The sequence below is a fragment of the Nyctereutes procyonoides genome, unplaced genomic scaffold, assembly GCF_905146905.1.
Source record: "Nyctereutes procyonoides isolate TBG_1078 unplaced genomic scaffold, NYPRO_anot_genome, whole genome shotgun sequence".
NCBI classification, from domain to species: domain Eukaryota; kingdom Metazoa; phylum Chordata; class Mammalia; order Carnivora; family Canidae; genus Nyctereutes; species Nyctereutes procyonoides.
This window is the reverse complement of record NW_026575051.1, coordinates 5,969,887-6,110,878: the sequence shown is the minus strand read 5'-3', so window position 1 is coordinate 6,110,878 and position 140,992 is coordinate 5,969,887. Positions and strand designations below refer to the sequence as shown.

Genomic DNA, 140,992 nt, shown 5'->3' with positions numbered 1-140,992 from the left:
GTTCCCTTGCTTTTAATTTACTTTTATAAACATTACTTATTTTTAAAGATTTATTTATTTATTTGAGGGAGAGAGAGTGTGTTCAGGGTGGGGGGAAGGGCAGAGGGAGGGGGAGAGAGAGAGAGAGAGAGAGAGAGAGAGAGAGAGAGAGAGAAAGAGAGAAAAGCTCAAGCAGACTCCCTGCTGAGTGCAGAGCCCAACCCAGGGCTCAGTCTCACGACCCTGAGACCACAACCTGAGTGGAAGCCAAGAGTCGGGTGCTCAACAGACTGAGCCACCCAGGCAACCCTAACTTATTTTTATTTAGGGTAAAAATAAATATGTATTTAGCATCTTCACAATTTTTAAGTATCCAGTTCAGGAGTGTTAAGTATATTCACATTATTGTGCAATAAATCTCTAGAACTTTTTTATTTTGCAAAACTGAAACTCTATGTCCATTAAACAACGATTCCCCATTTCCCCTCCTCCCCCCAGCCCCTGCTAACCACCATTCTACTTTCTGTTTCTCTGAACATGACCACTTTAGATCCCTTCTGTAAGCAGAATCATGTAATATTTGTCTCTTCGTGTCTGGCTTATTTCACTTAGCATAATGTCCTCAAGGTTGTAGCAGGTGACAGGATTTCCTTCTTTTGGAGGGCTAGGTAATATTCCATTGTATGGATGGACCACCTTTGGTTTATCCATTCATCCTTGATGGACGTTTGGGTTACCTCAACCTCTTGGTGGAACTGTGGATAACACTGCAATGAACATGGGTATGCAAATATCTCTTTGAGACCCTGCTTTCAATTCCTTTAAATAGGTATCTAGAAGTAGGATTGCTGGATCAAATGGTACTTCCGTCTTTTTATTGTCTGAGGACCCTCCAGACTGTTGTCCCTAGTGGTTGTACCATTTCACAATCCCACCAACGGTGCACGCTGGTTCCAGTCTCTCCACATCCTTGCCAATGCTTGTTACTTTCTCTTTTCTTTTTTTTAAGAGTGGCCATCCTAATGGGTGAGAGTAAACAGGTTCTTTTTTTGTAAAACTATTATAATTTCTTCTCACTGCTCCAGCAGTGAGATTATTGAGTCTGGTTACATGACTGACCTAGTATTTGGCCAAGGGAGTGTGCTTTCTTTGCAATCGGAGTACCAAGCAAAGTTAGTTAGGTGCTTTTGACCTGCTGAGAATTGTCAGCTGTGGCCTGTGGCTGGAGAAATGCGCACATGAGCTGTTAAGGCAGGCCAAGTCTGCCACTATCTTTGCTTTGATTCAAAAGATGCCCCAGAGGAAACAAGGTCCTCTCAATGGGGCCAGATCCCCTCATGCAGCCCCTGTCACCCTTTTCAGTGGCCTGTCGTTGATGTTATCTTACTCCTGACATCTGTCCCAAGGTTACCTTTGGTGAAGAAATTGTTGTTGACAAATTCAAAGCCAGGACAGTTTGGCCCTGTTGAAGGAGCTTTGTAGAGCCTCGAAGCATGACTGAGGGCCAAACAAAGAGGCGGCCTGTATTGGGGTGCTGCACAGCTCGAGGAGGACTCCATGCTTGGGAAGCTGGATGGAAAGCTCAGGTGCTGCCCAGAAGAGACAAGAGAAAATTCCAGATTGGGGGGCGAGGCCTGCAAAAAGAGAACATAAGCTGGCTGTGCAATTGAGTGGAGCCAGTGGTATCTCCTAAAAAGTGATGGTGTGCGCAGTGGTCAATGCATGGCTTGTAAAGTGAGTTAAGATTTGGGTTCAAACGCGACCAGCTCCACCAGTTACTCAATGTGCGGTCCCAGGCAAATTATAGAACTTCTTTGAGTCTGTTTCCTTATCTTCAAAATGGGATTATTTTTTTAAAAAAGCGGTGGGGGCATGTAGGGGTTGGGGTGTGCCTGGCCGGCTCAGTAGGTAGAGCGTGTGACTCTTGAACTCGGGGTTGGGTGCAAGGGATTACTTTTTTAAAAAAGGGAAACAAAAGTGCAACCTCAATGAGATGTGAAATCAGTATTGTTTATCAAAAGGCTACTATTTATCAAGCACCCTTTGGGTTCTAGTGGCTTTGTCAAGTACCTTCTAAACACACAGTATGAGACAATGGTCAAGAGTGTAGGTTCTGGGGTTTGACAGGTTTTGGCCAAAAGCCCAGATCTGCTATTAACTGTGGGACCAGAGATGAGACTGTTTACTTCTCTGGGCCTCAGTCTACTCATCTTTAAAACGGGGATGATAAGTGGCAATGATAATGCCTGTCTCTCCAGGTTAACATAGGCATCGGGGAGGCATCACCCAGTGCTGGGTACCCAGTACATGTTCATGACATGCCTACTGTGTGCTGGCGCTGTGCTGGGGACAGGTGATCAAGGACGGATTAGACACAACTCTGCCTTCAGGAAGTTATACTTCAATGGACAAGACAGACAAGAAAACAGCTCATTTCAACACTGATCTGGAGTGGGCAGGATCGGACGAGTGCTCTCCACTAAGGCAGAGTCTTGAAGCGGCCTTTGCAAGGAGCTTTTACATACAGTAAAGACGTTTTTGATCAAAGCTTGGCAGAGCTGATGGAGAGGGGACATTGCTTCCAGCACCCTCTTGATGCCTCCTGTTTTTCCAGACTCCTGTTGGAGTTTTGGGCGTGGGAGGAGCCCTTCATTCTTTTTTGTCAGTTGTATCTTTCCAGTATAAATGGGAGGAGTGTGATGGAGCATCCCGAGGCTTTTTTGAAAATCATCCTGGTGTCTATTCCAAGCTGGAGAAGAGGTTCACTAGAACTTGCTGGAGAGTTAGCATTCTGGAATGAAGATGCCATCAGAGTGAGAGCAGCAGGAGTGGGCTGTAGTGCTGGAAAACCGTTGGCCCGGTGTCTGGGGGTCAGGAGAGAGGGCAGTCGTCTTGCCCAAAGGGCCTCCCAAGAGACCCACCACTGATTGCTTGGTACCCTTGTTTTCCCTGGAAGAGTATCCTGCCTCCCGACTGGCTGAGAGCTGGCTCATCAGCTCGTGGCTACAGAGCACCTTTCACCCGCCTCCTGGCTTCCAGCACATGCACCCTGCCTGTGGGGCACCAGGTTCATGTGTTTTCAAGTTGACAGCCTCCTGACCCCAGATGCAAACCAGAGGATTTGGACACATGAGCCTGACACGGTGTCGGTGGCGAGACAGTCTCTTGTCAACCTAGACAGAGGAAGAGAGAATAGGAGCTGGGATGCCCCCCACCCCGCCCCACCAGGCCCAGCTGAGCCCAAATGGGCCGGAGACTGGCCTGGGAGTGTCACTAACCCCAGCAGCCAGGCCAACCCTTCTCCCCCTCGTTGAGAGGGAGGCTCCAGGAATCAGCCAGCCTGGTTTCTCCTCCTCCACCAGGCCTGTCACCGTTTCCACACACAGCAGTGTCTGTGGGGGTGGAGGCTTTTTCCAGACATGTATTTAAGTGAGGAGAGAAAACAAGGCGAGTCACCCAGGATTTGCCAAGTCAGTAGGCAGGAACGCAACCCGAGAAGCCAAAAATAAGACACCGGTGAGGGTCACCCTGCTGTCCCGAGCTGCAGACGGTTCACGGCCCGTGCGGAACAGTCTATAATCACACTTTTGTTTGAGGCCCCTGATCCCAAGGTATCGGTCTCCTGGTTGGAAGGTAGTAGAGCCCTGATTGTGGGCAGTGAGTAACGGTGACTCAGGAAAATTCACAAGGACACAGGGAACATCCCTGAAGTCATCTGGGGACATGCCCTGGTTCCCCCTGCCGGTCAGGGAGCCAGGAGTACTGGTCCCCATTGTAAACGAGGAATTTCTAAAGTTTTCTCTGGAACTTTGGCAGAATTCTATGGGATCTTTCAGAGGAAGTATCAGACTTTGGGTGTTTTTCTGGGGGAAATTACTAAAAAATTTTCATCTTTACATCTATTTGTGAATTCTCTTTACTCTGATGGAGCATTTGTTACTGCTACAAACGGTACTCCACAAAGCAAATTATGGCAGTAATAATAATAGCTAACATTTATTTAGCTCTTATGACATGCCAGGCCCTGGTCTCTCCATGTTTTTTTGCATTCTATCATACCTAAGGCTTCATCAGTCTTCAGATAAACCCTTATGGATGTACTACTAAATAATGCTGCCAATTAGGGGCAGCTGGCTGGCTCGGTTGGTGGAGCGTGTAACTCTTGGTCTCTGGGTTGTGAGTTTGGGCATCACACTGGATGTAGAGATTACTTTAAAATAAAGTATTTTTTTAAAGGTTTTTTTTTTTTTTTTTAATTTAATCGAGAGAGAGAGAGAGAGAGAGAGACAGAGACAGAGACAGAGATAGAGGCACACAGGCAGAGGGAGAAGCAGGCTCCATGCAGGGAGCCTGACATGGGACTCGATCCCAGGCCACCAGGATCAGGCCCTGGGCTGTAGGCGGCGCTAAACCGCTGAGCCACCTGGGCTGCCCTAAAATAAAGTCTTAAAAAAAAAAAAAAAATAATAATGCTGGCAATTAATCCATGGCATGTCATTGATTTTAAAATTCACCCTGATTCCAGAAATGTTATAATAGGAATCTTAGGATCAATGAAATCCAATAACTAATTCTCAGTTGCCATCCTTGCTTTACAGATAGGTTAACTGAGGAACAGAGAGGTTGAGTCAACTTGCTCCAATGTCACATAACAAGTATATGGTGGAAATGAGATTTGAACCCAGAGTCAGGTTCATAACCCCTGTGATATATTGCATCTGAGGAAGTAATATCTGTCCATGGGCCGATAGAGGGAAGGACACAAAAAAAGAGGGGAAAAAGAGGACCCTGTCCTCTACTCCTTCCTCATCACTGCCCAGGTCAGTGCTGATGTCTCCTTTAAAAACTTCTCCTAGATCTTGCTCCTCCTCTCATTCTCCACAGCTAGCATCCTGGCTTTGTCCTTCCTCACCTCTTTCTTGCTCCTGCTTGGACTATTGCAGTAGCCTGTAAGCTTCCATCCTCCTCCAACTCCTCCCACCCCCAACACAAACTGAGTCAGTGTCATCTTCCAAAAATGTGAATCTGTTCTTGTCACTCTATTCCAAAACGTCTAAGGGATCCAGATCCTGGTTTGCATTTGTTCATTCACTCTTCTGTTTCATCACCTACTCTGTTGGGCTCAGAGGATATAAAGGTGAGCAAACCCCAGTATGGTCCACGGCCTTGGAGAAGCAGGATCTCTCAGTGGTCAGATATGACCCAGTGTGAAAATGTGCTGGGCCCATGGGAGGCACATCTACTCTGGGTCTCATGGACCAGTTGGTGGAGGATGAGTGGGAGTTCACCAGGCAAAGGATGGCAAGGATTCCCAGGGAGAGAGAATAGCATGTGCAAAGGCCCAGAGGTGAGAGAGAGGTTGTAGCAGAGTGTCAGATGGGCTATGTTCCAGATTAATCTAGAAAGACAGGTTTTTGAGGTGGACAGCTGGGCAAGGCTGGCCTCCCCTTTCTTTTTTGGCCTCTACTCCCTTTTCTTCCTTTCCCCACAATATCCTTCTGCAGGGATAAATGCCTATTTATTTCCCAAACAGACATCTCCCTCTTCACACATCCTCCACAGGCAGCAACCCTCAGCTCAGCAAACTCATCCTTCCAGACCTTTCCCAGTGAAAATACTTCTGACCTTTCACTTAGCTCTCTGAGCTCAGAGTTCTGAGCCAGGCAGGAGAAGCCTGGGGAGTTGGTCTTGGGTTCGACTGCAGGGGGGTGAGGGTGGGGGGTTGGAGCATTTTTACAGCATTCAGTTGAGTAAAAGCTGAAGTTCTTATAAAGGCCTACAAAACCCTGCACAGTCTAAACTAGCGCCTTCCTGTGACCGCATCTTCCACTGCTCTCCCCTTGGCCAACTGCTTCAGCTACACTGGTCTCTCTGCTGTTCTTTCAGTAGGCCCCCCCACCCCCACATTCCTACCACAGGTCCTTTGCACTTGCTGTTCTGGTATACCTTTCTTATCTTCACCTTCATCTGATTTTGCTAGAATATCATCACCTTCTCAGGACCCCTTATGTAAAACTGCAACCTCTATTTCACACTCTTCCCTGCTTCTTCTCCCTAGCACTCACCATCTTCAAGTGTGAAGATGTGTGATTCACTTATTTATTTGTTTACTGTCTGTCTTTCCCCACAAGACTGTGGATTCCAGGAGGGCAAGGATTTGGGTCTGTCTGGTTCACTCCATATCCCCAGCACCCAGCACCCTGTCTGGCATACAGTAGGTGCTCAATTAATGTCTGTCGGTTGAATGAGTAAATTCTGAGCTCTGTGTGACAGGCAGGCTCTGCCTCAGGTGCCATGGAGGACAGCGGCCGGAAGGAACAAGGTCTCTGCCCTTGCGAGGGCGCTGGCCGAGCTGGTTCTGGCGGGCAGTGGGACAGGTCCCTGACAGCCAGGTGAGTCCTAGGTGAATCACCGCTAATGAGATGGTGAGGGCCACGCCAAGCTGCTTCCCACACGGGCGGCCGACAGGTCACTGCCTGTCCCCAGGAAACTCCTCAGTAAGGATTGAACAGGACCCTGGGCTGGGGCTGGAGGAAGTGCCCGCCTCCCCTTGAGACCCCACCCATTCCTGAGGACTGAGTCGGCTCACCTGGGCTCCCCCACCCCTAGGCCTTGGCCAGACGCTAGTTTGTTAAACTCGGCTCCAAGATTTCCTTCCTAAAAGGAGTTTCGGTCCTTGCGTCCCACACTCCTCCTGGGCAGGGCCTGTTTGTGGGCTAGCCCTGTCTGGGTCACTGCGCCTGCCAAGGAAGGCAGCTGGGCCTGGCTGGATCCCCCTGGGCAGCCAGGAAGAGTCAACCGACCAACTGCCCAGAATTTATCATGGGTGTAGATGGGATCCATGGGGCTTGACTGGAGTGTGTGAAGTGAAGTGGTCTTCATGGCCACATCCCACCTGCCCCACAGCAGGGCATCGGTTTCCATGAGCCTCCATCTCCTCATCTGTAAAGTGGGGCAAAGCCTCCTGCCCCGTGGGCAGCTGCAGGGCCAGGATGAGATCATGGGTAGACAGAGCGAGGAATGCAGGTGTGTAGCCAGGCCTCCGCCCCGCAGCCCAGAAGATGTGGCTGGTGTGGCAGATGTCTGTGGCCAGAGCTGGCCAGGCCGCGTCGCAGAATGAAAGCGGCCAGTCCATGAGTCCCTCCCTCCCTTCCTCTCAGGTCAGGGTCCCCCCGCAGGCCCTCCTGCCCCAGAACCCAAGAGCCTCACCCCAGCCTTCTGTCCAGGTCTGAAATCCCCACCCTTGTTCATTCACTTCACAGTAACGCATCCAGAGATTTCAACCAAAGCACTTGTCGCTCAGTTATCAGATGTCCAGGGGGCACGGCTCAGCTGCTAGGCACGGTGCCTGGTGGGTGGGTGCAAAGAAGGGGGCACACAGTGAGGGGTCGGTCTGGTCCATACACCGTGCGTGCAAACGCCAGCAGGGCTCTCATACACGGACATCTCCACGGAGGGGTCTGCGGGTGCTCAGAGAAGGGAGGGTGCTGAGGGTGGGTGTTGGCAGCCCCTCGGAGGAGGGGCAGGGCCGCCTTATGCTTTGCTGACTGCATTTGTCATTTATCCTCACCACAGCCCTGTGATGCTGGCAGCACGGGCACCATCCTGCCCATTTCACGGATGACAAAACCCAGGTCCAAAGAGGGGAAGTGACTTGCCCAAGGCCTCAGTGATGGTGAGTGGCAAGGGCTCATCTGGAATTCCAGTCTCCCAAGTCATGTACAGAGGTCTCTCACGCCCCGTCTTCAATTTCTTCCTCTTCTCACGTATTCGTTTGTGCCATACATACTACACAGGTACTTACCATGTGCTGGGCACTGTCCACTGTTCACTGAGTCCTCCATTCAGCTTGTTTACTGAGTACCCGTGATGCACGCCTGCAGTACTCCAGGAGCTGGGGATGTAGAGTGAACAAAACAGGCAAGGAATACTGCCCTTGTGGAAGTTTCCTTCCCATAGGAAAGCAGATAATAATCAAGCAAGTGAGAGGATACTCCTGAAGGAATATGACGCAGGGTCAGGGGACAAAGGGTGGCCAGAGCACTATTTGAGACTGCGTGGTCAGGAAGGCCTTTTGAGAATAGGTCAGATTTGCTTGTGGTTGTTTTTTGAGATGACATTTGAGCAGAGGAACCCTGAGGTTATCTGAGAAAATACTCTAGGCAGAGAGAACAGCAAGTGCAAAGGTCCTGAGGCAGGAGTGTGCATGGGGGTGTTCTGAGAAGCATCAGGAAGCCAAGTAGGTAAGGGAGAGAGTGATAGGAAGTAAGGTCAGGGAGGTCGTGGGAGTGAGGGAGGCATAGATCTTTAAAAGGCCTTTATAGGTCATAGTGAAGTCTTTCCTTTTATGCCCAGTGAGACAGGAGCCACTGGGGGTTTTGAGCTGAGGATTGACCTGGTCTGGGCTAGGTTTTATTTTGTTATTTTGTTATTTTTTAAAGATTTTACTTATTTACTCATGAGAGACACACAGAGAGAGGCAGAGACTCAGGCAGAGGGAAAAGCAGGCTCCCCAAGGGGAGCCTGATGCGGGACTCCATCCCAGGATCCCAGGATCACGACCTGAGCCAAAGGCAGTCACTCAACCACTGAGCCACCCAGATGTCCCTTGGGCTGGGTTTTAAAAAGATCTCTTTGGCTGCTGTGGAAAAGAGACTCTAATGAGGCAAGAGGTAGGGGTGGGCAGGGAGACTGTGACGGGCTACTGAGATCATCCAGGCAGAGATGGACCAGGTTGGTAGCAGTGGAGCGAGGAGAAACAGTCACATTCAGAATGTTCTAAAAGTAGTTCTAACAGGGATGCCTCGGTGGCTCAGTTGGTTAATCCTCCAACTCTTGATTTCAACTCAGGTCATGATCTCAGGATCCTGAGATGGGCCATTGGGCTCTGCACTCAGCTGGGAGTAGGCCTGACATTCTCTCTTCCTCTCCCTCTGCCCCTCCTCCTCCCCCGTTCCTGCACCTGTCCTCGCTCTATAACAAATAAATCTTTAAAAGTGGTCCCAACAGCCCCTGCAGGCAGACTGGACGTGAGGTGCGAAAGCGAGGACTCAGCAGCAACCTTGGCTCTAAGAGCAGGAGGGTGGCTCTGCCCAGGCTCTGCTTCCCTGCTCGGTCGTTTGAAATGTCGTAAGTCGAAGCTGCCATCATCTTCCCGTCTAATGTGGGACTGTCAACCTGCACAAGAGGCCTTTTTTGTTTGTTTGTTTGTTTTTCAAGATTTTATTGATTTATTTGACAGAGAGAGAGAGAGAGAGAGCACAAGCAGGGCGGGAGTGGGGGTGGTACAGGAGGGGGAGAAGCAGATCCCAGGACCCGGGATCATGACCTGAGCCCAAGGCCGACCCTTAACCCACTGAGCCACCCAGGCGCCCCTGCACAATCATTTAGGAAGCACTTTATCCATATGTGTCAAGAGCCTTAAAACTTTTCATGCTCAAAATAAATAAATGGAGTTCTAAAAATGAAACTTTTCACGCTCTTTGACCCCAGCGAGTCCCTTTCTAAGAAATGCCCCCTGGCGAAGTTGACCTGAAACACAGGCAGCATTTGATGCCTCAAGACCTCTACTTAGACTGTTGCACTGTCCTTAAATTCATGTTTCCTGAGCGTTTCAATGGCAAAGGACAAGATGTCAAGTGGATGCCGTATTGCACATGAGACTCGAGGAAGCGGAGAAGAAATCAGAAATCGGTTGACAGTGATTATCTCGGAGTTGAGTGGATCTTGGATTGCTATTTACATTTCTTCTTTACACTTTTCTGCATTGTGTTGATGCTCTAAGATGGACGTGCGTCACCTTTGTGATAATTTGATTTAAAAAGCAGTATTAAAAAAAGAGCAAGGAGATGTGGATTCTCAGAAACTGAGGAAGCACAGCAGCGGCCAAGCCAGGAACAGAGAACCAACCGACTGACCCATCCCTTCCAGGGAGAAGAGACAGCAGCCACGTGGAGCTGGCCGACCTGGTGTCCGGCAGCCTTCCCCCCTTCCCCCCTCACCTCCTCCAGGGCGGTTGTTCAGACCTGGAGGAAGGAACAGAGCCAGGTCCAGAGGCCCCCCCCCCATTGTCAGTGTTACCTGCCCCCCTACCTCCTCCCTGAGGCCCCTGCAGCCCTCAGATTTTGCGGCTCCTCCTCTGCTTCCATTACATCTCACCAGAGGCCTGATGCTTCCATCCTTGGTGTGTCTCCCCTGACTGCCTCTGAGCATCCTGTATCCAGCAGTTCTCAGAGTGTGGTCCCCAGATGGCAGCAGCCCATTAGCCATTGAAATCCACGGGACCCACCCTAGACCCACTGAATCTGAGCCTCTGGAAGAAGCACCCAAGCAATCTGTGTTTTGACAAGCTTTCCAGGGTTAGTTTGAGAACTGTGTGGCCTAATGGTACAATCTCGCCGTGGCCCATGTTTGACACTGATTATGTCACTTTACAAATTGGCATGATTCCCACTTAACAAAGAAATGAATTAGGAGAGGGTCGGGGACATGCTCAAGGTCACACAGCCAGCCAGAGGCTGAGCAGGAACTTTGAGCCCGTGCTTTTGTTTTAACCTTTTCGCTTTGCCATTGGCTGGGACTTCAGGCTCTCCTGTGAGGTCCAGCTTGGCACTGGGTGGACAGAGTGCCAGGGACCTGGGTTGAACTGGAGTTTGGGCACTATGGTGTCAGGGCCCTGGCTGCTCAGCCGGAAGACCAGACTGGCTCCCCACGCGACCCAGGCCGCCCTGGGCCCCTAAGGGAGGCTGCTGGGCTTGCCTGCTGAGGCCCCTGGGCCGCGACAGCCAGAGCCAGTCAGGGGTGGACCGACGCCGCAGAGGAAGGACGCAGCGCCACCTGCTGGCCCGGGGCACGTCATCGGTGACGCTGGCATATAAACACGGGGACCCACAGACACATCTCAGGGACACCATGACGGATGTGCACGTGCCTCCTCCCACTGCACGTGGGCATCCACATCCACACGTGGATGTCTGGGCCTGTGGGCACGTGGGTCTCTCAGCCACCCGCCTAGCAGATAGCCCTAAATCCACTCATTTATTCATTTATTCCCTCACGAAATGTTCGCTGAGACACGCCAAGCCCACAGTCGCTGTCGCTCAGGATCCCACAGCCTGGGTGATGGTTAAGAGACCAGAAATCATGAGGTGATGTGGATGAGGGTCCTGAGAGTGGTGCGCCCAGTGAGGTCATGAGGGCAGCCTCCAGCCCACCTGAGCTGGAACTGGGGGCAGAGAAGACTTCCCTAGGAAATCCCTGCCCTGCTAGGTCTCGTGTGAATGGGAGATGGCTGGGTGAAGGAGGCAGAGGCTCATCAGATCAACGCTCAGAGGAGAAGCTGCAGAGGAGAGCTGGGCCCCTTGGCAAAGGGTCTGATGCACGGGCCACGGAGCCTGGACTCTGTCCTCCAAACAATGGGAAGCCACGCAAGGATTTCAGCACGGGTACTAGGCCACATTCTGGGGCCATATCATTCTGACACATTCCTACGAAAGCCTGGGACCTGGAGGTGTCTCGGCTTCTTCTGGGGCAGGGCCCAGGATGTGATCGATGCCTGTGTACTGTTTCTTGCTGCTACAGCAGCTGCCCTTGGTAGGTCAGAGAGGGGGAGAGGCACCCCAGTCCCCAGAGAGAAGCCCGTGTCCCATCTAGAAATGAATGAAGCAAACAGAAGCCACTGTTAACTCAATGTCGGGTAGATGCCCTTTCTTCACTCACTAGGCCATCGGAGGTAGCACAATGGGTGTGGCCTATTCCAGAATGTGGCTCCCTGTGCCCACTGGGTACCCCCAGTGTCCTTCCTGGAGAGTCAGTCTGAGGAGTGGGGACTAGATGGACGAGTTTTGACAGGTGGTGAATGTAGTGGGGGATCTAGAGCACAGACCCAAGGGTTATTCGGTTAAAAGACTGGGGAAGGGGCAGGCAGGGGGAAGGGAACCTGGCAGCTGAGAGGGAGGGGAGCAAGAAGACCCCTAGGAGGAGGTGGCAGGTGGTGCTGGGGAGCAAATGCTGGCAGCTCCTCAGCTCTGCTCAAGAGCCCAGCTAAAGGGCACGACTTTGTCAATGGCCAGTTCTTCACCAGCCTGGCCCCCGGCCTGGCCTCTGGCCTGTGGTTTTCCTCAGTAGAGAAACAGTGGCAGCTTCCGAGAAACCCCACCAAGACTTTCCTGTCAGGGCAACTCCAAGTTCCTCTTACTGAGGAAGGGGAAGTGGTGGAGTTTCTCCTCAGGCCTTTCAGTTTCTTTCTAAGAAGCCGGAGTGTCCCAACCCTAAGGCCCTTGGCAGAGCCACATGTTAAAGGGGGAGACCTTTTGACTTCAGGGGCTTTCCCACCTCAGTTCCAACCAAAGCGTGTTTTGTTGGGGCCCGGTGTCAGAAGTTCCAGAAGAGGAAAGCGAGGACGTGTGTTTTGCGAGCCCTTTCTCATGGCCCCTCCTTTCTTCCTCTCCAGGGACACAACCCCAAGCCCAACTCCCCACTCCCCACTGTCAGGCACAAAAATGTGACCTGCCTTCCCTCAGCAACACCAGGCTAGGAAACTTATTTCTTCAAGCCTCAAAGCCAGCCTCTTCTGAGTCTTGCTTCCTCAGGGCTCTGCTGGGCAACTGAAAACGTCACCTGAAAGAAGAACCGAGGGGATCCCTGGGTGGCGCAGCGGTTTGGCGCCTGCCTTTGGCCCAGGGCGCGATCCTGGAGACCCGGGATCGAGTCCCACGTCGGGCTCCCGGTGCATGGAGCCTGCTTCTCCCTCTGCCTGTGTCTCTGCCTCTCTCTCTCTCTCTCTCTCTCTGTGACTATCATAAAAAAAAAAAAAAAAAAAAAAGAACCGACAGGTGTCTTCAGCTCAATGCCCATTCTGGTCCAAGGGGGACGTGCCCATTTAGTAGGCCCAAAGCTTCCTGAGGACAAAGTGTGGGAGCCCAGAGAACTGAGGAGCAGCCTTCTGAGGAAGACCCACTGGCTTGGGGGTAAAGTAAAAAGCCCTGACATTACTCAGACAATAGCCACCATTGATGGTGAGCGCTCACTGTGTGCCAAGCATTTTGCATTAATTTCCTCCTGTATAACTCACAGTGACCTCCCCGTGAAGATACAATCGTGATCCCTGAAGTCAAGCCACCCGCCCAGCTCACAGCCCACAAGCCCATCTTCCCAGAAGACCTGTTCTCAGAAGGGTGGGAAGGAAGACCATCAGACCCTCAGAGGAGCTGGCTGGGAACGTCTGACTGCGGCTATCCCGAAGATTCTCACAGCAACGTGTGCCTCTCTGAGAGGCGAAGAGCAAGCAATGAGGTTGACGCTGCCTTCCCAGAGCCGGCAGGGCCGGGGCTGTCCCCACGGTGGTAGGAACTCCTGTGGCCCTCTCATTTTCCTCTCATGGGCATCGTTCTTTGCCAGCACATATGTTATGGGGACAGTGGGGGGACTCCCCCAAACTGTGATGCTGTTCGTTCCAAAACATTTGCCTGGAGGCCTGCTGCTGCATGACTCACAGGCTATTGAGGTGGCAAGAAAATCCACAGCTGCTAGTCAGAAGGGCCTGACCCAAATGAAAACGGAGGCTCAGAGGGTGCCCAGGTGTAGTAAATAAAAACACAGGCTGCCCAGTTAAATTTGATTCTCAGATAAACAACAATGTTTGGGATATCCTTATACTAAAAAAAATTGTTGTTGTTGTTTATTTAGCTAGGCATCCTGTTTTGTATCTGGCAGTCCTAGATACTCAGCACCTGGGGCACCCCAACCCCCATCTTCCCCAAGGTTCCAGTGGGGCTCTGCCGAGAGAGAGAGAGAGAGAGAGAGAGAGAGAGAGAGAGAGAAACAGACAGCTGGGAGAAAACCACTGGCGTGGGATGAAAGCAAACCAGGGATTTGTAAAGGTTACAGAAGGCTAGACACACTCAGCTTCTAGGGTTCCTCCTGAGTAATCTTCAAGATCTCAATCTCAACCTAGGGCAGAGCTCTGTGTTCAAATTCCACAAAAATGCAAGGGTGGTCCTGAAGAAGTCTCTCCTTTCTCTGGGCACCAGTTTTCCCATCTCTAATAGGGGGAGATTTGAGTCTATGGTGGCTGAGGACTTCCTAGCCCTTGGCTTTTCCAGCCGGGGGAAATCTTCTGGAAGCAAGGGAAGGTGCAAGCTCACCAAGAAACAAGTTTTAGGAGGAGGAAGAGGCCAGCTCTGTTCAGAAAAAGGTGCAGCCCTCTAACTCTACAGCTTCAAAAGGGGATCAAGGCATTGCAACCGAACATTGGGTGCTCAGGGGGCTCCTCTTGAATCAGGCACACCCAATGCATGCTGGACCTTCTTGGAAAGGGCCCTAGGACACACCACAGCTGTGTCCATTGCTGTGGCTCCCCAGGACCAGCCAACTTTCCAAGCATCCATGGAAATACTTGAGCCACAGTGGGGATTGCTACTAGCTCCAAAATTAGGAAAGCATATTATAAAGATGAAATGATTAAATGCCTACAAAATGTTAACTAGACAATTGCAACTTGGCTTCTATAGTTTATGCAAATTATTGGTGATGTGGCACGTGGGTGTATTTGAATACATTTGAGGGACGTGGCCTTTGAAAGTAAGAATGCCCAGGACCTTCACTATTTTTTTTTTAAGATTTATTTATCTATTTTAGAGAGGGAGAGAGAGCAAGTGAGCAGCAGAAGGATCAGAGAGAGAGGGAGAGAAGCAGACAGGAGTCTTGAGTGCAGAGCTCTATCTCATGGGGCTCTATCTCATGACCCTGAGATCATGAGCTGAGCTGAAATCAAGAGTCAGATGCTTAGCCCCACTGAGCCACCCAGGAGGCCTAAGAACACCCAGGGCTTTAAGGCCCCACAGAGGGCAGTCCCTGGAATGTGGTGACAGCAAGTTCCCTCCAGACCAGCAACAGTATTCCAGGATCTGACGGTGATGTGGGGTGAACGTTAGCAGCCAGCCTCTCTGGGGTTAGGGAGGTGGGCAGGTCCAGGAAGGCTCCCTCTGGGAGGACGGTCAGGGTCCCAAAATGGTCCCTGGAGGGGGGACTGGCAAGATTGTGCAGGGGCCTCAGGGCTGCAGCCTTGGCAGGCAACTGGAGGCCATATCCCGAGCTCTCAGGCTGGATGGATGCCAGGATTACTTCTCAGCCTCCACCTGCTGGAAAGGCCAGCGATGCTAACGCACAGCCCGCAGTGGTGGCACCTAAGTGGTTAGGAGTGCCCCAATAACCACCACCGGCTCCATTCCTCAGAGCTACTAGCAGATGATCATAGCCTTCACGATGGACAATGGGCATTTTCTCAATCTTACGTAAAAGTGTGTATCTAGGATACTTGGTGTATTAGCTTGCTAGAGCCGCCATAACAAAGTACTGCCGCCAGGATGGTTTAAACAACAGAAATTAATTTTCTTACTGTCCTGGAGGCTAGAAGTCATGGATCAAGGTGTTAGCAGAGCTGGTTTCTTCTGAGGCCTCTCTTCTCTTCCTGGATCTTCATACAGTCCTCCCTGTGTGTCCGTCTATGTCATCTCCTTTTCTTCTAAGGATACCAGTCATATTGGATTGGGGCCCACCCATATGGCCTCATTTTACCTTAATTACCTCCTTATTTATTTATTTATTTTAAAAATATTTTATTTATTTTAATTTTTGTAGATTTTTTGTTTATTTATTTAGAGCGTGCAAGCAGATGAGAGGCAGAGGGAGACACAGAGAGAGAATCTCTAGCAGACTCCTCGTTGAGTGCAGAGCCTGACTCCAAGCTGGACCTCATGACACTGAGATCAGGACCTGAGCCAAAATCAGACATTTAACCGATAGAGCCACCCAAGAACCTTTAAGATTTTATTTTATTTAAAATATTTTATTTATTTATTCATGAGAGACACACAGAGAAGGGCAGAGACACAGGCAGAGGGAGAAGCAGGCTCCCTGCAGGGAACCCGTTGTGGGACTCGATCCAGGGACCTTGGGATCATGACCTGAGCTGAAGGAAGACTTTCAACCACTGACCACCCAGGTGCCCCTAAGATTTTAAGTAATCTCTCTACCTAACTTGGGGCTCAAACTCACAACCCCAAGATCAAGAGTCACACGCTCCACTGACTGAGCCAGCCAGGAACCCCCTTAATTCCCTCTTTAGAGATCTATTTTCAAATATAGTCATATTTTGAGGCACTGAGGGGCTAGAACTTCAAATATTTCGAATAATTCAAATATTTGGTGGGGGGGACACACAATTCAGTCCATAACACTCGATTTTTAACCTACAAATGGAAGTTAAAACAGTATGTTGACTTTGGAAATGGAAGTTGGAGACTCATCCCAAGATCCCTCCTCAATGATGACCACCACCATTCTCTAGGAATTCTTTTTTTTTTTTTTCTCTAGAAATTCTTGAGGCTCCCCTGCCTACCAGTGTTGATCAGGGGTATTCTGGGGACATAGCTCCCACCGGCCAGTGGGCTAGGAGGACGTCAATGTTGTGACCAAAATGCTAGGACTTCTTAGCAGAGTGGGCTTCTCTCTCTACTCAGTGATGGTCTAGTGATCTTTGCTCTTTAAGAACTGTCCTTAAAAAAAAAAAAAAAAAAAAAGAACTGTCCTTGTTAGGGGCACCTAGGGGCACCTAGGGTGGTTCAGTCAGTTAAGCATCTGCCTTTGGCTCAGGTCATAATCCCAGGGTCCTAGGATGGAGCCCTACATTGGGCTCACTGCTGAGCAGGGAGTCTGCTTCTCCCTCTCCCTGTGCTTTTTCCCTGTCTTGCTCTTTCTCAAATAAATAAAAAAGTCTTAAAAAAAAAAAAAAGAATAGTCTTCTTTAAAAACAAAGTTTCTAATTCTCTACCCAGAGCTGCTATTTATAGAATCATCCATGAATCTTAAAAAAAAAGAAAAGAAAAAGAGACACATATAAACTTTTAGCCTTTGTGTTTTTACAAATGTGGCACATGTTTATTGTTGAAAACACAGATGAAACATGAGAAAACAAAATTAACAAGATTCAGACCTCCTAGAGATAATCATTGTTAACATTTTGGTTTATCTCTCTGCACTTATTCATGTGTCTTGATCTCATCTCCATCTACCTTCATATAGTTAAATTTACTTTAAAGATAAGATTAAAAAAAAAGATGAAGCCATACTATTTCATAACTCCTTGACAATTAGTATATCATGATCCCTTCATTGGGCACTGAGTTGTACTCTCTGGCACCGTTTTTTGTTTTTTTGTTTTTGTTTTTTTTTTGTTGTTGTTGTTGCTTGTTTTTTTAAGATTTTATTTATTTATTCATGAGAAACACACACAGAGAGAGAGAGAGAGAGAGAGAGAGAGAGAGAGAGAGAGAGAGAGGCAGAAGCACAGGCAGAGGGAGAAGCAGGCCCCATGCAGGGAGCCCGATGTGGGACTCAATTCGGGGGTTCCAGGACCACGCCCTGGGCGGAAGGCAGGCGCTAAACCACTGAGCCCCCCAGGGATCCCCATCTGGCACCGTTTTCGATGGTGGCAGATTATGAGAGTGGCATAAGCTCTTCAGCAAACTTCCTATTGCTGAATACTTGGGAGGTTTACCATTAAAGTTTATTTATTTATTCAAGCAACCTCAACACCCAACATGGAGCTCGAACTCATGACCTCAAGATCAAGAGCCACATGCTCCTCTGGTTGAGCCAGCCAGGTGACCCACCATTTTCACAATATTAAATGAAGTGGTGAGAACATCATTGTAGCTACATCTTTGCCATAATTTAAATTCCTAGAAGTGAAATTTCTGAGTCGAGACAGCCCAGGCGGCTCGCTGGTTTAGCGCCGCCTTCAGCCCAGGGTGTGAACCTCGAGTCTCAGGATCGAATCCCACCCACGTCAGGCTCCCTGCATGGAGCCTGCTTCTCCCTCTGCCTGTGTCTCTGCCTCTCTCTCTGCGTGTCTCTCATGAATAAATAAATAAAATCTTAAAAAAAAAAGAAATTTCTGAGTCAAAGAGAAAGGATGATTTAAAATTTTTAAACTTTATTTTTGAATATATTCACAAGGTTCAAAATTTCAAAGGTATCTCCCTGCCTCTGTTCTCAAGTCACCCAGCTCCTCTCCAACCCAAGGCAATCACTATTACCAAGGTCTTATGTTCTCCCCAGAGATATTTTGCATGTATATACATTTTACATACACACACACACACATATATAATATGTATATGTATATATACACACACAAGTGTAAAATACAGGTGTATTTTTGGGGCACTTAGGTGGCTCAGGTGGCTAAGCATCTGCCTTTGGCTTAGGTCATAATCCCACAGTCCTGGAATCCAGTCCTGTGTGGGGCTCCCTGCTCAGTGGGGAGCCTGCTTCTCCCTTTCCCTCTGCCTCTCACCACCCCCACTTGTGCCTCTCTTGCTCACTCTCAAATAAATAAATAAAATCTTTTAAAAAACACAGGTGTATTTTCTATAAATATGCTACATACATATCTATACATATATCTAGATACATAATTTTTTTCACAAATGGTAACATTTTCTATATATTATATTGCACTTTGCATTTTTCACCTAATGAATCATCTTGGAGAACTTTCCATGTCAGTACATACAGAGCTTCCTCATTTTTTCAGCAGCATTTCATTATAGGCATGTACTATACTATATTTAAATAGTCCCTTATTGATGGACGTGTAGGATGTGTATTAATTATATATGGCTCTATGCCAAATTACTCCAAAACACAGTGACAAAAAAAAAAAACAATAAAAATTTATTTTTTTTTTTAGGCTTTCTGTTGATCAGGAATTTGAGAAGGAATGAGCTGGATGATTCTCACACGGGGTCTCTCATGAGGCCGCAGTCAGATGCTGGGGCTGCTGTCATCTGAAGACTCAACTGGGATGGGAGGATCTACTGCTAAGGTTACTCACTCAGGTAACTGGCAAGGTGGTGCTGGATGAAGGCTGGCAGCCTCGGTTCCTCTCTGCATGGACCTTTGTAAGGAGCTGCATGTGTGTCCTCCTGACAAGGAGGCTGACTTTTCAATGTGAGTTTATCTAAGAAGCCTAGATGGAAGCTACAATGCCTTTTATAACCTAGCCTTGGAAGTCACACACCTTCATTTCCACTAGATTCTACTGGTCATAGCAACTATGTAGATTTGTCAGGCTCAGGGGGAGGGAGTAGACCCTGCCCTTCAGTGGAGGAGTGCTAACATCACATTGTAAAAAGAGCATGAGAGATGGGATATATCAGTGCTCCATCTTTATTTATTTTTAAAAGATTTTATTTATTCATTTATTTGAGAGAGAGCAGGGAGGAGGAGCAGAGGGACAGGGAGAGCATCTCCAGCAGACTTTACACTGAGCTGGAGCCTGATGCAGGGCCTGATCCCACAACCCTGAGATCATGACCTGAGCCAAAACCAAGAGTCCGATGCTTAACTGACTGAGCCACCCAGGCACTGCTAAAGATTTTATTTATTCATTAGAGAAAGAGAGAGAGAGAGAGAGAGCAAGAGCACGAGCCAGGGGAGGAGAGGAGAGGCAGAGGGAGGGAGAGGGAGAAGCAGGCTCCCCACTGAGCAGGGAGCCCAACATGGGGCTTGATTCCAGAACCCCAATATCATGACCTGAGCCAAAGGCAGATGCTTAACCACCTGAGCCACCCAGGCACTCCTGTGCTTCCATCTTTAGAAAATCTAAGCTACCACATACCATTTCCAATATTTAGCTATTATGTAAAAATGATGGTAACTACATTTTAAAGACCTTTGATATGTATTAAAGACTTCCTTGTAGAAAGGTGTGCCAATTTAGACTCCTGCCAGCCAGTGGTGTTTGAGAAAGTCCATTTCTCTACATCCTTACTACAACTAAATTTATCTTTTAAAAAGCTTTGCTGGGCAGCCCAGGTGGCTCAGAGATTTAGTGCCACCTTTGGCCCAGGGCGTGGTCCAGGAGACCCGGGATCGAGTCCCGCATTGGGCTCCCTGTGTGGAGCCTGCTTCTCTCTCTGCCTGTGTCTCTGTGTGTGTGTCTCTCTCTCCTTGTGTGTCTCTCATGAATAAATAAATTAAATCTTAAAAAAAATAAAAAATAAAAAAATAAAAAGCTTTGCCAACCTGATACACAAGAAATGGTATCCCATTGTTATAAAAAAATTCCTACCAAGAAAGTGGAAGATCTAAATTTGAGTTTCACTGTTTGTTGGGGCTGCCAGAACAAAATACCACAAACTGGGTTGCTTAAACAACATAAACTTATTTTCTCCTATTTCTGGAGCATGGGATTCCATGATCAAAGTGTCAGCAGGGCTGGATTTCTCTTGAGGCCTCCCTCCTTGACTTGCAGACAGTCACCTTCTCCCTATGTCCTCCACGGCCTATTGTGTGCGTGTGTGTATCCCTGGTGTCTCTTCCTCTTTTTATAAGTTCTATCAGATTGTGGCTCACTCTTATGACCTCATTTAACTTTAATTACCTCTTTTAGAGGCCCTGTCTCCAATTATAGTTACATGCGGGGGGTGGCTAGGATTTCAACCTATGAATTTGGGTCCATAATAATATCTCTACTGACTTGCTGAATAATCCTGGGACAGTCATATAATCTGCCTGTGCCTCAGTTTCCTCATGTGTTTAATGAAGATATGCCACGTCCCCTGTCTCTCTTCTTCACTGGATTGTCATGACATTGAATTACATGTGAAAGCGTTCGGAGAATATAATTATTAACACATAGGATATTTGTAATTCTAGGTCTCACCATTCTGAGTTTGTCTAACATGAGAGATCCCTGGTAGACTTACGTAGTGAACGTATGGGGTAAATGGATGTGTAAGTTATCTGTTGCTGTGTAACAAACCATCCCCAAACATAATGACTTAAAACAATGATCTATTATTTCTTGCAGGTCTGTGAGTTGGCTCGGTGGTTCCTCTGCTGGTCTTATTCACATAGCTTCAGTCTGCTGACTGCTCAGCTCACGTGGGTGGTTAGAATAGCTGGGATGCCTAGCCTTTCTCTCCATGGGGTTGTCTATTATTATTATTATTATTTAGATTTTATTTATTTATTCATGAGATAAACACACAGAGAGAAAGAGGTAGAGACACAGGCAGAAGGAGAAGCAGGCTCCCTGCAGGGAGCCTGATGTGGGACTCGATCCCAGGATCCCAGGATCCTGCCCTGAGCCAAAGGCAGACACTCAACCATTGAGCCACCCAGGTGTCTCCTAGGGTCTTTTATGCTGGGCTTCTTCACATGGTGATAGAAACATTTGGCAAGAGAGAAAGCAAGACGCTTGCCTCAGAGGCTGTACAATGTCACTCCTGCCACATCCTATTGGTCAAAGCAAAGTCGCAAGGCCAACCAACCCTGATTCAAGGGTAGGTGAAGTGGATTCCACTGGTGGAAGCAGAAGCAGTAAAGTCACGTGGCAAAGGGGCATGGGCACGGGGTGGGGCTAATTCTGTTGGGGGCTGCTATTGTAACAATGCTCTACAAAGCCCATGTGCTGGGTGGGCACACTCCACACATGCACTTAGAGACCGACAAACTTTGTCCTCACTCTTGGCAACAAGCTGGTGCCTGCCAGCTTGTTCCTAACTCAGCCATGCCAGCTCTGAAGCTCTGCCTGTTGGCTGAGTCTTTGGCTTGGGGCCCTATTTACGCTCTTTGGCCTCACTGATGCATCTGAAGACTTTGATTTGGATTATCTTCTAGACTTCCCGCTCCTGACTGCGCCCTACTCTGCTTCCTGGAACTCACAGCCCAGCCCAGTCCCTCAGCTGCCCTCTGGCAGGGCTGACCTGCCCTCCCCTCTAGGGAGGTTTGCACACCACCAGTGGATCCTCTTGACCAATTTCCCAGGAAAACTGTTTAATGCATCTAAAAGCACAAAATATTTCTTTTCCCTTTAATTCAACCCAACCTTATAAGCTCCAGTAATTCAGACCTTTGAGAAAGTCCACAGTTTACACTCCAAACTTTAGTCACTTTTTTGGGGGGCGGGAGAGGGTCTCTCACAACGTGTCCTTTAGAACTCATAAGTTATTGAGAATCTAAACTCATGATATTGTTATTGAAAAGGGCTACGAAAGGAAAAGCTGATACCAATAAGATAGAACCTCCCAGGATGGTTTATAGGGTGGGCTATGAAAAGTGACATGAATCACATTTCCCTAATTGAATCGTATTTTTTGATGTAGTGGCAGGACTTGCTGCCTAAGGACCCTCAGAGGGTTGTAAGACAGAGCAAAGAAATATTTGGTAATAAAAATTTGGATTTTTATATAAACCCAATTTTTGTAAGGGGCAGTCTTTTTTAAAGATATTAATTTGCTAATTATTAAAATGATTCTAATGTTTTAAGATATTAAGGAAACACAACGTGCACAACAATTGTATAGTCAAGTACTTTTTGTATAAAAAGGAGAGAATATATATACGATATAACACAGTATAACATAACTTATGTATTTTTGTGTGGGTGCACCTGTCTCTTTTCTTTGGAAGTATCCTTAAGAAACCAGCTATATTGACTCTCTGGAGAAAAAAAAAGGATGTCTGACAACAGGATGGGAGGGAGATTTTTCATCTTATCCTTTGTCTCTTTTGAATTTTGTGCCAAAAATAAGTCAATACTGTGGGAGCAGGTATTGCCTGGGGTGGGGTGGGGCATGAGGGAGCCCTCCAGGGTGCTGGAAGTGTTCTGGCTCTTGGTCTGAGTGGTATTGATGTAGGTGAACACATGTAGAAACTCATCAATCTGTACACTTAAGATTGGTGCACTTTGTTGTAAGTTATATTTCCAAGAAAGTGATGTCTTTTCACAAAAAAATATTAAATATATTAAAAAAAAATTTTAAAGACAAATACAATCAGACCAGGATTTATTGCCTTGTTCCATAAAAGTAGATGTATTTCTGGAAAGCTTCCATACACCAATTTCTAGAAAATGAAACATCATTTCCATTTGGTTCCTCCTATGATGTCTAAGATGTGTTTGTGGACTTAATTCCAGTGCTGGTCTTGCTCTGAGCATTAGAAGCCTGTTAGGGTGGGGTGCCTGGGTGGCTCAGTCAATTGAGCATCTGCCTTGGGCTCACGTCACGATCTCGGGGTCCTGGGATCGAGCCCCACATTGGGCTCCCTGCTCAGCAGGGAGTCTGCTTCTCCCTCTTCCTCCATCCCTTCCCCGGCTCGTGCTCTTTATCTTTCTCTCAAATAAATAAATAACATATATTTTTTTAAAAAGCCCATTAGCATGAACCCTCCACCTGCTGAGTCTGTGTTCGATGGCAGTGGGAGAAAGGGACATGTGGTTAGTCTCCCTGAAAAGCTTGGGAAATGAGAACCCAATAGAGAACAGAGGAAGAGAAGTCATGCTTCCCAAGGCCTCCATGTCCTGGAAGGAGCCTCTTGGGCACCACACAGCTGAGGCAGGGGACCCTCCTGAAAGGCCAGAGAAAATGAAAATTGGGAAACAGAACTATATGCTAATCATCCACTCATGTACTCAGCACTTTTTTCTTTTGAAGCCCTTTAACTCCCACTATATCCTTTGACCCCAAAATAAGCCTATGATGGATGGGGCACGTGCTGGTCATCCTGCTTGATGAATGAGGAAGGAAGCTGGGGCCTCTAGACTGAAGTCACAAGGGGGTAACAGAACCCAGACTCCACACCATGGTTTTTTTTTTTTTTTTTTTTTTAAGATTTTATTGGTTTATTTGAAGGAGAAAGAGAGATAGTGTGCACTGTGGGGAGGGTGCAGAGGCAGAGGGCGAATCAGACTCCCCACTAAGCAGAGGAGCCTACGTGGGGCTCCATCCCAGGACCCCAGGGTCATGATCTGAGCCACCCAGGTGCCCCTCAACACCATGTTTTAAAATTCTCAGTCTGATGTGCTTACTTCTGCTTCCCAGTGAGGTCACAGAGCGTGGACGGGCAGCTCTGATTCTCAACTGTGCGACATGGGGCAAGTTGCTGAATCTCTCTGTGCCTCCTTCTTCTCATCTTTTTTTTTTTTTTTAATTTTTTTATTTATTTATGATAGGCACACAGTGAGAGAGAGAGAGAGAGAGAGAGGCAGAGACACAGGCAGAGGGAGAAGCAGGCTCCATGCACCGGGAGCCCGACATGGGATTCGATTCCGGGTCTCCAGGATCGCGCCCTGGGCCAAAGGCAGGCGCCAAACCGCTGCGCCACCCAGGGATCCCTTTCTTCTCATCTTTATGATGGAGCTGGTGTGAGGATTACATGAGTTGATACGTGGAAAGCACATAGTAAGTGCTCTTTACAAGGTAGTTCTCTTTTTTTTTATTTTTTAATAAATTAATTTTTATTGGTGTTCAATTTACCAACATATAGAATAACACCCAGTGCTCATCCCGTCAAGTGTCCCCCTCAGTGCCCGTCACCCATTCACCCCCACCCCCCTCACCCATTCACCCCCACCCCCCCTACAAGGTAGTTCTCTTGGGGCGCCTGGGTGGCTCAGCCAGTTAAGTGTCTGACTTTAGCTCAGGTCCTGATCTCAGGGTCCTGGGTTCGAGCCCTGGTGTGGGGCTCCCAGCTCAGTGGGGAGCCTGCTTCTCCCTCTGCTTCTGCCCCTCCCCCTGTTGCGTGCGTTCTCTCTCTTAAATAAATAAAATCTTAAAAAAAAAATTAGCTCTCTTGGGCTCCTGGGTGGCTCAGTCAATTGAGCTTCTGGTTTTTGGTTTCAGGTCAGGTCATGATCTCAGGGTCGTGGGATCGAGCCCCATGTGGGGCTCCTCACTCAATAAGAAGTCTACCCGGCCCATTCCGCTCTGTCTCTCCCCCACTGCTTGTGCTCTTTATCATAAACAAACAAACGAACAAATAAAATCTTCCCAAAAAAGTTAGCTTTTTTTTTTTTTAGCTCTTATTTTTATTCTCAAAGAGGGGCATGAGGAGAATGGCAAAGGTGAGAAAGAAGAGAATCATGGAAGGAAGAGAGTGAGGGAAAAAACTCAGAGGTAGAATGGCACCAGCACGCCAGTACACAGTTCACATAGTGAGAGCGGGAAAGAGGGTGGCCAGGAAGAGGCCAGGGTCAGGCCAGGAGCGCCATTACGAAAGTGCCTTCACCCCCACCTTGGCCTTCAACCTGCAGAAGCTCACAGTTTGCATAGGCCCAAGGCCAGCTGGCAGTTGGCCCAGGACAGAGTGTGAGGCCAGGCAGGGGAGAAAACAGGGATTGGACATCTGGGCCACCCTTGAGGGTTGTGAGCTCAAGACATGGAAACGTGGGCTGGGGGTGGCTTCAGTAAATCTTCTCTGGATGCCGGACAGGGTGTCCAATGGTAAAAAGGAACCACCAGCTCTTTGTTGGGGGCTGAGGGGGAAGAGGGGCTGATCTGCCAATTTCCATGGTGCCAATACGCCCACTGTGACCAGTTTCAAAAACAACCAGGGTCCTGAGGTCCAGCCATGGGAGAGGGAGGCAGCAGTAAGAAGAGCCCACAATCAGAGTTAGGGGCCCCTCGTCCTGGTCCCTGAGAGAGTCCACAGAAGTGCGACATGACCTGGCACATGCCATTTCACCTCTTTGACCTCCAGTCACCCCAATGGAAGAAAAATAGCACCCGCATGTTGGTGGCCTGACAGTGCTAGTGTGAATCCAGGCCAGAGGCTATTTTTTGAGCACTTGGTATGTGCCAAGTTCTGGGTGAATAAAAGAAGGTCAGCACTGGGGAAGGGCAGGCCTGAAGGTTCTAGGACCGAAGCAGTGTGGCCACAGCCAGGATAAGTAAGGACAGTGACAGCCTTGCCGTATCTGAGCCACACAGTTCATTCCAATAGTCCCTAGAACTTTACCAAGGATGGACTATGTGTGGGCCAGAGGCTGGGAAACATGCATGATGAACAGGAGGCCAAGTCCCTGCCCTCCAGAAACTTATATTTTTAGCCGTGGAGATAGATACTAGTCTCACTGCAAACTAGATAAAGCAGTAGAGTGGTGGTATGATGGTGAGAGTGAAGCAGTGTCAAGGGACAAAGTGGCAAGGGGCTCTGGGCACAGCAGGTGGACAGGGAGCTGTCTTTAGGGCAGGCATCTGAGTGAAGTAGGGAGCTGTGCCAGGCAGATATCTGGGGGAAGGGCATCCAGGACAGGAGATTTCTCCTGGTAGACTGTGGGAGGGAGGCATCAGATGGACTTCAAATCCTGATGCCACTGGAGGCTTGGGACCAGGACCCTGGAGCCTCGGGGGTGGGGGATGGGAATGTTGGGGGAGAGGGGTGGGTTCAAATTGCAAAGAACTTCTTTGATGGCTGTTTTGAGTAGGACCACGGCGGGGGGGGGGGGGGGGGTGCGGGGGGGGGGCGACGACACGTGTGGGAGGAGGGAGCTCAGGTTTTGTAATCCCCCCAGAGAGGTGGTGGCTTGGACCAGAGTGGTGGTGTGTGACAGGTATGACATGTGAGGAGGGGCTCCATTGAGAGTAGGAAGGTAGAAGCAACCAGACTTGCTGCTGGAACAGAACTTTCCAGGTATTTAGCTACATAAAGAACAAAGCTTGTAACAACTCCCAGCTGTTGAGCTTTTCCTGTGAGCCAGGAGTTTCCTTGCTCTATCTCCTTCGGTTTTCACACCAAATCTCCAAGAGGGCATTACTCAATTTAATTGCCATAAATAAAGGGAAGCTAATTTATTTAGAGAGTTGAGTGATGTGTCTTAAATTCCACAGCAAGCCCACAGCAGAGCTGGAATATGAGCCTTTCAGGCCCTCATGCATACCCTTCCCATCATATCAGCTGCTCCTGGGACTTAGGAAGAATTAGGTACTTCCTAGCAAGTAGTAGGTGCTCAAATGATTATGAGTTTGCAAAATATTTACTATTAATGGCTCTTATTTTTTTACATTCATAAATTCACCCCCAGATTTATTGAGGTATAGTTGACAAATAAAAATTATATAGATTAAAGGTGTACAACATGGGGCACCTGGCTGGCTCAGTCAGTGGAGCATGAGACTCTTGATCATGGGGTCGTGAGTTCAAGCCCCACATTGAAGAAGAGCTTACTTAAAAAAATATAAATGTGTAAAACATATTTTTGATACTTTCATTAACTTTAAAAAGATTATAAGCACTACACACCCCCCAGAATGGCTGAAATTAAAAACAAAACAACCCCCCGAGGGTGCCAAATGCTAGGAAGAATGCGAGCAAGGGGAGCCCTCATCATTGGTGATGGGAATGAGAAATGGTCCAGCCACCCTGGAAGACAGGTTGGCAGTTTCTGAGAAAGTTAATCATATGCTTACCATGTGGCCCAGTGATCCAGTTATAGATATTTACCCTAGAGAAATGAAAATATATGCTCACACAAACACCTGAGCACGAATGTATATAGCTTCTAGCAGCGTTATTCCTAATTGCTGGAAAACTGGAAATAACCCAAATGTCCTGCAGCTGGTAAACAGATAAAGTGTAAGGTGAGTACGAGTCAGCAATGAAAAGGAATGAACTGCTGATCCATGCTGCAACAGGAATGGGTCTCAAATATATAGTTCTGAAAAGAAGCCAGACTCAAAAGGTTGCATTCCACTTGGTGTGGTCTATGTGTCCTCCTGAAAAAGACAAAACTATAGGTCAGTGGTTGCCAGGGACTGGGGGCAGGCAGAGGGGTGACTCCAAAGGACAACTTGGGGGTTGGAGCTGTTCTATGTGGTCATTGTGGTGGTGGTTACGTGACGGTACTTTTGTTAAAACTCTTAAAACTGTACGATGAAGGGCAGCCCCGGTGGCGCGGTGGTTTAGCGCCGCCTGCAGCCCAGGGCGTGATCCTGGGGACCCCGGATCGAGTCCCATGTCAGGCTCTCTGTGTGGTGCCTGCTTCTCCCTCTGCCTGTGTCTCTGCCTCTCTCTCTCTGTCTCTATGAATAAATAAAATAAAATCTTAAAAAAAAAAACTGTACGATGAAGGGTGGATTTTACTGTATGTAAATTATACCTCAATAAACTTAACTCATTCAGCGCCCACAGTAAGGCCACTTCCCACACCTTCACTCAGCCTAACCGGCACCCCCCACCAGCCTGACCTTCCTCCCCCACCATCCCTTAGGGATCAGAGTCAGAGCTCACAGGCTCAAGAGCTGGTCCTGCCTTTTCTGAGTGGGCTGTCCATCAGAATCACCAGCAAGCATTAAAATTCTGATGCTCAGCCCTAGCCAAACTCAGAGGTTCTTATTTGGGCTTGGGGTGCAGCCTGGGCATTGGGGGTGTTTTGAAAGCTTCCCAAGTGATTTTAATTACCTAGACACTGAGCTCTCTTAGAGCAGGGACTATGATTTTTTTCACCTTTATATCCCTGGATCCTCCATAAATGCATACATTGTAGTGCAAGGAGGCAGACAGCGCAGTGACAAAGAGCTGATGGCTGTGAATGTCTCTAATAATCACATGTGACCGCCACCGGGCTGAGTGCGGGACATGTATTCATTCAGTTGACACCCCAGTCCCTAGAGAGGTAAAACCACGTTTACCCTCCTTTGACAGGTGAGGAAACCTCTTTCCAGAGTAGTGAAGTCTTGCCCAGGACCCCGTAGCCTGTAAGTGGAGTCGACCGGGACCTACTAACCTTTGGGAGATACTGCCCCCTAGTGCCAGCTGGGGCCAGACTTTGGAATCAGATGGGCCTGGGTTTGAATGTGATTTTATTCGTGGTTTACAGGCCCAGGTGTGTGTGTGGGGGGGGTTGGGGGGGCACGACGACATGGATAAGTTTTTTAGTCTTGCTCGGTTTCACCTTCCTCCTCTGCAAAACGTGGTCACTTGAAATGATGTCAAAAGGCTGTTGTGGAATGAAATGAGATGATGGGCGCCAAGTGCTCACAGCATAATACAATAATAACACTAGCGCTGATGAATACAGCAAGAAATGAATGAATGAGGGGCACCTGGGTGGCTCAGTCAGTTAAGCATCTGGCTTCAGCTCTGGTCACGATCTCAGGGTCCTGGGATCGAGCCCTGTGTTGGGATTCCCGATCAGTGAGGAGTCTGCTTCTCCCTCTTCCTCTGCCCCTCCACCCCCTGCTCATGCCCTCCCCCCACTGCCCAGCTTGTGCTTTCTCTCCCACTCGTGCCCTCTCTCTCTGTCAAATAAATAAACAAAATCTTAAAAGAGATGACTGAAGGTATGTGTGCATGCCTGCACGCCACTGTCAGAGCCCTGGGGTGCTGGCAGCAGGGCCAGCTCCCTGTGTCTGTGGAGGGGAGAGCGAGGCGAGGCCATCCAGCTGACTCAAGGTCCACTCGGCCATCCAGGGATGCCTCCACCCTGGCATCTGCCCGCCTCCCCTCCTCCCTCTGAGCTCCTCCTCCAGGGTGGGGTGCATGAGCACCAAGCCACCAGACTACTAGGGGAGCCTCCAGCCTTTAACAGGTAGGGACCTTTAAGAGAAGTTCAAAGCCCTTAGAGTCTTTACTGCTGATGGCCAGAGCCCAGGATGCACAGTGTCAGTGAGCAAGTGAGTCTGGGTTGAGGAACTGCCAGCAGAGGTCAGGGGCTCCCCTAGGTCACGCTGGGCCATGTGAGCTACCAGGAGAAGGTCCTGGAGGATGGAACCCTCTCAGTGTCTGTGGCTTTCCGGTGGGACCCCGAGTTCTGGTAAATGCAGGCCCTCCCCTTCCCTCTGGTCACTACACGTTTCTGTGTCTCCACACCCATCCATGGAATAACAAGTGACCCCAGTCCCACTGGGTGCTTCCAGGGAGTGTGTCCCCACAGCCACTGGGGCTCACAGCCTCTGGGCTCTAGCACTGACGTCTTAGCAACCCTGCTCCATAGAGAAGGGGGATAGAACAGGTGAGTCTTCCTTTGTTCCTTCCTTTACTTTTCCCCTTAACATGGGAAAGTGCTTTTGTTCTTGGGGTTGTAGAAGTAATATAGGATAATGAGAAAAAAAGTCAAATACCACAGAAGCATCTAAAGAAGAAAGCAAACCAATTGCTCCTAAAGTATGTTGGGTAGCCCCTGAGATGGTGCAGATATAACATATCTTCATCCAGGCAGGACTCGAACATTCCACCGCACAGTGGTTTGAAATCCTGCCCCTTCCACCCTGTGTTGTGTGACCACAAACAAGTTACTCAACCAACGATGCCTCGGTTTCCTCATCTGCAGAATGAGAATCCAAATACAGTATCTACTTCTAATATTTTTAAGAATCAAATGATAGCGTGCCTGGGTGGCTCAATCGGCTAAGTGTCTGCATTTGGTTCAGGTCATGATCTCAGGATCCTGGGATCGAGTCCTGCATCGGGCTCCCTGCTCAGCGGGGAGCCTGCTTCTCCCTCTGCCTCTGCCTCTGCTCCCTGCTTGTGCTCTCTCCCTCTCAAATCAATCAATCAATCAATCAAATCTTAAAAAAGAAAAAAAAGAATCCATTGAAATACTCTCCTCCGAGGCCTTTTACAGTGCTTAACACACAGTGAGTACTTAGAAGTGTTAGCTCCTGGGGCACCTGGGCGGCTCAGTCAGTTAAATGTCTGACTTGGCTCAGGTCAGGATCTCAGGGTCCCGGGATCAAGTCCTGCATCAGGCTCCCTGCTCAGCGGGGAGTCTGCTTTTCCCTGTCCCCCAGCTCATGCTCTCACCCTCAATCCCTCTAAAATAAATAATATCTTTTTAAAAAAATGAAGTGTTAGCTCCTTCTGCAGTTATTCTTCTTTTAAAACCTTACGGCCGTCTTCCCAAGGCAGCACGTTAAGATTTAAGCCTTCTTGTCCAACAGCCGCACGGTTCCCCCGGCGAAGACGCTGCAGTTTGTCTGTGAGTCCCTCTGGGTGGGTATAAGTTTATAGGTCTAGGTCTCCTCATTTGGATGGATATTTATGTAGTTCTCAACTTGGGGGAACTATTGTAAATGATGTCCAGGAGTCTTGTCACACTGGCTTGTCTGTCTCCTTGGGAGAAATTCTCAGAATGGAAACCGTAGTTCAAAAGGTTAGCATGCTGGGTGGGCAAATTCAGAATTCCGGGGTGTGCACAGTAAAAAATGTTAGGAGGTGCAGGACTTGGTACTTGGGCCTCTTCCTTCCATTTCCCGCACACTTTGAACTCCATCTCCGGGATGCCAGCTCCACACTTACATCACCAGCCCAGGTCTGGTGCCTGGGCTCAGATGCCCAACTGAGCATGGATGTGGCCATGAGTGGGCGCCTCAGCTGTCACTTGTCCACGTCAGAGATCTGATGTGTCGCAGCTCACCGACCTGCCCCTTCCAGAGCTTTCCCATCTCGATCAGCCGCAGCTTCATCCTCCACACTTTCGGGTCAGTGGCCTTGCTCAGTGTCACCTTTGGCCCCTTCTTCCCCTCTCACCACATTCACTCTGTAAGGGAATCTCTGCTCTACCTTCAGAATAAATCCAGAATCCAGTCCCTTCTCATCGTCTCTCTCACCTGGGTTGCCTCCAACAGCCTCAAAACTGCTTTCACCCTCAGCCCATCCATCTAACACAACAAGCAGCAGAGAGTCTGTCAAAACAAATCAGATGCCCCCGCATCATGCCCTGCCAGCAGCTCTCCATCTCACTTGGCTCTTGCCAGGCCCTTGCATCTGCCTCCTCTGACCCCACCCTTAGTTTAGTGATTATCTGATGTCTTCTCCTCTTATCTCCTTCCTGCCCACTGTGTTCCAGCCACACTGATCTCCTCACAGTTCTTTGCATGTGCCAGGTAGGTTCCTACCTCTGGACCTTTGCACTTGCTGTTTCCTCTGCCCAGAGTGCTCTTTCCTCCCATATCTGTGTGGCTCCCTTCCTTACTTCTTTCCTTAAGGTTGTTTTTCAAACATCAACCTCTCAGTGAGGATTTCCTTAATTTTCCTTTAAAAATAGACACACACACACACACCATTCTTCTGTTTCCTTTCTTGTTCTTTCCTTCCTCTAGGGTGACCAACTATACAACTATTCCGGTTTTCTTGGAACTGAGGGGTTTCCTGGTATCTGAGAACTTTCAGTGGGTTTTTTAAAGTTTTATTTATTTAAGTGATCTTTACACCCAACATGGGGCTTGAACTCATGACCCTGAGATTAAGAGTTGGATGCTCCACCGACTGAGCCAGCCAAGCACCCCTGAGAACTTTCAGTTTTAAAACTAGGAAAGTAAAAATAATAATAATAAATAAATAAATAAATAAATAAATAAATAAATAAATAAACAAAACTAGGAAAGTCTGGGATGATTTGTCACCTGACTTAAGCATTTATCACATCTGATAGGCTCTACATTTTATGTATTTATGTATTTATTTATTTTTTAATTTAAAGATTTATTTATTTATTCATTCAGAGAGAGCGAAGAGAGAGGCAGAGACACAGGCAGAGGGAGAAGCAGGCTCCATGCAGGAAGCCCAACATGGGACTCGATCCCGGGTCTCCAGGATCACACCCTGGGCTGCAGGCGACGCTAAACCGCTGCGCCAAACTGCTGCACCACCAGGGCTGCCCCATTTTATGTATTTATTTTGCTGTGTAAGAATATAAACTCCATGAAGGCAGACATTTTTATTTGTCTCATTCACTGCTGTGCATCACCAGTACAGGAACTGCATTTGGCTTCTAGAAGATGCTCAACAAATATTTGTTGAAAGTAGGAACGAAGTCCTGGCCAGCCTGGTTCCAGAGAGATGGTGCCATTGAGGTTGGTTTTCTTGGGCTTTTTAAAATACCCTAGAGCAGGGAGGTAGTCTCAGGTTGGGAGCCCGCAAATCACTGGGCCTGGAATGGAGCAAAGATCTATGACTTGTCCAGTTTGTCTTCTTCTTTTTTTTAAGATTGATTTATTTATTAGAGAGAGAGAGAGTGCACGGGGAGGCGCAGAAGGAGAGAGAAATGTTGGCAGACTCCTTGCTGAGCTCAGAGCCCAACTGGGGCCAATCCCACGGCCCTGAGATCAGGACCTGAGCCAACACCCAACCGCCCAACCGATGGCACCACCCAGAGCACTCCCTCTCCTACCCTCGTTTTGCCTTCTTTAAGGGCAGAGCCTGGCTGTGGCTGGCTGGCCTGATGGAAAGCCATCCCCCAGTGGGCCCTTAGGGAAAAGCAGCCTCACCCAGGAGCTTAGGGCCAGACCGCCTGTTCCTGCCCTTCCTTCCTCTTCCGACCCCTCCATACTCCTTTTTAAATTCACAAGAGACACAGGGAGGCAGAGAGGCAGAGGGGCAGAGGGAGAAGCAGGTTCCCCGCAAGGCGCCCGATGTGGGACTTGATCCCAGGACCCCAGGATCATGACCTGAGCCAAAGGCAGATGCTCAACCACTGACCCACCCAGGTGCCCCATACTCCTTTTCCCTCTTTTCCACTCTCCTCCCCTCTTTGCCTGCCCTATTGCACTGCTGCCTGATGAAAACAGCTTTGACGTAGCTCAGCACCCACCAGCCGTAGGACCTTGAGCCAATGACTAAACCCTCTTTAGGATTCAATGTCCTCATCTAGAAAATGGGGATTGTAACTCCTGAGGGTGAAATGAGATACTCCATATGACACACCCAGCACAGTACCTGGTTCAGTAGATGTTTGTTATTTATTATTGTGATTACTATCATGCCTGGCACTTGACAGGTACTCAACCATTGCTGGTTTGCTTGCTCTCTTTTTCATCTGGGTAGCCCAAGCTGAACATGAGACTCAGGATGGTACTCCTAAAACATTCCTGTGCTTCCCTCATCCCAGACTAATGAAATCAGACATCTTTGTAATGTATATGGACATTGGTACTTTAAATTTTTTTAATTTTTTTTTAAATTTTATTTTCTAATTTATTCATGAGAGACATACACACAGAGAGAGAGAGAGAGAGAGGGAGGGAGAGACAGAAACAGACACAGGCAGAGGGAGAAGCAGGCTCCCCACAGGAAGCCTGATGTGGGACTCGATCCCAGGACCCCAGGATCACACCCTGAGCCAAAGGCAGATGCTCAACCACTGAGCCACCCAGGTGCTCCTTATTTTTAATTTTTGAAGATTTATTTATTTGGTGCGAGAGAGAGAGACAGAGTATGCATGCACAAGGAGGGGGAGAAGCAGAGAGAGAGGGAGAAGCAGGTGCCCCACTGAGCAGGGATCCAGACACAGGGCTCGATCCCAGGATCCCAGGATCATGACCCGAGCTGAAGGCAGAGGCTTAACCGAGCCACCCAGGCACCCTTTAGTTTATTTTTATATTTATTTATTTTTCTAGAGCTCCTCAGGTGATGCTAACGTACAGCCCAGGCAGAGAACCATACTGGTGACCAACAGTCCTGGGTTATCTGGGACATTCCAGATGTTAGTACTATAAGTCCTAAGTCCCAGGAACCCCCTCAGCCCTGGGCAAACAGAGATGCTTGGTCACCCCTTCCCAAAGGAACAAACACGCACTTTCTGAATCCTAGATCAAGGCACACAGTCTGGGTGCCAATGACTAGAAATTGGTTGTTTGTTTTAGTTTATTTTTTTAAGTAATCTCTACACCCAACATGGGGCTCAAACTTATGACTCTGCGATCAAAAGTCGCATGCTCTACAGACTGAGTCATCCAGGTGCCCCTGGAAATTGGTTATCTGAGAGCTCAGGCTGGCGTGGTGGATCACAGAGGCTGCAGGTCAGCCCGTGCCAGGAGCCTGGCTCTTAAGGGGAGAGTGGCCAGCTGTGGGTCAGTCAGACAGGTCTCCATCCTTGGGCCCCCTGGGGCTCCAGCCACTGGCCGCCCGCTCCATGGCCTTCACCCAGCGGTCCCTCAGCTCCTCAGTTTCAGCCTTGAAGGTGTAAAGCTGGCCTGACTGTTGCAGCTGGAAGACCCGGGGATCTGCCTGGGTCCCAGCAGTCACCTGGTAGCCCAGCAGGGGGATGGAGGTGTGAGCTCGCATGTCCTGGGGGGGGGGGGAGGAAAAGGAAAAGGATAAAAGGAAAGCCATGAGCCACTGTCTTTCTGTTCAGTGCCACCACCTCAGACAGCCAGTTTGAAGTAAAAGCCATATACCCACTTCTCACTCCCCCAAACACCCACGAAGCAGGGTGGACTGGTAAGAGGGCACCAAGGAAGGGGAGGACTGGTTGCCTGCTGGGCACAGCTGTTGTGACCTGGAGTCTGGGCCCAGCTCTGCAAGCCACTAACCCTCTGCCTTGGAGGGAACCAGGGACTCCCTGGGTCTCAGTTTCCTTCTCTGGCATTTGGAGCCAATACTATTCACCCCCATACACACACATATTGCGAGAGGGCCAGGGTCTGGGAGGCAGGTGGTGGCATTACCTGAGGGGCAGCGTAGACATAGAGGACCAGGGGGTCGTCCCGGGGGATCACACACCAGCCCCGGGGGCTGCTCTTGCCCCATTTGTCCCCAACCAGCTGAAGGAAGCTGCACATCAGGCTCTGCTCAGACCCTGTCGTGGACCCTTTCTAAAAACCAGAGAGAGAGAGAGAGAGAGAGAGAGAGAGAGACTGTCGGGTAACAGAGCACCCAGTGTGCATCAGACACTACTGGACTGGGGGCTTGACAATCACTATTTCTAATCCTTGTGGCAACCCTACAAGGAGGAGCTAATTGTCCCTGAGTCTCGGAGGGGTCCCATCGGGGACCTGGGGTCACGCAGCTGACCGGTGGCAGAGCCATGGTCAAGCCCCAGCCAGCCTGAGCTTGGGGCAGGTGCTGGGAGGGCCCCAGGAACAGAACGGGGGCCTGAGAAGGGAGCGAGCTGTGTGGCCTCTGGGCAGGGCAGGCAGAGAATGGGGGAGATGGGAACGTGGTCAGAGGTCCATGAAGGGAACCACCTTGCGACGTGGGAGCCACGTTCGGCTGGGATGCGTGGGGGGGGGTCTTCTCCCCTCCCGGGGAGGTGCGCAGAGAGAAGGATGGGAAGTGTGACCCCCGCGGGCCTGTTCTTGAGCACCCAGGACAGGGCCAGCTCGCGGAGGGCGCCGCACGCATTTGCTGAGTGGTGGCCCCTGGCCCTCACCTCCAGAATGCCCCGCCTCCTGTCCTCCCTGTCCTCCGGGAGCACGTTTCCGGTGAGGAACGTGTAGCAGTGGAAGCAGACCCGGTTGGGCCGGTTGTCATCGTATTTGAGCTCAGCCCGGTAGTCGGAGCACTTGGCACACACCACCTGGGGGAGGATGGGCAGGAGGTGGGGCGTGAAAGCACCCAGGGACAGGAAGAAGACAGAGCAAGCTTCGGCAGAGGAATGGAGGCAGAGGCAGGTGGTCCCCTGTGCTGGCAGAGGCACAGCGGGAGAGCCCAGGCTCTGAGCTGCGCCAGGAGGAGGCTCAAGAGCTGGCCCCCCCTGCAGGTGCCTCTTGATCCCCTTTTGCAAGGACGGCTGTTAATTCCAGGGGCTTCCCTGCACACAGCCCTGCATCTAATCCACTTCTCCAAGCTCTCTCTCCCCTCTGCCATCTCATCTGATTGTCCCAGCCACCCCGCCGGGGCTTTCATCCTCACCCAACAGCAGGCGGGCAGTGACCTGCCCAGGGCCACTTGGCTCACCAGCAGCAGCTGTCCCTCCACAAACAGGACAGGTATTTAAAGTCCCAGGTTTTGCTTTAAGAGTCAGGCAAATCTTGCAATCTGCGCAATCCTAGAGTCAAGCGTGTTCTAATAAAAAGTGTTGGGCTGGTCGTTTTTGCCGGGAAGACCTGTCATGTGTACTCGGCGGAATGGGGCCCATCCCCAGCCCAGCATGGAGAAAGCCCTGAGGCAGGCTGACATGGATCATGCTGGGGAGTCCAGGAGACTCTGACAAGACTCAGAGACAAGCATGGGTGCTGCAGGATGTCACTTCCCGGGAGAACGGGGTGTCACAGTGAGCCCCGGATGTGGAACTGGAAATGGAGAGCACGACGCAGAGATCAGGGGCTCATCTGGGTGCCCAGCACAGCACGGTGGCCTGGCAGGGACCCACAGGGGAAGGGTTGGCCTCCTCACCCTCACCAGGATTCCCGTCTGGCAGGTGGGGAGACAGAAACTGGGCATCCAAACCACTGAAAGGATGACTCACAGAATACAAAGGTACGCACAGGCATGAGAAATCCTGAAATTGGGCTCAGAGTATCTCATAGAGCCCCAAAAGAGGGCTTCAATTACCTTAGGAACATTTTACTTTATTGAGATTTAGACTTTTTGTATTGTTGGTGTGTACTTATTTTCTCCTCTACCAGTTGTTGTTGTTTTTTTTAATATTTGGTTTGTTTATTCATGAGAGATACACAGGGAGAGGCAGAGACATAGGCAGAGGAAAAAGCAGACTCCCTGCAGAAACCCCGATGTGGGACTCGATCTCAGGACCCCGGGATCATGCCCTGAGCCAAAGGCAGATGCTCAGCCACTGAGCCACCCAGGTGCCCCGCCAGTTTTTTATTTTGAAAATTTTCAAACCCATGGACAAGTTGTAAGAGTAAGGCAATGATACTGCCCCCACCAAACTCACTGATTGTTAACATTTTTGCCACATTTGCTTCATCTCTCTCTATATATATATGTGTGTATTTTTTTCTGAATCATTTGAGTATAAATGACAGTCATCATGACCACACCCTCAGATAAATAGCCTGTGTCTCCAGAACAGGGGCATTTTCCTGCCTATTCATTATGTCATGATCATATTTGGGAAATTTAACATTGATACAAGATTACTGTCTATAGGTGGCTCATGATCAGATTATCCCCAGTAACCTCTGCAGCTGGTTTTGTTTTTTCCCCATCCACAATCCCATCAAGGATCGTACATTTCATTTAGTTGTCAGAATATTATATTTCTTCCCTGTACCTTGAAGGCAAGTCCATGGGAGTTGTTATTCTGGGTGCGTCTTCATATTTTTAAACTCTTTTAAACAAGTTCTTTAGGAACCACTTACCCAGTTGGCAAACGTTAGTCGACTCAACCCTTATTTACAGACGTGAATCACCAAGAATAGTAGCGAATCCCCAGATCCTTTCTCTTTGGCTCTGATAGAACTTGTCGCTCACATCGGAACACAGGTGTGTCCCCAGTCCTTGAAATTTACTCTGTGTCCCAACTGCCATGTGATACATTTTGGGGACACATCCCTGACTGGCCCCAACCTGCCCAGCTGGTTGTCTCCAGCCCCATGGAGCTCATTAAAGACTGAGATCAGAAAGAGCTTCTCTGTTTGCAGAGTAAACGGAAGGGGGTTGTCATGTCAACAGAGAACAGCTCAAGTGCAGCAGGTGCTTCAGAAGCAAAGCAAGATTTGCCCCTGATAACCAGGCCTGAGCTGATAAGAGGAGTGGACAGGTTCCTCAATCAGTTAGTGGGTGCTCCTCTGAGTGAACCACGCCTAAACTGCTGAGGAAGGAAAGGAGGAGCTCACTACCACCCTGGAGGTACGTATTATAATCCCCATTGCACAGGCAAGGAAACTGAGGCACAGCTAGCCACAGAACTGAGCAGGTGCTGGAGGCCCGAGGACTTCCTTGGAGAGGAGTGGCCTCTCAAGTTCGCTCAGGAAGACAGGACGATGGGCGTAGGGCTGGTAGGGTGGTGGATGCAAGGTCTGAGGGGGGCTGGGGGGTTTGCAGGCCCCACCTGGAATGGGAGACCATCTCCTGGTGCAGGGTCTGGGGCTCTCAGGAAATGGTGGTAAGAACAGATGAAGGGGGGCATCTGGGTGGCTTAGTGGTTTAGTGTCTGCCTTTGGCTCAGATCTTGATCCCAGGGTCATGGGATCGAGTCCCACATTGGGTTCCCCCCAGGGAGCCTGCTTCTCCCTCTGCCTATGTCTCTGCCTCTCTCTCTGTGTCTCTCGTGAATAAAGTTTTTAAATCTTAAAAAAAAAAGAAAGAAAGAAAGAAAAAGAAAAAGGAGATGAAGGAGTAGGGCCAGCTTTGGGGAGCACCTTGAACACATGGTCTAACCCCTGGCAAGCCTCATTTCCCCAGGTGCAGAACAGGGGTCACAAAAGCCCCTGCATCCCAGGTGGGTACCGTCAGGTCCGAACAAGGCCACTCAGTACCTGGCACAGAGTTAGTGCCCAGCGCCTCTGGGTTGCACGGGTTGAAGCCGGCAGAGTTGGCTGGGAGGCCGGAGGGCGGGAAGGTGGGGGCAGAGGAGGGAACACGTGGAGTCAGGGGTGCCGGTGGGACTACTCACGAAACCACAGGCTCGGCAGTGGTGGCGGCGACGCCGCAGGGCGTTGAAGGGCTCCCGGCAGCGCATGCACATGGTCACCATCTTGTCCCGGACCCACTGCGGCGCCCGGAGGCCCAGCTCCTCGGACTGCAGCTGTTGGGCAGTAGGTGGGCACCTCATGACCTCATGACCTCCTTCCACACAGGCCCGAGCCCTGGGCCTCTGTCCATCCACCTGCTCGTGGCAGGGGTTGTGTCCCACGCTTCCCAGGGGCATCCACATGGAGCCAACTGGACTGACAAAGACTATGTGGTGAGTCAGGTACTATTACTCTCCTTTTCGGGTGAGGAAACTGAGCCCAGAGAGGTCAAGGGACTCAGCAGAGATACCCAGCAAGCCAGAGTTGGAGCTCAGAGTGGACATCAAGTCCCAGATACTCTCCCTCTCCGCCATACCCACCTTCCACCTCAGTCTTGCTTTCAACCTGAACCTGCCCCGCCCCACAGCCCGAGCCACATGGATGTGAAACCTTCCTAGGGAGGGTTGCATACAGAGGCTCCCAAAGGAAATTTTTGCTAATGGGAGAACCTTTGGCCCTGAGTTTCTGAGGTTGGGGTGGATGGGCTTTCCCTGGTCTCCTTGAAATCACTCCTGGTGGGTGACACTCCCCTGCCCTCCAGGCTGGGCTGGGCAGAGCAAAGAGAGGGAATAAGCATGTGTGGCTGGTGGCTCCAGTGAAGGATGCAAAGGTTTCATTTACCTCCTGCTCCTGGGCGTCTCCCTCTGAGCCCTGGACCGCAGCCTTGAAGGTTTCATTCCGCTTCTCGATTTGGTCAATGGCTGCTTGGCAGGCCTAAGGGGGCATGGGAAGTGGTTAGGGGGTGACAGGGAGGGCTCATCTGCCCATCCATCCACACTGTGTCAACAGACATTGCTGAAAGCCTACTGGTTGCCCATCCCAGCTGACTAAAGGAAGGAGAGACTGTTAGCCCTACACTACAGAGATGAAGACCGACTCTCAGGGACATTAAGTGACTTGCCCAAGGCCACCCAGCTAGACAGTGAAAGGCAGCAAGATTTGAATGCAGGTCTGATTCCAAACTACCACAGAGCGATTCCAGAGGAAGCAGAGGGAGCATCGGGGCACACACTTTCTCTCTCTCTCTTTCACACACACACACACGCATGCATGCATGCATGAACATGCACATGCACCCCTCCCTCCCCCTCAGCCTGGGTGGGTAGGCTGGGTTCAGAATCCCAGGGGCCTGAATGTTCTGATACCTGCATCCAGGAAATCATTTCTTCCTGGGACCTGCTCGGAAAGTGAACACAGGTTGAGGAGAGCAGCCCCTCCCAGGTTTTCCCCACCCAGCTGGGCAGCTCCATGCCTACCGGGCTTGCAGCTCCAGGGTGCGCTGCTTCCCAGACACCAGGAAGGAGTGGGGGAACTCTGCATCCGTCAGCTCCCGTACCTGGTTGGGGATGAGAGGGAGGCGACTGGTTCAGTCACATCCTGACCCCAGGCACTGTCGGATGGATGGAGATGGCTCATGCTCAAGGAACAATTCAGGGATCAGGACTTTCTCCATGGCCTCCCTAAACCTGTGGAGCGGAGCAAATGCACCTGCAACCAGGCTGCACTCTAAGCAAACAGGACATGGAAGCTCCTGGAATTTCAGCAGCAGCAAAGTTGGGTTAGTGTGAGGTAGGAGTGACAGTTCTGACAAAAGAGTCACCAAAAAATGGAAATTGGGTCATAAATTGGGTTTGGGGCACACAGCTATTTCAGGAGCAGACCTAAGGCCTAGAATAAGACCCTCTATCCCATACAGTGAATGAAGAAATTGGTTGCCCAATTCAGAGAGTCAACAGACAATGCCATTTCCTGTCTCTCTCTCTGTCCTCTTGTCCCAGAGCCCCACGGCCACTGAGAAGGCTGCCAGCCAGAGAGCGCTTACTACGCGCTGGCCACTGAGCTCATGAGCTCTCCATACTGTTCTCATTTATTTATTTACTTTTTAAAGATTTTAGTTATTTGACAGAGAGAGCGCGCACAAGCAGGGGGAGCAGCAGGTAAGGAGAGAGGGAGAAGCAGGCTCCCCACTGAGCAGGGAGCTCTTATGGGACTCAATCCCAGGACCCTGAGATCGTGACCTGAGTCGAAGGCGATGCTTAACCGACAGAGGTACCCAGGTGCCCCAATATATGTTCCTATTTAACTGATACAATTGTTGAACCCACCAATCAATCCTAATGTTTAGCCATGACACGCCACCTGAGGGCAGCGACAGCCAGCGTCTTGCATAGCTGAATCTGGTCAGGCCTCTAGGCTAACTATCAGTTGATGAGAAATATGGGGGACCATGGGACATGTTGAATGACACCACAGGGGTGCAAGCAGCAAAATCCAGACTGTGAGAAACGCTACTGGAGAATGAGATGATTTCTTTAATTAATAAATGAAAAAAAGGAGGAGGGGATGTGTAACAGATGAGAAGGGATGTAAGAAACACATCACAAATGATTCAAACACATCAGCTGTGAGAAGACATTTACAAGTCAAAGAAAACCAAAGGATCCTAATATTATTAAATAATTAGTATTAATTTGCTAGATGTGATAATGGTACTGTTGTCACCTTTTATGGCAAAAAAAAAAAAGAGTTCCTATCTCTTTTAGACACATACTGAAGTATTTATAGGTGAAATGATTATGGGTCTTGAGATTTGCTCTTAAATAATCCAGTGGAAAGAGGATTAGGAGGGGGAATGCTGGGGGAAAGACTGGCTTTGAGATTGTTGAAGCCAGGTGATGAGTGTACAGGGGTTCATTGTACTACTTTCTTGGCTTTAAATTGTCCCTAATAGAAAGATAAAGAAAATCTTCAGAGTAATCTTGGGAGAGAGCTGTTACTACCCTCATTTAGGAGATGCGGAGATGGAGGCTCAGAGAGGGCAAGAGACCTGCCTGAGCTCACACAGTATCTAAAGGGAGATCGAGGATTCGAATCAGGTTTTTGGCGCTCCAAGGGGAAGGGCGAGGAATATCTATTTCCACCCCGCCCCCAGAGTCCCGTAAGCACAAACCTCTCTCCCAGGCAGTATGTGGAGTTGCAAAGGGAAACTAAGGCATAGACAAGAGCCTGAGTGTGATGGAACTTTGTTGTTCCACCTGACGCTTGAGCCACTCCGTTGCTCCCTGCCATGTGGTGACCAAGCATTTGCCCACTTTCAGGGCAGCCTGCCGTGTCCCCGAGAACACTGACTCTGGGTACATCCTTCTTCACGTTAGGCCTGCTCTGCCCGTCAGGCCTTTGAAATCAGTCTGTTCCCTCTGGAAGGGGCCTGATGTGATTTGGACTGGAATCTGAGGCTCTAGAAGGTTTACGAGTGGAGAGAAGCTCATGTGGAAAGAGGTGTTTGGGAAAGCCATCCCAGTGGCTGCGTGCAAGGGGTGAAGAAGGGCTGGATCCAGGGGAAATGAGCCTGCCTGCACTTGGGAAGAGAGAAGCTTTCTCCCTGGGGGTCGATATCAGGGAATCTGGCAAGACTCCACGACTAACTGGTGAGGGAGAGGGAAAGAGAGGAGAAATCTAAGGTTTGGGATCCAGAGGTAAAAAGAAATATGATGCAGGACGCCTGGGTGGCTCAGTCGATTAAGAATCTGCCTTCGGCTCAGGTCATGATCCTGGGTGTCCTGGGATCGAGCTCTGCATCGGGCTCCCTGCTCAGCAGGAACCCTGCTTCTCTCCCTCTCCCTCTGCCATTCCCCCGCTGGTGCTCTCTGGCTCTATCTCTCTGTCGAGTAAATAAATAAAATCTTAAACAAACAAACAAACAAAAAAGAAATATGATGCTTTTAGTAGAGAAAGGGCAGCTTCTGACCAGAGCAGCAGGGACCACCTCTGCAGAGGGGGAGGATGAAAGCTTCTCAAGGACATTTCCAGGATCTGCTGCACCCAGTCTCTACCACTCCCTAGGTCTGGGCTGGTTCAGGTGCCTTTGTGCTAATTAGAAAAAGACACCCTTTCTTCAAAACACTTTACTGACATCTGTTGGCAAACAGGCATAATGTTCAGATTTTGTTGGAACAAGACACTTGACTGCCATCTGCCGGACAATGAGAATTGCAAATAAACAATCCATGATATCTGCTGTGGATGAGGTGTGCTCATCCTGTGGAGTGCCCAACCTACACAGTTGTACATGGAAGCTCTGGGTATCCCTTCCTTCTTCCTCGGCTGGCCTTATGCAGGATGGCACAGTGTTAGGATCAACACAGACCTTGGGGGAGAGTCAGCTGCTGAGAACTAGGCCTCCCTGCTGTCCAGAAAGGAAGAAGCCAGGGGATCATAGGCCATTGGGAACCATCATGGTGGTCAAAGGCCAGACCTGCCTTCAGACTGCAGACTCAGAAAATGGTTCCTGTGCAGATGGCGGGCAGGTGGATAGCTCTGCACCTGCCCGGTCTGTGCCATTTGGGAGAAGGTGCTGTGCAGTCTCCGGAGCATCAGGTACAGTGTGCAGGAGATGCACTCACTGGGATTGGCGGGTGCCAGGAACCCAGCACGTATTGACGCTCTTGGTCCTGTCTCTATGTATTTTCTCTTTATGACTCTGTCTTGGCCTGTTTCTTTGCTTTTCTATCTGTCAATCTCTGCCTCTTTTTCTATGTCTGGGTCTCTGCCAGTCCTAAAACAGGGCTACTTGTCTCCACTTTTTTCTGTTACTCTCCATAAACCTGCCTTTCTCAATCTCTCTCACCAAGACTCCCAGAGATACAAGTCTGCACACACCCTGGCCTCTGGGACATTCCAACTACTCAGGAAGGGAAGCTGCTTGCCCCAGGTTGAGGGGCTGCATTCATAAAAGACCTCAGTCAGCTCAGGCATGGGGAGTGGGATGGAATCCCCACAGGAACCCAGGTCCCCTCATTGGCCTTCATCACTCTCAGGCTGTACCCCATTTCTAGGTCCTTGATTGGGCCCAAATGTCAGTCAGGAGCAAGCCTAAAGCCCTCCTGCTGAGGGCTCTCAGAGGCCCAGAGATTCTCCAGTGGATGGGGGGGTCCTGGCTCAACTCCCACCTGCCCCTCCTTCCTGCGGCAGATCCTGGGAGAGGGCTGGAAGGGGGTGATAGGGATACAGGATGGGGGAAATGGAAGGGTACCAAGATAATCTAGACTTGACCTCTGCTTCTCCCAGCCCCAGGTGTCAGGACATACTGGGGCTCAGTGACCAGAGAGGAATTGTCAAGAAAGCTCCTGGCCCCCTGACTTATTCCACTAAGCCTGCAATTCTGCATAAGCTTTGCTCCTCTGCGTTGAAGCCTTAATAGGACACAGTCCAGTATGGTGATTAGGTATAGAGACTCTGGACTCTGCTATACCTGGTTTGATTGCTGAAACCAGGATTTGCTGTGCACCGCCAAGCAAATTATAACCTTTCTGGGCCTTGGTTTCCTTTTAAAAGACTTTTAGGGGGACCCCCTTACTCTGTTGGTGGAGATGCAAATATAGCCACTCTGGAAAACACCATGAAGGTTCCTCACAAAGTTAGAAATAGAGCTCCCCTATGATCCAGCAATTACACTACTAGGTATTTATCCGAAGGATACAAATGTAGTGATCCAAAGGGGCATCTGTACCCCAATGTTTATAGCAGCAATGTCCACAATAGCCAAATTATGGCAAGAGCCCAGACGTCCATCGGCAGATGAATGGATAAAGAAGATATGATATATGTATACATATATACTTGCCGTGGTTTTTTTTTTTTTTAGATTTTATTTATTTATTCATGAGAGACACACACAGAGAGAGAGGCAGAGACACAGGCAGAGGGAGAAGCAGGCTCCACGCAGGGAGCTCAACATGGGACTCGATCCCGGGTCTTCAGGATCAGGCCCTGGGCTGAAGGCGGCACTAAACCACTGAGCCACCCGGGCTGCCCTTTGCCGTGGGTTTGAACAAATGAGTAATGACATGTATCACTATAGTACCACATGAAATAGTTTTACTGCTCTTAAAATCCTCTAGGCTTTGCCTATCCATCCCTCCCTCCCTGCTAACCCCTGGAAACCATTGATCTTTTTTACTCCCTCCATAGATTTGCCTTTTCCAGAATGTCAGATAGCGGGAATCATACTGTGTGCAGCCTTTTCAAACTGGCTCCTTTCACTTAGCAAAATGCATTGGAGTTTCCTGCATGCCTTGCCATGGTTTGATAGCTCATTTCTTTTTATCACCAAATAATAATATCCCATTGTCTAGATGTGCCACAGTTTATTTCTTTATTTTTTAAAATAGGATTAACTACAGATACACTTACACACAGGCATGTACATAGTTATTCATTTGTAGTTATTCACTGAGGACGATCTAAATGTCCCTCAGGAGTGGGTTGGCTAAATGACTTATGGTATCTTCTGCACATGGAGATGCTCAGTAGCTATGCAGAAGGGTGAGGGAGCTCCTAATGTACTGATGTGCACCAATCACCAGAGTTAGTGCTTAGTCGAAAAAGCAAAGTGCGGAACGGTGTCTATGGAAAACTGTTTCACCCTTTATGTGAAACATAAGTAACGAAGCAGTAACAAATAGGGGTACCTGGGTGGCTCAGTTGGTTAAGCGTCTGCCTTTGGCTTGGGTCATGATCCCAGGGTCCTGGGATCGAGCCCCAAGTCGGGCTCCTTGCTCAGTGGAGAGTCTGCTTCTCCCTCTACCCTTCTTCCCTGCTTGTGTTCTCTATCTCTCTCTGTCTCAAATAAATCATCTTTTTTTAAGGAAGCAATAATAAATATATTATTAGCTTGTGTCTGTAAAAACTACCTCTGGAAGCCTTCATAAGAAGCAAAGCCTGTCTCCAGGAAGGGAACTAGGGGAGAGAGTAGCGAGGAGACTTCTCATATATATTTTTACATTTGATTTTAGGACATGTATTATCTATATTTTTAAATAATAAAAGTTTTATTTTAAAAAAGAAAAAACCCAAAAAATGAAAAGGAAAATAATAGCCCCTCCATTATAGGGGTACCGTGAGAATCTGATGGGATGGTGCAGGGCCCAACCCATGGACACCAGGCAGTCGGTGGGCACTATTATGGGCTGCTGTTCCTGCTCATTTGTGGTCATCTCTGGCTGGGAACACACACGATCCAGCAGCTAAGCTGACAGTGTAGACCCTTACAACTTAAAGTGTGGCCTGTGGACATACAACAGTAGCATCCTCCCCGCCCCTGCCTGAGCTGGTGAGGAATGCAGAGTCTCAGGCCCCACCCCAGACCTACTGAAACAGGACCTGCATTTTAACAAGACTCCCGGGGGTTTTATGTATATATTAAAGTTGTCAAAGCACTGTGTAGTTAATAGGGAAAGCAGAGAGAGGCCGAGCCGGGGTGGGCATTGCCCCAAAGAGTGGGCCAGGCCTATGGGGGCCCATATGGGAGAACTCCAACCCCAAACTTTTCCACCTCTCCTGGACTGAGAACCCAGCATGAACCTTCCTGCTATTCCTCATCCTCAATTCCACCCTTGGGATGAAGCCTGACCATGTGTGGGCAGTCTCTCACCTTCATTCCGGCCACGTCGATGCGGGTCCTCACCTGGAATTGGGCGCCCACCTGGATGACCTTGGGTATACAGTAGAGCAGCATATTGTTGAACTGTAGGAGACATGAAATGGTGAGTGGGTGTGGTGAGTGGTTGTGGAACAGCAGGGCAAGAAGGATGGGGAGCAGGGCTTCCGTGGGAGTGGGTGGAGCACCACTGCATCTCCCTCTCTTGCCACGCTCCGGGACAGCTCACAGGAGTCACAGGTATGATGAGGAAGAGGTTGTCTAGCCTCCAAACCAATGACGATGGTCACTGAAGGGTTGCCATAGTCTGTGGGCATCAAACTTACAAGGCCTTTCTCATGGGGGCTCAGGGCTGCAGGGGCCTATGGGATGTTGCAGTTCCCTGCCCCCGACCTCCAGGCAGGACCAGGTGACTCCCTCCCTAACCCCCACCCCCTACCCCGGCCTTTTTAGTGCAAATCTAACTGTTGCTTCCTAGGGCCTATCTGAGACACCCCTCAGTTGGAAATCCCTGAGGCCCACAGGCAGCATGTGACTTGTCTAGTCACCCCAGCACCAAAGCAGAGAAGGACAGAGAAGCAGGCTCTTCCCTGTTTCTCGTTGCAGGTAGACACCAGGCAGGCAGGACCTGGGCCAGAGTGGTCCATGAACTTCCCTCAGGGCGGGCTGCTTAGCATCCCTGTACCAGGAAAAGGTAGCGTTCCATGGGGTCGCTGCGGCGGAAGGAGATCTTGAGGACAGGGCCTTCCCGGAGCAGGGTGTTGGAGGGGTCCACTATGTCGCCCTCGAGGCCCAGGCGCTGGTACACCTCCCACAGGTCCTGCAGCCGCTCCTGGGACAGGGAGGGAGCCTCAGCCAAGGCCACGCAGGGCCCACCTGCTTCTGGAAGGTTTGCCTTGTGTGGACGAGGATGGGATGTGAAGGGAGAGGGCAGCAGGGGGCCAGGTAGCATGGGGAGAGATCAGGGGATGAATGGATAGAGACCTGGCTGGGCTGGGGGAGGCTGAGAGCTGCGGGGAGGGGGTACAGGACCCCTGGGGACGCCTGCGGCTCCGCCCTGAGGGCCGGCTACTCACCATCTCACTGATGGCCGCGTTGGAGTGCTGAGCGGCTGAGAAGATCATGTTGAGCGCTTCTGAAGGGAGGCGCAGAGCCAGAATTAACTCCTGAAAATTGAGGGCTGGGGGCTGAGGCAGGAAGTCCTTGAGGCTTAACAAAGTGGCCTTAGGGCTTGCTATGAGTGATGGTGTAAGTAGCCCGGCCCAGCACATGAGATGACCGGATGATGGGGGCCATTTCCCACCCAGAGTGGAGAGACTGGAAGCCACTGAAAGACAGGACTTAGGCTTTGGGCTTCTGTGACTCCCCCATCCAAGCCAGACCCAGGGGTGCTGGGGAAAGAGCATGGACTTTGGCATAATAGAGGCATAGCTTCAAATCCCAGCTCTGCCCCTTTCTGGTCGTGTGACATTGGCCAAATCACTTGATCTCTTTGGGTCTGAGTGTCTGTAAAAAATGGCCAGTGGCATAGATAATGTCTGTGAAGTGCCAACAATCACTGCGGATAGCTGATAGTTATTCCAACCATTTTAGCAGATGTTCAGTAAGTAAACGGGAGTGGCTCAGGCCTCCCTAGCCCCGTGGGTTCCTTGGGGGTATCCTCACTCTGAGCATCGGCCTGGTCTGGGGCCTGGGCTGGCAGCTTCTGAACATACTCCTTGAGCAGCAGCTCGTAGCGTGGGATTCTCTGCACGGGTTCCAGCATGTGGTGTTGCAGAGTCAGGCTGCCGGAGGCCTCGCTGCTCTTGGGGAGGGATGGAAGGAGGAAGAGTGTGGGGTAAGGGTGGGGAAGGGCGGATCAGGCTGCCAAGAGGGTCAGGGGAGGGGGCAGGGGAGTGTGGCGCTGGAGCCTGTGCAAGCAGCTGAGCCGGAGGTACCCCAAATCCCTCAGGGAAACCAAGCCAGTACGCACCGGGGGTGGCAGTGGAGACTCAGCCCCACCCCCCACCCAACCTCACCTGAATGCGGGTGATCACCTCCTGGAAGGGCGCAGACTTGTCAGTCCAGGTGGCCAGCAGCTCAGCAGCTCGTTCAAAGTTCTTGACATACTCACTGTACATCTTCAGGAATGGGGCCAGTTTCTGGATCACATCGCCGATGCGGGGGGTTGCTGTCCTGCAAGAGGGCCACCCTACTGCCTTCAGCCTGAGGACCTCCTCTCTTGACTTCAGGCAGGGTCAAGTTAGGCCAGAGCCTCTGAACCACCCCCCAAACTGTCTTTCTGCTGCACTTCTGGGTGCAGGTATGGGGGCATGTCACCCCCACGCACATGTATAGACCATAGGGTCCAGCCTCCTTAGACTGTGAACCCTGACAGCAGATGCTATTCTCTTTCACCAGAAGACCCAATGCAGTGTCGGGCCCAAAACACATATCCCATAACCACTTGAAGCTTCTGCCGTAGTGGTAGCGAGGACCACAAGCCAAGCCCTGCCCAAGACATGCTGCATGTCTTATCCCATTTAATTCTCACAACTCTGCAGGGGGTGATCATCGGTCCATCTTAGAAATGAAGAAACAGCCTCGGAGGGGTAAGAACATATCCAGGGTCATGCTGTGCGCTGTTTACAGCAGAGTGATGGGGGGCCCTACAGTCACTGAAGCTGGCCTGCCTGAGTTTGATTCCCAACTGTTCCACTTACTCTAGCTGTGTGTTCTTGGACAAGTCACCTAACTTCTCTGTACCTCTATTTTCCCATTGGGAAAAAATAGGAATGATGGTAGGCATAGGATCATCTTTCAAAAAAATAAAAAACAGGGATGTCTGGGTGGTGCAGTTGGTTAAGCGTCTGACTCTTGGTTTCGGCCCAGGGCTGTGGGATCGAGCCCTGTACCCAGCTCTCAGCTGAGCATGGAGTCTGCTTCAGATTCTCTCTTCCTCTCCTCCTGCTCACATACTCTCTTTCTCAAATAAATAAATAAAATCTAAAAAAAAAATATCTTGAGGACGCCTGAGTGGTTCAGTGGTTGAGCATCTGCCTTTGACTCAGGTCATGACCCCGAGGGTCCTGGGATTGAGTCCTGCAATGGGCTCCCCAAAGGGAGCCTGCTTCTCCCTCTGCCTGTATCTCTGCCTCTTTCTGTGTCTCTCATGAATAAATAAATAAAATATTATTTTAAAAATCTTTAAAAAATAATAACAAAAACAAACCAACATTTTATTGTGAAGAACTGTAAGCAATCATGATGGGAAAAGAATAAAATAATGAACCCTATCTATCCATCACCAGATTTAACAATTACCGACATTCCTTTTTGCTGAAGAATTTTAAAGACATCCCAGACATCATGGCATTTCTTTGGCAAAATATATAAAGCAAGTAAGTCCATCACCACGTGCTTCAGTGGTCATCTCTGAAAACGAAGACTGTTTCTTGCATCACTGTGATGGCATCATCACAAAGGCCTTTGAAGATTAAGTGCGTTAATAGGTCTAAAGCCCAAGGCTGGGCATGTAGGAAGCCCTCAGTTAGCACCAGCTGGTTCCACTGGCTCCTAAGTTTCCCAGTCTAGTGGGGGCCTGACCCATCCCTTTCCGAGGACACACACATGCTCATTGTCTAAGTCCCTTGCTGTGAGGACAGACGGACACCAGAGGAAGAGACAGTCATGGCCAATGGCAAGGGCAGGAACCTAACAGACCAAACCCAGTGCCCTGGGGGTGTCACACCCTGACCTGACCCGGGCTGCAATCAGGGGACCCCAGGGGCTTGGGGTGTGCCCTCACCAGTCATCCAGTCGCCGCTGCAGCTCTGGGAGGAAGAACTGAGCGTGGAACTGGTAGATGGAGGAGATGTTGGAGAAGATGAGCCTGACCACATCCTCAGGGAAGGCCTTGCTGCTGCGGGCTTCCCTCAGTAGCTCCTGAAAGAACACCTGCAACCGCCACTGCCGGTCACTAGGCCTGTGGCAGAGTAGGGCCCCCCAGCCACATAGCAGCCTAGAGGGACAGGAGCACAGCCTGGGGTCTTAGGGGCCCCTCCCCAGTTTACTGAATGCTTTCACCTCTTCAGTCTCCCATCATACTTGAAACAAGCTCAGGAAGAGAGAGAGCTGTGTTCTGGCCACTTTACAGATGGGCAAATGAAGCCCTAGAGACTCAGGGACTTGGCCAGGGGCTCACAGCTGGTGAGTGTCAGAAATGGGCCCATCTAGGGTCACTCAAGGTCTTGGACTTCACCAAGCTAAAGATCATGCTCCAGATTTACAAATATTTAATATTCCTGCTTGGGGCTTATTAGGAGAGTGTGAAAGGAGGTGGCGCTTGAATGGCCCAGTTGGTTAAACATCTGCCTTGGGTTCAAGTCATAATCCCGGTGTCCTGAGATTGAGCCCTGCATTAGGCTCCCTGCTCAACGAGGAGTCTGCTTCTCCCTTTGCTGCCCACTCTGCTCATGCCCTCAATCTCTCTCTCTCTTGCTCACTCTCTAGTCTCTCTCTCAAATAAATAAAGAAAATATTTTTTTAAAAAAAGTGTGAAGGGGTAATAACAGTGAGAATGTCGGGTGGTAGGGTGACAGATGAGGATTCTGTGTGGGGCTGGGAAGGACATGTGCACTCTGCTACATGTGAGGCCAGCCCAAGCACTGGGGATGGAATGGCCAAGTGGCATAAATGCACTAAATCCTGATTTTTGCCCCAACTCCAGCCAATGGAGATAAAGGACTGAATTCCTAGAATCATACCCGAGGTCCTAACTCTCAGTGCTGGTGAGGTGTACAGAGGGAGAGCAGAGGTGGGGTGAGGAGACCTGGGTGCTGGGGCTCGGGGCAGCATGGGGCAGTATTCTGGCCACTGACCTGGTCTAGCAGATGAAGGCGTGCCACATAGGCCTTCTCTGTCTCCAGTAGCTCCTGGACGATCCTCTTTTCCTCTGGCTCCTGCAGGTGGGTGGAGGGGGAGAAGGAGAAGGAGAGAGACAGCTTTGGTGTCCTCTGATGGGGACCCCCAGTGCAGTCTCCAAAGATGTCCCAGTGAATGCCCACCAACCTGCACTCATGCCCTCGCACTATGTATCTGGGTTAGTGGTGGGATCACTTGAACAAAGAATGGGGCAGGAGTAAGGCTATGCCAGTTCTGGGCCTAGGAAGCTTCTTGGAAGCTTATGCTCTCGTGGGAGCCACGAACCACCACATCTGGAGGTCTGGCTTTTCTGATGGAGAGGACACATTGAGAGGAGAGGTCCAAAGACATCATAGAGAGAGAGCCGAGGGTCCAGCCATGCCAGCATCCAAGCAGGACCCAGCTTGTACTGTCCCTGCCCAGGCACCAGGCTTGAGAATTGATCTACCTTGGGCATTCCAGCCTCAGCCACCCTCTGGAGAGACCCTAGTATGGACTGAATTGTGCCCCTTCCTCCCCAAATCCATACATTGAAGCCCTCAACCCCCAATATGACTGTATTTGGAGATAAGACCTTTGAGGAGATAATTATGGGTAAATTAAGCCATAAGGGTGAGCTCCTAACCCAATAGAACTGATGTCCTTATAAGATGAGGGACAGAAACCAGGAGAGTATGTGCATGGGGACACAGAGGGAAGATAGCCATCTATAAGCCAGGATGAGAGGCTTCACCAGAAAACAACCTTGCCGGTACCTTGATCTAAGACTTCCAGAATTGTAAGGAAACATATTTTTGTTAAGTCACACGGTCTATGGTCTTTTATTATGGCAGCCCTAAGCTGATTAAGACAAGCCCCAAGTGACACCAATAGAAAAACACCCCAGTAGCATTCCAGTCAACCCACAGAACTGTGAGAAATAATAAAATGCATTCAGCCACTACATGTTGGAGTGATTTGTTATATGGCAACTGGTAACCAGAACCTACTACTATGATTGCCATCCCTATTTTATAAATGAAGAAACAGGCACAAAGATGTTAAAGTGCTTTCCCCAAGGTCACACAGTTAGGAAGCAGAAGAGCTGGGGCATGATCCCTGGCAGTCTGGCTCCGGGGTACATGGTATCACACAGCCTAGCCCTTGAACTCCGCAGACAAGCCAATTGACACCCAGACCAGGGAGGTGACCTGTCCAAGGATCAGTCTAAGGGCAGGATTAGCCCTAACCTATATTTCTAGTTGGGATTGTTGCCTCCTTCAGTGAGTAAACTGAGGCCACACCTGGGAAGGGCACCAGGTTCACAAAATGGAGACTATTACAAGTGGTGTGACCTTGGACAAGTTCTTTAAGCTGTCTGAGTTTTCATGTCCTTGTCTGAAAGAATCCTACAGTGGGGGGGGATGTGAAATCATGCCAGCAGTGGGGTACATTGTAGGCATTTAATCAAAGCCCATCAAGAAAGGAGAATCTACTTTCAATGGATCTCTGGTGACATAAGACCCTCGCTTAGGGAAGTGCTGGCTTTGGCTGGGAGAGAATTTGCTGAGAGGAGGTTAGTGAAGTGGTCCCCCCAGCTCCCCACTTCTACTCTAGCCCTCAGGCACCTGTGTCCCTGGCCCAGGGTCGGTCCCAGGCTGGCAAGATTTTCTCCAGGCCCCACTGGACAGCTTGTTCTTCAGGGAGCTCAGGTACCTCCTGCTGACCATCCTGGGCTCGGACCCCCTCAGGGTCTCCCCAAGGTTAGGCTCCTTCAATGGCTCTGCGGGTGGGGGAGACCTGCATCCAGGGTGGTGATGTTCAATCTCCAGCTTGCTGACTCTGGATGCTGCTCCTGGAATCCTGGGGTAAACAAAACAGACCTGAGAGTTTCCTGGCTGTAAAATAGAAAGAAGACTAGCACTTTCCTGGTGGAGATTTAGAGGTGATTAATGCAAATCACAGTTGTGATGGAGTGGTTCCCGAGTGCCTGACACTCCGGAGAAATTTGCTAAGTAAAACATCCACTTCCTTCCCCAACATCTTCTTGGAGGGAACTCTAGTCTTCAAGATGAGTCAGTGTAGACTTGTTTTGTTTCCTGGGGGAACTACATACTTCCTTCTTTAAAATGCAATGAGGAACCCCTCCTCTGCATACAGTGCTTTCTAAGTGGTAGCAGATCACCCTCATCTGTCTACCTCACCTCTGTTTTTAGTCTCTGCAGCAGGAAAGGCCCTAAAATCTTAGTAACTTACATATGGAGAGAAGTTGGGAGCCATGGAACACTCTAAAGGGAGAGCAGAGCTGCTAAACCTGGGGCTTATCAATAGGAGCTGTGCCCTCCACACCTCTAGTAGAGGGGAAAGCCAGTCTGGAAGCAGTTTTGCTGTTCCTCCAGGAACGGATCTTTGAAAGGGAGCTTTGTGTGTGTTTATCTTACCTACAGAGTCTACAGGCCAGCTAAATTCTTTAGATAAAAGAGAACACCCTCACTGAGTATATCCCATGATTGAGGCTGCGCCCATTCCCTTTGGTATGGAAAGGCTCACAATGAGAAGACAGGCTGGTTGATGGAGGACCAGAGAGGTACAAAATCTCCAAAATTCTGAGAAAGGTTTTCATTACTCTGGTTTTGTAGCTAAGGAAACTGAGGTACAGTGAGCGTAAGTAACCTGCAGCTATGGGTGGCAAAGGTGGGATTCATCAGGCATGCTGGCTCTCGAGCCTTCGCCCTACACTGCCCCTTCCCATTTGAATCAAGGAGAAACATGTCCGCCCCAAGTCACACCAATGGTTGGTGGTAGAGAGAGGATTGGAAGCCAGTCCTCAGTGGCTCCTCATGGGCTCCTCCATCTCTCTGGCACCCCAGGGCCTGGTTCCTCAGCTTGCAGAAATAGCTGGGCCTCGAGCTTTCTGTTCTACATTTGGTTTCAGCTTCTGCATTTCCCTCCAAGTGCCCCAAGCCAGCTTCTGTTTCCTTTTCACCCCTCAGTTTCAGATCAGCTAAGGTGCTAGAAGACCGCACAAGAAAGCCAAAGCCAAGGCCACTGGCCCAGGGCCTCTCACCTGATAAGGGGAGACTCTGACCCTGCGGGCAAGGTCTCCTCTGACCCCATTCTGGTCTGAGGGCTGCCTCCCCCTGCCCGCTGTTGCCTGGGCACAGCACACAGGTTGAGGGTCTCCACTGGGCATGCCTGGCATGTTGAGTTGGGTGGTACTCTCTCCCCACACCCCAGGGGTGGGTGGTGGCCCGGGGAGGTGGTGCCGAGAGCTGTCCTCGGTGCTGAACTAGAACGGGCTTGGCAAAGAACCCTGGGAGAGGTGGGGTAACGTCACCGGCGCAACAAGCTGCACAGCCCTTCTAGGTCCACATCTATGCCATGTCTACCTTGAAGTCTTTGTCTGCTCTGAGTGACCTCAGCACCGCATCCAGGCCCCTCTCAGGAAATCTACTGCCTATGACTGGATCACAGTAATTCCATGAACTTAGTGCCCAAAACAAATCCTCCCGGCAGGGATCATTCTTTCACCTCCTGTGTCCACTATGGTCCTGTATGATGCTATGCTGTGCCACCCACACCCCCTTCAGGACTGCGGCTCTCTTCCCCCAGCTGCTGGCAGTATGGTGGCTGACAGCTACTGACAAGGTCTCTCTCTGGGAGTTGCCCTGGTTGAAAGACAGATGCCTCATCCCAGGTCAAGCCCATATCCAATGACTAGTCCATGTGGGGGTACAAAGACCCCTTGCTTTGCTTCTATTGAAACAATCTGAGGGGCAGCTCAGCTCCAGAGCTCCTTGGGACAGTTTGAGGCCTCTGTTGCAAGCTCACACAGTTCAACTTCTCCCAGTACTTCTAGCCTCACCCTGACAGCTGTCGTTCCCAAAACTATCCCCAGTAAACCTACTGAAACAGATTTCTACCTTACAGTCTATTTCCAGACAATGCCACCGACAACAGTCCCTAACACAGTCCCAGGTTTAAGAAATGTCTGCAGAGTAAATTAACGTTACACACAGGCACGCTCACGCACTTGCGTGCATACACACACACACCCCACCCCTGCCAGGGCCACCAATGACCTCCACACATCTCGCCCAGTTTTTTTCCCTTCAGATGGAAGCCTCTACCCATGAATTTAAAGCATTTTGAGCCCCCCTGCCTCTCTCTCTCTTTTTAAAGATTTATTTATTCAGGAGAGACACAGAGAGAGGTAGAGACATAGGCAGAGGGTGAAGCAGGCTCCCTGCAGGGAGCCCGGTGTGAGACTTGATCCCAGGACCTTGAGATCACACCCTCAGCCAAAGGCACATGCTCAACCGCTGAGCCACCCAGGTGCTCCCCTGACCCCCTGCCTCTCTGTACATCCATTGTCTCATCAAAAGATGGGAATAGGGATCCCTGGGTGGCGCAGCGGTTTGGCGCCTGCCTTTGGCCCAGGGCGCGATCCTGGAGACCTGGGATCAAATCCCATGTCGGGCTCCCGGTGCATGGAGCCTGCTTCTCCCTCTGCCTGTGTCTCTGCCTCTCTCTCTCTCTCTGTGTGACTATCATAAATAAATAAAAATTAAAAAAAAAAAGATGGGAATAGAAATAGACCTGCCCTCAGGAGGCTGTTAGATAATTACATGAAATAAGTCAGACAAGTCACTTAGAATACTGCCCCAAAGGTAGGCTGATGATACATCCAGATTTGCCCAATACAATCTCAGCTTTTTCTACTGTCCCCTCCCCTCTGCCAAAAATATTTAACGGCGTCCACTTCTAGTCTTAATTGTGCACAGACTTGAATGACAAACTATATGGCTGTCCTACTTACAATGAGTAAGTGTTTAATAAGTATTAGCTATTGTTTCTGCTGGAGAGGCAATGGGTGGAGCCCCGAAACCCAAACACTATGTTTGGTCCACCCATACTCACTCAGAACTACATACGTCTGGACTCTCCGCAACATATCGGTGCACATGCGCTCACCATTGCCCAGCTCCGGGGACCTGACCGCACTCCTCTATGCTGGGAGGAACCACCTAGGAGGTGTTCAGGATGGGCCCAGAGAGGGAACTGCTCACTGTGAGGGCCCAAGGTGGCCCCAGCCCTGATCCTCAGCCTGGAGACTGGGAGGGCCTGGAGGTGGGCAGATGGGGGCCCGGGCCAGGCAGAGGAGCTAGAGGGAGGTTACCAGTTGGCCCTGGTGACCCTTCCCACCCCCACCACGCCATACCTGCTGTTCTCAAACACAGTCACCAGATTGGACACAGATGCCAGCTTCTCCTTACTCTCTCCCTCCATTCTGCAGGTCTCTGGGGTGGTCCTCAGCTACCCCTGAAACAGGGAGGGAGGCCTCTAATTGGCACCCTCGGGCACTCCCACCTGGGGTCACAGACAGGCTAAGGCATCCTGGAAGGTGCTCTGGTCTTTCCAAGGAGCTCAGCAGGCCTGCTCCTTCCTTCAGAGTGAGGAAGGAGGAAGTGGTCCTGGAGCCACAGCCCTGAAGGGGAAAGGCCTGTGCTTCCTTGCAGGGGGGAGGAGCCATTGAGGCCCCACTCCTCCCTCACAGGGCCTGACCTTTCACTCCTGTACACCTCATTCCAGAGGCAGCCCCCAAGGGGTAAGGGGGCCCAGACAAATTTTCTGGAGCCAGCCTGTGGCTGATCTTGGCCAGTCACACTTTCTCTTAAGGCCCAGTGGATTTTACTTGAGGCTTTCTCAGCAACTTATTTTCTGCATCTGACCTGCTCACTGCTGTGAGGAAACCACTTTTTTTTTTTTTTAAACTAAAAATAGATCCCAAACCTGTTATGGGGTTAGCAGCCAGGAGTGCAAGGCTGTTCTCATCTTCCCACTGGGGCTCTCATTTTAATGGCTGCTGTCTCCACCTCCTTGCCCAAGGGGAGGACATCTTCCTCCCTGAAACTCTGATAATAACAGCTAACGCATACTCTTTTTAGTGCTTTACAAGCATTTTCTCATTTAATCCTACAATAGTCTTATGAGGCGGATCCTTTTCCTACCCCCATTTTACAAAAGAGAAAACTGAGGATCAGAGAGATTAAGTAACCTGACCAAAGTCACCCATTAAGAACACAAAAGAAGTCAGATTTCCAAACCGAACATAAGTAATGTATAATTTCAGCAAAGATTTGGTTGAGAACCTGGATGACCACGTTCTTGCTGTGTCATCCTCAGACTTCCCTGCTCTTAGCATGCTGGGTTGTCTCTGCAGGAAGCTTCCTTTACCACCTGATTTCCCAACACTTCCACAACAAATGCCAATTACCTGTATTCCCCTTATTCCAGCCTTACTAGCCCTTCAGGGCTCTCCCACTGGGTTCTGGTCTCACTGGTCCGGAACCAGGGCCCTCCATTGAGACTCATCTTTGTCCTGAACTGAGCCTTAGTCATCTTGTTACCCTAAGTGCCTGGCACAGCTTCACACTCCAGCGCCTTTAACCCCCTGGGACCTTACACACCCACCTGCCTCACTAGCTCAGAGCTTTGCCTGAGCAGTTTCTTCTAACAGATGCCTGGCTCCTACCCCCAACCCTAAACTTCACTAATCCTCTTCACTTTTCTAAAAAAAGATTTTATTTATTTAATTTTTAAAGATTTATTTATTTAGGCGGTGGGAGGCAGGGGGAGACAGAACAGTGGGAGGAGGGGTGGAGGGAGAGGGAGAGAGAATCCTAGGCAGAGTCCATACCCAGCACTGAGCCTGATTTGGGGCTTGATCCCACCACCCTGACCTGATGATCAGACCCAGTCTGATGCTCAACTGACTGAGCCACTCAGATGTCCCAATCCTCTTTACTTTTTGTTTTTCCCTTTTATTATGGAGAATTTAGAACACATGCAAAAACAGATTGAATAATATAATATGCTCCCATGAACCCATAGCCCAGACCCAACAACCATCAATTCATGGCCAGTCTTGTCTCCTCTGCAGCTACATTCACTCTCCTTTACCATTTTGAAGCAAATCCTGGATGTCCAACAATTGCACCCATAAATACTTTGGTGTGTATCTAAAAGATAAGGAGATATATATATACTCTCACACAGTATCATTCTACATATGCATACATACATATATATGTTATATACATGTGTATGTATAAAAAACAATATTACCATTATCATACCCCAAGAGATATTTACCAATAATTCCTTAATATAATCAAATACCAAGTCAGCGTTCAAAGTGCCAATTTTCTCATAAACATCTGCAGGGCAGCCCGGGTGGCTCAGAGGTTTAACGCCCCTCCAGCGCAGGCTATGGATCCTAGAGACCCGGGATAGAGTCCCGGGCTCCCTGCATGGAGACTGGTTCTCCCTCCTCCTGTGTCTCTGCCTCTCTCTCTCTCTGTCTCTCATGAATAAATAAATAAAATTTTAAAAAATCATCTGCTATAAACTGAGTTGCCTCTCTAAAATGTATCTATTGAGCCCTAGCCCTCAGCGTGTCTATATTGGGAAATAGGGCTCTTAGGAAGTAATTAAGCTTAAATGAGTTCATAAGAATAAGGTTCTTCTAAAGATTGGTGGCCTTATTAGAGGAAGAGCAATCTTTTCACACCCACCTCTCCTCCAACCGTGCACACCCTCTGAGGGGAGGCCATGTGAGGCTAAGTGACCAGCTGCAAGCCAGGAAGAGAGATCTCACCGGAAACAGAACCCCGCCAGTGCTTTGATCTGGAACTTCAAGCCTCCAGATTGTGCAAAACAAATTTATGTTCTCTTAAACCTCTCAGGTTGTGGTATTTTGTTATGGCAGGCTTAGCAGACTAATCCATCATTTTAAAAAATATTTTATTTACTTATTCGAGAGAGAGAGAGAGAGAGAGAGAGAGAGAGAGAGAGACAGGCAGAGAGAGAAGCAGGCTCCTCACCAGGAGCCTGATGTGAACTCGATCCCAGGACCCGGGATCATGGCCTGAGCCAAAGGCAGATGCTCAACCACTGAGCCACTCAGGCGTCCCTTTTTTTTTTTCTTTTTAATTAGGAGCCAGGGCACCTGGCTGACTCAGTTGGTAGAGTGTGTGATTCTTGATCTCAGGGGTCGTGAGTTTTCGAGACCCATGTTGGGGGTAGAGATTACTTAAAAAAATAAAAATCAGGATTCAAATAAGGTCCACATGCTACGATGTCCCATCTATTAACCAACCCTCTTTCCATTCATTGGTTTACTTCATTCTTTTTGTTTTCCCACACAATACAGCTAAGAGGATACTGGGTTGCTGGCCCTACAGGTCCTACAGTCAGGACTTTGCCAGTTGCAAGGCTGACCTCTGGATTTCCTGTCCCTGGTGCTTAGATCTAGGGGCTTGCTCAAATTCAACTTTATTTTATTTTATTTTTTTAAGTTTTTTTTTAATTTTTAAAAATTTATTTATTTATGATAGTCACAGAGAGAGAGAGAGAGAGAGAGAGAGAGAGAGAGAGACAGAGACACAGGCAGAGGGAGAAGCAGGCTCCATGCACCGGGAGCCCGATGTGGGATTCGATCCCGGGTCTCCAGGATCATGCCCTGGGCCAAAGGCAGGTGCCAAACTGCTGCGCCACCCAGGGATCCCTCAAATTCAACTTTAAATGCCACTTTTCCTGGACCATCCTTCCAGGTCTAGGGAGGCCTCTCTCTTTGGTACTCTTCTTCCCTCAACTGCCATGCCCAGTTTCTTCCTCTGCCTCCCACTAGACTGTACACTGGCTCCCTGTGGGCAGGGCATGTCCCCAGGCCCTGATCCCCAGCCCAGCCCAGTGTCCAGAATATAATAGGGCCTCCGAAGGCATGTGGAATGGACAAATGTTACATCCTGAGCCCAGAGGCTTATCTCAGCCCTCAGCTCCCAGTATCGTGGGCTTCTAGAGCAGAGTCTAGGCCCCAACAGCATCATCAGCCCCTCATATGGGGCCAGGAGAGTGTACAGGGGCACCTGCAGGAGACCACCTAGGAGCCCAACTCTGAATGTGGCACAGCCGCCATCAGAGCTGCATTGGCCCAGGAAGGAGAACGTGATGCCCACACCCAGAACAATCTTCCAGAGCTCTGCCTCCCTGGTCTCCCCCTTCCCTGATCTCAGCTTCTCACTGTACTCCCAGCCTTCCTCCCTGACTTCTCATGTGCAGGCACCCCTGAGGCTCTGTCCAGACCTTGGGGCCTCATTTACACATAGCCTCCACAGCCAATTCAGAATCTACCCCAGGGTTCCATAGGCACCCCTTCCTGCCCTCCGACCTCAGCCTCAGTATGCCTATCACTTTCAGGATATCACCAGGGACACATCCACCTTTGCTTCCAGCTCAACACACAGTCTCTAAAACTGGAAGAAATCCCAAATCCCTTGGTATTGCTGTGCAGACCCTCCTGGTCTGGCTCTGGTTAACCTTCCCAGCCAATTTCTACCAGGGTGAGATTGTGACTTTGAGGGGTGGCTCTGGGCTGCGTCAACTGCACTAAAGTGGAACCACAATTCCAGAATGCTATCCCCCACAAGCTGACCATGGATAGAAGGGGGGGCCATAGCAGCCATGCGTGGGCCTGATGCCAGTAGCTCACTCACACTTGTTGAAGTGGGTCTGTGGGTTCTCCACCCACCTCCATCAGCTTGTCCAACTCCTGGGACAGCTGGGTGGTTAGCTCCGGTATAAATGGTGCCGGCCACTTCTGCAAGTCACCTGTGTCATCGAGGTTGGTGGCTTGGAGATGGTGACCCATTTGTTCTGCAGAGCCCCAGTTCTTCCTCACTGGTTCAGTTCATTCTTGCTCCCTCCATTTCACATCCATCTTCCCTTCCCCGCTGCCTGCCATAATGAGCTTACGTACTCAGAGGCACAGATTCTTTAAGTAACTTCCCTGGCAGCGCCTGGGTGGCTCAATTGGTTGAGTGTCCCATTCTTGATTTTGGCTCAGGTCATGATCTCAGGGTCATGGGATCAAGTCCCACATCAGGCTCCCGCTCGGTGTGGAGCCTGCCTAGGATTCTCTCTCTCTCTTCCTCCCTCTACCCCTCCCCCACCCCACTCATGTGCACTCTCTCTCTAAAAAAAATAAATAAAAATAAAAGACTCTCCTGAAGTAGCTTTCCTGTTGTACAAGGTCGAATCCCATACTCTCGATCAGTTCTGGTTTCTCTGCTTCTTTCATCAAATCTGACCTATTTGCTTTGGGCCAGTAACTGAGCTTCACTTTTCCTCATGTGTGAAATCACTTTTCCTCATGTGGGGATCATTATAGCACCAACCTCCTGCAGTGGTTGTGCAGATTAAAATGGGATAGTAAAAAATAAATAAATAAATAAATAAATAAATAAATAAATAAATAAATAAATAAAATAAAATAAAATGGGATAGTAACCTGTGTAAGGGCCCAGTGTGAGGCCTGGTACAGAGTAGATAGACACTCAGGGAGTGCTGGCTGCAACCATTCCTGCTCCTGACCGAAGACCTTTGCTATGGTTATCCCCTGCCTTGACCAATCAGTTCCTTTTGCCTGGAATGTCTCCACTCTGTCTACAGCGTGCTCACTTCCTCCAAAGAGCCCTCCTTGCTACCTACCACAGGAATTCCTTTCCCTCCTGAGAGAGCTGGTGTTCCTCTCTGGTTTGTGTGTGTGTGTGTGTGTGTGTGTGTGTATTCCTCTCTGTTTGCTCTGATCTCTCCTGCCCCATTATTAAGTCATGCACACAGTTAACAAGTATTTCTTGAGCACCTACTATGTGTCGACCTTGGGATAGAAGTTATAGATGAAAGATGGTCCCTTGCCCCTTAGCTCATAGTTTAATGAGGAAGATGGGCCCCTGGTAACCAGTAAAATATGATGTGGAGATGCTTTGAACAAGGGATCCAGAGAAGGGGCACCAAAGTCTGCAGAGAATGGTGGATGCTAGCAGAGTGAAGGATGAGTTAACTCTTCGGGTGGACAAGATAGGAAAAGGCATTCAAAACAGAAGGAACAGCATGTGCAAAGGGGTGTGGGCCTGAGAGACCAAGGCTAGACAGAGGAGAAGAACAGTCCAGCACATCTGGGTGTCCAGGGGCTGCAGAATGGTGGGACATGGGCTGAGGGGAGGCCGGGGGTCTTGTAGGCTCCCCTGGCAGGCTCTGTCTGTTGAGCTGAGCTACTTGTGAGCTAAGGAGAGTGGGTGCAGTTTTAAGCAGAGGAGCCCCTGATCTGATGGGCATGAACACGTCTCCTCTGAGTGGAGGCAACATCAGGTGTCTTGGGGTCCTTGGCATGGGTAAGTCTTATGCTTTCTCTCCTCTGCTTTCAAGCCCTAAGGAGGCTGGAAGAGCTCAGTCCCCTGCAGCCCAGACAGGGGGAAAGAGGGAGGGACAGCGGCAGGGAGGGATGCCCAAGCAGGAACTGCAGGACTGGGCAGTCACGTGGCTGACCCATAAGAAAGCTCTGCCCTGGGATGCAAAGAGGGCTTTGTGTGCAGACTAGGGACACCCAAAGGGCCTTTCCTTGGCAGCCCTGGAGCAGCAGGGGGCATTTGGGTGCTGCCAGGAAAAGAAGTGTCAAAGTTTAGGACCTGGGTGCTGTGTGTGTGTGTGTGTGTGTGTGTGTGATATGTGTATGTGGTATGTGTGTACGTATGTGTGTGCACACACAGGAAATTTCCAGGGCTTCATGAGGGCATAGCTTCTTCAAGGGGGAATGAAGCCTCCCAATGGGAACATTTATCTCTAGCAAGCCAAGGCCCAGGAGAGGATAGACTGGTGTGTTCCCAAGGTCCCCCCTTGCCCCCAGTCCCGCCCTCAGCCTCAGTCAAGCACAGCACCTGCTGAGAGCTTAATGGCCTGTGACGGACAGGCTGGCGAGTGCCTGGGATGATGTGGCTCCAGGGAAGATGCAAGCAGCCAGCTGAAACAGGTTCCTCTGGCTGGTACAGCCTTGCCACCCCACCCCGTGCCTGCATCTCCCAGCCCCTCTCCCCTCCCCCACTACTGGTCTTTGGGAGGCCCTGTGGGGGGATTGTTGGGGGGGGGCGGGGGGGCGCTCATCATACGGGGGCAGAGGCCACACCACCAGTGCCACTGGGAAAGCTGGGCCTGCGTTGCCTGACCTGACTCAGGGGGAGTACGCTGAAAGAGCTAGGGTCCCTTGTAGACTCAGCTTGCCTGCCCTCCCCCAAACAGCCAGAATTTTTTTGCCACTTGTCCCTCTGCTGGAAATTCCACCAAAGCTTTCTCCTAGGAGGACTGGGTGCTGCCGTGTGCCCCTTTCATGGGCGTGGGTGCCAGGCCTCAGGCAGTCGTCCCTTCCTTCCCTTCACCCTTCTCATAAAGCCTCCCCTATTTGGCTACTGTAGACCTCTGCCCCTCTGTGGTCTGGGTGGTCCTACATCTTTTCATCCTGAGTCAGTTAGCTCCGTGAGGGACACAGGGAGACCAAAGCAAATTCCCAGTGTGTGCTAGCCGAGGGCTGGCTGCCCAGGTGGAGGGTCTGCTCTCAGGTTGTGAAGGTGGCTGAAGGACAAGACAGCAGATATATGTCAGCCCTGACGTGGGTGGCCAGGAGGACGTCAGCGAAGAGCATAAACAGCTCTTTCTTCTTCAGCGTGTGAACGATCAAGTTTCAAAGTTGGCATTCTCAGGGATTGGGCAAGGTTTGTGCCAGGCCCTGGCACCCACCCCACTATTCAGGAAAGACTCAAGGTCACCAGAGGCAGGCATCAGTTGGGGCCGAGGGAGGTGTCCTGGGAACCCAGGAATGAAGAGGGAGGGCCAAGTGTGTGAAATCGCAGGGGGCTGGGCTAGCAGTGATTGTGCAGGAGGCAGGAGATATGCCCCTGGGAAGCTGAGACAGGGCAGAGGGAGGGATTGTGTTTCTGAGGGAGGAGAGGCCTCCCCCCCTTCCCCCGCCCCCTGCTCCCCCTGCAGAGCCAGGGCCCAGGTCCCGGCAAAGAGGCGCCAGAAGGGAGCCAGCCAGGCAAGGCCAGAGCCCAGGAACCGTGCCAGGCCTCGCCTGAGAAGACGCCCAGCATGTGAGCACACGGTCAGCGCGTGGGGCCTCACCCCCAGGTCACCCCTTTTATCTCCAAACAGCTGTGGGCCTTTCTTGAGATCCACCGGGTCCTCCGCAGCAGTGACACATGGAGAAACACAGCAGTTTGGAGAGAATAAAAACAGAACATGTTGCTCCTTCACAGCCAGCTGCCCTGCCCACGGTGACCTTTCTTCCACAACCCACTTCCCAACCTGGGCTACCTCTCCCCATCTTCCCACACAACAGCGGGACTCACGCTCTGCCTGTGAGCCCCCAACTAAATGCACCTGCTCTGTTACTAAGGTCCCCCCTTACACGTTTCCAGGAGCGCTGTTCTATCACCAACCACTTGTGAACCCACTCAAATCCATTTCTCCCAAAACAAGCTGCAAGATTCCCTCCTTCCTTCCCACCTGGCTTCTCCCTTCCTCCTTTCAACAGATAGCCCCTGTCCTAGGAATAAGGGCCAAGCCTGAATACTTGGCCGAGGCCTTAGTCCTTACAGAACCCTGAGCAAGCAGGACCACTGTGTCCCGGGAAGTAAGCACAGCACCTGCCATGTGGTGGCCCTCCCCAAATCTCTCCTGAGTTGGCAACAGGATGTTCTGAGCATGGAGGAAGGGATCTTGGAAGAGTGCAGAGTTCTCTTTCCTCAATCTTCTGCCTTCTCTGAGCTTGGCTTTTGGTGTCCCCCCAGCACTCCAATGTGGTGAGCCCCCCACCCTCCCCCTCAGTTCCCCACAAGGCAAATCTGAAGGAAAGCTGGATGAATGTCCACTACTCTAACCTCATTTCCCCACTATTTTCCAAGTCTACATGAGGGATAGATCCAGCTTACATCTCACCGGGAGCCATAACCAAGTCCACAGCCAATGGCCTACAAGGCCCAATTGCCCGATCTCATTTCCAACACTTCCCTTTCTTGCTCTGCTTGAGCACTCGGCCTCCTCTCTGCCTTCCAACCTGTCAAACACCCACCTCCGGGCCTTTACACTTGCCATCCCTCCTTCCTAGAACTCTCCTCTGCCAGATAGATGTCTGCATGGCTAACCTTCTCACCTCCTTCAAATCTTTGCTTTATGTCACCTTCTCACCAAGGCCTTTCCTCTTTCCCATACACTCCCCAAATTGCAACACCTCCACACATTCCCAGGCCTCCCTCCCTGCTTTATTTTCCTCACTTCTCACTTTCTCATATACTGACTTTTTGCTTATGTTTAGTGTCCATCTCCCTCACTAGAATATCAGTGCAGGGGACACGTGGGTGGTTCAGCAGTTGAGCTTCTACCTTCAGCTCAGGGCGTGATCCCGGGGTTCTGGGATCAAGTCCCGCATCGGGCTCCCTGCATGGAGCCTGCTTCTCCCTCTGCCTGTGTCTCGGCCCCTCTCTCTCTCTCTGTGTCTCTCATGAATAAATAAACACAATCCTAAAAATAAAAAAAAAATGTCATTGCAGGAAAGCAGGCTTTTTTTTTGTCTCTTTTGCTTACTGCTATATCCCCAGCATCTACAACAGTGCCTGGCACGCAGTAGGTGCTCAATAAATGTTGGTTGAAAGCTTTAAGGGGGGATTTATTTTCACAGGGCAGAAGTTCCTGGGCACCGCAGCTGCACTCACTGTGAGCCCAAGCTCATTCTGCCTCTGGTCCCTGCTGGGACCAGTGGTAGTTTCCACTCCATTCCCAGGAGCAGGGGTGGGGTTGGGGGTAAGCCACACCTCCTTGACTGCCCCGCCCCTTTATACTGGAAAGGATGGGAGTTACACCCTGAGGATGCAACACTGGCCATTGCACATGACTTTTCCCTTGGTTCAAGGAAACTGAATAGTTCCTAAACAATGCTTCCTGAAAAAAAAGAAAAGAAAAGAAAAAGAAAAAGAATAGGTGCACACTGGAATCATCAGTACGGGTTTTTGTAAAACATTTATTATTTGTTTTAATTTGATTTTGAGAGAGAGAGAGAGTGCACGCACGTGCTTGCATGAGCAGGGGGAGGGGCAGAGGGAAAGGAGAGAATCTTAAGCAGGCTGTGCACCTAGTGCCCAGAGTCTGAGGCAGGGCTCAATTTCAGGACCCTGAGATCATGATCTGAGCCAAAATCAAGAACCAGACACTTGGAAAGGAGAGAAAATGAGTGGGAAATATCAGTGAGGGAAACAGAACATGAGACACCTAACTCTGGGAAACGAACAAGGGGTAGTGGAAAGGGAGGTGGGTGGGGGATGGGGTGACTGGGTGATGGGCACTGAGGGGGCACTTGACAGGATGAGCACTGGGTGTTATGCTATATGTTGGCAAATTGAACACCAATTAAAAAAATATATATATATATAAATAAACAGGAAAAAAAAAAAAAAGAACCAGACGCTTAACCAACTGAGCCACCCAGGCGCCCCAGAACATTTTAATTTCCAGACTCCATCCCCAGAGATTCTTAGTCAATTGTCTGGAATGAGGACTGGGTCCTTTCTTTTCTTTCTTTCTTTCTTTCTTTCTTTCTTTCTTTCTTTCTTTCTTTCTTTCTTTCTTCTCTTTCTTTCTTTCTTTCTTTCTTTCTTTCTTTCTCTTTCTTTCTTTCTTTTTTTATTCCTTTAGTGATTCTCATGTTCAACCAGGGTAGGCAATCAGGGGTCCAGATAATGCCCTGGCTGGGTTTTGGTATCCCTGATATCCCAAGGCTTGCTAAGCACCCAGAGTGAGCACAGGTACCCCAAGATGCCAAATGGCATTAGGTTCCTCCAACTGGGCAAGTTGCGGGCATACATGGATATTCCTCAGCTAACCTCACAGGTAACTGTTCATGTGGGTGCATGCACACATGAGCACACGTGCGTGTACACACACACACACACACACACACACACACACACACAAGACCAAACTAATTCTCAAAGGAGGCACAATCTCAACTAGGATTCACAAACTCAAATGCCAACTAGAATCACGTTGCAGCAGGTGTGTTGCTGACATGGGGAGAGCTGTTGACTTCTGAGGGCAGCTCTCCCTACGCAATGACCTGTTGTCAAGACAGAATGCAGGTCTCCTGGTGCCAGATTTTGTTTTTCGTTTTCCCCCAAAGAATTTAAATTTGGGAATTTTAAGTGCAACAATCCATATTGTCACTTAAAAATCCCGATGCTGCCAAAGTGTTACCAACCCCAGTTATAAAGTTGCTGACCTGGGATCCCTGGGTGGCGCAGCAGTTTAGCGCCTGCCTTTGGCCCAGGGCGCGATCCTGGAGACCCGGGATCGAATCCCACGTCGGGCTCCCGGTGCATGGAGCCTGCTTCTCCCTCTGCCTATGTCTCTGCCTCTCTCTCTCTGAGTGACTATCATAAATAAATAAAAAATTAAAAAAAAATAAAGTTGCTAACCTGTCTTATTTTGCAAGGCTGACCCCTGTCACAACGTGGTCAGGATTTCACACAATCACTCTGGGGCAGTGTCCACCATCCTTCACATTCAGGATAGTAGGGAATTGCTGCCTCCTGAACCACACAATGCTTAACAGCTGCTTGCTCAGCTCTGTCAGGATTTCCCTGAAGTTTTATAAGAAAGGCTTGTCGCCGCTGTATGCTGGAGTCTGTTCCTACTAGCTTGCACAAGTCACTTGGGCCCATCACTTCCCAACTCCATGCCCAGTGACATGTCACATTAGCAGCCGGAAAGCAGTCCCAGTGAGAGTATTCCCACCTTGTGAATTGGCAAGTGCTACAAATTGGGATTTTTTTTCTTACTAGAGAACCATTTCTCGAACTTACCAGCACATGGCTGCAAACAAGGGCTTGGTAGGGGAGCAGTGGAGAAGGGAGTCGCTTTGTTTTTCTGGTTACATAAGAATTCACATGAATGTGTGCAGTTGACATTTTGACAGCACCTTCCCCCGGATACCCGCTAAGAGGAAACAAAAATCGTAGTCCTGAAATAGGTTTTCCTCAATTAAGGAATCATGGTCATACAATAAAATGCCCAGGTTTCATAAGAGTACAGCTTGGTGAGATTTTCCTAGTGCATCCAGGTGTGTAATCACTACCCCAACCAAGATGAATGTGTTCCTCCCACCCCCCAGAAAGTTCCTCATGCCTCTTTCCAGTCATTCTTCCCCCAGGTAACCACTGTTCTGATTTTTATCTCCACAGGTTAATTTTGCCTGTTTAAGAACTTTGTATAAATGGAACCATACAGCAGATGCTCTTTAATGTCTGGATTATTTCACTCAGAATTATGTTTTTGGGACTCATCTGCCTCTGCCTTTGCCTGTATCAATAGCTCTTTCCTCTGCAGGGCTGAATAGTCTCCCATTGAATGATACCATATATATATTTTTTAAGATTTTATTTATTTATTTGAGAGAGAGAGAGAACACGGAGCTGGGGGAGGTGTAGAGGGAGAAGCAGACTCCCCACTGAGCAGGGAGCCAGATGCCAAGGCTCCACCCAGAACCCCAAGATCATGACCTGAGCCAAAGACAAATGCTTAAGACTGAGCCACCCAGACATTCTTATATTTGATATTTATGGATTGCAGCAGGAGAAGAAACTTCCTCTCACATTTTAGGACAAACAGGCCATGAGAGATTCAGATAGACATATCTTTCCCTCCGGAGAGGAGAATGGTGGGGCGGAGCACAAAGCAAACAGGCATTTGATCCTTTCTGACACGAGGGTGAGTGCCGTGCACAGTGAGATGCCACATCTCCTCACAGCGCAGAAGCCCTAATTCCCCTCTCCACTCTTACATGCTTCATCCCAAGGCCTTGGAATCTGTTAGTCCCAAAGCTGTCTCCCATGTTTCTCCCAGAAGGCCTAGGGATGCCTCATGCCAATACATTCCTGGTGACCTGCACAATTCCTGAGATGATCAGTTATAATGTACCTTCTTTTGGCATAGTTAGAACAAGAGGTGTTTCCTAAATGGGTGGCTCTATCTTTTTTTTTTAATTTTTTATTTATTTATGATAGTCACACACACACAGAGAGAGAGAGAGAGAGAGAGAGAGAGAGAGGCAGAGACACAGGCAGAGGGAGAAGCAGGCTCCATGCACCGGGAGCCCGACGTGGGATTCGATCCCGGGTCTCCAGGATCGCGCCCTGGGCCAAAGGCAGGCGCCAAACTGCTGCGCCACCCAGGGATCCCATGGGTGGCTCTATCTTAGCACAGTTCTCTGCTGCCTTTCAGAGTCCCCTTGGACAGCAACTGCTTGGCTGTTACCAGCTAGTGAGAAGCCTCTTCCTCCTTGGGTGGAAGCAGTCCTACACCAGCAAGGTAACCAACCTGCTTTGCACAGAAATGGGTTGGATTGTACAAATGAAGGCCTACTCACAAAGAAGGGAAGGGTGGGAAGCTGGGAAAATATTCAAAGTAATCCATGGAGGAGATTTTCTTTTTTTTTTTAATTTTTATTTATTTTATGATAGTCACACAGAGAGAGAGAGAGAGAGAGAGAGAGAGGCAGAGACATAGGCAGAAGGAGAAGCAGGCTCCATGCACCGGGAGCCCGACGTGGGATTCGATCCCAGGTCTCCAGGATCGTGCCCTGGGCCAAAGGCAGGCGCTAAACTGCTGCGCCACCCAGGGATCCCTGGAGGAGATTTTCAAATCCAGAAATGAGATATCTCTCCCCACCCTGGGTGTTGTTTTTCATTTTTTTTGTTTTTTAAGATTTAATTTATTTATTGGACAGAGAGAGAGAGAGAGAGAATAAGGAGGCACAGCAGAGGAGAGGGAGAAGCAGGCTTCCTGCTGAGCAGGGAGTTCTATGGGCAACTTGATCCCAGGACCTCAGGATCATGACCTGAGCTGAAGGCAGAGGCTCAACTGAGCCACCCAGGTGTCCCCCCACCCCTGGGAATTTTGACACTAATAACAGCCAGGATTTATTGAGTGGTGACCCTGCCACTTTGTCATATTTCTTATTCCCAGTTCTTTTTTTTTTTTTTTTTAAGAATTTATTTGTTGGGATGCCTGGGTGGCTTAGTGGTTAAGCGTCTGCCTTCCAGCTCAGGGTGTGATGCTGGAGTCCTGGGGATCGAGTCCCACATCGGGCTCCCTGCGTGGAGCCTGTTTCTCCCTCTGCCTATGCCTCTGTTTCTCTCTCGCTCTGGATGTTTCTCATGAATAAATAAAAATATTTATTACAAAAAGAACTTACTTGTTTATTCATGAGAGACCAAAAGAGAGAGAGAGAGAGAAAGAGAGAGAGGCAGAGACACAGGCAGAGGGAGAAGCAGGCTCCATGCAGGGAGCCCAATGCAGGACTCGATCCCAGGACTCCAGGATCAGGCCCTGAGCCAAAGGCAGACGCTCAACCGCTGAGCCACCCAGGGGTCCCTTATTTCCAGTTCTTATTGCAGACCTTGGGAGTCAAAATTCAGAGAGGCTCTTGGGGCCACACAGCTGTGAGCAACAATGACAGAATTCAGAGCCAGACATGTTTGACTCCAGACTCATGTTTCCTTCGCCAGGGGGGCTCTTTCTAGAGAAGTCAACAACTGTAGAGCTCCAAGGCTGGAGGTGGCCTGCAGAGACTGTAATCTCAGGGAGAGAGGGATGGCCCTTTAAGGAGGGGCCGTCTCCACACCAGCTATGGAAAAATGAAGGAAGAGTACCAGAGTGAGGCTGGCATCAGTCTGCCTCTCTGGCTTACATGTGATGGTGGCTACCTGAGGTATTGTTAGGAGATGTAAACTGCTGGGGGATGTGTGGTGGTGCTGAAAACTTGCTCTGTTATCAGAACTTGAGTCCAGAAGGCCTTTGTGCCAGCGACATCCTCCAAGTGACTGGCCTGCCCGGCAGTAGCCCCTGAAAGCCCAGGGTCATCACTCTGGACACCTGCCCATTGCCGTCTTCTTCTTCTTCTTTCTTCTTCTTTCTTCTTTCTTCTTTCTTCTTTCTTCTTCTTCTTCTTCTTCTTCTTCTTCTTCTTCTTCTTCTTCTTCTTCAGATTGTATTTATTTATTGATGAGAGGCACAGAGGGAGAGGCAGAGACACAGGCAGAGGGAGAAGCAGGCTTCCTGGGGGGAGCCCAATGCGGGACTCAATCCCACGGGATCACGATCTGAACCGAAGGCAGAAGAAGCTCAACCACTGAGCCACCCAAGTGCCCTCACCTGCCCATTTGCTGCTTTTGACCTCTGTTCAAGAACATGGGGTATCAGACTTAGGCAGATCCGGATCTGAATCCTGGCTCTGCCTCTTATTAGCTGTGCAGCCTGGGCAAGTTAACCTCTGTGGGTCTCCGTTTCATCACCTGTGGAAAGAATCCCCTGAGGGTAATCATCATAGCCTTGGCCTCATGTTGTAATAATAAATGGAGTTAATACTTGTAAAGCCAGTAACAAGTGTCTGGCAGGACCTGGTAACCTGTGAAGGCATGCCTCACTTCCCTTAGCAGAGGAATCCCTGAATACAGGACAGCTGGTTGAATCTAGCTCTTGAAACTGCTCAATAGAATCCTACATGTTTTGGGGGAGGGTGGGAAGAGGTGGGGTGCCAGGACTTAAAGTTGGCTCCTTTTGTAGCTTGGCCTCTGGGTGGGGTTGATGTCTTGGTATGGAACCCCAGGGCTTAGTGGCAGAAGGAAGGCCCATGCTCCCTACCTCCCACCCAGAGCGAACAGAGACAGTAGTCAGAATGTTCTCACCCAGAACTAGTAATCAGGGAGCCTACATCCAGAACAAGCCCATCTTCTTTACAGCAGGGTAAATTCTCCAATACCCGGTGTGGCTTGCCCCTCCTCGTGTGAGGTCTGAACCCTCATGCTGACCTTACCATCACTTCTAGTCCACTCCTAACCTGGTTAGTGTGATGTCAAACTAGTTGCAACAATGACTACTTACTATTTTGTATTATTCTCTTTTCATTATAATATTCAAGGCTCCAGGGATTGGTGGTTTATATGCTTGGCAACTCTCAAGGTCTACAACAGTCTTATTTCTTGTGAATTTTCTGCTGTGTGATCCTACTTTGGGGCATACAGGTCTTCCTAAAGTCTTCATTCGATAAGTGTTGCTACCATAATAACTTTGTACAGTTTTTAAAAGTATTTTTGCTTATTCATTCGTTTTCTAGAAAATATGTAGTGGGTTTCTACCATGTGCCAGGCACTGTGCCAGCATGAATAGGACGGTCCTGCTTTCAAGGAATTTACAATCTAACAAGAGAGACAGATAGCAGGCAGCCACAGAACTGTATGGAAAGAGATTGCAGGTGGTAATGACACCACATGGGGCCACTAACCCAGCCCAGAGCTAACTGCTTTATAGCTCTAAGTACTATTAAGTATAAGTACATAAGTATATCCCTAAGTACTATTGCTAGGTTGCGCAGTGGAGGAAATCCTGAGCAAGATTTTGGTTGATTCAATCATTCCAATAAGTATACTTCTCATTTCTAAACGATCTGTTTGGTTTCTTTTCAAATATTCCTGTTCTTTTTTCACACTGTCCTTTTTTCTAGTACTTTCGATTCTTTATTTCTAGTCGCTTGAAAATACATTTCCCCCGTAAAGTTTCTTCCAGATTGCCTTACTACGTCAAGTTCCCAGGAGTATTAATCTTCCTGTTTTGCCCATTCACTTTCATGATGGAATGCGTTTCTGAGTGGTCTGTAATTTTTTTTACTGTGAGGACTTTTTTCTTCCTCTGGGTGTCCCTACAAGCCCCAGGTTGTGGAAATATAGCTACGGTGCAGTTTGCATTTGCTTCTGCTCAGTTTCCTAGGGATAGCATTGCTTTTAGCGATCTATTTTTACTTGAATTTCTTTCCTTAGGGAAATTGTTCCGTCACTTAAAACCAATTTACTGAACATTTGTTATATGTTTATTTCCATATTTGGTGCTGTGGAGGATACAAAATAACATAAGGCAGCTACAGACTCAAAGGACCAAATATCCCCAAAAAGTTAGGTGACCACGTAAAGAAGAGTAAAAGGCCCAGTGGTGAGCACAGTCGAGTTCAGAAGGAAAAGCAGGTAGAGGGCAGCCTGGGTGGCTCAGCGGTTTAGCGCCGCCTTCGGCCCATCGCGTGACCCTGGGGGTCCCAGGATCAAGTCCCGCATCGGGCTCCCTGCATGGAGCCTGCCTGCTTCTCCCTCTGTCTCTCTCTGTGTGTGTCTCTCATGAATAAATAAATAAAAACTTGAAAGAAAGAAAGAAAGAAAGAAAGAAAGAAAGAAAGAAAGAAAGAAAGAAAGAAAGAGAGAAAGAAAGAAGACAAAGATGGTGGGGAAAAGCCCAGGAAAGGTGGTTTGCGTGAAGTTTCACAAGTAAGGGAAAGTAAACTACCCCCCTACACACCCTGACTTCTAGGTGGAGAGTTTATGTGCTTCTCCAACTTTACATGAGGCGGTGAATGAACTTTCTTTTTTTTTTTTTTAAGATTTTATTTATTTATTCATGAGAGACACAGAAAGAAGCAGAGACACAGGCAGAGGGAGAAGCAGGCTCCCGGTGGGGAGCCCAGTGAGGGACTCCATCCCAGGACCTGGGGATCATGACCTGAGCCAAGGGCAGATACTCAACCACTGAGCCACCTTGGTGCCTCTGAACTCGATTTTAAGGTTTCTGTTGAGAAAGCTAAATCAGAATCCAGGCAAAAAGAAGTCATTTATTTTTTATTTTTTTTTTAAAGGAAGTCATTTAAAGTGCTCCTGGGAGCTGGAGGTAGTTTTGATGAAGGTTGTATTTGAAGGGGAAAATGTGTAACTTGAAAGGGCTAGAAAGCTCTGTAGTGATTGAGACCAGAAGAAGCCTGGGTTACCGAACCCAACAAGGAGAGGACAGAGGAAGGGAGGGAGGTTGATGGGCAGGACTTGGATGTGGGCAGAGTGTATGGAGTATTCATTGTCAGGAGTGACAACGGGGGAGGTGGCTCCTTAGAGGGCAAGGCAGGAAGGGAGTCAGAGAAGACTCCAGGAAACCTGGACTAAGTAGTCAAAAGACATACATCTATTGTGGAGAACTTTTTCACAACGAATACAGGATAAGTACAGGCCAAGAGACTAGGTGCTCCACTGCTGTGTCCTTGCGGACTCTGGGATACTCCATTCTTTTCCGCATAAACACTTAATCGAGCACCTTCTCTACCTGCACGGCACTGTTCCAGGTGTCTTGGGGGTGGTCTTGGGGGTGAGGGTGGGCACGGTTACAAACAGGGACAGGGTACTCGCTGTAATTAATACCTTCCTTGCAGGGTTGTCACCCTGAGAGATCTCTCTCTCTCTCTTTTTTTTTAAGTAGGCTCCACACCATGGAGCATGGAGCCCGGCATGGAGCCCGGCGGGGCTGCAGATGTAGAGCGGGGCGGAGGCCGGGAACCCCCGCCAGCCCGCAGCAGCCCGCAGCCCGCAGCCCGCAGCCCGCAGCCCGCAGCCCGCAGCCGCCCAGGCGCCGCTCCGGGCCCTTCTGCAGCCAGCGCGCTGCACAGCAGCTCACCGCGCCCGGCGCCCGGCGCGTAGGGAGGCGCGCAGGGAGCGAGAGTAAGGGCCGGGCCGGCTCTCCGTACTCATTTAAATTCGAGGCTTCCGAAGCCTGGCACAGCGCCCGCACATCCTCCCTCTTAAAGACGCTAAAACCCTTGGCATCGCCCGCGGGAGGTAAGCAAGTACTTTAGGGCAAAACACCTTTCTACCCGTGGGCCCTAAGGATCGTCCGCGAAGGCTCAACTCCAAGGCTGAGGGGCGCCTGGGCTCGGCCCAGTGGGGACGGCAAGGCGGGAAGGAGAGCCCGGAGGCCGCGGAGCCGCTCGGGCCCCGCGGGGAGGCCTCGCAGGCCGCAGGGCCTGGCGCGGGGCCGCGAAGGGGCGGGCCCGCAGCTGCCGAGGAAACGCCAAGCCGGGGAGGCGGCTTGCAGGCGCGGGCCTCGGACCCTAGGGGGCGTCGGGCCGGCGGGGCCGCCTTCCGAGGGCGGGCGCGGGTTGCCGGGGGAGCGCCCGCGCCGGCCGCAGCCTCCGCACCCCGGGAAGCCGCGGCCCGCGCCGCCTGCGCCCACCGGCCCCCGGCCCGCCGCCCACGGTTGGGCCAGGCCCCCAGCCCGCCCGAGGGCCACGTCCGGCGCGTTCCCCCCGCCGCGCCGCACGCCCCGGCCCCCCCGCGGCCGCCAGTGGTGCGGCCCGGCCCCGCCCCCCGACGCCTGCTGGGGGCGGGGCGCCCTGCCGTCACGTGACGGGGAGTGACCTCGCCGCCCGGCGCCATGGGGGCCTCGGACCCGGAAGTGGCGCCCTGGGCTCGCGGCGGCGCCGCGGGGATGGCGGGAGCCGGAGCAGGAGCGGGAGCTCGCGGCGGAGCGGCGGCCGGGGTCGAGGCTCGGGCTCGCGATCCGCCGCCCGCGCACCGTGCGCACCCGCGCCACCCTCGGCCTGCGGCGCAGCCCTCGGCCCGCAGGATGGACGGCGCGTCCGGGGGCCTGGGCTCCGGGGACAACGCCCCGACCACCGAGGCCCTGTTCGTGGCGCTGGGCGCGGGCGTTACGGCGCTCAGCCACCCGCTGCTCTACGTGAAGCTGCTTATCCAGGTGGGGGGCCGGGGGGCGCTGCGGGCAGGCGGGGGCTGCTGTGCAGGTGGCAGGCCGGGACCTGGGGGAGGATGGGGGCAGGGAGGCCGTGGCGACGGAGTTGGGGAGAGGGGCGGGGGGCGAGGGCGGCAGGTCTGGGGGCTGGAGGAGTGGGAGACGAAGGGAGCGTTGAGGGGCTTGGGGGTGACGGCGGCCAGGGGGTCGAAGCGACAGGTTTGGGAGAGGGTGGAAGGAAGAAGGGGTGGGGTGGGTGCAGGGGAGGGGCCGAGGGCACGGGGGGCTTGGAGGATGAAGGAAGGGCGGCGACGAGCTTGGAGTCGGAGGGAAGGGGCAGCCTTTGGCGGCGAGTCGGGACGCCGCGGAATGGGGGAGGGGCGGGGAGGAGGGTTGGGGGCCGAGGCGGAGTATTTCGGTGAAGAGCGCGTCATTAGGGGAGAGGGGAGCGAGAGGTCTGGGTTTGTCAGAGATGGGGACAAAGGACTGGAGGCCGGGGCCCAAAATTTAGGAGGGAGGAAAGGGCATCAAACCCGGGCGGGGGCGGTGGATGTATTGGTGAGGGAATTTGGTGGGAGAGGGCGGAGGCGGGGGTTTAGCGGGGGAGAGCTACGGGCTCGCAGGAGATGGGGGCTCTGGATTTGATGGCGACGACAGGTTTGGTGGGAGGAGGGAACGGGGTGACGCGTTTTGAGGGAGGGGAACAGATAGGGCGACGCAGTGGGGGAGGGGTGTGGTGGAGATTTGCCTGGAGAGGGGACCGAGGAGGAGGAGGAGGCTTTTAGGGGGAAAGGGATGACGCATCTGGAAGAGAAAATGAAAGTCGCAGTTGGAGGGTCGGGAGATGGCACTCGCAGTCCTTGTTTGCGGGGGGACGGGTTATGGAGTGTTGGAATTGGGCAGAAGGGGCGGTTGGGACACACGGTGGCAGGATCGGTCGAGTCTGGCAGAAACTGAGGCCAAGGTCGGGATGACTCTGGAGTGGAGCCAGTAGGGGCCCTTGGCCCGTGGTTGTGGCCAGCAAGGCCTTGCAGATGAAGTGGGCTGCTTGAAAAAGAGCGAGATTGAGCTGGAGGGAGGCCAAGTGGAAGGAATGCATTTGGAATTAGGTGGACAAGACTGAGACCGCTCGGTTTAGATGGGGGTGGCCCAGGCCTGCACTGATAACTGAGGAGTTCGCCTAGAATCTTCCAGTTAGGAGGGTAATCTAAGGGGTGAACACTGACATGGAGACCAACCAGAATTTGAGATTTGAGTGGAGGCAAGTGGGTGCCAGGTTTGCCGTCTTTGCAACTGGACCGAGAGTGTGATATACAGTTGGAATGGGAGCTGTTGAAATCTGGGGTCTGAGGAATGGGGCGGGTGTGACTGAATAGGACAAGGAATGAGGAGATCCTGTCCGGGACATCAGGTGCCTGACTAGCATCTGATGGGGACTGATATTTGAAAATGGCTGGTGGGGGAAGACTGAGACTGGCATTTGAGCGAGGGCTGTTTTACGGAGGGAATTAGGATTGGAGTTTCGGCAGTAGAGATTTTTTTTTTTTAATTTTTATTTATTTATTATAGTCAGAGAGAGAGAGAGAGGCAGAGACACAGGCAGAAGGAGAAGCAGGCTCCATGCACCGGGAGCCCGACGTGGGATTCGATCCCGGGTCTCCAGGATCGCGCCCTGGGCCAAAGGCAGGCACCAAACCGCTGCGCCACCCAGGGATCCCTCGGCAGTAGAGATTATAGGTTTGGGAGAGAAAGTGGGGGGCTTTGGAACTGATGTTACCTGAGAAGTAAGGGTACCGGGAGCTAAGTTTTTCGTCTGAGGGAGTGAGATTGAGTGAGGGCTGGGTTTTTAGAGTGGCAGGTAGGGAAGGTCTGTGGGGTAGAGGATGCTGGAGTACACAAGGAATTGGCAGGGAAGGGAGTGCTCGTTCACATGAACGAAATGGCTTCACAGTGGATTTGGCATACGGGTTCGGGTTCGAGAAGAGAGTTGAAAAACGTGTGGCTTGAAGAGGGGACTGGGAACGAGGGAGGCCGAAGGGTAAAAAGAACTGGGTGAGGTAGTTGGTCTGGTCTGAACCTAGCTGGTGCTCAGGGTAACTTGTTTTAGGGCAAAATCCTAATACAGTTTAGGAATCAGCAACAGTTTGCAAAAAGGCAGCTCCCAGTGTGTGCGGGCAGGTGGCAGGATTGGCAGGGCAGATTTGGGGGTTGGCTAGCTCACGTGGGACCTCAGATCAGGGTTCATCCAAGTCAGGTTGCAGGAGTTGGAATTTTGAGGGTGATAAACTGGCCCTGCCAGTGCCTGATGCAGAGCCATAGCTCTGGCTGTGGTCAGGACTAGGTTAACACATTTGGGGGGGAAATAGGGTACATGTGACTTGGGCATAAGTCATGGAAATTTGAGGAGGAGGGGAATGGGGCTGAGATGTGTGCCTTTGATAAACCCAGGTGGAAGTTAAGAAAAAATAGACTTGGGGTGCCTGAGTGGCTCAGTGGTTGAGCATCTGTCTTCGGCTCAGGTGGTGATCCCGGGGTCCTGGGATGGAATCCCGCGTCCGGCTCCCTGCATGGAGCCTGCTTCTCCCTCTGCCTGTGTCTCTGCCTCTTTCTCTCTGTGTCTCTCATGAATAAATAAATAAAATCTTAAAAAAAAGAAAGACTCAACAGATTGGGGGGGGGGGCCTGGGAGGAAGGGACATAGCAGATTTAAAGGTGCAGATGGAACCATTAGGACTCTCAAATTAACTAGACTGAGTGGGACAGCAACAGAACAGCAGCTCAGACTCAAGAGTTGAAGGTCTATAAAGGGGAATACCACCTATAGAAGGGGACAAGATCAAAACTTAAGTCAGAACTTTGGAGCATTTATCTGAGAAGGGGAAAGGTCGAGAAGGGGAGGGCTGATTGCTAGGGTCAGCTGGCTCATCCCTTTCCTTCAACTCCTCTGGGCTAGGATTTTTTTTTTTTTTTTTTTTTTTTTTTTAAGAAAGTGGCCATCATGGAGGGGATTTCTTAATTTATAGTCTGTGATCTGTCATGTAGCTCAGAACCACATCCACAATGCACAACCTTCAGAACTTTCAAAAACACTTGACTCAGGCAAAGAAGAGAGGGAATTGGACCAGGAAAACACCAGAAGCATACATAGTCCAGTTTTTAAGGCAGAGCTTCCCAACCCTACCATTTCTGCTCCCTCCTGCATCCAAAGGGAGCTGCTCTGGTCTGGGGGCTTGGTTGGCCTCCTGTGAGAGAGAGGGCTTGTGTCCTGGCCCTCTGCCTGGGAAGGGGACTTCTCGCACCCCACTTAAGTGCTGATCTCCTAGATACCTTGCTTCCTGCCTGGCGGCAGAGAGTCTCTCTCATCAGCTGGCAGCATAATAAATGGCCTCACCCCTCAGGAGAGACACCCCCCTCCTCCTAGGGGTGTGGGTGGCTGTGTCCTCCCTCCTCTATAGATTTAAGGGGTACCATAATTATAACCATTCTACAGCAAGAATTATGATAGCCCTATGGAAATGAGGGGGTGATTCTGTCTCAGGGATATGAAGTGATCAAGATTAGAACACAGAGGAGGAATTGTTTGAGGAGCAGCCAGGATTGGAGGTAACAGTTTGCTCTGTCTGGGAGCGAAAGGGACAGGTTTGTTGGCATCTGCCGTGGGTGCAGTAAGGAACTTGAGTGTCAGGTGCATCTGGGGTGGGTCACTTGGAGCTGTGCTCTCTGAAGTTCTGGCCTGAGATGTGGGGGTGGTGTGTTTTGGTGTTGGCACATTGGGGATTGAGATCAGACTGAAGTTTTAGCCCAGAGGTGGGAATTAACTAAGATTTATTCCGCGGTGAGTGCAGGGTTCGAAGTACGTAACAGTGGGGATCTCTACACTGGAAATGTCTGGAACTTGAAAGTGCGAATGTTGGGGGACAGGGTGGGATCTGGGGCTAGACATTTCCTTTTGTCAGGAGCTCTTACACATTGCTGATGGTTCTGGACGCCGATGATGTTTCTGGTGTGTTTTGCTGAGGACACCACCAAGAACGGCATTGGATTTGTGGGAGAAGAGGCAGGACCTGGGGGCATGAGCGGCAGGGGACTGGATCCGCAGTAACATCTGACCTTCCTTTTGTGTTTGTTGATTCTGAAGGTGGGTCATGAGCCGATGCCCCCCACCATTGGGACCAATGTGCTGGGGAGGAAGGTCCTCTATCTGCCGAGCTTCTTCACCTATGGTGAGTCTGCTTCCCAGGCAGGAGAGCCCACACGGACAAAAACAGGGAGCAGGCCCAGCTGGCCCCAGGGGGAACAGGCTGGGCAGTGTGGCCCCCAGAGTCGGAACTGGCAGGGCGGAGGGTGTGGAAGCAGCCAGGGCGGGAGCAGGTGAACAATACAGCTATGGTCCAGCTCCACTGCCCGCAGCTGCCAGCTGCTAGCCCAGGCAGCCCCAGGGGCCAGCCCGGGACACTGGGCCCTGTTTTCCCTGCTGCCCCAAGTCGTGCCTGGAAGTGGGGATCCAGGGAGGTTTCCTTTTGCTTTCTGAGCAGCCTGGTCCCGTTACCAGTTTTTCTGCTTCCCTGTTCTCCAGCAGGAGGCCTTTTTCGGGGACTTCCTGGGTTCTTGTCCTTCCGGCTCCTTCCCCTGCATTCCCCAGGTGATGGGCCCCGCTTGGGCATCTCCTTGCACGGGGTGCAGAGCACACCGTGCGGTGCATGGCGCTTCACCTCTGGCATGCCCTGGCCAGCTGAAGAGCTCGGGCAGGCCGCTTCCCTCCTCTGGCCCGCGCTCCTCGTCTGCACGGTTGTGCAGCTTCTGCGTGCAGGTCCTTCTCGCAGGTATCCCCAGCTCCTCCTGCAGCTCTGCTGGTAGTGGGGAGGGTGGTCTTTCCCCAGAAGCCCGCCACAGGCACAGCGCCCGATGCCACCTTGCCCACCTGGCTGCCCCTCACTGCTCGTCCCCGGGCCCCCCCGGGTGCCAGCTGGCTAAGGCTTCTCTAGCCCACTATCAGGATCTCCTTCCCAGGGCACCCTCACTGAACTTCTTAACATGTGCCCTACCTCTCCACATTCACCGCCGGGATGATTGCCTCAGGCTTCCTCCCCTTGTGCTCTTCATACCTATTTGGTCAGTCTAGAATGTTCTCTGAAAATCTTTCTGCTGAATAACCGGGGGCTTTGCCTCCTATCACTTTTTTTTTTTTTTTATTCCGCACGCTCTTGGCAGAATCTGATATCCTGAGTTTCTTTTCCATTTTTGCCGCCGTGATGTTGAGTCGTCTGAGGCCAGGCAAAACATGTCATTTTGTGGGGAAACGTGTTCATACTTGGTTTTATTTAGAAACTGTCAGTGAAGGGAAGGGGGAAGTCATAGTCGTAGGCAGGCGCCCTGACCATTCCACAGTGAAGCCGGTACATAAAGCTAATGCTTGGGTCATGGGAAGCTGGGGTGGCGGGCTGCCAGCACCCCGCTGTGGCTTCTCTGCGTGCTCTAGCCTCATGAGGGACCCCAGGTGAGAACCCAGACTGCCTCTACTCACATCACGCAGTCATTCCCAAAAGGACTCAAGGTGGAGGGTCTTAAGCCGCATCTTGCCTCTTGCAAAGATGATGAACGGAGTTCTGAGGTGCTTCTGCTCACCCCGCGTATATAATATTTAGTCCAGATGCTGTAAACAGATGGCCATTGGGCGGTTTTGGATAACCCTGCCTGCTCTCACGTGAGCGGAGGGCTCAGCTCTCTGTCTACTGTCTGGATGATGTCTACTTCTCTCCAGACCATGATCAAAAATGCCACAGCCGTCACGGCATTGTTGGACGCAACAGAATGAACTTCCTGGAGAATTTTCCAGGGACTGCAGAGAAACCATGGAATGACAGGCCCTGGCTGACCATGGGACTCTTTGGGCCCACTTACGCCCCTGTAGACATTTTTAAGTTAATTTCTCTGTTCTCACTTATTCATAAATCGTCTCTGAGTTGAGAAGAAATAGGGGTCTTTACTCCTTTTTTACTGGTGGGCAAATTGGATAGAAAGAGGCTAAGTGACTCACTCCATCACACTGAGGCTTTATCCTGCCTGCCTCTCGTTGCTGGCTAGAGCTCCCCTCCCCCAAAATAAACCTTCCTCCTGCCTGTTCACTCTGTGAAGCCTGGCACCCAGCCACGTCACCCAGTGTCCTGTCCCCTCCTCTCTCTCTCTTTCCAGCCCCACCCCCATCTCAGAAAGCCAAATAGGTGGAGAACATGTGCTCCCCGGCCCCAGTCAAGCCTCTTCTAACAGTAACATTGAATTTGCTGGGTTGGCAGACATGTTGCAGTGGAGAGAAAGACATTTTTGCTGGTTCCTGCCACTGCGTGGTGCTAAGGAGCTGAAATCGGGTCAGGAAGGGGAGTCCAGTGTCGGAGAGAAAGTTCTGCTAGCTTCTAGGTATAGAGAAATATATAAAGTGTTTATAAAAATATATCACCTTTTGAGCTTAGTTTGAAAGTTTATATTAAAAAAGGGGATCCCTGGGTGGCTCAGCAGTTTGGCCCCTACCTTCAGCCCAGGGTATGATCCTGGAGTCCCAGGATCGAGTCCCAAATCAGGGTCCCTGCATGGAGCCTGCTTCTCCCTCTGCCTGTGTCTCTGCCCCCCCGCCCTGTCTTCCATGAATAAATAAATAAAATTTTTTAAATAAATAAATAAAATAAAATAATGGAACATTGGAGCACCTGGCTGTCTCAGTCAGTAGAGCATGTGACTCTTGATCTTGAGCCCCATCTTGGGTGTAGAGGTTACTTAAAAATCTTTAGAGGCACCTGGGTGGCTTAGTCCGCTAAGTGTCCGACTCTTGGCTTTGGCTTGGGTCATGATCTCAGGGTCCTGGGATCAGCCCCATGTTGGGCTTTGCACTGTGCTGGGGAAGTCTGCTTGTCCCCCTCCCTCTGTTCACCACCCCCAACAGACATGCTCTCTCTCTCTCAAAAAAACAAAAATTTTTAAGAAAAGAAATGAAACATTAAGTATCCTTTTAAAGACCCTAATGAAAAAGTACCGACTATCAGGGTACCTGGGTGACTCAGTTGGTTGAGCTTCCAACTCTTGATTTTGGCTCAAGTCATAATCTCAGTGTCCTGAGATCAAGCTCTGCAGCAGGCTCTGTGCTCATCGAGGAGTCTGCTTGAGATTCTTTCCTTCTGCCCTCCCCCTGCTCACACACATGCTCGCTCTCTCTTGCTCTTTCAAATAAATAAATCTTTTTTTTTTAAATTTTTTTTTAAAATTTATTTATGATAGTCACAGAGAGAGAGAGAGAGAGAGGCAGAGACACAGGCAGAGGGAGAAGCAGGCTCCATGCACCGGGAGCCCGACGTGGGATTCGATCCCGGGTCTCCAGGATCGCGCCCTGGGCCAAAGGCAGGCGCCAAACCGCTGCGCCACCCAGGGATCCCTCAAATAAATAAATCTTTAAAAAAGGGGTTGGGGGCAACTGTGGGTGGCTCAGTCAGTTAAGTGTCTGCCTTCAACTCAGATCCTGAGTCCTGGGATCAATCCCCGCATTGGGGAGCTGCTTCTCCCTCTCCCTGTCTGCTTGTGCTCTTTTTCACTCCCACTCCATGTCAAATAGATAAATATTAAAAAATAAAATTAATACAAAACAAAAGAAAATGGAAAAAACACTGACTTACACAGGTAGGGTCTAGCTTCCCTGACTGCTTAAGTTTTTTCTGTAGAATAGTTCCTTGGGGCCAATTCTGGTTACTTCTCCACTAGTTATGTCGACTGCCTCGCCTATCCCCCCACCTCGTGTCTGATTCATAAATGCTAGTGGATACCAGGTGGGGGCCCTGGTGCAGCACAGGGACAGGATGAGGACAGTGCTCTCCATGGTGTGCTCAAGAGGACACTCCTGAGCCTTTCTTCCTTTCCCTTTTTTCCTCCCTTAGGTTGCATACTTCATCATTGCTTGTAGGCACTCTCTGCCTTTTTCTTTTTCTTCCTACTCCAATAAAACTTTTTTAAAAGTAATCTGTACACCCAACATGGGGCTTGAACACACAACCCCGAGATCAAGCGCTGAATGCTTCTTTGACCAAGCTGGCCAGGCGCCACAAGGAAAAACATTTCTTGGGCAGCCCCAGTGACTTAGCGGTTTAGAGCCACCTTTAGCCCAGGGCATGATCCTGGAGACCCCGGATGGAGTCCCACATCAGGCTCCCTGTGTGGAGCCTGCTTCTCCCTCTGCCTGTGTCTCTGCCTCTTTCTTTATCTCTCTGATAAATAAATAAATAATCTTTAAAAAAAAAAACATTTCTTTTTTTTTTTTTTTAACATTTCTTATAAACAACAGAATTGGTTTTTGGGTTGTAGCACTGAAGTTGCTGAGTTGAAAGACTAGCTGAGCTTGCCAGATACTTTTTCCAAAGCTAAAATGTGTGAATTTGTTGGTCAAAAATACATTTTGAAGGCTTTATAAAAAGAAATGGGTTAGAGAAGATTTTGGGGCTGGAGCCTGATTACGTCTGGAGTTTTGAATAGATAGCTGTCCCCTTCTGTGACTGAAGTCTGCCTGCACTGAGGGACAGGCTGCAGCTGGCCTGGGTGTGAATGTGCCCAGGGTGGGTGTGTCTGGGCTGGGCATGACATGGCCACCTCTGCTTTGTTACAGCCAAGTACATAGTGCAGGTGGATGGGAAGATAGGGCTGTTCCGAGGCCTGAGCCCCCGACTGATGTCCAACGCCCTCTCCACTGTGACCCGGGGCAGTATGAAGAAGGTGAGCCTGGGATCAAGCCAGGAGCAGCTGCCTGAGGTTTCCCCAAGCTCCCTGCTAGCCCCAGGGGCAGCCATGTACACTGGTCCATCTCTCCTTTCCCGGTCTACACCCCAACACTGTAGCCAGGCTCTGAGCCCTGGGAGTCTGACACTACATCTCCTTGATTGGGAAGGGCCCTGCCCCGTAGGCCTGCTGCTGCTTGCCCACAGTGTGACACCAGGTGTCGGGTGTGACACCAAGCAGGGGCTCCCCCTGCCGCACCGAGCTCCAGCCCTGGGGCTATCCGGAGTGGACCCGGCTACAGGGAAAACAGGAGCTGGTTTCAGCTGTCCCGGCCCCTTAAGAGTTACATTTAAGAGGCATAGCTGTACTTTGGTTTTGGCCCTCCTTTGTTTTGTTTGTTTTTAATTAAGCTTTACCCCAATGTGGGGCTTGAACTCTCCACCCTGAGAAGAATCGCATGCTGTACCGACAGAGCCAGCCAGGCACCCCACTCCTTTGTTTTTTTGTATCTCAGGTTTTCCCTCCGGATGAGATCGAGCAGGTGTCCAACAAGGATGACATGAAGACTTCTCTGAAGAAAGTAGTGAAGGAGGTGGGTATCTGGAGTCGGGAGAGGCCCTAAGAGAGGAGCTGATTATTTTTTACCACTGAGTCAGGCAGGTCACTGAAGAGACACAGACTTGGCTCCTCGTGTGTGCATGGGCAGGGTGGGATGTGGAAGGAGCCCTGGCACCGGCACTGCAAGGAATAGCAGAAAGCCTCTCAGCCGTCACAGGGCTTAGTCCAAGACTCAGCAGCACTCCTGGATGATAGGAATGGAGGATGGGTAACGAGGGGTGATCCAAAGTAGGCCGAGTCCACTGGAGGGTGCAGGATCCCAGTATTCCCCCATCAGAGCTTGTGGTTCCCCTTGCGTGCCAGTTCCAGAGAGAGGCCAGGCCGAGCCCTACCCTCTGCTCTCTTCCAGACCTCTTACGAGATGATGATGCAGTGTGTGTCCCGCATGCTGGCCCACCCCCTGCATGGTGAGCCACCTCATTGAAGACCTCAGATGTGGGATAACCCCTTGTGAATGGTAGCTGGGTGGTGGTGGATCACTGGGAAGTGGAGTGTTCCACTGAAACCACATTGAGGACAGATTGGTGAGGAGTCCTGTCCAGAGGGAGCTGGGGCCCTTCCCAGGCAGAAGGACTGGGCCTCTGTGGTCACGGGGTGCAGTGGGGACTCCCCGAGGCCCTTCTCCCCTCCTGCGCTCTGACACAGGCCATGTGCAGTGGCCACTGCCCTGGGCACCCCACAGCTGGGGGTCATGGGCTTTGGCCACCATGTTACCCTTGTGTGTTTCTTTTTCCTCAGTCATCTCAATGCGCTGCATGGTCCAATTTGTGGGACGGGAGGCCAAATACAGGTGGGTAATTCTTCTAGGACTGGCAGGAGTGGCCCTGTCACCAGTCAGAGTCTGCCAGGACAGGCCGTGCTGGGGTCAGTTGCTGTCCCTTGTCCCTAATGTGCTAACTTCAGAGGAATTTGGTAATGGCTGCCATAGTCCTGTCCATTTCGTCTCCAGGGCTGTCCTGGATAATGCTGGCAGCCCTGCAGAGGGGGCGCGTGGGAGTGGAGTTGGCTCGGATTGTGCCATTTGGGACTGAGCTAGGTTCCATCCTGAGCCCCCTAGTCAGGCCCTAACCATTTCTCCAGCTGTCATAGAAGTGGCTGGTAGCTCCTTTCATTTTTTGCTAAGAGGTTGTCCACCCTGTGGGTGTGAGCCTGTCCCTTCGGTTGTTTACCAAATACCCAGCATCTGCTGTTCCCAGCACTGAGCTATGGGGACACAACCCTTCCCTGTGGCACCTATGCCCTCCCTATCCCAGCAAAGCTCAATACAGGACAGGAGGCAGATCCTAGAAGCACGTGGCAGGAGGACAGTCTCTGTGACCTTTCCTTGGGCTCTAACCTCCTGGCTTCTATCGTTTTCTGCAGCTGTCCTGTGGGACCACTGCTCCAGGCATCTCTGCTGCCACAGCCTCATTTTGGGTTCACTCATGGAAAATTGACCCATTCTCCCAAACTGAAACGTGAAGTTGATAGGACCAGGAGACTTGGCCCCAGTGGGCCAAGCCACTGTTCCAGAAAGGGCTGTGGGGCCTGGCAGGGCTGGGTGCCTTGAGAGGAACGCTAGCCAGGGCTTTTCCCTCCATCTCCATATTTCTTCTAGGCTTCCTCTGCCACCTAGGCTTTGAAGGGCTTCCATGTAGGACAGGCCACTCGGCATCACTAGCCACAAGTCCCAGACATTGCTCTTGAGCCTCCTTTGCATTTCATACCTAAGACCCCAGCCTGTCCTTTGATCTCTGAGCTTCTCCTGGGGAGGGCCAGGTGCTTTTCCCAGGCTGTATCCGTGGGGTCTGGTTCCAGGGCCTCCTGCTGCAGGATCCTGTGTTCCTTCTCTGCCCTCTGGGCAGGAGGTTCCCCTCTTGGCGGCACCCCCCACGCTGTCAGGAATGCAGGCTTCTCTGTTGGAAGGCTGCTTCAGAGATAAGCCTTCGGGCCAGGTAGGAGAAAGACCCATTGCCTTTGCAGTAGCCCGGACTGGCAGGCTAATTCCCAAATTCCAGATCCCCAGAAAGCAGCAGTGGGGAACCGCTGGGCTTCTGTCTTGGGATGAGTGGGTTTTCTGTCTCCATGAACTGTGTAAACACTCCTTACCCCCAGACAGGTGCCCTCTAACCTTCTGCACTTGGCTTCTGCCTGGTAACAGAGAATCTCCCCTCCCCGTCCCAGCCAGGACTGTCCCAGCCAGGACTAGCCGCGAGCAGGGACGGTGGGCTCTCCTCCACACCAGGGGGCGGACTTCTCCAGGGTGACCGGGTCACCTCATAGCCCTGTCTTCCCTTCTTCACAGTGGCGTGCTGAGCTCCATTGGGAAGATTTTCAAAGAGGAGGGGCTGCTGGGATTCTTTGTGTACGTGAGTTTACATACCCCCTCGCTGGCCACTTGGCATGGCTCTACTAACATACACATTCTCAACTTCTCAGGCCGTAGCCGCCAGGCTCAAACTAATCACGGGGCTCTGTCCCTCCTGCGAGCTGCATTCCGGCTCTGTAGAGCTCCATGGCATGTGTGAGCCACGGATCATGGGGACCAAAGCTGCTCAGCCCTTTGCAGATCACAGCTCATGCAGAAATGGTACTGTTTGTCCAGCACACAGGGAACTGGAACTGGCTCCTCCTATTGGCCCTGGGAGTGGGAGTGGGCCTGGGCTCAGGGCACTCTGTGTAACATTTCGGGTATTTCACATAGCAGTCCACATCTCTGGCTTCTCCTAAAAGATTTGACTCTGTTGGGCCCCCACGGCCTCCCGAGAACCACAAACCCCTGCCACCCTTGGCGTCTTACACCCGCATTACATTTACCTATAAAACAGAAAGTTTATACCAAAAAACTGCGTCTAGTCAGAACAAACCACAAGCAGACCCCAAAGCCAAGCCCAACAGTTGTCTTTTGTTTTGCCTTAAGGTCTTGGCAGTAACAGACATGCTGTTATGTATGGAACATACTAGATAATGTGGTTCTCTGTTAATTCACTGTGGTTTTACAGTTGGTCAGGAGTTTTTATTTAGGATCTCCTGCAACCGAGAAATGGCCGTGCAGGTGGATGTGTGTGTGTGCATATGTAATACATGGTTCTCACCAGGATGTGAATTTTGCCCCCAAGGGACACTCGAAATGTCTGGAGACATCTTTTGCTTGTCACAATTGGCATCTAGAGGGTAGAGGCCAGGGGTGCTGCTAGGCATCCTGCAATGCAGAGGTCAGCCCCCCACAAGGAGGAATTATCCAGCCCTACGTGACAGTAGTGCCAAGATTGACAAACCTTGATTAATATAGACACACACACACAGACATATACTCTCACACTCATATATTCACATATGCATGTATGTATATGTGTAAATATATGTGAATAAATATTTGTTCACATGACTAGTACATCAGACATAAACCTACATGTCACCACGGCTGACAGTTTCCATGCTCATTTTACAGAGTCCTCTTCCAGCATATGAAGAGATTCTGACACAGAACACGCTTACCTGTCAGGTTCTGTTGTTCTTCGCGTATTTGCAGACTGGGTGATACTAGTACGTGTTCCAACACAGAGAAAGCACCAAAGCATGTGGAATGGTTAGTCTGAGCACAGGTGGAGGAGTCAAGATTGGAGATTGCATTCACAAAACTTCAGTTTCTTCATATCCCTTATCACGTACATGTGTTGCATATATTCTTTTGACCTCCTCAAATATTTTGAAAATAAGATTTTTAAATATTCTAAACTCTCTGCCACCCTTCCCAAGAGGTAGGCATCCTTCTGGAGAGTTTTCCAAGTTGCTCTGTATCTAAACAAGCACATAAACACATTAAAAAACAAAAACAAAAATAATAGCACATGGGTCCTATTGATCTCAGCCTGGCTTTTTGCCCTTAGTGTATTTTAGGGATCTTCCATAGCGGTTTGTAGGGCTGTTTCTTTGGAAGGCCATCCCTTTAACAGCCCTCCTTGCAAAAGCTTGTATGGAATGTCTTCAATGGAACATTCTAGGGGTAAAGACAACAGATCAAGTGTCTTGTGAGAGTTGATTAGGTAAAGAGACCAGGAGAAAACTATAAATGTGTAGGCCCTGTTTCATAATCTACATTTGAAAGATCCCAGATTGAGCAACATTCACATCTTGAGGCGTGGCCTCTGTAGTTTGAAACCACTTGTGAGACCGTAAACCAATTGTGGCCTCGTGGGGTGTGACAACCATGGAGAAAAGAACGCCGTCTTCCTGGTGTGGTTAGCTGTGGGCCCATGCGGGCCCCTGTAGGCTTTCTTCCTGAGACTGTACTTAGGATATGCTGAAGTTTTGAGCTTGGAACATCCCTGCCTCCTTCCTGGGCATGGAGCCTCCAAGAAATGGTCCCCTCCCTCCCCTGCTCATCTTTGCTCACCTTGTTTTTTAGCGGCTTAATCCCTCATCTCCTGGGCGATGTGGTTTTCTTGTGGGGCTGTAACCTGCTGGCCCACTTCATCAATGCCTACCTGGTGGATGACAGCGTGAGTGACACCCCAGGGGGGCTGGGAAACGACCAGAATCCAGGTTCCCAGGTTGGTTGGAATAAGGACTTGTCAATCTTTCCATGTACTGTTGATACCCAGGATCTGGGGCAGACTCAGGACCCTGGGATCCTTAGCACAAGGCCCTGAGGGCTAGAGAGGGTCTCTGGGGAGTAGTCTAGGAGGACCTTTTTTATTCCCCCCAAAATTTATTAATTTATTTTAGAGGGAGAGAGAGCAAGCACAGCAGGGAGGAGGGGGCAGAGGGAGAATGAGTCCTAAACAGACTCCTTGCTGAGCATGAAGCCCAATAGGGCTTGATTCCCAGGACCCCCAGATCATGATCTGAAGCTGAAATCAAGAGTCAGACGCTTAACTGACTGAGCCACCCAGGCACCCCCTATGAGGACCTCTTGTCCTGGGGTCAGCTTTGCCTCTGGGGAGATTGGGCTTGGGAGAGAGGAAAGATTCAAGATCCGTAACCAGACCTGGAGGAGCTCGTGGAAAGCCCGTCCTTGGGCATACTAGAAATAAAACAGATCCCAGCTTATCCAAGGCAGTAGCCCAACTATGAATCAGGAAATCAGGGCACAGAGTAGCTAATAACCCTTTAACTTTTGCTTAACGTTTTATGCTTTTCAGAACCCTTTTGTGAACACTATGACACTTGATCCCAATAGCACCCCAGTTGTGAAGGGAACAGTACAGGTGTAATGTCCCATTTTACCGGTAAAGAAGTTGAAACCCTGAGATAGAAAGGCTCTCCAGAGGCACTTGGCTAGGAATCAACAGGGTTGGGACTAGGTCTTTCCCTGTGCCAGGCCAAGGGTGTTTTGCCCGCCTTGAGGCTTTTTAGGTCACCTAGGAAGTATACGATGCAGGCGCACCTGGCTGTTTTGTTAGCAGTGGTCTGCACAGCCTGGTCTGTACAGACCTCAGCAGGCTGAGTCAGGTGTGAGGAGGCATTAGTCCTTCTGAAAGGATAGGTGGGCTGAGGGCCTGTCTGTCAGAGTCCCCTCATGGGGTGTTCGGGTGTTCTGGGGGTTCATAGGTCTGTGTCTGAGCCCCAGAATGGCAGCTCCGGGAGAGTATATGTCTGGGCATTGTCTGTGGTGAAGAATGTCTTACCCCAGCTGAGAATCTCTCAGGGGAAATTGGGTCTGGCCGTTTGATTTGGGTAGGTGAGTCCTATTGGTCTTTCAACATAAGCAAATTCAAGTAGTTCCTTGGAGACCAGCTCGCACTCAAACATACAGGAGCTCAAATCCATGGCCCTGCCGTGGGTTTCTCGGGGCCTGTTAGACAGGGGAGCTGCTAATGTCATGTACAGAACAAGGCTGGAGTACTGGGGGTAGTTTAGTGGGGGTGGGGTGTCCCACAGCAGATTGGCTTTCTCCAGCTTTATGGAAAGGGGTTTCGAGTACTCTTCTGCGTGTGGCTTAAAGGCTAAGACGAGGCTACCCGTGACAGAACAAGCCTCCATCCAAGGTTATAGGGCCTCCAGCTGGTAATATGGCCATGCCACGGGTAGTCCCCCCCACCCCTTCCTAGTTGGGGACTGTTTTCTGGGCAAAGTAGAGTTCAAATGTTGGGGGTCCAAAGGGAGTGAAAGCTTGGTAAGGTAGGGAGTGGCAGGAAATTTCGAGTTTCCCCTTGCCCTTTGCTGCAGGACCAGGATTCCGTGTCTGGGGTGTTTGGGCGGGCGGGCGTCTGTCTTTTCATTCAGTGAGCACTTAGCCTTGACTGTGTCCCAAGTCTTGGATACTGATCAAGGCAGACACGGGCCAGACCCTGGGAACTCACAGCTTGGTGGGGTCCACAGTGGGCGGCCAGTGGTCCCACTTAGGCTGTCTGTACCTCTGCTCCTCACCATCCTGGCTGGGTCTTGGAAGTCTTCTCAGTCTGCTTACCTCACTTCCGCCTCCCGGGGCTTCTCTTGGCTCTGACTCCAGGGCCACAGAAGCCACCGGCAGGCCCTAAAAGGGAACACAGTATATACAGCAATGTGCAAGGAGCCAAGTCAAGAGGGTGTATGAGACCAGGGTGCAGGGTGGGGCTTGGGGGCCACAGGCCAGGCAGCATGGGGCAAGGGCACTTTTCTGAAGGGCAGCCCGAGGTACCTGTAGCAAACTGGTCTTCCTTTCTGTCTCCAGTTCAGCCAGGCCCTGGCCATCCGGAGCTATACCAAATTTGTAATGGGGGTAAGTCAAGCCAGCAGCTCCACCAGCTGCCCTTTTTACTGCCCTGTGGGCCTGGGTGGGACTTAGGCCAGCTCTAGTGGTGGCTGGAGGCAGGCCTGGGTGTAGGGTATGGGCACAGGATACCCTCGCTCCTTGAGCTGGAGTCGGGACTGGTGGTGGCAGTGGGGTCACTGCCACTCAGGTCTCTCCCTGGGTTTCAGATTGCAGTGAGCATGCTGACCTACCCCTTCCTGCTGGTTGGTGACCTCATGGCTGTGAACAACTGTGGGTAAGTGTGCACCCCTCCCTCAGGCACCCTGCCAGGGCTGTGGGAGGGCGGGGGTCCAGCTCAACCTGTCCAGTGCTCTGCTTTCTCCTCCCTGGGCTGTGTGTAGGCTTGCCACCCCCCACTGCCCACCAGGTAGCTTAACATCCTCTTTCACCCCTCCACTCTGGGCTGAACCTGTGATTCAGGATGTGGGTGGTGGCAGCTCCACACCATTCCTTGAGATCTCCTTTTTCTTGGCTAGTCCATCTCCCGTCATTCAGTGGGTCTAATGTGTTGTCCTCCCTGGGCAGGCTGCAGGCTGGGCTCCCTCCATACTCCCCAGTGTTCAAGTCTTGGATCCATTGCTGGAAATACCTGAGCGTGCAGGTAAGCAAGCTCCCAACAGAGGAGGTTCCCCCCTCCCGTTCTTCCCCCAGACCAATCAGGTGAAATGGTGTCGGCTTTACGTTGCATGGAAGAATGAGGGATTGTCATGGGAACCAATGTTGTTGGTAGAGAGGATAAAGAATATAGACTCTTGGTATAAGGCATTTTCATTAAATTTTCACTTTTCCTTTTGAAAGGATGTGAGGTTACTAGATCTGAATGTACTTACAGATTTTACCATAGACACAGTCTACTTTTCTCCTTCAACTCTTAAAGATTCTTAGAAGGGCGGTAAGGGAGCCCATGGAGTGGGTGGTAAAGCTCAAGATCTTAGCCCTTGAGTAATGTGGCTGAAAACATAGGTGCCGAGAGCACTTCTAGGGAGCAGCCACTGGGTCCGAGGCTAACACCTCCCTTCTTCAAGACATCCCTGGTGCCTAGGAGAACCTGAGGCTTGAGTGGGGCCACATGACGAGGGTACCAGTCTTTCTTGGGATTTCATGTTCTCTGCCCAAGCACCTTCCTGTTTGGCTGGAGCTCTTAGGTGCAGAGGTCAGGGATCCAGGTGTCTGGCCCAGGGCAGATCCTTGCTTCACCTAGCCTTGGTTTGCCTTGAAGTAAAATGGGGCGGTGATCTGGGAAGGAACCGGCACAGCGACAGGCCTCAGGGTTGAGAAGAAGACGGATGGCAGGGAAGCAAGGGGTAAGAGTCAGACTCAGTTCTTCCCAGTGTTTCCAGACAGGTCTACGTGCATCACATCCCACGGGCATTAAGGAGTCAAAGGAATCTCTGAAGCCAGAAGGGCAATGAATCTCCTCTTTGGGGATTTCCTACCGAGTACCCCCAGCGACACCGGACACCCTGTGACATAAGGCCACCCACTCTTGTGCTTCAGTACAGAGCACATTCTGATCTTGCCCTCTAGGATTGCAAGCCTACGGCCTCCCCTACACACCCCGCCTGTGGGATCTCTGAGCTGCTGGACCTTCCTTTGTCTCATGCTGGCCTTGCTCTGGAGCAGGATGAAAGCACGGCCTCCCCTTTCACTGATCTGATTGTTCCTTCCAATCCAGGGCCAGCTTTTCCGAGGCTCCAGCTTGCTTTTCCGCCGGGTGTCATCAGGATCATGCTTTGCCTTGGAGTAACCTGAATCACCTGAAAAAACGTAGTGTCTCAGCCTGGCCACCGTGGGTGGAGCCCAGTCATCTCGGGCACCTGTCAGATGAGTCCAACCCAGCAACACCTAGATGTGCTCCAGCCAGCTGGGTTTCGGTTTCCATATTTGCCGTGTGTCTGTCGAGAAGTGGGGGTTGGGTGGGGGTGAGGCTGCACCCCATGGGTTGGTTGCCTGGTAGGCCTGGGGAAGGTGGGGGTAGAGCTAGGGAATTGGGATAGAATCCCCTTGCTTCACAGATTTGCCCAGTCTGTCTTGTGCAAGGGGCCGGAGAATGGTGAATGGAGGCCCGCTTAGAATGGGAAGAGGCTCGTGGGGTCAGGTCCCACCCCCTGCTCATCTCCCCCGTCAACCCCAGCCCTCCCCCTGCAGCTGGGCTGGGAGTATTGCTCTCCTGCTTTGTAAATAGGGCACAATCCCCTTTCACAAGGCCGCCATCGCATCCAGGCCTGTGCTAGGAAGCTCCTGCTGGGTTATGCCTTCGTGTTTCTCCACACTACTTTGCTGATACAAAGGCAGCATCTTCTGAGTGAGAAATCACGTGACTGCTCAGAATGTGTCTCCCTCAGCAAATGCTCGTCCGTTTAATGGTGATGCCTTACGTGCAGGATCTGGTTACTGTGCAGTGGTCAACACCCAGAAATTAGGCAGGCCAGTGTCTCGTATCATGCCGTTTAAAAGTTCCTGATCAAATTTGACCTTTCCCCCCTCAAATAAATGTATTGGTGGTGATTTGGAGTTTTGTGGGGAGTCTGTTATTTTTATGAACTTAGTGGCTCTCCGCAGAGTCCTCCTCAGCCCTCTGTGTTGGTGTGAGAAGGAGCTAGGAGCAGCTTAGCCTGAGGATGAGAAGTGCTGGGTCTTGGTGTGGATCAGCACTGGGGGGAGGCCGTTGGATGATTTCCTGAACTAGATGAAGTCAAGATGCCAGTTCACAATGCAGCAGCTTGTGCGGAGGCCTATGACTGGGAAGGCAGTGCCTGTAAAGTCCCTCCTGGCTTCAGAAAGTGTTCCACCCACACCCCGGTCAACGCAGCACCGTTTGCCAACGACCTCCTCCAGTTTTGCCAAGAGTCATCCCGTATAATGGTTGCTTGGTTACAGCATCAGGGGTAGACGTGGGCCCAGCTCAAGTATAGAGATCTCCCTTAATTAGCTCCTGCTGGTTTGTAAACCAGCAGAACTTACAGATAGGGACCACAGGTTTCTGTCTGGTGGGGTTTGAGTACCAGTTGGGACCCATACGAGTTCCTCAAGTGTTCTAGGGGCCGTGTGTCTGTCCTTGTTCTAGGGGAGTGGTTTTGGAGAGGTGGACTCTGGCGACTTTGGTCCTACTTCTCACAGATGTGAGCTGGATCACCCTGAGGGAAGGCCTGGTGCTTTGGCAGAACTGGCTTTCCCCGGTGGCCTCATACAATTGACTTGAGGGCTGTTTACTTTATATATCCTTGGCCCCCAGAATGCAGGAGCGTGCCTGTGCGGGCGTCCTCTAAGTGTCCATTGGTTGAGGCAGGCTTCGGGGGTGCCATCCTCACTTCAGACTACTGACGTGGCAGGGAAGGGAAGGCACATGGCAAGGCGAGCAGGCCAGGCCTGGCTGGCACCATTCCTTAAGGGAGGCCCTTCAGAGGCATTCCTGCTTCATGGCATGTGACCTTTCTCCAGCCCAGTGTGGCTTCCCCCCATAGCACTGACCACTGTAGTGGGGCGACCTTTCTTCCTATCACTCCACTCTCAAATTGTATTTTTTTCACTAATTCCTTCCTCTGGTGCTCCAGATTGAGGGCACTCTGGAACCCGAGCTGGCTCTGAAGAGCCGTCCCTCTGACAGCCTTCCTCTCAGACATTTGGAGCGGCCGCCTCTGGTAAAGAATGGGCTGAGGCTGGGTGTGGCAGTCACCCTGAGGAGAGCCAGTGCTGCCCCCAAGTAGGGCCTGGGGACTTGACCTTGGTCTAGACTCGCTTCCCAAGCTGTCTTCCACACCCAGAAAGGCAAGAAAGTCCCTTTGGTGTTCTGTTTTTAGTTGAGCAAAGTACAGGTTTTACCACTACTGTTTTTCAGTTCAGTGTTCAGGTGTGGGTCTTGTGCATGTTAAATACTAATACTCCCTTTGTTTGCTGGACCCTTCTGTGTTTGAGGGCTGAGGTCTCACCTACCTGTTGGAGCTCCTGGTATTCCCATCAGTCCCGGAAACTAGAGTGACAGGGTCTTTCACTGAGAAAGGAGGTGGGGTTAGATTGGAGAGGGGAGCTGAGCTGTCAGCAAAAAGAGGGCTGACAGGAGTGGGAATGTCCTTGTGGGGATTAGTGTCCATCCATTCCTCCTGGAAAACTCAGTTCTGATGGGACAAAGCTGTGAAGTCCTCTGATCTGCCTTTTGGGGTCCTCTGGTGCAGCCTGAGTTGGCAGTAGTGGCCTATGCTGGGTCCTACTGTAGCCCTTTTGCTTTGCTAGTCCCCAGATGCCTGGGAGCCACGTGGCATAGTGCTGGAGTAGAGTGCTTCCCACTCTGGTCCTTGAAGCTCCTGAGTGCCAGCCACCCTTCCCCGAATGTGCCGTCCTATCTTCAGGGGCTGTGCTGACACATCCCCTCCCTGCCCATTTGTCACAGCCTTGCCTGACTACTGTGAGACACCATGTCTTGTCTTCTGTTATTTCCCCAGCAATGAACTTCCAAAGAAGTCCCTGCTTCTGGTCTTGGATGTGTTCTCTCAAGTGACAGGTTTCCTGAGGGCTGGCCACAGATACTTTTGCTTTTGTAGGAGGCAGGTAGAGCCTATCCCCAAACAAGGAAACTTGGGTTTGGCCTTACATAGGCCTGCTCTGCTCAGAGGCTACCTCCCTTGACTACCTCATAGTACCTGGGGCTAGTTTGAGAAAACAAGCCCAAGAAGGGAAGGACCCCTGCGCTCAGGAATACAAGCTAGGTCATCTGAAAAATAATGTAACACCCTCTCTACATAGAGTATGAAAGAAAAGCATATGATCATCTCAATAGACACAAAAAGTATTTGACAAAATTCAACACCCCTTATGACAAAAACCTAAGAATATAACTTGCCCACCCTGATAAATGGCATCTATGAAAACCCTAACATTAAGTAATTAATGTTAGACTGACTGATAAAAAACCTGATGTTTTCCCCCTAAGATCAGGAGCAAGACAAGTGTGTCTCCTCTTGCCATGACTCAGCATTGTACTAGAGGGTCCTTCCAGGGCAATCAGGCAAGAAAATAAAAGTTATCTGGGTTAGAAAGGAAGAAGTAAAACTATCTCTGCAGATGACAGGATCTTGGATTTAGAAAATCCTGGGGCACCTGTGTAGCTCAGTTGGTTAAGTGTCTGCCTTCAGTTCGGGTCATGATTCTAGAGTCCTGGGATCAGAGCCCTGTGTCACGCTCTGCACTCAGCATGGTGTCTGCTTCTCCCTCTCCCTCTGTCCCTCCCTGCTGCCTGTGTGCTCCCTGGCTCGCTCTCTCAAAAAAAATCTTTTTAAAAAATCCTAAAGGGCAATCCGGGTGGCTCAGTGGTTTAGCCCCACCTTCAGCCCTGGGCGTGATCCTGGAGACCCAGGATCGAGTCCCACATCAGGCTCCCTGCATGGAGCCTGCTTCTCCCTCTGCCTGTGTCTCTGCCTCTCTCTCTCTCTCTCTCTCTCTCTCTCTCTCTCTCTCTCTGTCTCTAATGAATAAATAAAATCTTTAGGAAAAAAAATCCTAAAGAATCCACTAAAAATACTTTTATAACTAGTAAGTGAATTCTGCAAGGGTACAAGATATAAAATTGATACATAATCATATTTCTTTACACTCACAATTGCACAAAGTGAGAATGAAATTAATAAAGCAATTTCACATAACAGCATCAAAAAGAATAAAATATGGGCAAATTTTTTAAAAATCATAGTTTACACTTTGAAAACTACAAACATTGCTAAACAAAAGTAAATGAATAAATGGAAAGACAAGCCATGTTCATGGATTGGAAGATTTATATGGAAGATTACACAATCCCTATCAAAATCTCAGCCAGCTTTGCAGAAATTTGACAAGCTGACACTAAAATCCAAATGGGAATTCAGGGGATCCAAAATAGCCTAAACAATCTTGAAAAAAGAAGAACCAGGACACCTGGGTGGCACCATCAGATAAGCATCTGCCTTCAGCTCAGGTTGAGATCTCAGGGTCCTGGGATGGAGCTCCCCCAACCCCCCAGTTAGGCTGTCTGCTCAGCAGGGTGTCAGCTTCTCCCTCTCTCTCAAATAAATAAAATCTTAATTAAAAAAAAAAGGAACAAAATTGGAGGACTCACACTTCACAATTTCAAAACTTAACTACATAGCTATGGTAATCAAGATGGTACGTGTGGCACTAAGGGCACCTGGGTGGCTTGTTTGGTTAAGCTTGTGCCTTCAGCTCAGATCATGACCTTGGGGTCCTGGGATCAAGCCCTGCATCAGGCTCTCTGCTCAGCACGGAGTCTGCTTCTCCCTCTGCCCCTCACCCCACTTGTGCGCTCTCTCGTTCATACTGTCTCTCAATATTTGGGGAAAAAAAAAAGATGGTGTGGTACTGGCATAAGGTAGACATACAGATCAGCGGGACAGGATTGAAAATCCAGAAATAAACATTCACATTTAAAGTCCATTGATTTTGGATAAAGGCAACGAAAAAACTGAATGGAGGAAGAATCACCTTCAACGAAAAGCGCTTGGACAACTGTATATTCACATGTGTAAGAATGATGTTGGACCCACCTCACACCACATAACAAATATCAACTAAAGATGGATCAAAGGCTTAAATAGAACTGAAACTATATAACTCTTAGAAAAAAAAACCACATAGGGCAGCCGGGGTGGCTCAGTGGTTTAGCGCCGCCTTCAGCTCAGGGCCTGATCCTGGGGACCTGGGATCGAGTCTCATGTCGGGCTCCCTGCATGGAGCCTGCTTCTCCCTCTGCCTGTGTCTCTGCCTCTCTCTCTTTCTCTCTCTCTCTCTCTCTCTCTCTCTCGCGCGCGCGCGCGCGCGCACGTGTGCGTGCGCACGCTCCTGAATAAATAATCTTTAAAAAACCCCACATAAATCTTTGTGACTTTGGATTAGGCAGTGGTTTCTTAGAACACCAAAAAGCACAGCAACAAAAGAAATTGAATATCATCAAAATTAAAGACTTGTGTTCAGAAGACATCCTAAAGAAAAATTGAAAAAATTCACAGAATGAGAGAAAATATTTTAAAATTATATATCTGATAAGGGAAGGGACTTGCATATAAACTATATAAAGAATTCCTACAACTCAATAATAAGACGAATATCCCAGGTAAAAAATGGGCAGAAAACTCAGAGACCTCTCTATAGACCGAAGGCCAATAAGCACATGGAAAGATGTGCTTGGCATCATTAGCCATCAAGGAAATAAAAATCAAAAGCACAATGAGATGATACTATACACTCACTAGAATGGCTATATTTTATTTTATTTTTTTAAATTTTTTAAAAAATTTTTATTTATTTATGATAGTCACAGAGAAAGAGAGAGAGGCAGAGACAGGCAGAGGGAGAAGCAGGCTCCATGCACCGGGAGCCCGATGTGGGATTCGATCCCGGGTCTCCAGGATCGCGCCCTGGGCCAAAGGCAGGCGCCAAACCACTGCGCCACCCAGGGATCCCAGAATGGCTATATTTTAAAAAGACATAATGAGTGTTGGTGAAAATGTGGAGAGACAAAAACCTTTGTACATTGCTGGTGTGAATGTACAATGGTGCGGCCACTTTGGAAAGCATGTTGGCAGTTCCTAAAAAATGTTAAGCATAGAGTGACCGAATGATCCGCAGTTACTATATGATCCTGCCCCTAGGTATATACCCAAGAGAAATGAAAACATGCCTGCACAGAAACTTTTAACATGAATGTTTATAGCAGCATCATTCATAATGGCCAACAAGTGCAAACAACCCAAATGTCCACCAGTTGACAAATGGATAAATAAAATGTATTCTATACAAGGGGATATTGGTAATAAAAAGGAATGAGGTGGGGATCCCTGGGTGGCGCAGTGGTTTGGCGCCTGCCTTTGGCCCAGGGCGCGATCCTGGAGACCCGCGATCGAATCCCACATCGGGCTCCCGGTGCATGGAGCCTGCTTCTCCCTCTGCCTGTGTCTCTGCCTCTCTCTCTCTCTCTCTGTCTGTGTGACTATCATAAGTAAATAAAAATTAAAAATAAAATAAAATTGTGCTGATGGTTGCACCACCCTGTGAATATACTAAAAACCATTGGGTGGTACACTTTAACTGGGTGAATTTTATATGAGTTACATCTGAATTTATATTATGTCTTAATACATTGTATCACACACATACACACACACACACATTAGCACACAGTCTGACTTGCATGCTTCCTGTTTAACTGCTTCCATTCCAGCTTTGGCCTGTAGACAGTCGCTCTGACCCTCCCCACCAGCCCCATCTGGGTCCTCTGTTACTTGCTGCTGCTAGCCACACACACACACACTTTCCTCCCCTGCAGCACTCTGCACAATCCAGTTGTGCTCCCCTGGGGGAGTGTGCCTGGGACTCCAGAAGCCCTTTTCAGCATTCCTCAAAGCACCCAGGGCTGGCAAAGCCTTTTGACCTTGTGTACCAGATGGGCCCGAGCAGCAGCACCCCGTAAAGAGGCTGTATGCCACTCCCTGACTTGGTCTAAAACCCAACTAGCCTTGGCCAGTGACTCCTGGAACTGGCTGAGTCAGCCCTGGGCCCTTCCTCCTTCCTGCTGGCCACCTGAAAGTTTGAGTTGGGGGGCGGGGGGATCCCTGGGTGGCTCGGCGATTTAGGTCTGCCTTCAGCCCAGGGCGTGATCCTAGGGTCCTGGAATTGGGTCCTGCATCGGGCTCCCTGCAAGGATCCTGCTTCTCCCTCTGCCTGTGTCTCTGCCTCTTTCTGTCTCTCATGAATAAATAAATAAAATCTTAAAAAAAAAAAAAAAGAGTTGGGGAGGGGGCCAGGTTATAGAAAGGAAAAGAAAGGTGCCCCCAAAGACTAGATGGTGTGGGGCGGGGAGGGGACAGGTGCTGGGGACTGGGAGGGGAGCCTCTTCACCCTCTGCCCCGCATAAGCACAGACACTCGGGTACTCTTACACAGGCTTTTATTCAGGAGTCCGGGGGTGTGGGTGGGGCTTCCCTTCCCTGGTCCCTGCCTATGGACTCATGGAACCCCATTCAGATGAGCTTGTCCTTCATCTGCCCTTCACAACTCCACCTCCCCAGCTACATCTGCAAGTAGGGGGAGGGGGCACTCAGGGAGAGCCCCCTACCTGCAGTGGCAGTCCATCCAGGTAGGCAGGGATCTCCCCTGAATCTCCACCTACCCCCTAAGATTAAGACAGGAGGGGCAGGAGGCGTGCAGGGTGGCACCCTGAGCTATAGCCAGCCAGGCCTCATGCCCCCAAGGTGTTTGAGGATGAGGCAGGTGCCCTGCAGCCTTTCCCTTTCAGAGCACCTTCAGCCAAGAAGCATCTTGTTTGTGGGGTGAGGGGCAGTGTGGGGGAGATGGCAGGAGGACTGCTGACCTCTTCAGCCTGGGAAGGCAGGAGGTATTCCTGGGAATAGCCCCAGACTCAGATGGCTAAAGGAAGAAGCCAGGGCCTAGGAGGCGTCAAGGGGTTTCTGGGAAGCGCTGAGATCTGTTCCTGGAAGAGCAGAACCATGGCCACCAGGACACTGGAGGATGAGCACAAGCAGCCACAGGATCACTGCTCAGAACAATCTGCAGCTAGCTGAGGGGTGGACCTCCATAGGGACAGAGGCACTCCTGAGCCAGTGCCAGGAGTCGGGCTTATAGAGGCCTCCTGGGGCACAGGTCACTGGCCTGGAGTCCGGCCAGAAGCTGAGGTCAAGGGGGGCTACTGGGCCACAGAGCAGGACCTGCCCAGGAAACTGTGGCCTCTTACTTGGAGAAAGACAATGCAGCGTGGGCATAAGGCCAGGGTCTCCCCACAGGCCTTGCCTTTGAGTGGTGACCCCTTCAGAAGATTCCAGCCAGCACGAGGGGAAGCAGTAGCAGCAGTCCCAGAAGGGGGCCCCAGATATGACCAGGGCCCGGGTTCAGCCCTGACTTGACGCTAGGTTTTTCAGGGCCCTCTGCACCTGTGGGGAGGGAGAGGCTTTGTCTCAGCCTGGACAAGGCTATGCCTGACCTCCCACCCTCCCTGCCAGGGGTGCAAGTGGGGTTCAGCAGCCGGGGAGGAAGCTCTTACTCAGAGGGTTCATGCCCCGCTGTGCGCATAACCTATGCTGGGGGCTGGGTGCTGACATTCTGGAGACAAGGAGGGAAGGTGGGACCAACACTACAGGCCTTACCTGGCAGCGATGACTGCAGGGCCAGGGTACGTGTGGCTTTAGCGCTGGCAGAGGTATTGGGGGAGTTGGACAGGGACTTGGAGGAGGTGTGCCCCATGTGGTCCCATGTGGCCAGCAGCTCACCTGTCTTGTCCTGGCCTGGAAAAACTGAAGCCAAGACCTCACTGGAAGGAGATAACTTTGCCTCAGCCTTGCCCACCTTCTGGGACTGGGGTAGTGGCTCCCGTGTCCCTGTCAAGAACATCTTGGGGTGTGGAGAACTCTCTGGGCTCTTGGAAGGCATTCTTGTCCTGCTGGCCTCTTTGTCTGCCAATTTGGAGATGGGCTCATGGGTTGATTTGGGGGAGGTAGCTGGCCCCTCATCCAAGGAGAACAGGCTGTGAGACACCAACAAGGAAGGGGTCTCAGTTGTTAAGGAAGGTGGAGCCTCCCTTGCGGTGGAGGGGGGCTCCTCCGTTGCTACGGAAGATGGGGCCTTGGTTTCTACAGCAGGTAGAGCCTTGGTTTCCAGGGAGCCGGAGGCCTCTGTTACCAAGGAGGCTGGAGTTTCTGTTGCCAGGGAAGAAGGGATACCCCTTTTGCCAGAGCCTGAAGCTTCAGTTGCCAGGGAGGATGGGGCCTCGGTTACCAGGCCAGGCAAATCCTGAGCCTCTTCCCCGCCCGCGATGGGTTCTGACAAGAAACAAGGCCCCGTGTTAGTGGTGCGGCGGGACCCCACATCCCTGCCCCACCACAGTCACAGTGAGGCGACCAAATGTCCTGTGACCTCTCTCACACAGACATGCTCTCCAGCGAATCTGTCCTTCATTGATAATAAGTTTTATTTTATTTTAGCTTTATAACAGTGTCTCCTCCATCCACCTCCGTGTCCAAATCTGCCTCTCTCCGCACTCACACAACCACTTGTCCAGGGGACTCTCCAGCTAGCTGTGTGTCCCTAATGCGTCGCCCTGGCCATGCCCACCATAGGCACCGCCACCCCGGGGACCCTTTCCTTGAGCTCGAGCTCAGGAGCCCACCCCCCTCCTGTCCTCCACCCTCCCCTGTGAGGGCTGAAATCCAGTCACTTTGAATGACAGGGTGCCGAAGTGACTGCTCAAGGCAGGCAAAGTGGGCTCGGGAAGCCGGATAGGGCGGGCCCACCACGGTCCCCAGGTCCCCGGAGGTGGTGTCCTGCCCAGGCACCGCTGGGGACTCCACGGAGGCTCTAGGACCACCCAGCCCGCATCCCTGGCCGCCCCTTCCTACTTCCCCCCACCCCAGCCCAACTCACCGCAGAGGGAGCTCTCGCAGCGGTAGCCAGATGGACAGAGGGAACACGAAGTGCCTTCCTCGTAGGGTTTCTTTCCCTTCACGTTCCCCCTGTGGGAGGCGAGGATGATGCTGGGGGCCAGGGCGGTCCCTGCAAACCTGAGTCCCTATCCCTCATACAGATACCTAGGCCTGAAGTACCCCGGGTCTTACTTGCTCCCACTAGCTTGCTGGGTTCCCACCAGTGCCCTCGCAGCTCCCCCAAGGGTATGAGGTATAGGCCCAGATTGGCCCCCTCCCACATTCTTAGGCTGCCCAACTCAACCGTCCCCTTGGCTCTGCCCATCCTCTATTCCCGGGGCTCCCTGGGCACTCACGGGGGCTCATAGTTGCAAACCAGCAAATGGATGTTGGTCTCCTCGACACCCTGGAGCTTCTCACAGAAATGGGAGCCACAGCCAATCCTCTCTGTCTTGGCCCAGACCACCTGGAGAAGGGCAAACCCAACAATTTAGCCTGGGTGGGATGCCAGTAGCTAGTGTCTGTCTACACCAGTCTTCTATGGATGAGAAGAAGATCTCTACAACCTGTCAGATCCAAGTCTCTAAGGACCCACAGCTTCAGGATAAAACTCTAAACAGGGAGTTTTGTAGGAATTTGTCCTGAACCACACACACTGTTTCACCAGACCTTTCTCTGAAAAAACTTCATTTTGTATATACCCTCATGAACTCCTCCTGTGCGTTTTCTTTGCAACTTCCTGTGCACTTTAAACAAGGAGTATATCCCAAAGGAATGAATCTCAAATGGGAGAATCTTAGATATCAGCAACAAACAAAATCCGAGAAAGAGAACAGAAGGAGCCATCTTGGATGTAGAAATTCCTCCCCAAAGCACAAGTGAGTGCTTGTGGGGATCTGTCCTGCTCTTTCTAAGTCTGGGTCTCCTAGCTGCTAGAAGGAATTCTGTCTTAAGTGTAAAATTTTAGAAGTCCAAACAATCTTTGTGCACCACCATGGGCTGAGATCAGCAGCCTCCCCTTGCTATTTGCAGGCCCTGGTCTGCTCAGGAGACACTCAAACGGAGGCTAAGTTTTGTTGTGAGATCCGACTCTGGCTATTAATTCTGCACATAGCCTCCAGGACTGGTGGTTTTTCTGTTTAAGTTAGCTGAGGATAGCAGTGGTGAGCATCTCATAGGCAGAAATGCCCCCAGAGTACATGTGCACTCAGCCCTGGAGAACACTGGGGTGGGAGTGGGCCAGACCCACTCCTGCTGGGCACTTACAGCAATCGTAGCAGGAGGAAATGTGTGTGTGCATGTGTGTGTGTGTGTGTGTGTGTTGGGGGTAGGGGGTAAAGTGAGATGTGGCAGGGTACAGAGGGAAGAGGACAGGGAGGGCTGCTGGGCCCTCACAACTTCTTCATCTGGGTGGGTGATGTTGGGATTTTATTCTCGAAAGATTAGCACTAAAAATACCACTCAAAAAAAGCACTGGAAAGTGGAACTGGTGAATATGAGGGGGAAGAAGGTTGAGCTTCCTTTTCTTTTTGTAAGAGAATTGTCATGCTACTGTTCGAACAATAAGCATTGGGTGGAGAAGAACACGAATTCAATAACACTAATGTTAATTCCCCTACACACCCATACACACTTGCACCCAACATCTCTTATCTGGAAATGCAAACGTTCAAAATGCAGTGAGAACACAGACATAAGCAAAAAGTGGCTGGGAAGGGCAGGAAATGCTCTCAAGGTCTCCCTGAAACCTTTATACAGTGACCATTTGTTCTTATTTTACACATGGTTTTGTTGCTTTTTTTTTAAAGATTTTTATTTATTTGAGAGAGAGAGAGAGCATGCGCAGGAGGGAGGGGTAGAGGGACAGGGACAAGCAGACTCCCCACTGAGCAGAGAGCTTTGATGCCAGGACTGGATCCCAGGGCCCTGGCACCATGACCTGAGCAGATGCAGACCCTTAAGCCACTCAGCCACCCAGGTGCCCTCACACACAGTTTGTAAAAGAGGAAGAACGTTAAACACACGCAGTGGTGTTTGCTTCTCGGTCCCCGGCTGATTAGAAGCAGCACCCCAGACGCCATGAGAGATGGCAAAAGAGGGACAGTGAAAAAAAAAAAAAAAAAAAGAGGGACAGTGAGAGAAGCCAGAAGCCCTGCCGGACCTGGGCCAGAGGACGGGACCCCTTAGAGGTCGGTCAGGATTGCCCAGGACAATAATTACGGCCCCCGAAACTGGCTCTGCGACACCTCACTTAGGTCCCCTCTGTACGAGGAGGCCCAGAAGGCCACCTAGGTTTTCAAACGATTGTGGTTCTTCAAGAGTTAACTGGAGATGGTTTGGGCTGAGTCTGAGAAGCAGACTTCCTCAGAGGCCTGCGCCACACATGCGCACCGTGGAAGACTTCTACAAGGGTCTTGCGGGCTTAGAGTCCTGGGGAGGGAGAGGAGGCCCCCCTCGGCCCTCCGCCCTCCGCCCCGCCCCGCCCCTCCGCCCTCCGCCCCGCCCCCTGCGCACGCGGCCCCGCCCCCTCGCCATGTAGCCCCGCCCAGTGCTCTGGGGCCTCGCACCTGCGTGTAGTGGCCGCACATCTGGCCCTGGTCGCAGGTGGCGGCGCTGAGGTTGTAGTGCTCGCGCTCGTGGTGCCACTCCTCCATGGCCAGCGGCACGTCCAAGCCGTGGCCCGTGATGGCGAACAGGTTTTCGCCGCGCCTCCCGCGCTCCTTGTTGTGGCCCCACACGCACTGCTTCGCGTAGGCCTTGGCGAAGGCGGCCAGCTCCTCGTTCCACCTCTGCGGGGCAGGTCGAGGAGGAAGGTGAGGAACGCCTTGGGCTCCGTGGAGGCGGGGGGGGGGGGGACGTGGGGATGCCCACAACTCTGGGGTCAGAGAAGAAGGTTGGAGGTGTCCTGGGGGCCTCTGCAGGCGGAGCCCTCCCCTCCCTCGGGGTGACCCTGGCCGTGATCAGGAACAGGTCTGTGCTCCTGGTGGGCTTCTGTGGGGAGGTGGGAGGCTGCCTCGCCGGGCCATGGAGTCAGCCAAACTTGGGACCATTTACCAGCTATGTGGTTTCAGACAGATTGCCTCATCTTCCTAAACTTGCATGGGCTTTGGGAAGAATACATGAGTTGATGTTTGTAATGGTGTTATTATTAATTAATATCCTTCTATGAACGGAGGACGGCTGCGCCCTGCATACCTCCCACAGCTGCCCGACTGCTCTGAAGACCACAGGATGTCCAGTAAGGTGTTCAAGGGCTGCATTGTTTATTCCACCACCCTCCACCCTCTTACCCACGCATCATAAGTAAGAGGGGGTCAGCACTCCCCTCTCAGGTCCCACTCTCCCCTTGGGGTTGCCCAGCCTCCATGGCTTTACCACCTCCGGACTTCCCTCCCAAGTGCTCTCAACCCTTGTCAACCTATTAAGTGTCTCCATGTGACCCTCACTGAGAGGCCTATTTTCAGAACTTTGGTGTCTCCAGGAGCTATCAGATCCCAAAAGCACCGTTCTCCTGGGGGGGACCTCAGGTGAGGCAGCCGGAGGGGGCATTTTAGGTTAAGGGACCCCTGAGGTTCTCTGTGTCCCTGGCTGGGAGGACAGGCCCAGTGTGGGTGGGAAGAGGGATTAACAAAGGATTGAGGAGAAAGGTCTGGATCCCATTAAACTTTGTCCTTGGCCTCTCCTAGAAATGGATGCCTGGCGGCAACTCTTGCTCCACCCTCTGGGGGCCCAGCCAGCTGTGGGAGCCAGACAGCCTATAAAGTGCCAAGAGCTTGGGTGACCCTGAGAGGAGGGGATTGTGTGGCTCCTCACCCACACAAGGCTCTCAGGAGCAGCTGCCTGGGGTGGGGATGAGAACACAGGGCTGGGACAGCCCCATTTTGTGACTATGGGTGAATCCCTTTCCTTCCCTGGGTGTTTTTGTCCCAAATCACTGGTCCCTGAGGTTGTCTCAGACTCTGGCGGTAAAGGGAGCTGGGGAGTGAGAAGTGGCAGGGTGTAGGGGACCAGGATCAGGGTTTCTGGGATGACCTGCGGGACCTCAGACTGAATAGTCAGCTCCTTCAGGGTAAGACAGTGATGTGGCCCCAGTGTCTGGCACAGTGCTGGCGCATAGCAGGTGCTCAATAGACATTTGTCAGCTGTTGATGACTGGCTCTGTTTAAAGTGGTCTCCCTGCGGAGGCTGGCTGCGATTCCTATTCTGCCTGGATGTGTGGAATCTCACCAGTAGAGTCATTCCTATGGGTCTCAGGGCTTCTCAGTCTTCCCGAGACCCCTGTGGATTTTTGAGTCCTGGCATCCACCCACACTGGCCACATGGTCACCATCTGAAAACAAGTCTATTCATTCATTTACTCATTCACTCACTCATGCAACAGTCTGGGGGCTCTGTGCCAGCCTGGAGGTGAAGCCCAAGTTCACATTGTCATAAACGATTGGGCTACCACATGGTAAATGACAGACTCACAATGGGTCATGAAGAGGCACCAAGGAGGGTCATTTAGCCCAACCTGAGGGTGGGAAGGAGACACTAAGCTAAGGGTTAGAACTGAGGCATTGGTCAGGTGGAGAGGGGAGGACATCCTGAACAGAAGCCATAGCATGAGCAAAGGTGTAGAGGTGAGAAACACCGTCTTAGCTGGGGAAGGATAAGCTGTTGAGGTAACTGAGGGAGAAACTGAGCAGGAGAGGAAGCTGGCGGTGTAAGCAGGGCCCCGGACACACAGAGCCTTCTCAGGAGCTGGTGCTTTATCCCGAGGCAGTCAGGAGCCATTGGGAGCTGTTGAAAGGTACTGAACAAGGTCAAGACCATGTGTTGGATTATTCATTCTGGCAACGGAGGCCAGAGCCTGGCAAAGCAGGTAGAGGCTCTTCTAGGAGTCTTGAGAGAAGTCTTGAAAGACTGGACCAGGGTTGTACCAAGGGAGCAGGATGTGGGAGTAGGAGTCAAGGAAGATCGAACCTTCTGGGAGGTAAAAGTGGTGACAATTAGATGTGGAAACTAAAAGAGAGAAAAGAGTCCACAAGAACTGCCACCTGCCTCACCCTGGGCCCGTTCCCTCTTTTGTTAATCACATACTTACTGAGCACTTACTATGTGTCACACATGTTCTAAGCGCTTTCTACATATTCATTCAGTCCTCCCAACCATCCTACAGGGGAGTTGCTATGTTGTCATCACCTTCAATTTACAGATGAGGAAGCTGAGGCACAGAGAAGTTAAGTAACTTAGCCAAGGTCACAGAGCTAATAAATGGCAGAATTAAGATTTGAGAGAAGCCATCTGGCTCCAGAGTTTCTGCATTTACCACTCCTGAGATTGAGCCTGAGCCTTGTTCCAAATTTATCCTGGTGTCCCAGCCCCTCCCCTCCTCCCATCACTTCCCACCGGACAGCAGCATAACCCCTGAATATCCAAACTGCTTCCCAGAATGTTGTCCCTCCACCAAGGTCCACCTCTGTCCACAGAGCAGCTCCTGGGTGATTAGCCCCCAGCCTCAGCCAACAAATCTCAAGGGATAGGTCAGGAAATGGAAGCCTTTGAAAGTAAAGGGACCCACCCCTAGTACTTTGCCAGATGGAACAAAGCTATTAGAACTCCAGTCCCCAGACCCCTCAGGCTCACTGCTCTGTTTCCCAGGTGTGAACTTGCTCTGAGGCATGAGCTGTGGGGTCCCTGGACATTGCTCATGAACCTTCCAGAGCACCTGAGGGTGGCCAGAGAGGATGGGCCTGCTTGGTCCTCAGGGAGAGCAGGAAGGAGGTGAATTTCCGACTTTATCTCTTTTCATCTTGACCATTAACATCTTGCCCCTAATTCTACCATCAAATAATTCTCCGTTTCGACTGAGGTAACCACCATCCCAAATCTGGTTTCCATCATCTATAGGCATGTCCCTGTGTGTTTACTACATCTGCATGTGTCCCCACCAGTATACAATAGTATATTTTTTTACATTTTTAAACCTTATGTAAATATGCCCTACTGTGTATGTATGTGTGTGTGTATATATACATACATATATATATATATATATATATATATATATATATATATATTGAGATTTCCTTCCCCACCCCTATCAGTGTTATGTCTGTGAGATTCAGTCCATGTTGATATATAGGTAGCTCTAATGAAGAAGATGAGAAACTGATGGTCCTTATTAGGTTAAAGGAGTCACCCCAAATCGCAGGTCTTGCGATGTGACCCAGACAGAATGTGAACTGTGTGATGCAGAGCCCTCTCCGCTTCTGGCTCCTGTTCTCACCCACCTCCTTAGTACATCCCTCCTACCCTAGTGCTGGGTGGGACCCATCCTGCTGCCTGCGTTTCCTCTTCTCATTGACTTGGAAGGCATCTGAAAGACCGTTTTCACCCAGGTGTTAGGAACTTGTGTTCCCCCTATCACAGGCACCTGGATTTTAGGAAGGGGTCACTGGAGTGGGAATCTGGGTCTCTCAGGCCTGGCTCTACCAGCTGAGGGACTTGAAAGCCCCTGAGGGACCAGCAAGTCCCTCTGAGCCTCAGTTTCCTGATCTGTTTAATGGGACTACTTTTGGGGACCTGTGAATTATATAATATGTCTCTGTCACTGACCAGAGACATGAGTCTCTGAGGTAGCTTCAACTCAGGGGTGGGAAGGATTGGGGGACCTGGCCCCAGCACCCCTCAGTCCTGGCAGGTGAGTGTCCCTGGCCACACTTACCATTTGCAGCATATCAGCCGCAGGTGGGGATGCCTGGGACCGGTAGAGGTTGTGCAGCTCCACCATTGCACGTTTCTCATCTTCAGTGAGGGCGCCAGCAGGGCCCACGGTGGCCGCCAGCAGCAGCAGCAGCAGCAGATCACAGGAGCTGTGCATGGTGGCCAGTCCTCTCAGCCTCTCCCGGCCAGGGGTCTGGCAGCTGGATTTAAAGTCCTTCCCACACAAGCACCACCCTGGCTGGGGTGGCGGGAGGGGCTGTCTGCAGGCCTGGCCCAGCTCACACAATGTCTCCAGGAGGGCTGGGTGCTTGGGTCCTGACCAGAGTTGAGTTCGCTCCCAGCATTTATCTCCCCTCAGAGTCCTTGGCAAAAGCCTTCTTTCTCTTGGTAACGGGGGCTCAGGCCAAGTGCTGTGTGTGTTCTGCAGTCCTCCTGAGTGGTGGACAGGTCCTCAGGGGCAAAATATAGTAACCCAGGTCACACCCACTGGGTGCTGAGGACAAGTAAGAGGACAGGAACCACATGGACCCTGCCCCTGAGGACTGGGCAGGATAAAGAAGCTGTAGTTGGCTTATGGGAGGACAGAGGAAGACAAGATGTATTTTGTAAAAAAGATGGGCCAGCCAAAACCTGAATCCTGGTTCTGCTCCTTTGCTGGCTATGTTTTTGGCAGTTTTCTTAATCAGATCAGTGGCAATAATAGTACCTACCTCATGGTGCTGGAAAGAAGATTAAATGAGATCAAATGTATGTAAGACACCCAGTATGGTACCTGGCACTGAGTAGCAGTAGACAGGAACTACCCACATGGCATGGCCTTGGCCAGCTCTCAGCTCCGTGAGGAGGCAGGACTCCTGCTCACAGGAGAAGAGATGGGGTGTTTCCCACTCTAGTTGTATCCTGGAATAGGGCTTTTCACTATGGTTAAAATATTGGCTTCTGCGTACCCTTTGTGAATGCATGTACTTGAGGTGCTTGTTTAGAAGTGGGATGCTGGAACCTTTCCTGCTCTGAATATCTAGAAAATTGAATGTGTCTGTTTTTGAAATCGAGAAAGCAGAAAAGCAGAGGGAAGGGTGAGCTGATGCAGTAGGAGCTTGGAGGGGAGGATATTAGAGGGGAAATAGGCCCAGTGGCCAAGCACTTGCACCATAAGGACCATGCAGGGCAGGGACCAAGGTCTTGGCCCTTCATGGGTCAGGAGTCTGGAATTAGTACTATTGAGTTTAGCTGGGATACTTAAAACCTGTACTCTTAGTGAATGGGGACCTAGAAAAAGCCTGCTCATTGGCTTTGGAAGAAAACCCATTTCTGCTCACATCTTTGGGTTAAAACAAAAGCAGAGACAAAGAGAGCTTGGATCACTCACACACACACACACACACACACACACCCCTATTGTGTAGAACTAATTTTAAAATCCAGCAAAGTTGTAAGATATGAAATCAACACACAACACAAGTGGTATTTCTATATCCTAACAATGAATAACCCCAAAAAGAAATTAAGAAAATAATTCTGTATACAATAGCAATACAAATAATAAAATACTTAGGAGTTAACTTAACCAAGGAGGCAAAAAACTTATACATTTAAAACTATAGGGGCAGCCCCCGTGGCTCAGCGGTTTAGCACCGCCTTCAGCCAAGGGTGTGATCCTGGAGACCTGGGATCGAGTCCCACATCAGGCTCTCTGCATGGAGCCTGCTTCTCCCTCTGCCTGTGTCTCTGCCTCTCTCTCTGTGTCTCTCATTAATAAGTAAATAAAATCTTTTTTAAAAAAACTATAAAACATTGCTGAAAGAACTTAAAGAAGATAGGAAATAAATGAAAAGACATCCCATGTTCATGGATTAGAAGTCTTAATACTACCAAAAACAATCTACAGAGTCAATGCAATCCCTATCAAAACCCCAGTGATGATTTTTTGCAGTAAGAAAAAAAAAATCCATCCCAAAAAATCATATGAATCTCAAAGGACTCCAAGTAGCCAAAGCAATCTTGAAAAAGAAACAAAGTTGGAGGTCTCACATTTCCTGATTTTAAGTTACTTCAAAGCTACAGTAATCAAAACAGTGTGGCACTAACACACAGACAGACATATAGACCAATGGAATAGACTACAGATCCCAGTAATAAACTCTTACATATATGATCAAATGATTTTTGAGAAGGGTGTCAAATCAAGATCGTTTAATGGGGAAAGGGCAGTCTTTTCAACAAATTGTGCTGGGAAAACTGGATATCCACATGCATAAGAATGAAGTTGGACCCTTACTTTGCACTGTATCAACTCAGATCAAAGACCTGTGCATAAGAGCTAAAGCTATAAGACAAGAGAAGAAAACATAGGGGAAGAGCTTCATAACATTGGATTTGTCAAGGATTTTTTCGATGTGACACCAAAATATAGGCAACAAAATAAAATACAGATGAATTTCATTCAAAGGATGAAATCAATGAAGCAGAAAGGAAACCCATGGAATGGGGGAAAATATTATCAAATCATATATCTGATAAGGGATTAATATATATAAAGAACTCCTATATTCAAGAGCAACATGATTAAAAAATGGACAAAGGACTTAATAGATATTTCTCCAGAGAAGATATACCAAAAAGCATGTAAAAAGATGCTCAGTGTCACCAGTCATTAGGGAAATGCAAATCAAAACCACAATGAGATATCCCTTCACACCCATTAGGATGGCTATTATAACAACAACAACAACAACAACAACAACAACACTCCCCCCAAAATAGTGACTGTTGACAAAGAAATAGTGAAATTAGCACCCTTGGGCCTTGCTGATGGCAATGTAAAGTGGTACAGCCACTGTGGAAGACAGTATGGTGGTTACTCAGAAAAACTAAACAGAATTACGTTTTGATCCAACAAGTCCACTTCTGGATATATATCCAAAAGAATTTATTTTGTTTTTTTTTTAAATGATTGGTGGGCTATCCAAAAGAATTTTTTTTTAAATCTTTTTTTAAGCATTTTTAAATTTTTATTTATTTATGATAGTCACAGAGAGAGAGACACACACAGAGACACAGGCAGAGGGAGAAGCAGGCTCCACGCACCCGGGAGCCCGATGTGGGATTCGATCCCGGGTCTCCAGGATCCCGCCCTGGGCCAAAGGCAGGCGCCAAACCGCTGCGCCACCCAGGGATCCCTCCAAAAGAATTTAAAGCGGAGATTCAAACAGATGGTGGACCACCAATGTTCATAGCAGCACTATTTGCAATAGCTGAAAGGTGGAAATGACCCAAATGCCCATCAGTGAATGGTAGATGTATACAATTAAATATTATTCAGTCTTAAAAAGGAAGGGAATCCTGTCATCTGCTACAACATGGATGAACCTTGAAGACATTCTGCTAAGTGAAGCAAGTCAGATACAAAAGGATAAATATTGTATGATTCCACTTATATGAGGGACATAGAGTAGTAAGAATCATAGAAACAGAAAGTAGAACGGTAGTATCCAGGGGCTGGAGGAGAGGAAAATGAAGAGTCTTCTTTTTAAAAGATTTTATGTATTTGAGAGAGAGAGAGTGAGCAAGCGCACACATGCACAAGTGGGGGTGGGGGAGGGACAGAGGGAGAAGCAGACTCCTCACTGAGCAGGAGGCTGGATGTGGGGCTCCATCCCAGGATCCCAGGATTATGACCTGAGCCAAAGGCAGATGCTTAACTGACTGAACCACTCAGGCGCCCAAGAGTCATTTTTTAATGGGTACAGTTTCAGTTTGGGAGGACCAACTATCATCATGATGATAGTTGCACAACAATGGGAAGGTACTTAATGCCACTGAACTATATACATAAAAATGGGTAAGATAGGGGATCCCTGGATGGCTCAGCAGCTTAATGCCTGCCTTTGGCCCAGGGTGTGATCCTGGAGTCCTGGGATCGAGTCCTTAACCGGGCTTCCTGCATGGAGCCTGCTTCTCTGCTTCTCCCTCTGCCTGTGTCTCTGCCTCTCTCTGTCTCTCATGAAAAAATAAATTAAGTCTTTTTTAAAAAATGGGTAGGATAATAAATTTTATGGTACATATATTTTACCACAAACAAAACAAAACAAAACTTGGGGAAAAAAAAACTTGGAAATTCTTTTTTAAGATTTTATTTATTTATTTATTTATTTATTTGAGAGAGAGAGAGAGAGAGAGAGAGAGAGAGAGAGAGAGAGTAGGGGGAGGGGCAGGGGAAGAGAGAAAAAGAGAGAAGCAGGCTCTCCACTGAGCAGGGAGCCTGATGTGGGGCTTGATCCCAGGACCCCGATATCATGACCTAGTCGAACGCAGACACTTAACCGACTGAGCCACCCAGGCACCCAAAACTTGGGAATTCTTAAACTGGTCGAGAGTGAGATGGATATGGAGTAGTAGTGGTGGTGGTGGTAGCGGGAGTAAGCTCAGCAGGAGTAAGTTAAAATCATGTCTGGAGGGAGCTTTCACAACCCAGGCCACTTGGACCATCCACGAGGGAAAACAATCCTCAGGTTTAGTGCACAATCAAAAATTATAAAACACGTGAGGAACTAAGCTCCTGTGAGCAGCAGCATGCAACACAAATGGGAGGATTTCTGTCTCTCAAATTTGAGATAATAGAACAATCTGGAAACCTTTCAAATAACTATATTTAAGATGATGAAGGAAATAAATGAGTAGCTGGAAAAGGGAGCAGGTGTAATTTATTTATTTATTCTTGGGTGGGGAGCAGGTGTAATTTAGGAGGGAGAGTGGAGTATAGTCGGAGAGAGAATGTGAGTCTGTAGTAGGAGAGAAAGCTACTGGGTAAAGTTCCAGTATAGGAGAGAAGGGTAGGAGCCACCAGATTCACAATGGCTAAGCCCTCAAGGGGGCAGCTCTTCCAGAGTGTTTAGCTGATGAAACTGCAAGATGGGGTATCTTTCCTCTAGGGACAGGAAAAAGTAGCGAGTGCCAGACAGCAGCTTGAGCTTGAAATAGAAATAAGGAGACTGGGATCCCTGGGTGGCGCAGTGGTTTGGCGCCTGCCTTTGGCCCAGGGCGCGATCCTGGAGACCGGGAATCAAATCCCACGTCTGGCTCCCGGTGCATGGAGCCTGCTTCTCTCTCTGCCTATGTCTCTGCCTCTCTCTCTCTCTCTCTCTCTCTCTCTCTCTCTCTCTCTCTGTGACTATCATAAATAAATAAAAAAATTAAAGAAAAAAAAGAAATAAGGAGACTTAGGGACACCTGGGTGGCTCAGTGGTTGAGCGTCTGCCTTTCACTCAGGGCGTGATCCTGGAGTCCTAGGATCGAGTCCCGCATCAGGCTCCCTGCAGAGAGCCTGCTTCTCCCTCTGCCTGTGTCTCTGCCTCTGTGTGTGTCCCTCATGAATAAATAAATAAAATATTAAAAAGAAAGAAAGAAAGAAAGAAAGAAAGAAAGAAAGAAAGAAAGAAAGAAAGAAAAGAAAGAAAGGAAAGAAAGAAAGAAACTCAGAAGAATACTTCCCAGGGAGTAAAGTGCTCAAGAGCCAGCCTGGGAGGTGCTGGATGGAAGTGGGAAGGATAAGGTTCTCAGATGCCTCTCAGGCAGAAGCAGGCAGGTGCTCAGGGTGCCCTGTGTGGCCACCCCCAGGCCTCTGCCTTGCCCCTTAACAGCAGAGAAGAACAGCTTTGTAGGCTCAGTACGATGGGCAGCATTCACTTGCACCTCATTCATTCATTCATTCAACAAGTAATCACAGAGCCTCCACTGTGCCAGGTGCTGAGCTGGAACATGTAGACCCGGTTCCCCCTGTCACAGAGCAGGAGACCTAGCAGGAAACATGGATAGCATTGCAGATTAGAGTGTGGGGCTTTCAAGCTGGGTGCCTCTGGCAAGTTATTTCTCTGCTCTTTGGCCTCAGTTTCCTCATCTGTAAATTGGTTTTTTTTTAAGATTTTATTTATTCATGAGACACACACACAGAGAGAGAGAGAGTGAGAGAGGCAGAGACACAGGCAGAGGGAGAAGCAGGCTGTATGCAGGGAGCCCGATGTAGGACTCGATCCCAGGACTCTAGGATCACACCCTGGGCTGAAGGCAGCGCTAAACCGCTGAGCCACCCAGGGATTCCCATGTAAATTGGGTTTAGAACAGAACCCACCCCATAGGATGGTTGTGGGCATTAAATGAGTTAATACACGGGTTAGGGCTTGGGATAGTGCCTGGCCCTTCTAAGTGCTCACTGACTTCGCCAGTGTGAATGTATTCATTTTTATTATCATTCTTGTTATTACAGGTGGGAGTGAATGAACAGGACCTCAAGTTGTAGCAAAGAAAAAAAAATACAGTGGCCTCGTTTTGCTTTACCCCTGGGCAGCTGGAAGGGGAGGCACAGGCCTAACTCTGAGGGGCTGGGTTGCTCCTGTGAGTCCAGGGTAGAGGGGCCAGAGAAGGAGGAGCCTGGTTTTTTTGAGAGGGACGGGGTTAGATGGGAACAAAGACTGAGAGGTGGACCAGAGGTAGCCTCCAAGTCTGGGGACAAGGGTGGGCTGCCAAAAGGGCCCGCTCTGTACGTGCTCATTCCCAAGTGGTTCTCAGAGCCCTCGCCACGTGGGCAATCTCATTTACTCCCCATACAACAGCTCCAAGTTGGGTCTCATTAACACCGCACGCAAGGATCTGCTCAGAGAGGGAATGACCCTGATACTGGTGGGGACGGGGTGGGGGGGCACGCAGTGTGGACCTGGTGGTTTGCAGGCCAGAAGCCCAGAGAGAGGCCGGGAGGTCAGGGAGATCGGGAGGTGCAGTAAAGAGAAGGCCATAGGGAAGGAGACCTGGAGGGAGAGGGAACAAAATCAGGCACATGGAGGATTGTGTGGTTTCCATCAACTGTGTTTTTTATCTATAAACCAGGATTGGGGAGGAAATAAATATTTTAATTATTTTAAAATTTCATTTAATTAATATAAATGTATATATAATTTATTTCTAAATGCAATTTTATATAAATGTACATTTATTAGGATTTCTTTATTATTATGGTGTTATCAATCTATAGTTTATTATTATATTTTAATGATTTTTTAAATTTATTCATGAGAGACAGAGAGATACACAGGCAAAGAAGAGATACACAGGGAGAAGCAGGCTCCATGCAAGAGCCTGATGCAAGACTTGATTCCGGGACTCCAGGATCACGACCCAAGCCCAAGGCAGACACTCAACCACTGAGCCACCCAGGCGTCCCTCAATCCATACTTCAAATCAAGTTTCATTTCTAATAGCAAAATATATCTTCACTGCAAAAAAATTAGGCCTCTTTGGGGGAAAAAAAATCCATCTCTAGTATTTTCTTCTTATCTCTGAGCAGGTGCTTCTCCAAGTGTGGTCCGTGGCCTGATGCCACTCTGCCAGATGTTCGTGACTACCCCTCAGCCCGAGGTGCAGAAAACAAGAGTGAGCATTGAGAAACTCCTGCAGCAAGCCAGCATACTTGTTCTACATCTGTGCAATCTGTGATCTACAAATTGGGCTTTGAGTTTTGTTTATCTGCTTTTTTTGTTTTTAAGGTTTATTTATTTATTCATGAGAGACACACAGAGAGAGGCAGAGACACAGGCAGAGGGAGAAGCAGGCTGCATGCAGGGAGCCCGATGTGGGACTCAATCCTGGGACCCTGGGATCACGCCCTGAGCCAAAGGCAGATGCTCAACTACTGAGCCACCCAGGTGCCCCAGTTTATCTACTTTTCATTTCACTTTCCTAATAACTAATTTTTTAACTTTTGATTTTGAAATAATCATAAACTCACAGAAAGACACAAAAATAACAACCTTCCATGAATCCTTTGCCTCGTTTTTCCTCACGGTGACATCTTCTATAACCATGGCACAATACAAAAATCAGGAAATTGATGTTGGTACAGTACTATTAACTAATTATAGATTTTAGTCAGATTTCCTCAGCCATGTATGTGTGTATGCATATATACAGCTGCGTGTGTCATTCGTTCTGTGCAGTTTGACCTCAGATGATCGTCCTCACCACAAACAAGGCACAGAACTTGAAGCAGCTCTCTGTTTCTACCCCTTTAAAGTCACGCACCCTACCCCAACACTGTCTCTGGCAACCACTATTTTGTTCCCCATAACTATAGTTTTATTGTTTTAAGAATTTATGTAAATAGGGACACCTGGTTCGCTCAGTCAGTTAAGGGCCTGCCTTCAGCAGGTCATGATCCCAGGGTCCTGGGATGGGGATTGAGCCCCACATTGGGATTCCCTGCTCGCTGGGGATTCTGCTTCTCCCTCTTTCCTTTCTCATGCTCTCTCCCTCTCTCTCATTCTCTCTCTCTCTCAGATAAATAAAAATAAGATTTTATATTTATTTGATAGAGAGAGAGCATAAGCAGGGACAGAAGGGAGAGGGAGAAGCAGGCTCCCCGCTGAGCAGGGAGCCTGATGCGGGGCTAGACCCAGGACCCTGGGATCATGACCTGAGCCTAAGGCAGATGCTTAACTGATTGAGCCACCCAGGCGCCCCAAAAATAAGATCCTTAAAAAAATTCCTTAAATGGAGTCCTACAGCATGTAGCCTTTGAGATTTGGCTTTTTCACTGAGCATAAATGCCCTGGAGATGCAGCCAAGTGTTACATGTACCAATAGCTCACTCCTTCCTATGGCTGAGCAGTATTCCATGATAGAGATGTATAGAGTTTGCTTAACCTTTCACTGGCTGAAAGGCATTTGGATTGTTTCCATGTTTTGTTTACTATGAATAAAGCTGCAATGAACATCACATACAGATTTTTGTGTGAATATGAGTTGTCATTTCTCTGAGATAAATGCAATACACTGTGATGGCTGAGATTTAGGGTAAGTACGTATTTAGTTTTATAAAACTTTCAAACTTTTCTCCAGTTGCAGTGAATGAAGGATCTAGTTCCTCCCGTTCTTGTCAGCATTTGTGGTTAATTCTTCTTTTTTTTCAAAAAAAAAATATTCATGAGAGACACAGAGAGAGGCAGAGTCACAGCAGAGGGAGAAGCAGACTCCCTGCGGGGATCCCAATGTGGGACTCAATCCCAGGACCAGGATCACGCCCTGAACCCAAGGCAGACATTCAACCACTGAGCCACCCAGACGTCCCTAACTCTGTTTTTTTATTCTAGCCACTATTGTGGGTTGAATTGCGTTCTCCAAAAAGATATGTTCAAGTCCTAACCCTGGATACCTGTGGGTGTGAGTTTATGCAGATGTAATTGAATTAAGGAGAAGTCATCTGGGATTAAGGCGTGCCTGAAATCCAGTGACTACTGTGCTTCCAAGAAGGCCACGGGACAGCTAGTGTGTAGTGACACAGCTACAAGCCAAGGAACATGAGGATTGCTAGCAGCCACATGGGGCTGGAAAAGGAAGGAAGAATTCTTTTGTAGCCTTGCTCCCTCCTTGGACCCAGCCAACACTTTGATCTCAGATGTCTAGCTTCTGAAACTGAGAAAATACATTTCTGTTGCTTGAAGCCACAGATTTGTGGTGATTTGTCGTGCGGCCCCCGGAACCCACCACAGGCCTTCTAATAGTACGTGGTGAGGCCTCATGAGGTTTCATTTGTATTTCCCAGTGGAGAAGGAGAGTGAACATGATTTTATGTGCTTACCTGCCATCCTCTTTGGTAAAGGGTCTATTCGTGTCTAATGCCCATTTCTAGTTGGATTGTTTTGTTTTGTTTTGTATTGTTTTCTCACTGCTGAATTTTGAGAGTTTTTATTTGTTTATTTTTTAAGACTTATTTATTTATTTGAGAGAGAGAGAGAGTCCTAAGCAGACTCCCTGCTGAGCTAGGATCGCGACATGGAACTTGATCCCATGACCCTGAGATCATGACCTGAGCCAAAACCAAGAGTTGAAACTCAACCCATTGTGCCACCCCTGCACCCCTTGAGGGTTTTTAAAAATACACATCCTTTGATAGACATGCATTTGTCATGTTTATGGTATTTTACCAAACGGTTGGTGATGGACTGGAAATGTTAGGGAAATAAACTGGCCCTTCACCTCTGATAGTTTGAGAAGCACAGTTTAGTATGTTTCCCTCTTCTTTCCTTTTTTTTTTTTTTAAAGATTTTATTTACTTATTCATGAGAGACACACAGAGAAAGGCAGAGACACAGGCAGAGGGAGAAGCAGGCTCCCTGCAGGGATCCCAATGCAGGACTCAATCCCAGGATCCTGGGATCATGACCCAAGCCAAAGGCAGACATTCAACCACTGAGCCACCCAAGTGTCACCCTTCTTTCCTTAGTGCAACAATAGCACCCGTACCAGGTTGGTTCCTGACTTTTGTTCCCCAGATATTTTATTGTGAATACTTTCTCCAACTTGCTCTGTGTTTTATAACAACCACTCATGGAGTTTGCACCATATGCACAGAGAAAGGCTGTGTATAGCTTCCTCATCAGGCTACTAACAACTGGGGGACTTAGAGACAACTGTGAATCTCCCGCCTTTGGGCACAAAGCCTTTTCTCATATTTTGGATACTATCTTTTAGTTCTCGTTCTCACCATTGTAGCTCAGCTTGCTCTTTTCTTAGGATCCTGGTGTCAGGCTGGGTTGGCACATTCTTCGTTTGCATGGAAACAAAAGGTCACTGGCATTGACTGGAACACCCCGACCCCTTCATAGAAGCCTGGCTTTTACAGTCCCAGCCACTTGATAGAGCAGTAGCTAAACTTTACTTTCATTCCATGGCAGTGGCTCCAGAGCAGGAGTAGCAGTTGGTGAGAAAAACACAGATCCTTTTAAAGGACAGACAAGGGCCTCAGAGAGCATCAGAGAACCATGTCAGAGTGGAAGCCAGTCTGCTCAAAATGCTGAAAATAGACAGTCCTGACTTAGGGGATCGTAGAGAAGAATATGCCAGGCCTCCTTCCCTCACACTCACTCCATTTATGCCTCTTCCCCCGTACCCCAGGCCTCCAGCTCACGTGCAAACTGCCGTCCTGGTTTTCAGGACTGTGGTGTGGGCAGCTGCAAACATGCTTCCCTCTACCCCTTTGTCCTGAATCAAAGTATTGCTTCTTCTGGTTTACCTTATCTTGCTTCTCCTTCTCTTCAGCCCTGAACAAGGGATGTGAGACTTGTAGTTTACCATGAACCACCTGAGCCAGTCTACCCATGGCCCTCTGTCCAGTGCTGTTGGGAAGTAGATGAGTGGGGAATGGCTCCACCCAAAGGTCAACCACCAACGTCATTAAGGAGCTTCTGTGGCAGGGGCTCAGGAGACTGGAATCCTCTCTCATTCTATGCCACCCACACTTATACAGTGCCTGGCACTTTCTCAGTTTATGGAGTAGCCCCCTGCCTTTGCCTCCCATTGCCCCCAAATCCTGGGCCCTAACACCTTCTTCCTGTCACCTCTTCCTCAAAAGTGATACTTCTGTAGCAATTTCAAGGACCCCTCTCCTCAGTCTTCCCCAGATGGTGGGGTGTGTGTGGTGTCCCCAGGGAGGGGAGCCCTCACAGAAGGGCCACCTTGCTCCTGTGGGCTGGCAGGCCTGAGTTCCTGAGGACACAGGCCTCACTCACCTGGAACCCATTGGACCTGCACTTCAGGCCACTCTGGGAAGCCCACCTTCTTTGGACAGTGAGTTATCTTTGTGCCTCTGGGTCCCATCTTCAGGACAGGGCCCAGGTCTTCGTCCTTTGGGGATTCTCCAAGCCCAGCTAAGACGGGGCACCATATAACCCGGGGCTGAACAGATTTTTCCTAATAGCAAGTAGAAGTAATTTAATTTGCTTTGGGTATTTTTTCAGTTAGGAAAAAAAATAAAGACATTTGAATGATTGAACTCACCTAAAAATAAGAATGGTGAGCTCAACACTTTACTCAACACTTGACACCCGTGATCAGGAAGGAGAGAGCAGAGCAGGGAGTCACAGGTGGACACCCAGAGGGAGACCGGGGAGGCCAGACCGAGAGGCCAGATTGGCCAACTGAGCACCAGGGGAAGAGAGAAAGAGCAGGTCAAGGGGGTTCAGAGGCAGAAGCAGGTGGGACCCATCCAGGCTCGTAAGCTCATTCACTAGCTGGGCAGAATCATTTACCCCTGGGACTTGACTTTGTTTGTATGTAAAATGAGATCCTGATGCCTGACCTCAGAATTGCTGGGGTGATTCAATAAAACGGATGCCAAACACTTGGCACTTGGTAAATGGTGGCTGTTTTGAATAGATGGAAAGAGGCAGGAGGTTCCCAGGTGCCTCAACAGGGACTGAATGGAATCTGCTAATCTGGTGGTGGTGATAGGTGTTTCATGGCTCTGGGAATGGGTGCTGAGGGGCTCTGAGAAGAGGGTGTCATCCCCAAGGCGAGGACTGCAACGTATTACCCCAAAGAGGAGGGCCTGGCTGCCTAGCTGACACCAAATATTAACCAGGCCCCAGCTCTTCGCAGCTCCACAGAGGCTTCCTCCCCTCCTGAAATACCAAGCTCAGCCAATGCCCAAAGCGTGCGGCCAGGAGCCCTTGGCCTCCCCAGGGCTGGGCACTGGGCCCAGACCTCCCCTGGGCTGCTGGCTTCCTGGTGCAGACAAATTCCTGATGGAGCACAGCTGTCTCAGGCCTCACTGGGACTCTAATGGGGCAGAAATGGCCCTCTTTGATGATGCTAATCTTGCCCTTCCGGTGTCTTCCATCAGGGAGGACCTGTCAATTTAGGATGACTCTGCCTGAGTACTCTGCTGAATTCCCTTTTGTGCAAGCCCCTTCATGAATATGCATGCACCCTTAGCTTAAAACCTCTCCAATTCTGCAGAGACACTGCTTTGGGGAACATTCCCCGTGTTCTCCCCACTTGTTGCATGGAAAACCCTTCCTTTTTCCACTCTTTGTCTCGGTCGTGTCTCTGAGTTTCACACCCACTGAGAAGGGAACCCAACTTTGGGTAACAAATTTTAGCGACCCAGATAGGACCTCACCCTCTGGGGTCCTCAGACTTTCAGCAGGTGACACGGTGGGTGGCTCCCCCAGGTAATGCCATCTATGTTGCTGGGGAAGCTGCAGGGAAGGGCACAGGAGAATCTCTCTTGGCACCTGATTTGTTGGGTCCTTGTACCTCCACTCGCTGAATGGGCTCATTGGCCGCTCTGATCATCTTAATTGGAGAGTCCCTTTAGAAAGACTAGTGGCAATTACCCACAAATCAGCTTTAGATCTCTGCCCCAATCTTAAGGTGAAGGGAGGAAGGACTCGGGTCTGCACAGTTCACTGGTCTGATCAGATTAGCTCAGGAGGGGGTTCAGGGTTTGTCAGGAAGCAAGAATCCCTGTCCCCTTCAAGGGGCCTTGTAGCTAGATTAAGAATCTAATTGACATGGGACAGATTAACAGGAAAAAACATCAGATTTAATAGCATATATACAGGGAATCCATACAGACACAGAAATTTCAAAGGCAGCCAGGCAAAATAAGGTCTATATGTCATCCTGAACTAAGGAGAAAGGGGTAGGGGTCTGAAACTTTGGAGGAAAGGAATGTATAATTCACAGAGCAAATAAGAAGAGAGGTGTTTGGTAAATTAGATGTTTGCCCTAGGATACAAATGGGTCACTTCAAATAAAATTTATCTCTGGTACTAAGCCTTATTCTGGGAAAGACCCCTAATATAGATTTTTCTACATAATTTAAAAAAGGGGCAACAGTTTCTCCTGAGCCATAGGATCTCAACTGCCTTCAGCTCCAAATAATCTTCATGCCAGAGCGGTCCATCTTAAGGCAGCCTGCCCTTGGCTCCTAGAGATTTTAAGACATCCCTGTCTTCCTGAGTTCTAGAGGCTGATCAGGGAGGCCTGATAATCAAAGGCCTCAATGAGGTAGATCACAGGTTTTGGGAAGTATTGGTAGAGAGGCTGCAGTTTGGTAAAGGTGAACAATCTGCTTGTGTACTTTTTTTTTTTAAGATTTTATTTATTTATTCATGAGACACACACAGAGAGGCAGAGACATAGGCAGAGGGAGAAGCAGGGGCCCTGCAGGGGGCCTGATGCAGGACTCAAATCCAGGACCCTGGGATCACGCCCTGAGCTGAAGGCAGATGCTGAACCACTGAGCTACCCAGGCGTCCCTGTGTGTGCACTTTTAAATTATCAATTGGAAGAGCTTACTTACTAGCTTTCTGGAGAAGGGAATTTTCAGTGGGCTCAGAGAAGCTGAATCTGTGTCTCCACTAACCCTTATTATAGACCTCTTGGCAGTTGAGGAACAAATCCTTTACAGGCAGATCCAAGGATATGGGGAACCAAACACTGATCCTGCCAGACAGCCTGTTAGGGGACCTCCTGAGTCATTGGACGCTCTTTGGGTATATCCCAATTACAAAGAAAACTCATTTTCTTTTGTGATACAGCCTGGCCTCAGTACCAATGAGGAGACCAGAAGAAGCAGCCAGAAAACAGCTTGTTAAATTCTAATAGCATACTGCAATTAGACCTATTTTGTAAGGAGGAAGAGAAGTGGGAGGTGCTCCCTTATGTACAGTGCTTTATGGCCCTCCACCAGAATCAGGCATTGCAGAAGAAATGTGGGCTTACGCCTATCCAACTATCTTTTTTTTTTTTTCCTATCCAACTATCTAACTCAAGGGGTAAGACCATGCTCTTTTGGAGGGACTCCTTAAGACCACTTAGGCTTCCCTTTGCCCTGAAGATCCCAAACAGATCCCCAGCCCTCAATCCCTTCTGTCCCCTTCAGATCCTGAGTCTTTGCCAGGTCCACTCTGAGCTCAGCCCCGCCACTACCAGGAGTGGTAATGCTTATCAGTCTGAGAACACCTGCCCTCTGAGGCAGGTCCCAGATGGGGAAGGAAATTTGATCACTGTGCTTGTCTCCTTCTCCACCTCAGACCCATACAGCTAGAAACTGGATACTCAAGGACTCAGGGCAGACCCTGAGGGGTTTGTGAATCTGATGAGCACCATTTTTATGAACCATAATGTAATATCAAAGGGGTGTCAGGAAACAGAAATACAAGAATATTTTTGGAATCTCTGAACTGTGAAATAGGCTCAAAACCTTTAAAGCATCCCTTCTTCTGTGTTACAGAATGCCCAATCCCTCTGGCCAGGAGAAATCTGCTGGTCAAATTGGGAGCCACTGTACATCTAAATGAAGATAAAGGGACAACTGGGTGGCTCAGCGGTTGAGCGTCTGCCTTTGGCTCAGGGGGTGATCCCGGAGTTCTGGGATCAAGTCCCACATCAGGCTTCCCGTATGGAGCCTGCTTCCCTCTCTGCCTATGTCTCTGCCTTTCTCTCTCTCTCTCTCTCTCTCTCTCTCTCTGTGTGTGTGTGTGTGTCTCTCATGAATAAATAAATAAAATCTGAAAAAAAAATAAACTAAGATAAAGTTGAGATAAATGTGCCCAAATCACTAGAGGCTACACTTCTGGTGTTTCTTAATGAAGATCTCCCTGTGCCAGAACCTATTCCCACCCACACACTTGATCAAGTAAGGCCAGAGTTTGGGCAGGAGAGAATACTTTCTCTGAGCTGAGCTGTGAATGCCCAACCTGTGAGGGTTTGTGATTTTTTTGTTCTCCCCCAGGGACTGTTCTCCCCCAGGGGTTTAAAAACTCTCCTGCTATCTTTAGGGAGGTCTTTTATTTTTTAAGATTTTATTTATTTATTTTTTTTAATTTTTATTTATTTATGATAGTCACGGAGAGAGAGAGAGAGAGGCAGAGACATAGGCAGAGGGAGAAGGCTCCATGCACCGGGAGCCCGATGTGGGACTCGATCCCGGGTCTCCAGGATTGCGCCCTGGGCCAAAGGCAGGCGCTAAACCGCTGCGCCACCCAGGGATCCCAAGATTTTATTTATTTATTTATTTTTATTTTTAATTTTTATTTATTTATGATAGTCACACACAGAGAGAGAGGCAGAGACACAGGCAGAGGGAGAAGCAGGCTCCATGCACCAGGAGCCCGACGTGGGACTCGATCCCGGGTCTCCAGGATTGCGCCCTGGGCCAAAGGCAGGCGCCAAACCGCTGCGCCACCAGGGATCCCCCAAGATTTTATTTTTTAAAGTAATCTCCACACCCAATGTGCAGCTCGAACTTATAATCTTGAGATCAGGAGTTGCACGCACCACTGACCAAACTGGCCAGGTACTCCTGGAGTGGTCTTGGGTCAGGATTTGAGAGGACTACACCCATAAAAGGGGACAATCCTCCAATACGTTGATGACATTCTGATAGCCAGCCCAACAAAGGAGGACTTGGATCAAAGTTCAGAACTTTCTAGGAGAGAGAGGATATAGAGTCTCAAAGACAAAGACCCAGATACCTAAGATCCTTGATCTCTGAAGGACAGAGGAGACTCTCAGAGAAAGCAAGCCATATATTGGCTAACTGTCCCACGCTTGAAAGAAATTGAGGGTTTTTTTGCGGGGGGGAAATGGGGGGTTTTGCCAAATAAGGATTCCCAACTTCCGTTTGATCACAAAGCCCCTTTATGAAAAATTGCACGGAGAGAGACTATTCCTCATTGAGTGGGACAGCCAAAGTAAACAAGACTTTCAAAAACTAAATGAACCACTGCTCAGTGTTCCTGGGTTGGGCATTCCTGATCTCTCAAAGCCATTTAGACTGTATGTCCATGAGAGGCAGGGACAACTCTGGGGAACCCTGAGAAGAGTCACAGTGTACTTTCTTGTGTGTGTGTGTGTGTGTGTGTGTGTGTGCGAGAGAGAGAGAGAGAGAGAGAGAGAGAGAGAGAAAGAGAGACACACAAGAGGCAGATGGAGATGGAGAGAGAGAACCCTAAGCAGGCTTCACACCCAGTGCAGAGCCCGATGTGGGGCTCAGTCTCACAACCCTGAGATCATGACCTGAGCCAAAATCAAGAGTCAGACACTTAACCAACTGAGCCACCCAGGCGCCCCTATCGAATACTTTCCAAAAACAGTTACAAACTGTAGCAAAGGGATGGCCACCATGCCTGAGGGTAGTAGCCTGCTAACCTGCTAACTGATGAAGGAGACAAGAAAAACTCTTTCTTATGAGGCAACCTTTCATAGTATGGACCCCTCACCAAGTGAGACAAATTTTGGATGCCAAAGGCCATGGCAAATGGTAACAGATGGCAGACTAGGCCAATTTCAAGCCTTGTTACTTAATACCCCAGGACTACTTAGCAAACCTTGTCAAACTTTGAAACCTGCCACCTGGCTGCTGGCCTCCCAGGGGTCACATGTCCATAACTATAATGAAACCACTGATTTGGTGTTTCCAGTGGCAAAGATCTAAAAAGGGAGGCTTTGCCAAATGCTGATGAAGCATAGTTTGTGGATGGAAGAGGCTTTATGGAGGGAGGCAAGCATCAAGCTGGATATGCTATGATCTTCCTGCATGAAGAAATGGAAGCCAAATGGCTGGCCCTGGGAACTTCTGCCCAGGAAACTGAGCAAATAGCCCCGACTCAGCCTTCTCAGTAACATATGCTCATGGAACTATCTGGAGAAAGGGAGGCCAACTCTCAGCCACTAATAAAGAAATCAAACATAGCAAAGAGATTCTTCAGCTCTTAGAAGCCATCCGCAAACCAAAGAAATAGTTGTGCTTCATCGCAGTGGACACCAAAAGGGAGAAAAGGAAGAGGTCAAGGGACCTGGCAGACCAAAAGGGCAGCCCGAGGAATGGAAACCTTAGAATTACAATTTATTCCTTCATTCCCTTTACAGATTAAAAAAAAAAAGAGAATTTACTTATTCATTCATGAGAGAGATACAGAGAGAGGCAGAGACACAGGCAGAGGGAGAAGCAGGCTCCCTACAGGGAGCCCGATGTGGGACTCGATCCCAGGAACCCTGGGATCACACCCTGAGCTGAAGGCAGATGCTCAACCACTGAGCCACCCATGCATCCTTCAAGATTTAGACCAACTACTCTCCCGAGGACCTGCAAGAGGCACAATCAAAGGGGTACAAGAGGGCAGCCTGGGTGACTCAGCGGTTTAGTGCCACCTTCAGCCCAGGGTGTGATCCTGGAGCCCTGGGATCAAGTCCCAGGTCAGGTTCCCTGTGTGGAGCCTGCTTCTCCCTCTGCCTGTGTCTATGCCTCTCTCTCTCTTTCTCTCTCTCTCTCTCTCTCTCTCTCTCTGTGTGTGTGTCTCTCATGAATAAATAAATAAAATCTTTTAAAAACACAAAGGGGTACAAGAGAACCCCAGTCTTCAAAGGCTGGCTAACCAATGATGCCAGGAAAATTTGGGTACCACTAAGTCTGGAGTGGGCAATTGTTAAAAGCACCCATGACCCCTCCACTCCTTTGTTTTTTTTTTTTAAGATTTTATTTATTCATTCATAGACACACACACACAGAGAGAGAGAGAGAGAGAGAGAGAGGCAGAGACACAGGAGAGGGAGAAGCAGGCTCCATGCAGGGAGCCCGATGTGGGACTTGATCCCGGGTCTCCAGGATCACACCCCAGGCTGCAGGCGGCGCCAAACTGCTGAGCCACCAGGGCTGCCCGACCCCTCCACTCCTGATGGTAAAGAGACAATGTACAACTGGCTGATGAGAATAATCAGCACACCTGGCTTATGAGACCTGGTTGAGAAACTCATGAGCCCGTGTGCATATGGCCAGAAAAACAATGTTAATAGCAGGCCTCCTGCCCCATCTCTCAAAAAAGGCTGTTCAGCTTCAAGGGCACCCAGCTAAGGGAGGACTGGCAGGTAGATTTTACTGGGATGCCTCCTGCATCAGGTGGCTTCAAGTATCTCCTGATCCTCATTGATACTTTTACTGGCAGGTTTGAAGCTTTCTCTTGCAGAAGAAACAGGGGAAGTAGCTAAAGCCCTCCTACAAATATTATTCCTAGGCTGGGAATAAACCACCACCTCAAATAGTTGAAAGTGACAATGCTCCAGCCTTTACTTCCAACATGCTGGCTGTACTTGCTCACTCCCTGGGTATAAAATGGAAACTGCATGCTGCCTGGAAGGCCCCAGTCTTCAGGCAAAACTGAGAAGGCTATCAGACCCCGAAAAAGACATTGGACAAATTTTGCCAAGAATCCCACAAACTGATGCCTGGGTGGCTCTGTGGTTGAAAGTCTGCCTTCAGCTCAGGTCATGTTCCCGGGGTCCTGGGATCGAGTCCCACATTGGGCTCCGTGCAGGGAGCCTGCTTCTCCCTCTGCCTATGTCTCTGCCTCTCTCTGCATCTCTCATGAATAAATTAAAAATCCTAAAAAAAAAAAAAATCCCACAAACCATGGCTAAAGCTGTTGCCTGTAGCTTTAACCCCCTTCCAGGCAGCCCTCAAAGGAAAGAAAAGACTCAGTCCCTTTGAAATGAGGTATGGGAGGCCATTCCCAGGGACAAATGTGACCCTGCCTGAAGTAGATATGGAAACAGAAGATGCTGTAAAACCTATAGTACAGCTAGGGCAAGTTGTGCCCAGACCAAATCACTATGCCAGCCTAAGCCTTCCAGTCCCCAGTTCATCCTTATGAACAAGGAGACTGGGTATATCTAAGACTTGGAAAATAGGAACACCCTCAACTCAACTAAGCCCTTATGGGATGGGCCTTATCTAGTACCCTTGGCCACACCCTCTTCCCTTCAGTTGGAGGGATTAACACCCTGGATCCTCCATCCCGAGTGAAAAGAGCAGCTGAGCCCCCATCAGGCAGCAAAGAAGGGGATCATGCAAACTACAGCTGTGAACCAGTATTGACTTTCAAGCCCCTCCTCAGAAAATCCAGCTAGATAGAGACTTAAGTTCCTAAGAGAAAACAAGGTAAGTCTAAAGCCCATGTCTTTGTGGGAAATGTCTCTTTTCCTCCTATTCTTGTTAATGGAACAAAGTCTTGGAACTACAGATGCCCTCTCTCACCAGTCCTAGATAGTCTAGCAAAGAAGGCTAACATCTCCTCTTATTGGTTGTGTGCTCAATGGAATCACACTGGAAATGAACCAAATATAGAAATACCCCTCATACTAGAGGCATTGTAAATATTCAGTTAAGCTGATGGATATAACTATATAACTTACTTGATAAGGGAGAGGCCTGGAGTGGCCAAAAGAGGTGGCCTTTAAGATTCCCTTCCCAGACAGGGGAATCAGATACAACTTTCCCTGAAGTGGTGGGAATAGTATACACCTTGCCTTTCAGTGCTGTCATATGCATGCACAGTCTACATGGATGGGAACCATTGCTTGGGACCTTGCCAGCTTCCTTTTGCAATTACACAGTAGCATACAATCCCACTGACCACTCTCTAGTTCCAGTAAATACAAGCACTGAGTGAGTATGAGGTTAATGAGAGCCTTGCTTGGGGTAATAATAAATATAATGCCTCTGGAAAATGGGAAGCAGAATAATCGGGCCTAATCCAAGTGGGAGCTATAGATGAATAGTCTGGCAACATTTGGCAGCTTGTAAATGGTTCCCCTGAATATATATTCCACCCATTCCTGTCTAGTTCCTTGGTTCCTGCTCTAACGTAATCTGCTGCTGAGCCCGTACACACCTTTCTTGCCCTTTGCACAGAAAGGCCAGGAACAGGAACAAAGGGTATAGATTCCTGGAAGCCCAGGGACCCTGCTGTCAACACTGATACTTGACCCGCAGAAACTAATCATACCTGGATCTGGGCCCAAGGGTACATGACAGCAAATACTCTAAAGAGTACTGGTGACTTCTTCCTCTGTGGAAGAAATCTCTTGCTTACTGTCCCATGAAAATAGAGAGGGTCCTGCATGGGGGTCTTTCTTCTGCTGGAGGTTTATAACATGACTTCCCTAGGACCTACAGCCCCTATCTCTAACTTGGGCTCACTGTTTGCCACGGCATTAAATGGGTCAGGAGTTGGATCGGGGGATCTGGGCTAAGAGGGACTTGGATTTTGGCATTGTAAGCACAAACAACCCCAACGATAGACTGGAATGGTCTTGGTAGTACTATCTATAGGGGCTTTTCCTGATTCAGTGAGATCCCAGAACTAGAAAAGTCAATCAGAAATACATCCATTCAGGACACCTGAATGGTGACTCAGTGGTTGAGCATCTCTCTTCGGCTCAGGTCGTGATCCTGGAGTCCTGGGATCAAGTCCTACATCAGTCTCTCCACACGGAGCCTGCTTCTCCCTCTATGTCTCTGCCTCTCTCTGTGTGTCTCTCATGAATAATAAAATCTTAAAAAATTACATCTAACCAAATTGAAGAAAGCCTAGAGGTCATAAAAAGAAATATAGAAATAGAGGCACCTAGGTGGCTCAGTTGGTTGAGCATCTGCCTCTTGGCTTCAGCTTGGTCATGATCTCATGGGTTGTGGGATTGAGCACCGCATCAGGCTCCCTGCTCAGTGGGGAGTCTGCTTGAAGATTCTTTCCCTCTACCTGTCCCCCCACTCTCTCACTCTCATAAAAAAAAATAAATCTTAAAAAAAAGAAAGATAGGGACACCTGGGTGGCTCAGCGGTTGAGCATTTGCCTTTGGCTTGGGGCATGACCCCGGAATCCCGGATCGAGTCCCACATTGGGCTTCCTTCCTGGAGCCTGCTTCTCCCTCTGCCTTTGTCTCTGCCTCTCTCTCTCTCCCTCTCTCCTGGAGCCTGCTTCTCCCTCTGCCTGTGTCTCTGCCTCTCTCTCTCTCTCTCTCTGTCTTTCATGAATAAATAAATAAAATCTTAAAAAAAAAAGAAATATAGAAATACTAGAAAAAAACTGAATTGTGGCCCTGGGACTCAATCTCTAACAGTCCATCTGAGGGATAGTTTTCACGGTTATGATCTTTGATGGGGCCCCCATTAACACTTATACTACTGTACTACTTTCATTGTTTGGCCCATGCATCTTCAGACTCCCAGGAGACCTGTCACAAATTCAGCTTCAGCTTGCTCTGCTGAAGGGACACCTGGAGGAGAAGGAAACTTGTCTAGCTTCAGTGAGAGTCTCACTCTTCCAGTGGGGGAGACAGCATGCGCATTCTCAGCAGGAAGTGGCTATAAAAAAATGGACTTCAGCCCTATGCCCCTCAAGAATGAGGAGTGATAGATCTCCAGGAGGGATTTTCTAGGCAGATAGGGTTAGGAAAAAGAAAGATGAGACATCACAGGAGAAGTCATTTTAGGTCTACAGCCATTTTGTGATCTATGCCTGGCTAGCACTAATGGCCCAAGCACATTTCCTGCAGAACTTCTTGGATGTGTAGAAATGGCAAAAGAACTAGACCTCAGTAGTTAAGGGCTTTAAGGGAACCAAAGAACATAAGAACAAACAGCCACTACAAGGCCAGGAAGTAGTCTAGCCATATTAGAGACAAGAAGTCAGGGGTAAAACTCCCAGTGCTGTTTCAAAAGTAAAGATTGACCTGAAGCATTCTAGAGTTGAAGTCCTTCAAAAAGGATTTGAATCCCTTTGAGCACTCAGATACTGGACATGGTGGAGCCTGAGAACCAATGATGTTGACTCTTGCTAGTCCTCATGACTTTAATTAATTGAAACTTGTCAATCTAGGATGACTTTTACCCCAATTCAATACTGAATTCCCCTTTGTGCAAGCCCCTTCATGAATATGCATGTACCCTTAGCTTAAAATTTCCCAAATGTTGTGTTATATGCAAGTGATGAATCACTAAACTCTACCTCTGAAACTAATAACACACTGTATGTTCATTAATTGAATTTAAATTAAAAAATAAATTTAAATTAAAAAAAGAGTCCCCATTGTCATTGTTTGAAGAGACACTGCTTTGGGAAAGATCCTCAATGTTCTCCTGACTTGTTGCAAGTAAAACCCTTCCTTTTCCTGCTCTTCGGCTTGGTTGTCTTTGGGCTTGACACCCATCAAGAAGCAAACCCAGTGTCGGGTAACGTCTTTAGGAGTATGGGTGCCGGCTTGGTTTTGGAACTGAGGTTGGGGAGACTGGTGGGAAGGGGCATGCGGTCAGAGTGGTGGGGGCCACAGCTGAGCAAGAGAGAGGGACACCCATGAGGTGTCTGGGACCAGTAGGAGGTCAGCCTGTGCAGGTGTTCAGCTTGACCCCATCATAGCTGGTGGGATGCTAGGTAACCACAGCCACAAGCACCAGAGGAGACTATCTATGAGGATGCAGGACCCTGGTCATCACGAGGGAACAAACGGCACACGTGGGATGGTGTGGATACAGAATGAGTAAGGTCAGATGTCCCCACAGCCAGCCCCTTTGCTCGGACTCCCAGGCAAGAAATCCAGGCTACTGCAGTCTCTGTTTGTCCTAAGCTCAGTCTCCATCCCTGGTGCACCAATGTCCAGCCCTGCTTCTTTAGAAATGTTTTACTGTGGGGGGGTCTGGTGACTCGGTTGGTTGAGTGTCGACTCGGTTTCAGCTCAGGTCCTGATCTCTGAATTGTGAAATTGAGCCCCATGTCAGGCTCTGAACTCACTGGGGGAGTCTGCTTGAGATTCTCTCCCTCTACCCCTCCTCACTGCACTCTCTCTCAAATAAATAAATGAATCTTTTTAAAAAATGTTTTACTATGAAGTGGTTGTAATGAAAGCATAAAAGTATAGATAATAAAAAAGCATAGATAAAGGTATAGTGTAAAAGTATAAAGTATAAATAATAAAAAGGCATAGGGCAGCCTGGGTGGCTCAGCCGTTTAGCGCCACCTTCGGCCCAGGTCGTGATCCTGGAGACCCGGGATCGAGTCCCACGTCAGGCTCCCTGCATGGAGCCTGCTTCTCCCTCTGCCTGTGTCTCTGCCTCTCTCTCTCTCTCTCTCTTTCTCTCTGTGTGTGTGTGTCTCTCATGAATGAATAAATAAAATCTTTAAAAAAATAAAAAATAAAATAAAAAATAAAAAGGCATAAATGAAATAAATAGGACTATAAATAATAATAATCTGCCTTCAGAGATAAAACATGGAAGCCCCCAGCATCTCTTCTCTGGGTGGAGTACTCTCACCTTTCCAGCTGTAATTTTGGTCTGAGTGTGTTGTTTGACATTCGCATGATTTCCATTGTACTTTTACTAAACACTATCCACACACAACATGTAATACTATTTTGTAGGCTTTAAAACATTAGCACTGAGATGCCTGGGTGGCTCAGTGGTTGAGCATCTGCCTTTGGCTCAGGGCCTGATCCTGGGGTCCTGGGATCGAGTGCTGCATCAGGCTCCCCGCAGGGAAGCCTGCTTCTCCCTCTGCCTATGTCTCTGCCTCTCTCTGTCTCTCATGAATAAATAAATTAAAAATCTTTAAAATAATAATAAAATAAATAAAACATTAGCACTGTCTGAAGGAACTCTATGGACATGTTCTTTGTCTGCGCTGTCCAAAATGATGGCCACTAACAGCATGTGGTTATCAAGCACTTGAAATGTGCGTAGTGTGATTAAAGAACCGCATGCTTTATTTTAATTCATTGAAGTTTAAATAGCCAAATGAGGGTAGTGGCTACTGTGTTGAATAGCATGTGTCAGATCCTGCTAAAACTTGTTTTTCTCTTTGTGTTTTGTTTTTTTTTAATGCAGGGCCCAATCCCAGGACCCCAGGATCATGATCTGAGTCGAAGGCAGACGCTTAACCAACTGAGCCACCCAGGCACCCTACTTTCTCTCTCTCCTTCCGTTCTTCCTCCTTCCCTCTCTTCTGGCAGACTCTCGATTCCCCCTCCACACACCCATCATTCTCCTGCCATCCATCAGCCCAGCCAGTCAGACTGATAATTCTCAAGCATCCCTCTCACATGTGTCTTTCTCTCTCAGGAACTCATTGGCTACAACTGCCTACTACCTCTGCGCCTTCATTTTCCTTGTCAGGCACCCATCTCCTCACGCTGGAATGTCTATCTTCCTGCTCCTCCTTCACATATGTAAGTCCATTAATATCTATGAGAGTCTTGCTCAGGCCTCTTCTCTGGGAGAGTGTTTCACTGCAGCATCCATTCCGGAAATGTTCATGAAGAGCCCTGCCCTCATGGAGTTCACAGTCTGGTTTTTTTTTTGGGACCTCAGTCCACTCGTTTCCCAGTTCCCAGCAGTCCACACTCTCCTTGCAGCTTGGTGTGGATGCAGTGGTGAGATGGAGCCCTGGGTGGGTGAGGCCTGCATTGGCCAGGGGTGAGGATCAGGCGTGGCTGGCTTCCTGGAAGTCTGCAAAGGAAACTAGAGGTGGCAGGAACCAACCACAGCACTGGCTTGGCCCTCCACTCACAGCGTCCTGCCCCAGAGGCTCCGACATGACCATGCTTCTCTTGGGTGCTGCCAAGACACTGACGCATATGAACAGGAATGCTTGTTTACAGGCTCACACTTCTCTTCTGGAGATACATCACATGGGAATCCAAGTCGTAGAAGGTGAGTAAGAAGGCAGAGAAAGGGAACGCTTGCTAGGATCTGAGGCTCACTGATGAGAATCAGGCCTCGACAGTTTGCAGTACTGCCAATACAACAGGAGCAGGCCTGGCAGCAGGCAGGACACTTACACCAGCACCTGAGGGGCACGGTCTCCCTGCCCAGAGAGGCACTGCCAGCCTCTGCCTCTAGAGCTCTCCTTTTTTGGGCTTCCACTGGTGGCCACTCTCCCCCTTCTGATGGACATAATCTTTACACTAATGTTTTTCTGTGTCTATTTTGAGATAAGTCAAGCCTGGGAGCCATTTTTTCAGGTGATTGTACATACCTGTTCTGATTAATTCCCTATTGATTTAGAGTCTAATTCTCAGAGAATGTCTAATGAAGGAAAACATTAGATGCTGGGAGTCAGCAAAGGGGATGAGGTTTGGGCTTGATGTAAGCCTGGGAGATGGTATCCTTTAGGTGAATTTTAGGGGGCTCAGGAAGACAGTGGGCTGGGTGGGGTGGGCAAGGTGGACTATGGAGGGGGCCAGGGAACAGAAATAGACATTGTTTCTGTAAACTTAGGAAGAATGGTGGTCAAAAAAAAAAAAAAAAGAATGGTGGTCAAGAGCACTGGGTGGGTTCTTCTGCTCCTGCTACAGCTGTGGGCCTCAACTTCCTCACCTATTCGTAAAAAAGAAAGGGTGTGGTCAAAGAATCTTTTGGGTTTGGTCTAGCTCTGCCTTTGGTGACTTTGAAAATGGCTCTTGAGACTGGAGCAGGTCTCTCCATAGTGGAGGGGAACATGCATGATACACCTGCTTTGTGCAGGGACAGAGCTGGCCATTTCACACATAAGGCCTCCAGTATCCTTAAACTGATCCCCTGTAGACAAGAGTAGCCACACTGACTGATGAGGGAATCAAAACTAGGGAGGTTAAGGGAACTCCTGCCTCACTGCCCTAGCAAGCCAAAACTAGGAATCCTACCAAGGCCTCTGGCTCCTGAGTTCACTTCAGGGGAAAGCTTCCTGAGCAGTAAGGGAGCCCAGGATATGTGTCTGGGTGGTTGGGAAGGAAGGGCTATGAATCTATTGGTTTCTCAATTGATGCTATATTTTCTTGTATTTACTTGATTTTTGTTAGCTTAATTTTCAGTACTTTCTCTTGGGGGGGGGGGTTGTGGAAAATAAGATTTCTCTCTCTCTTTTTTTTTAATCAGAGAAAATGGAATATGGTAGGTAGTTAAGAAAATAGGAGTTCCTGATTGGGACGGGGTGAAGAAGACTTGAGATCAGGAAGAGAAGGAGAGAGTCTCACTCTACTTGGTCAGAGAATCCTCAGTTATGAAAAAGCAAAAATGGGGCTTTTGTAGCAAGTACCAAATGGATTGTGTAAATCAATACTTCGTTAATATGATAAAATGTTAACATTTGTTAAATTTTAGTGGCGGGCAGAGATGGTGTTGGAATTGAGAATATATCCAGATGGCTAAATAAAAGACCTGGCCAGAGCTGCCACATTTAAGCACAAGACATTGAAAAATATGGTATGGTAGCTATGCAAATATATGGGGAAAATGTGAAAGAGAGGAACATGCATATATAACCGATGAAAACCAAGTCTAGGAGAAAATGTCATCTAACGAACATAAAAAAAAATCCCTATAGCATGCTGAGCCACAGAAAAATTACATAACAACATGATTTCAAGAAAGTAAGCAAAGATGAAATGACAGAATGAGATAAAAGAACAAACTGAGTGCACTTTCATAAAACTAATGCATCAGAAATAACAAGAAAGTGGATATGACTGAAAAAAAAAGCTAATCTAGAAGGAAGTCTTAAGAGAATTATAGGAAACGAGAAAAAAAAAAGATAAGTATTAAACTGAACACAATGCTTGCAAAAGATCAGGACCATAACACATGTTACAGAGTATGAAACAGAAAATGCCACAAATGGAAAAGAAAAAGTATCCATAAAGAACACATACAAGTTATGAAGAGACTAGACCTGAAGAGTTCTCATCACATTTTTCACGATTTTTATTGTTTTATTGTATCTACACGACATGACAGATGTGAACTAAACTCACTGTAGTAATCATTTCACAATATCTATAAATCAAACCATCATGTGGGACAGCTTAAATTTATACAGTGACATAGGTCAACTATTTCTCAATAAAACTAGAAGAAAAAAAACTGAAAGAAAATATAAGGCATCTTCCCCCAAAAGAAGAATGGAAATGCAGCTCGAAAGAGCACAATTTAGGGCAGCCTAGGTGGCTCAGCGGTTTAGCACTGCCTTCAGCCTACGGCTTGATCCTGGAGACCTGGGATCGAGTCCCATGTCAGGTTCCCCGCATGGAGCCTGCTTCTCCCTCTGCCTGTGTCTCTGCCTCTCTCTGTCTTTCTCTGTGTCTCTCATGAATAAATAAAATCTTTAAAAAAAGAGCACAATTTGTTCTAGGAAAACCTGATAAAGAATAAGAAAAATAGAATTCTTCAGGCAGACAGATTTTTAGAAGGAAAAAGAAAATCACCTTCATTTTAAGGGGGATTCCTTCCTGTCTTTACCAATAGTCAATGCTGCCACACAATAATGGTGAGATGTCCCCAAAGTTCCAAGCAAAAGGAAGTGTGATGCAAGAATGTTTTACTCAGCCAAGTTGCATTTAAGTATAAAAACCACAGAAACATTCTCAAACAGAAAATGCTGCATTCATGAGCCATTCTTGAGGAGCTTTATGATGAAATTCAACCGAGAGTTTGAAAACAATTCAAAAGTGACATTAAAAGTGCTGGTAGTGAGTCACAAATTAGCTTAAATATAAGATGAGGGCTAAATAACTTTGAGAATTACAGTTTCAGAGCAGAAGGCAATGCATAGATTTTGAGAATATTGATACAGGTACAGGTTAATGCAAACTGAGAAGCAGAGGAAGAGGTAAGGTGAGAGTGATTTGCTCATGTTCAGATCCTTGAACCATGCCATTGAAAAAGAAAACCTTATTTTTTAAAAAAATATTTTATTTATTTTTAGAGAGAGAGCGAGCATGCATGTGTGCAGGGGGAGGGACAAGGAGAAGGAGAGAGAAAATCATCAAGCAGATTCCCCACTGAGCACCTGACATTAGAAAACCTTATTAAGACTCATTCAAGTTTCTTGATGTTTCTCATAATCTTAAGCTCAGAGAGATCTTTTAAGAACTAGCTATTTTTTGTAGGGAAGAAATGTCTACTTCGGTTTCTTTTTCTTCTGTTAGATTCACATAAAGTTGCTTTCTTTTATTCTTTAAATAGCATGACTAGTTTCATTTTAATAAAAGCATTTCTATCTCGCCTAGCTAGAAGTATCCTAGGGATGCCCCAAATACTGTTCATCTAATGTTATTCTCTCTGGGTGGAGATTTTCATAAAATCACATGAACCATCTTCAATTCTTTTAAGAAGAATGTATCATTTTGACAAAAATATAAAGTCATTATTCTGGAAAAAATAAGATTGGTGAAATGTGTCTTCAACATCGTGTCTGGAAGCTTGTCAGTTGGACTTCTTAAGAAAGCCTAAAGGACATGTGTCATGTTAGAGGAATGTGCACTAATAAACCGAATTCAAACTGAGCAAAAGAAAGGACATATCAAAATTCACAAATATTATCATGGGATAGGAATTATAACTTCGAATTAACAGCAACCTGGATGCAACTTGATCTAGAGATTCCACACAAACTCAACCACAATTTTAGCAAGTTATTTTGTGAATATTGGCAAATTGATTCTAAAGTTTTGGTTTTTAAAATTTATTTAGTTTTTTAAGATTTTTTTTAAAGATTTTATTTATTTAAGAGAGAGCATAGAGTAAGAGAGAGCACAAATGAGGGGGAGAGAGACAGAGAGAGAAGGAGAAGCAGGCTCCTCACTTTAGCAGGAAGCCTGACCTAGGGCTTGATCCCAGGACCCTGGGACCATGACCTAAGCCAAAGGCAGATGCCCAACTGACTGAGCCACCCAGGTATCCATAAAGTTTTGTTTTTTAGAGATTTTTTAAAAGTAATCTCTACACCCAATATTGGGCTCAAACCCACAACCCCAAATTGCATGCTCTACTGGCAGAGTCAGCCAAATGCCCCTGATTCTAAAGTTTATATGGAGAGGCAAAGGACCCAGAATCATCAACACAGTATTGAAGAAGAACAGGGCAGCCCCGGTGGCTCAGCAATTTAGTGCCTCCTTCAGCCCAGGGCCTGATCCTGGAGACCCAGGATCAAGTCCCACCTTCGGGCTCCCTGCATGGAGCCTGCTTCTCCCTCTGCCTGTGTCTCTGCCTCTCTCTCTCTCTCTGTCTCTCATGAATAAATAAAATCTTGGGATCCCTGGGTGGTGCAGCGGTTTGGCGCCTGCCTTTGGCCCAGGGCGCGATTCTGGAGACCCGGGATCGAATCCCACGTCGGGCTCCCGGTGCATGGAGCCTGCTTCTCCCTCTGCCTGTGTCTCCGCCTCTCTCTCTCTCTCTCTCTGTGTGACTATCATAAATAAATAAAAATTTATAAAATAAAATAAAATAAAATCTTAAAAAAAAAAGAACAAAGTCAGAAAACTGACACCACCTGACTTTAAGACTCATTATAAAGCTGCAGTGATCAAAACATTGTGGTACTGGCAAAAGAATAAGACAAATGGCCAACAGAATCAAGAGAGGCCAGAAATAGGCCCATATGAATACAGGCAGCCGATCTTTGATAAAGAAGCAAAGACAATACAATGTAGTGAGGATAATTTTCTCAACAAATGGTGTTGAAAGAACCAGACATCCACATGCAAAAAATAAAATAAAATAAGGTCTGAATCTAGAAACAGACCTTACACCCTTCATAAAAATCAGATCCTAGACCTAAATGTAAAACACAAAACTACACAATTCCTAAAAGATAACATATGAGAAAATCTAAATGACCTATGGTACAGTGAGGACTCTTTGTGTACAGAGCCAAAGGCATGATCCATGAAAGACACAATGAGAAGCTGGACTTTATTAAAATGTAAAACTTCTGTAGTACCGAAAGACAGTGTCAAGAGAATGCAAAGACAAAACACTGAGTGGAAGAAAATGTAAATATATAAAAGATATAGCTGCAGGTGCCTGGATGGCTCAGTCGGTTAAATATCCGATTCTTGATCTCATCTCAGGTCATGATCTCAGGTTGTGGGTTCAAGCCCTGTGGGCTCCACACTGGGCATGGAGCCTACATGGAAGGAAAGGAGGGAGGGAGGGAGGGAAGGAAGGAAGGGAGGAAGGAAGATCTGATAAAGGACTGGTATCCAAAGTATACAGAGATCTCTTAAAATTCAACAAGAAAACGAACAACATGATTACAAAATGGGCCAAAGACCTGAACAGGTATTTCAGGGAAGAAGTTACACAGATGGCAAGAGAGCAAATGAAAAGATGTTCAGCATCACACGTCACGGAAATGCAAATTAAGACAATG

The 140,992-nt window shown here is 49.5% G+C and overlaps 3 protein-coding genes across 6 annotated transcripts; 1 reads left to right on the top strand and 2 right to left on the bottom strand.

Moving 5' to 3' along the window:
* Positions 1–33,848: 33,848 nt before the first annotated feature.
* Positions 33,849–56,959, bottom strand: FGD2 (FYVE, RhoGEF and PH domain containing 2). 2 transcript variants are annotated; one of them, XM_055330734.1, is made up of 16 exons: positions 56,729–56,959; positions 53,136–53,370; positions 51,486–51,566; positions 50,414–50,562; positions 48,645–48,801; positions 48,292–48,430; positions 47,703–47,761; positions 47,312–47,458; positions 46,621–46,713; positions 40,445–40,524; positions 40,334–40,364; positions 39,810–39,902; positions 39,071–39,202; positions 35,921–36,067; positions 35,217–35,363; positions 33,849–34,836 (listed from the first exon to the last, which is right to left on the bottom strand). In XM_055330734.1, exons 1-16 carry the CDS (start codon positions 56,794–56,796, stop codon positions 34,621–34,623), a joined length of 1,974 nt encoding a protein of 657 aa, XP_055186709.1. In that variant the 5' UTR covers positions 56,797–56,959; the 3' UTR covers positions 33,849–34,620. The 2 variants fall into 2 exon arrangements, with proteins under 2 accessions (XP_055186709.1, XP_055186710.1); XM_055330735.1 differs by having other exon boundaries at positions 56,878–56,950.
* An 18,707-nt stretch (positions 56,960–75,666) lies between these two features.
* Positions 75,667–94,591, top strand: MTCH1 (mitochondrial carrier 1). 2 transcript variants are annotated; one of them, XM_055330089.1, is made up of 12 exons: positions 75,667–76,002; positions 80,135–80,219; positions 84,635–84,741; positions 85,259–85,336; positions 85,712–85,769; positions 86,101–86,152; positions 87,647–87,706; positions 89,750–89,843; positions 91,997–92,044; positions 92,245–92,312; positions 92,603–92,678; positions 93,753–94,591. In XM_055330089.1, the coding sequence occupies exons 1-12, from the start codon at positions 75,682–75,684 to the stop codon at positions 93,822–93,824; spliced, it is 1,119 nt and encodes a 372-aa protein (XP_055186064.1). In that variant the 5' UTR covers positions 75,667–75,681; the 3' UTR covers positions 93,825–94,591. The 2 variants fall into 2 exon arrangements, with proteins under 2 accessions (XP_055186064.1, XP_055186061.1); XM_055330086.1 differs by having other exon boundaries at positions 89,750–89,894.
* Positions 94,592–100,991: 6,400 nt separating this feature from the next.
* On the bottom strand, positions 100,992–110,405 carry PI16 (peptidase inhibitor 16). Of its 2 annotated transcripts, none has more exons than XM_055330811.1 (6): positions 110,203–110,405; positions 106,061–106,282; positions 103,850–103,959; positions 103,495–103,583; positions 102,345–102,893; positions 100,992–102,008 (listed from the first exon to the last, which is right to left on the bottom strand). In XM_055330811.1, the coding sequence occupies exons 1-6, from the start codon at positions 110,356–110,358 to the stop codon at positions 101,887–101,889; spliced, it is 1,248 nt and encodes a 415-aa protein (XP_055186786.1). In that variant the 5' UTR covers positions 110,359–110,405; the 3' UTR covers positions 100,992–101,886. The 2 variants fall into 2 exon arrangements, with proteins under 2 accessions (XP_055186786.1, XP_055186785.1); XM_055330810.1 differs by having other exon boundaries at positions 102,222–102,893; positions 110,203–110,404.
* Positions 110,406–140,992: the final 30,587 nt, after the last annotated feature.

What these genes read in the sequence shown, in the direction of transcription:
- MTCH1 (XM_055330086.1), top strand. Translation starts at nt 75,682, where the DNA reads ATGGGGGCCTCGGACCCGGAAGTGGCGCCCTGGGCTCGCGGCGGCGCC. An exon ending in GGACGGGAGGCCAAATACAG is followed by an intron (nt 86,153 to 87,646) that starts GTGGGTAATTCT and finishes CCTTCTTCACAG; the next exon opens with TGGCGTGCTGAGCTCCATTG. An exon ending in GGAAATACCTGAGCGTGCAG is followed by an intron (nt 92,679 to 93,752) that starts GTAAGCAAGCTC and finishes CTTCCAATCCAG; the next exon opens with GGCCAGCTTTTCCGAGGCTC.
- FGD2 (XM_055330734.1), bottom strand. Translation starts at nt 56,796, where the DNA reads ATGGAGGGAGAGAGTAAGGAGAAGCTGGCATCTGTGTCCAATCTGGTG. An exon ending in AAATGATTTCCTGGATGCAG is followed by an intron (nt 39,903 to 40,333) that starts GTATCAGAACAT and finishes ATGCCCCCTTAG; the next exon opens with GCCTGCCAAGCAGCCATTGA. An exon ending in GGAGGCGGGGCATTCTGGAG is followed by an intron (nt 35,364 to 35,920) that starts GTGAGGGCCAGG and finishes TCTGGTTTTTAG; the next exon opens with AAAGGGTCCACGACAGGGTC.
- PI16 (XM_055330810.1), bottom strand. Translation starts at nt 110,358, where the DNA reads ATGCACAGCTCCTGTGATCTGCTGCTGCTGCTGCTGCTGGCGGCCACC. An exon ending in GTTTGCAACTATGAGCCCCC is followed by an intron (nt 103,584 to 103,849) that starts GTGAGTGCCCAG and finishes CGCCTCCCACAG; the next exon opens with GGGGAACGTGAAGGGAAAGA. An exon ending in CCTGCAGTCATCGCTGCCAG is followed by an intron (nt 102,009 to 102,221) that starts GTAAGGCCTGTA and finishes CCCTCCCCACAG; the next exon opens with GTGCAGAGGGCCCTGAAAAA.